Genomic DNA, 144,179 nt, shown 5'->3' on the forward strand with positions numbered 1-144,179 from the left:
TCACAGCAGACAGCAAAGTGACGCCAATAACAAATTCATAGTCAAGTAATCAGCTCACAATAAGCACGTTAGGACAAGCAGCAAGTACTTACAGTACAGTAGCTCTGTGAAGATGGAAGATAACTCCTTTGGGAAGACTTGAACAACAGGTGGACAGGAATCTCGGCTTCCGGTGTGAATCGGCGTTCAGAGCCGACTGGTTGATGTCAGACTTTTAGCATTATTTCCTCCGGGAAGTATGCTAGTTCTCCCGAAGCAAACTGTTGGCGTGCTAGCTTGTTCGTTGCACTGTAAAAGCTAACAATAACGTGAGCAGCAGCAGAGGTAGCATCAAGTGGTTACAGCAAAGTTATATAACCCCATCGTCGTTGAGTGTCGGCGGGTTTAGTTTTCGCTGTGTCCGTCCGCCATAGCTAGCTAGCTTAGTTTAGTTAGTTAAATGATTGTCTTCTTGTCTCACAAGCAGAAGACATAACGTTAGAGTGAACAAGTGAGAGACTTTGCCGATGAGCAGCACCTCATATCACCTGTTGAGGGTGGGCGGTCCATCGCATTTTAATGGGACTAACCTGGGGGTACTTAACAGTTACAACATGAAAGGTTTGTAGAATAACTCGCTCAGGTATTTTATTTATGGGTTTTTTGTTTGTTTTTGTTTTTGTTTTTTTTCCATATTACAGCTAGCCTGGAGTCTTGTAGGCACTTTGAGGTTGCCAGGCAACCAGGAGTCCCTGTTTCCAGTCTTTGTGCTAAGCTAAGCTAACTGTTTCTTTAATCCCAAATCGCTGTGAATGAATGTTGAAGTTATGGCCCATGTTGTTTAACTTAAATAATAAAGTATAAAGTATTTTTCATAATGATAATAAATCAAGCACTGATGCTTAAAACTCTCAGCTGATCAATGTATTTTTATTTTTTTCACATACAGGAAAAATGAAATTTGAATACATGAAAAGTCAAACATTGAACAATTTTGTGTTGTTCACACACTATGAATGAATTATTCACCAGCACCAGACAAATCTGGACGGCTATTTCAAATTCCTCAGTAACAGAGACTATTGAGGTTCAGATAACAAGAAAAGACATATTTCTCTTTCATTAATGGTAACAGACAAACAGCACTGAGCACAAAATCTGAAGAATTTCCTAATGGTAGAGCCAAAACTTTCATATATGTTGATTTGTGTGTTCATCGAGGCTCTTGGTGTCTTATAAAGATAAAGCTGTTGATGGTCATTTAACAACACTGTAAATCTAAGAAAAACAGAAACCCCAGTGTACAATCAGAGTCTAATACAAATATATGCCGTGTACTCGTAGTGCAAAGGTGTTTGTGTACATTAGAGAGTGTGTATTGAATGAAAGCCAGACAGAACAGGGCTTTTTTCAGCGAAGACACAGAGGATGCTCCAATTCAGGAGAGTAAAATGCTTTAAAGCGGAGGTATATATTGACATCCTTAGTGTTTTTTTGCGGGGCAGTTCAAGAATCAATTTGCTGACTTCAAAGTAATGGCTAAACTCTTAAAAAATCAACCTAAAGTGCTTTGAGCAGCCTGATGCTGGAGAGAAGAATACCTGATCTTGCACGTTTCTCGAGAGCCAGGGAAACTGTGAAGAAGTTGAATTGTTTTAGCACAACATGACCTGTGTTAACCGTGGTTGACAACATTAATGCAATGTTGCCATGACATATATTGTGCATAGCAACAGCCACAGATCTACCATCTGCCACGATTCTGTAAGAGTCCTTGACAGCACTCATTGCCAGATGACGGTTCAGCTGTCTGACAGTGTTTTCCTATATATTTGTATGTATGTGTGCTTGAATATGAGTTCTATGTTGTTGCGGTTGTTGTGCTAACATCGAATTGTAACGTGTTCTTGTGTACTACTGATCTAAAAGTGAATGTGTAATCTGTTGAGTGTCCCCGTCTGGTTGGTCAGCAACAATTTGGTGCAATTAAAGGTGCCAGTGTACTCCGTCAGAGCTGCTTGTTGGATGGTCAAATAGCTTCGGAGACTCCCTTTCTCCACACCTTTTTGATTGCAGATGGAGGGGTGCAACACCATGAATGCCAACACAGAGACCGATGGCTTTTAAAAGTCACTTTAATTTGTTTTTTTCACATTTTGCCTTTATGACATGAAGCAAGAACAAGAAACCTGGGAAGGGACGAAGAGAGAGAGATGGCGCGTATAGCCGTAGACCCAACCCTGACCCGTGGACGTCACACACCCCTTAGATTGCTCAGCACGTTGCTGCTGTATTCTGAATTTAAGATGCCACAAGTAAAATGTAATACAGGTCAATTTCAACTCAAACTCCTTGTGAATCTGCGTGAATAATAATTTATATGTCAAATAAACTCTGGAAAGGGTCTTTAATCCTGTTCATCAGACTGGGAGGGTCTCCTACAGAGGAGCTAAATGAAGTGCAGGATCAAAGACCAGGCTGCAGCTCAGAGGCACCGGAGGAGGTCAGACCTTCAGCCTCCTCTCCTCTCCTCTCCTGCTGAAGCTGCAGAGGTGTCTTCCCTTTATCGCCATCAGTCTCTACTTTTTCTCTTTCGTCTCCTTAACTCTGTAGTGATCTCTCCATCTTTAATCTGCTCTGCTACATTCAGATCTCTCTCTCCCTCCCTCTCCCTCTCCCTCACCCTCTCCTGACATCTAGTTCAAAGGAGGGCCTCCCACCAAGTACCCCCCATCACCTCCCTCATCCATTTCTCTGCAGCTCTTTCTCAGTGGGGGGTGACACTCTCAGTTTCTCTTTTTCTCTCTTCATCTCTCACTCTCTCACTCTCTTCTCCACATTCTCACTTTCTCTCTCTTCCCTCTTAGACTTGAACTATGCTTCTGCGGAGTTACTCGTAGAAGTCGTCATAGACCTACCCAGAAAAGGATTTTATGGGTAACCGATAGTTATCCATAAAACGCAGTAACATTTACTGAGTACATCTTAACTTATCTACTTTTTACTTTTATCAAAGTACATTCTCACACAAGTCATTTTACTTTTACCTGAGTATAATTAGCAGTAGCAGTACTTTTACTTACTCTCTCCATCTCTGGTAACTGTAGGTCGTAGAGGCTCACACATTGCCCAAATCACAACCAATGTATCGTGGGGACCTGCACGTCAAGCAAGCTGGTTGGTGGATCCAACGGCCATCAGGAGGTGGGTTCAAAACAGAAAAGAAAAACGTGTAAATGTTACGTCCAAACTAAACCGGCTAAATCTAAGACGTGTGAAATGAATGTTCGTCACACACTAGCACCTAGAAGAAAAGCTAAATCTGGCAGAAAAGTTAAGACAACCTCATCTCCTTCAACTTTGTCTGTAATCGCTCGTTTGAAATGTCAGTATAGTTGATCACAGTTTCCAAATTTTATCCACTCTGGAGACCGTTTTTGAAAATCTCAAAAGTTTTTGGGTGTCAAAAATGTCGACCGAGTGTGTACAGAGGGTCCAAATGGAGAGACAATTTGGCTGGGTGAAGGGGCCAGTGTGCTTCAACGGAAGTGCTTGTCAGATGGTCGAACAGCTTTTCAGAAACCCTCTCCCCAGGCTTTCTGAAGCCGACAGTCTGACATACACACTCACTTCTATTTTGTTACTCTCTCTCCCCCTCTATACGACGGCCAGCTTTTCAGCCGCTTTCGCGTGTGACTGTTCCAATCAGCTATAAACACTTGAGCCTTTTTCTGACCACGTCGTACCAACTAGCTCTGTTCAAGCATAACCAGACAGTCTTATTCACCCCTTTCTCCTTTCCCATCCCTTCTCCTCCCCTCCGGTCCCTCTGTTCTTTCTTCTTCTAGGTCTGCTTCAGGCAAAGGCGACGTCCTGCGGAGACTATCCACCATCCCCCTACCACACACACAAACACACACACACACACACACACACACACACACACACACACATCGACTTCTATCTCCTCCCTCCTCCTTCAACATTTTCCCTCTTGCCTCTCTCCATTTCCCTTCACCCTTCGCCCCTCTGCACTTGTTTTCTTTAAAGGGCAAAAAGCATGTCCATCCACATGTGAGTTTACTTGTGTGTGTATGTGTTTGTGTGTGTGTGTGTGTGTGTGTGTGGATCTGGTCGATCATCCTATTGAAACTCTTGACCTTCTCCTCCTCCTCTGAACCATTTGACCCTGACTCATTATTGGCAAAAGTAGCGTACAGCTACTTTACTTTGTCAGGCGTAACCCCCCCCCCCCTCGGACTTGCACAGAAAGCCAAATACAGACATACTGTCAGTCAGTGTTTCTTAGTGTTGGTCAGGATATAGACACACTCACTTACTCTTGTGAAGCTCAGAAACACCCACAGAGACTTTCTTACACCCTCTCTCTCTCTCACACATACATACCCCTGCACACTCAACAACAACAACACACACACACACACACACACACACACACACACACACACACACACACACACACACACTTATTTTGGGAGTGATCCTTTGCCAACCTTGCTTAAGGAGGACAAGAGAGGATATGAACTGCAGCTAACCTCTTGTTCTGCAGTAATGATGTATGTGTGTGTGTGTGTGTGTGTGTGTGTGTGTGTGTGTGAAGGGTGACAGGAATGGACACTATTTTAAACCTTGTAAATTTTGAACACAGAACAGAAAATTAACAGTAAAGTTTCTTTGTGCAGGCATCTCACTCTGCCGGTTAAGGTAATGAATACGACGACGATGATGATGATGATGATGATGATGATGATGATGATGATGATGAGGCCCTTATGTGCCACCGCAACTGCGTCTTCTACAGTTAGGGAGGATAGATTACACTCCCAAATAATTTCTCTCTCCCTCTCTCTCTCTCTCTCTCTCACACACACACACACACACACACACACACACACACACACACACACAATGCACATACTACAAAACAAAATCATACTTTAAAGGCATGACTTTCATTGAAAGTGACACTAATTCGCACACACACAAAAACACACACCAAGTGAAGTCACACACACTCTGCACACCCACTAGGTCAATTCAGTAATGCAGATCTATACACACACACACACACACACTAAGTGAGGCAACCACCCATTAAAAACAACAACTAAATCTCAGTATGGAGGAGTGGCAGCCATTCCCCCTTTAGGAACCAACATTTACCAGTTAAGGGACGAGAGGAGACTTTTGCACACAAGGCAAAGACAAGTGAGACAGATATAATCATTACCTCCCCAAAGCCAGGATTGCGCTGTTCCAACACGGACAACGTGTTGGTAATTTGCACCTTAATAGGATGGCCAGTCTCTGGGGGGAAATATGCTCCCCAAATAGCCTTCTTTCACAAACCTTGCAAAGTGCCTGTGGGTGTAGAGATGCAGATGCTGAGCTTTTCCACAGGCAGTGTTTCTCACAATGCAGCACTGTCCCCCCATGGTTGTCAGTGGAACAGCAGGAGAGCAGCTGATGTTTCAGATGTTGTCAATACAAAGCCCATTATTTTTTACAACTAACACATTATGTTCAGGAACAAAGAATGGGAAAGCACATGCAAAGAGATGTCTCAACCAGACAGATTGTTTGGTGCTTGGAAAAGAGAGGGTAAAAATCCTCCTGACAATGATATGATTTGATATGAAAGAAAAACAGGACCAGGAAATCAATATTGTGATTTCAGATGAAACTTTAAAATCAGAACATAGACTAACAAAGAGCCCAACATGGAGGGAACTTGCTGATTTGAAAGACCCCTCTTGTTATGTTGAACTTGTGTTGTAGGGGTTGCATCTTGGTAGGGGGCCGCGCTGCCACCTGAATGTCATAAAAGGGGAAAGTGGATAAGAAAAAAAGGAGCTTGAAGGATTACTTGCAGGCTTTTAACATTGGGTTACATTCTGTGGGCTTGTCAGGCCATTTATCTGCGCTGCACTGCTGACATTGTTGAGGACAGTGAGCTGCAAGGACGCTGACCTCAACCTCTTTACAAGCTGCAGGAAGCCTTGAGGACTGGTGACAAATGGCCAGTGCGACCCTGGAGGGTGCCACCTCAACATGTTACTCCCTGCCCCACAAATGGTCCAGAGAGGCAGACTTGGAAGTCTAGGAGAATTGAGAAAAGGGAAAGAAACTCAGCCTTTCTTCATTAACATGCAGTACAACCAAATTGGAACATTTGCATACTTTTTTCCAGGACAATAACATCTTTGATTTTCAGTTTCAGATCACTGCTGCTCCCTTGTCACTCCCACATGCTAACACAACATCTCAAGTGACACTTCCAAGTAATGAATATTTTTATGAGTTGTGACAACTGGCTGGGGATGAACCTGGAAACAAACACAAAAATACACCCAACTACAAAGCGTTTTATTCAAAAGTAACCTATATATATCATCTAAAAAACATCACTAATTAGATGTTTTGTTTGAACTTTTCTATTTGTTAAACCTTCATGATATCAAAACTATACAAAACATATCATACACAGTACGCTCACATTTGTAACTGTTCAATACTGGAATGGTTTAAAAATACTTTTTAATGGTTTTGAGACGTTCACAAGGGGCTGGCTTGCACTAAAACTGTTAACAAGCTAACAAGAGAAGTGCCAATTTCTCAAAAACAAACACAAAGCTTCTGCTGCGAGACCTTGTTGACACTTTCAAGACGGGATCTGAAAAGTGATCAACAAAGGAAGCTGCTAATTAACCAGAATCTCACGTTTTTAAGAGAACTGGAATTAAAACAGGTAAAGTAGTGAGCAACCTTCACTGGCTTTATTGAGTTAGTCAGGCTTACTGGTCTAATACATTGAGGTCAGAGCAACCGTTAAGAGTTAAGAATACAAAGACATAAACATACTGAGTGAGACTCATGAAAAACGACTCAAGTGACCGAATGTGGCACGTGGCAGAGCAGGCGAAGAACAAGAAGATGAACTGTAATAATGACTCTGCCGGACATCACCTGTCCTCGGACAGCCTCGTTGATCACTGACTGGCCTTTGACATGGACAGAAAGAGTGGCTGAGAGTCTTGTTGCCCCCCCCCCACTCAATACAACTACTTCATAGAGCAAAAACAGCATTTAGAACAAGTGCCAGTTTACAAAGTATGTCCAAACACACTGAACAAGTGTGAGAAAAAACATTGTGCGTTTGTGCATTTGTCTAGTCAAAAATGGTAGTACAACTGAGCCTGTGAAAACAGTTGTATAATGTTTAATAATGTCTTCTGAGGAAATTACTTAAATGATGTCACCCAGATAATTCAATTAAAAAACTACAAATATTTTAAAGCAATAGTTGGGAAATATGCTAGATGGAGAAATTTACATGAAGCGTGGAGCTAGATCCGGGAGGTGATTCGTTTAGCTCCGATTAAAGACTAGAAGCAGGGGAAACAGCCAACTTGGCTCCTGTTTCTTAATGCGCACACAAATAGCCTAGAACATCACAGTGATGGTAAGACTCCAGGAAGTAACTGCACCCGCCTGCAGTTCACCAAAAGATAGTTACAGCACATAACTCCAATAATGTCGTTTTTACATTTCTGTTTGTTGAGATACAACATGATAATTGTCCCTACTCGCTTCTTTAGAGCTGCCTCTAATGTTTGATTAATGCTCTTTAGAGTGTTTTTAGTTGTTTAGGAGCTCTATAAATAAAATGTATTATTATTAGTGAGCTTTAGAGGTGTTGGTAGACGTGTTTCCAGTCTTTATGCTAAGATAAGCTAATCACCTCCTGACTCTAGCTCCAAGTGTATTTCCCAACATGTCAAAGTGTTCCTATTCAGTCTGCTTTGGAAACTTGGAGTTTTAAAGACTTGGGCATTTAAGGCACCAGTTTACGCCATTTCTGTAATTTTCCGTCAATCCGACATTTACACCTACTTCACACAGTGCTTGGCCAGCTGTGGAGGTGAGAAATTAAGCAAGGTTTTAATTCGTTTAATTCCTTTTTTTACTTGTTACTAACCATTTTGGTCACTTTTTGTGTTTACAACTGAGTGCAACACTGTGAATTCCCTCCCGGAGAGACTGACTATCCAGCCTCGCCTCTCTGCATGGCAGCCGGAATTGATCAGGCCACACATCATACGACTCTTTGCTAGCAAAACCCGGCACAAGTTGCATTATGTGTAAGATCTGGTGTGTTTTGGACGATAGCGATTGGTAGGATTTTTCTTTTTATTAGACAGAGGTCAGTACAGAGGTGTTAGGAAATGATGGGCTACATGGGCAGCATCTTCAACACGGACACACCAGTTCTCCTGCAACTCCTCCAGCGTTACGGAAGTGCAATAGTACCAGCTTTTAATGTTACTCCAAGATAACAAACGTTTCCTTCATGCCTACAGTACAATAACAACACATAAAGACAACAGAGAATGACCAAAAAAAGTCAGGAAAAAGTGTGAAACACTTCGGAACAAACAACTTATTTACGTGATCAAGACACAAAAGGTTGTCGACACACACAAAGAAAACCAACTTATTTTTCATTTATGTATGTGAGAGCACACTCACACATACCCGCGCTCAAGGGCAGCGCTGAGACTGTACAGGTGACAGAATATTTTCCAAACTGTTTTGCTTCACAAATTTTCATTTAGACAGGAATATGCTAAAAGCCAACCCCCCCCACCCCATGTGAGCGCACACAACCCTCAGGTGGTAAAGTTTTCCGTTTTCCCACCTCCTGCTCTCGGCTTCTGCTCCTGACAAAGTCACAACTTCAAAGTCAAAACAGAGGAGAGGTGTGACACACACACACACACACACACACACACACACACATGCACGCAGGCCACACATATTACAAGACCCAAGCGTTCCTGTTTTTTTTTTCTTCTCAACATTTCCTTCCCTGCCATCCAGTGGGGCTCTTTCGCCCCTTTGTGATGTATAATTGAAGCTGTGTGTAATTTCACCGACTCTTTCCCAGCCGAATCCCACTCGGAGCTGAACTTTCACTTCTCTCATCGTTCTGGAATATTCTCTCTGAAGTGGAGGGACGAGCTCTTTGAACATGCTGGTTAACATACCTCCCTCCTCCACCACCACCACCACCACCCTGACCCATCTCCATTACCCATCCTTTTAACTTTAGAAAAAAGAAGTGTGATTTTAAGAAGCAGCTCAGATAGTGTCAAAGTCAGATTGAGCAAAAGTTCACGCAACGTAATTTGAATCAGTCAGACTTTCTGGAACTATGTTGTCCTGTGTGATCTGGATATGGCTGACCTCTTTTTAATTATATTAAAACATATCAAACCCCAAACGTGAAGAGTTTAATTGGATCTACTTTCTATAGTCCCCATAGAAACAGTTTGACAAGTGTTGTCTGTAGATTGTCTTGAGTAACAGGGACATTGTTTCTGAAGACAGACACTGCTGTTGAATTTTCTAAATGTAATTCAAAGCTCAAAGCTGTGAGCACATCAAAGCTTGCTCAAAGTAGCAGCAGAAACCTTATTTTCTTATTTGATATCTTAAACCTGAGCAAATAAAACCAAACCAAACCTGCAGGGCTGGATATCGGGGAATACAAGGTAAGGTATGTGGTAAGTGTGGTGTTTTTGTTAGTCTAGGTCCTTTATCCCCTCTGCTGTCCGACCATATGCCAGTCTATTACCTGCCTTCCTGCCCTTTACCTCCAGATTTGGTTGCTTGTTTGGTTGTTTACATTATAAAGAGTCGGTCTAGACCTGCTCTATTTGTAAAGTGTCATGAGATGACTTTTGTTGTGATTTGGCGCTATATAAATAAAATTGAATTGAATTGTTTGGACTGTCTTCACGTGCCCTACTGTAATCTTCTTCTTTTGACCATCAGTTCTGTGAAGTCCCCTGTATTCTTCCTGCTAGGAACTTCTATCCTGTTGCCTCGTACACTGAACCGTTACCGCATGATATGGTTAAAATCTTCAGAAATTAGCTAGTAAGTAGACCTTGAGTTGGGATCATTTGTCAGACTAGTGTTTCCAAGTTCAACTCTGAACTCCTTGTGGTTAACTTTTAAGTCATCACTAAGGAGGAGTCCTAAAAGTGCTATGGACGGCTGAAAGCTCTGGTAAAAGCAAGTAAGTGGACCTTACGTTGCGATCATTTTGTCAGACTCCTGTTTCCGACTGAATACTTTGAGTGTGTTTTGTTGTTGTGACCCTTTGATGAGTTCCTACTTACTCCTTACATATAATTTAGTCATTCCTAGTGTTTACAGTCTGCTGATGATGACAGTGAAGTCCAGTATGAAAGCACTGACAAACCTATCATCATGAAAACAAGCTTTGGATGTGCTTCACAGACAGTTTTGATGCTTGGTTCAGCCGCAGTAGAAATGCACCATGTACTATAGTATACACACAAATTGGGGTATTCTACCTCTCTCTCTCTCTCTCTCTCTCTCTCTCTCACACACACACACACACACACACACACACACACACAGACCGAGCAACCAGCATGAAGTCCTGCCCCTCTGTGTGACAGTAAACCTTTAATGAGTAATAAAAGGAACCTGACCTTGAGCACAGTGTGACGCTCTGATCAGGTCTGATGTAGAGCTGAACGCAGCAGAAGTTGAGCAAGAGATGGCGACGACGAAACTCAGGACATCAGAGCCAGGAGGAGATTATAGGTTCCCTCTCTTTTGTGTGAAGACTTACTGGTCAAAAGTATCAGGAAGTGGATATTGCCTCCTGTTAGTTTCAAGTATAAAGACAACAAGACATCTTGCTTCAAGCTGGGATTCATTTGGCTGAAAAGTAAACTTTTCTTACACATCTAGATTACATAACAGGTAGGATTCATCCTCTGGCAACCGTGAATGTCTGTAAAAAAAATTATGGCAATCCATCCAATAGTTGTTGAAATATTTCAGTCTGGACCAAAGTGGTGGATCGACCAACATTGCCGTCCCTATTAGCATGGCTAATAAAAATACTATCAAACTGGCAGTTTGCTTCCTACAAAACATATTTGCTACTATGAATGAGTTGTATATGACTGTTTTTAGGAGACAGAGTTGAAAATTGATTCCTTTAAATCGTTTTTGAGGCTGAAAGAGATAAAAGTATCTTGTATTTGACAAATAAAAAGCCAAGATTAGAGACAGGTCAAAAATAAATACCCTCAGGTTTGGTTTAACTATTGTTAACCAAATATATATCAACCACGAATAAAGACACAAAATCGTTTCTGCTTAACATTTTATTCATTTTCCAAATTCATATCAGTAGACTTGGAGAAATAAAAGGTATTTTTTCCTTTTTTAAACATTCTCTTAAACAAAAATATAACAACTATTTACAATCACTCGTAAAAAATACATAAAAAGCATACGAGCAAAATCATGTTGTCTTTCTAAAAGACATAAGTTACGACAGCTATGAGAAGTGTGAGACGAAAGCAAACTTTAAGCCACAGACCAAGTCAATACCTCTGTACAGATTGTGCAGCACACTCACCACATTTAAGCTTATTGTTGTGCATTTCTGCTGTAATGCCAAAAGATGTCTACATAAAACACATTCACATCTCTCTTATTGCATTCCAGGTAACATGGCAGGGCACGGGGGGGGGGGGGGGGGGCAGATGTTTTCATCAAGCTGTGACAGAGGTGAAGTTTATCCTCTCCAGTTTTATGTTGTTAAAAACACTGACATGTTGTGTTCACAGTGCCAAGAGTAGAAGTAGAAGGGGCTACTACGACATGAAATTTAGCCTTGAAAGAAATAAACCAAATTAATTTTGGAGTGCTTATAAGGGCACATGTGAGAAATAAAACAAAGTCCTTAATTCCTTCGAAACAACATCGATGGAAGGATCAACATGTGTCGAGAGTTACGTACAACTATTTTATGGGAGAAAACAAAACAAAAACAAAACTGTTGCCTGCTGTTTAGGTCTCAATTCAACATCTGAAAGCTGGTAAAATTCATATATATAAGTATTTCCTCTGACTTCTGACTAAGATCAATGCCATTCGTTACATAACATCTGGAGGGAGCATATGCTGCTACTCTTTTAAATCACCATCCATTCAGAACATTAATACTGATTTATGATTGAGAATCTGAGGAATACGGTTGTGCAAAAAAGTAAAAAAAAAAATTGTCAGTCTCTGACTCTCAGTCTGTTTCGAAGTTTCTACTATTGAGATTGTTTTAAAAAGGGAAAAGGGGACTAGTGTGAGGGTCACAGTGGAAACCAGATGAGTACAGTGAGGAGAAAGGTCCAAAGTTTAAAGTCCTGCTGAGTCGGCAGGACTGTTCAATTCAAACAGACTGGGATATAACAGCATCAACAAACTCCTTTCAATCATCCAGTCTGAGTTTGAATGAACTCGCCTTGTGTTATGAAACCTACGGCAAGAGACCCACAAGGGCCCCACCTTTCAATCAAAGCTGCAAACTAAGACGGGCTTTTATAGAAAAGACTTCCGAGCCTTTCCTTACGTGCTGTACGCCCAGACTGAATCAAAATGAGATTTTGTTTTTGAACTGCTATGTTGATCCCAGCCTCGCAAATATAATTCCACAACACACACACACACACACACACACACACACACACACACACACACACACACAAGCAGTCATATCCCAAAACACAGCAGCAATTACAATTGTAGACGGAGCAGAAATGGCACCAACAACAGAGTGTGAAGGGAGAAAACAAGTTATGAACAACGACAAGAACTAACAAAGACTCCTGCCCGAGGACAGAAACAGGGCAATCACAACCTTGGATTATTTCTTATAACAAAATATTCAAAAATAGCCTTTATAGAGGACTCTCTTCTCTCATCTATACATGATCAGTTAACATTAATTTATGGCAAAGAAACAACAAAAATATATATGTATAAATTCATATATATATATATGCCATGTATATATTAGCATTAATCATTTCAAGTCTTTGTGTGGCAAAACAATACAAAAGAAGCATCACAGAGCGCGAGACGGACAGCAGAAGAAGAAGAACGTCTAATTCCAGTTACACCCCTGCTGCACTGCAGATGAAACACAATTAAAAACAACTTTTCCGTTTTCCAAAACATTACTCAGAATGTACAAATTTGCTTCCGTTTTCAATACAAATGAACAATTTTCAAGCAAACCCTTTAAATATTCTACAAAATGCACTATGGACATGGCGAATGGAGATGCAAGCCAGGCGTTAAAATACATTATCTGTTGACTTGTTTTGTTGCTCGTTCTTTTAAATAAGAAGCAAAAAAAAAAAAAAAAAAGGATATGAGAGGTACACTGTGAGCACATACTCAAATGTTATGCTGTATCTCATATTCCTGCCGCATTATAAACAAATTTACAAGGTCAAATGAACCTGGAGCATTATACTTTAACATTTCAGCTTGTAATTCAATAGACAACTAGTCTAATAAACACTGTAAACAAAACGTGTAAGCGTCGGTGTAAACACTGTCCTTTGTCTTTATGCACACCAGATTTTGGTGTGTGTGTGTGTGTGTGTGTGTATGCATGCACAGTGCTAATTTATCGTTTTATTATAGCTGCTGCAATAGAATAACGACACGCGTTTTACTCTACGGGAAAGCAGCGAGGCATTTGTTCTTCAGCTCATTAAAAACAAGTTATAATACAGTTTTAATAGAACATCGAGGAGGCAGCATGCCGCTAAAGTACCTCACGTCAGACTGAACGAGCAATAAGAGAGGTGGCTGGTTTGGCGGCGGAGAGCGCAACGTGGAGACACAGAACTGCCTGAGAGATGATGTTTGTCTTTTTCTTCTTCTATAAACCCCAACAAAGTCCAACAAGTGGTGAACACAAACAGACGTGCTCTCTGTTACTTCAGGAGTTTCATTTCTCTTTTAGAAAGAGGAGAGAGAAATAAGTCAAGGGGCTCTATGTGGCTCATACCCTCAGATACAGTCACAAGGGTAAGTATTGGGATTAATAAAGTTGGTGTTGTGTTTTTTTTTTTTGGGGGGGGGGGGGACATTTGGTTTGTTTGGGAACTCAAGTTATTGAAGTAAAATTAATATAATCAGTGCCAGGATTTGATTGAGACCCATAAAAAGCTGTTCCGTGTCTCTTATTTATCGACATTCATCTTCTTTTGAGCTGACAGCAAACTACAAACAAAACAAAAACGAGCTGAAGTTCATTGTAATTCTTACACACTGCTGACGGCAGCTTTCTATCCCTTTGTCTGCTCCTCCTCACTATTCTCACATAAAAACTTTGCAAAGCTCAGAGACGCAAATGAAAAGAAGAAGAAAAAAAAATCACTTTACAAAAACAAAAAAAGAGAAAAATCACTGTACATGTTAAAACTGTAAAAAACAACAACCTTTAGACAAGAGAGCTTGGAGCGCAAAATGGAGGTACATGGTGGTCTGTTTCCAAGGAGGCCGACTTCTTCTCATGAGACATCGTTATTGTCACTCTTTCCTTCTTTTATTTGTCCTTTTTTTTAAACGTCTGTCTACCGTGATGTGACTCCATCACGCCGCCCCTTTTCAGCTTTGTTCAAGAGTTTTTAAAAAGTATCTAAAATCTTTCTTTTCTTCTTTGTTTTTGTGAAATGAGTTCAAAAAGAGATGATTGTACGAGTCCTGGGAGGTGGAGAGAGAGGTCACGTGACCCACTGCTCTGGTCCACAGGTGCATTATGGTCCGTGGTGATGTCACACAGGACTTGTGGGAGGGGCTTGGAGAATGTGCTCTGATACGTAGTGACGGCAGGCTGCTAGCTCAGTCCAAAGCCCGATCAACACAACTGGGTTCATGTGTGAGAATGTGTGTGTGCGTGTGTGAGCGTGACGTCACCGCCTTTACACCGCAGACACCTGTTCATCTGGGAAACAGAAGAGAGGACAATGTTAAAACAATGTGCACGAGTTTCTGCAGATTTACATGTTGCACGCTTTATTTATTTTGTTGCAAAATAACCAAAACCAACGATGATAATCGCTGGTGATATTGTATGAAACTATCCGAGAGTAGTAACAATCTCAGAGCTGGTCAAACTCGGTAATAAAATTCATCTTTCTCTCTTTCCTTTGGTTTTTAGACCCCCGAAACTAATTTGGCACTCATTGAGAGCATAGACATAAAGTGAAAGCAAAAAAAAATATGAACAAAACATATGAATGCATTTGTTTATATGAATTCATCTGACTAGTTAAAGAAAGGGCAATTTTGTTTCATGAAAAATCCTGTTCTTTTGGTAAGCTTGTGGTCATTCCCTAAAACCTTCCATTAAGATTTGATGAGTCAACCTGCAAACTGTCATGTTGATTAACTCTGAATGAAGAGATATGTTTAGTAGAGACAAGTGTGGTTTAAGTACGGGAACCAATAGTTTGTTTTTATACTGCTGATTAACTCTTTAAAATGATGCTCATCATGTCTCCATCCTGTGGGACGTACCATCCTCACTGTCAGCCAGCTCCTGTGGTGGGAGGCAGATGCTGGGCGGTCTGGAGAGGCCCTGCGTGGAGCCGGCCGTCCGGGCCTCTTGGTGGTGGAGCTGATGGTTAGCGGCCAGCCTCCGTGCCTCAGCCAGGCCGCCGGCTGCTCCAGGGCTCTGCAGGAGTTTGCTCCTCTGCAGGGCCACGCTGTAGTCTGGAGGTCTGAGGTGAGGAGGCCTGGGGAGGAGACCTCCTGGCCCACCTACTACTCCGTCTGTAAGGCCGAGATCCCCCAGAGCCAGACCCTGGTAGCCTGGAGGGGTGGGAGGGGGAGCTCGGTAACGCTCATCCTTGCCGGGGGAGGTGACACAGTACACTGGATGGAGGTGTCGATCAAAAGAAAGGAGGAATGGAGCAAAGGAGGGGAGTGAGGGACGAGGAGTGACGGGGGTGAAGAGGTTGGTGGAAAAGGAGGTGTGTGGGGAGTTGTGTGAGGAGGGGAGAAACAAAAAGAAAATAATGGAAAAATTAAATCAATGTGATGTTTCACGAGCACAATAAACACCTATACATGCAGCAAAACGTGTTGAAAATCAAAAGAAAAACATACAACCAATGAGATGGATGGCTGCAGCGGATACAGACAGAACTGGAGCTGCTACTAATGATTACTTTCATCATTCAATAATTTGTCAATTATTTACCAGATTAATCGATTAATCGTTTGGATCTTAAAAAAACAAATCATAACATAGTGAAAAGTGCCCATCATAATTTCCCAAAGCCCAAGGTGACAACTTCAGATTACTTCTTTTGTCCAACAGTATAAAGATATTCAATTTACGAGAGATGTAAATTGTAAATTCTCACTTTTGAGAAGCTAGAAGCAGAGAATGATCGACTGAAACGATTGATCGATTATCAACATTTTTGTCAATGAATTTTCTGTTGAATTTGGGCAGTGGACACTCTCTTAACTCCTCCCCTTCTACTCTACAACTCTTCAGTCAAAGAATCTAAAAAAAAGTTTTGTTATCCTCATAAAACTAGCAAACTGCATCGTCTTACAGTTTACCATGAAACTACAGCGGGGGATCGAAAAGACAAATTTACACTGTGGCTGATGAGGATGCTCCATAACTCCTGTCAGATGGAGAGCCAACAGCGACAAGAGTGAGATCTGTTAGGGATCTTAGCCAAAGATCTAAGAAATGCCAAAGTGCAGCGTTCGCCAGCTGTACACTAAACCGTAACAGCAAGTCAAGCAAATGAAAGATGCAGTAATTCACTTGAAACAACAGCAGACTTAATATACTGCATGTAAGCCTAATATAAAACACTGACAGCCATCTTGATATTCAGTAACGAGAGCTTAAGCGCAAGCTGATGTGTTACTGCAATGACGCATATAGATTCACAAGCAGAGCCTATAATGGGGAAAACTAAGTTCTACTGTAACTATCCTGTAACTATCCAGACAACCTCACACCCTCAACAGACGCTCACAAACGTAGCGACAGAGTTGACCACTGTCACACTGTTTACAGGGAATCAACCTGACCCCTCACCTATCAGGCCCTTCTCTGTGCTTGACGTCACCGTTTTGTAGACAGGGTCTGTGCTTTGCCCTCCTTCCTCGTTGGTTGGCGAGGAGGGGTGCTCCGAGGTGTTTCGCCGCTTTATCGTCCCGTAATTCCCCTCGTAGGTGTCCGACAGCGAGCTGGACGATGCCCAGCTCTGCCGCGACTGATTGGACAGATCCGAGCTGGAGTTTCTGGAGTGCTGCTTGGCGGCGGTGTCCTCGTTCGGCCACGCGTGACCTGCGGCCTCGACCTCTGCTATCGGCCCGGCCAGCTGCGTGTGCTTGAACCCGCCCAGGTGCGTGTGCGGGAGGGAAAGCGGATGCCCGTGGATGCCATGGTCCCAGGGCCGGCAGGAGGAGGCGGGGAGGCTCTGGAAGGAGTCGTGGGAGTTGGAGGAGCAGGATGTCCAGCTGCCGCGGCCGCTGTCGACCACTGAGTCTTGGGAGGTGTGGTCCGGGGTCAGCTCCTCCGTTGAGGTGGAGGAGGTGAAGGTGGAGGCTCGCGTTACGTATCCCCGAGCCAACGACGAGGAACTACTGAAGATAGAAGAGTGAAATAATTAACTGTCAGGCTAACCTCAGCATATTTACTGATGCTTTCAGATGCTTAAATAAAGTAAAATAGTAGTTGAGAAGTAGAGGAGTTGTACATGTACCAAAGAAAGAAACGCAGGGAGGAAAAGTGAAAAGTCTACTGAAATGAACTGACAATGGAGAGAGAGCGGGAGGGTCAATAACTCTAAAAAGCTGTTGGCTGGAGGACATGTGGGTCAGAGAGTCGAAACACCAACAAAAGACAAATGAATATAGTTCAATGTTACACAGATGATCCCTGTTGCCTCTACACAATCTTCAACTTTCAACCAAAATGTCTTGCAGAGATTTTTCAAATACTTTTTGTTGTTTCACCTGGGAAATACTGTGAATATTCAGCCATTAAGGTTTATGCCTCATCTGTACACTTCCTCTTTACGAAATTACAAAACAAAAAATTTGACAGCGTTTCCTGCATGATAGATAGACAATGTCTGGCTTTAAAAAAAAAAAAAACTTTTAAAAAGTTTTTCTGCTCAGCTGCTTTTCATAAAGCAGCAGTTTGATTCACTGACGCAGTTTTACAGGACAAACAAGCCACTCAATGAAACTGAGCCATATTTCATAAAACAGGCCGGTGTTATACGGCAAGGCTGCCGAGGTAATGTAATATCAGAGGAGCAGACAGATTATTGCGTCCGGCGACATTTTATAGTCTCCACTTTGTGAGACAGAATGGCCTGATCATGGAGGAACAATAAACAAACAGCAGACAATAAAAAAAGGTGTGTTGTTTATTCGACCAGATTAAAAAGCAGCCTGCGTGAAAACCGATACGTTGTTAACGGAGAAGAGAAGGAGAGCGGAGGGCAGTAAATGTGGGACGCTAATAAAAACCTGCCGCGTTTTTTTACGACTTCCTGTTCTCTGAGTTTTAATGAGGAAAGGACATAATTGGAATCCAGCTGGGGGAGTAAATGGAAGAGCGGCTTGAGGTAGCAGACTGTGTACGTGAGGTGCCTTTTTTTTTTAGTGCTCATGTTGGCCTTTGGTAAGGTTTCTGATGATGAAGTGTTTGTGTGTGAGGGCGTCCTGGTGGTTCGAGGCTTGAGTCAAGGCTAGAAAAAAAAAAAAGTGCTCTCATACCAATTAATTTTTCAGCAAGGTATGGGTATGACATGAGCTAACAGGGATCCGGATGAACAAAGTAAAAAGTGTTTAAATTAAAAGAGTTTAGAAGACTGACACAAAAAAACCATCCATCTTGATAAGTTGTGTAGTTTTGAGTCCTAAAATCTTGTGTCTACAAACTAGTTTAGCTCCATTCGGACAAGATGTATTTCTCTAGGGGTGGTGGGGTGATTGTGCAGAGCTGGTCAGTGATTTTAATCCCACTCGGAGCGCATACATCCTAATTAGCTACTGTCTGTCAGTGAACTCACAGGTCCTCTTTGTAATTTAAATTCAGTCCAGAGAGAGGTTTCTCCAGGTTTCTCACTTACATCGACTGTAGACAAAAGCTGACTGTAACCTTGTTACCTGAGTGCATATAGATTGTATTATCAATCTTGACATCGCAAAAAAAGTATACACTTTGAAAAACTCCTAGACAAACTCTTAACAAACGTACGTAAATGTTTGATGCTCTCTTTTCCACCTAATGGCAGATTAGATAAACTGAAGTTAATTACCTTGTGCTGGGCTGGTTGTAATCCGCATTTAAGTGTGCATGCATTGCTGCCGTGCTCTCAACAACCGCAGCAGGCGTAGTAGTAGTTGTAGTAGTACTAGTGGCAATATTAGTACAGGTCCTGTTGCTGCTGTTACACCGGTCGTCGAGCCCGGGAGCCGGCACGGAGTCAACTGAACAGATACTGGAGCGGGAGGAGATCTCGCTGTGACTCGAGTCCGACAGGTTGTCCGCTTTACCAGCTGGTAGGAGGGTGTAACCTGGACAGAGGACAGGAGAGAGAAACATTGAGGACAAAATACAGATTATAATAATGAAGAAAAAGCTAAATAGGGAAGGGACCAGGATGTAAAGTAAAAAGGGATAGAGAGAAAATAAAGATGCAGTGTGTAGCTCTACCCAATTGGCCATATTTCTATCTGTTTCTTTTTATCTATTTTAGGGAACGTTGGACAATCACTGCACTTCAAATCACAAAAAATAAAATCCACACTGTGTTGAGAACATGGGGAGACGTTTCGATGCCCTTTTTAACAGCAAATACTAAAAATAATAATAATCCAGCAACAATCGATAACACTCGTCATTGTCTCTATGCCATGTACAGTACTTAACTTCAACACTTACACGGTACAGCAGGTGGTGCCAGAAACTGTGAGGCTGTGAAGTTATGAACACTTCTAAAATGTTAAAGTTAAACGTGAACAGAGACTCTGAATTGTGCAGCAATGACTGTGAAGGACACTGTCGGAGGTCACAGTTTAAACTTTATATTACAAAAACTTGCTGAACCACATCAACTGTGACTGCAGAGAAACTAGATGAACATGGCATTAAAATACTGCATGCCACAGAAGAAAAATCACATATCAAAATCTACAGGAATGAGAAATTCATCTTTTCTTTTTTTCAAGAGTCAAGAGTGTTTCACAGCGACAAACTACCCTTTATTTTGGGATTCAAAAGTTAAGTTGAATATGCTTTCTGCTTTGACAATGACATATTTTGCTACATTTGGCTGTTGGGTGACATTGTAACACTTACAAAAATTCACAGCATTATTCCCACGAACAAAGAAATGTTGGGAGAACTCCGAGAACAAACTGAAATGGTTTTTCCATTTTTTGTTACTGCTCCAAACAAGATCTACTTTGTTCGCTGTGAAAACTCTTTCTCCCGTCACCTTTCTATGACTGATGGTGGATATGAGACTCTTTTCTCTCAACTAACGCTTTCCTTTGTACTTCCAAAATGAAATGTGATGGCAATGTGATGGATTCTCTATAAATGTCATCGATCATCAACCTCTGATAAAAATTGTCTCTGAAATACCACTAGTTGCATTTTTTCTTCACTGTTTTTACTCAACAAATACTTGGATCAGTCAGTTCACTGTGTCAGACAGTCTTTCTCCTGGTGCGTCTGTCCCTGCAGAGCCAAAGGAAGGGGCTGCCCGACCTCTTGGCTCTCTGCTCTGTCTGTCCTTGTGAGGAGGCCACGAGCTCTCTTGTTCCCTCCCCACCGCTCAGATGTGGCCTGATTGCCACCGTCCTCTCTCTGGACTGACTCCTTTCCCTCAGTATCCTGAAGGGTGACATCAGCCTTGTTCTGACGGGCGACTCTGGAGGTTTGGGTCTCATTAACTGGGGCAAGCAGAGAGGTGACAGAGTCATGGGACTGGGAGGAGACCCAGTGTGGACTCCATGCATACCCGTAGGGGTTCCTGCTCTTACCCTCCGTAACATTAGCCCTGCATCTGCCTGAGCACCCTGGTTGTTCTGCTGCCTGGATCTCCCTCTCCTTTGCTCTGAAGGAAACAAGACTCCCTGAACTGCCTCCGTCTCCTCCTCTGTCTGACTCGCTCTCTCCCTGCTACTCTCTCGGCTGTGCTGCCTGGTCAGCAGAAGGATCCTCTTGTGGAGGAGAGCCCCACCTATGCCGTAGCTGCGCAGGCTGATGGTGCCGGCCTTCGTGCTGGTGTCGCTGGTCAGTGACGACGAAGATCCCGACAGGTTCATATGGCTGGAGTTCTGGGACTTGGCCACGCCTCCCACTGAAGAGGGTGAAGGAAAGCCGGAGTGAGAGATGAAAATAAGGGCTTTTTATTCAACTTGAAACAAGAGGATGGTTAGAGATTTAAGTAGCAGGGTGTCTGAAGGACCTTCAGGACTATCGTAGTTAATATTAGCAAAAAAATGTACTCTGATATTCTGTGCAATCTTATCAGTTTTCAAGAAAGGAAAAGTGTGAAATCAACCACAAATTAACTCCTAATCTAGACTTTATATGAGCATTCACCCCAGAGATGGTTTCTGAGCAACTCAGTAACACTATCATTACGCCCGGGCCTACCTCTACCTGTGCGTGACGGCGTTGCTTTGATTATGTCAATATGACCATCAACAGATCATGTTCTCTTTCTCAAAGCAAGAGGCTCGGCGACGCACACGCGCTGCTCAGGTAGGCGGTGTGGCCCAGGCGTTAGTGTTTCTGAGCTCTGCCTCGGGGTGACTGTCTGATAAAAACATATGGGGTGAAAAGCACACTTTCTGTATCAGACCTTTGCGTGGGGAGCCCTGCGGTGACACCGTGGGGCTGGAGTGAAGAGAGGAGATGGTGGAGACGGTGTCATCAGATGGTCTCTTGGAGCTCCACTCCTCTGATGAGGTCACTGGAGGTTTCTTCACAACCTGGGGAGAGTTGGAGTCTGGAGCAGAAAAAAGAGAGAGAGAAAAACAAGGTTACAGACAAGTAAATTAAGCAGGGAGTCTTGTTGTGTTACGTTATATCTGTTCTAATTGTTTATTTAACCCCTTTATCTAATCAATGACGATGTACTGTACAATCAGAAGGACAGAGAAGAATGAATGATTAAAATTCTAAATACATGAAAGCATAAAGAAGTAAAGCATAACTCTACATAAATTAGTATAATGATGATATAGAGTATAGTGCAGGTGTACTAACTAAGTGTGCCTATGTCCTTGGCGGTGCTCTTCTTTCGTAGAGGGTTCAGTGGGACCTGGACCTGAAGGACTTGTGACACCCTGTTTTGTGTTTTCCCCGAGGGCAGAGCCGACCGCAGAGACACCGGAGACATGTCCGACTTGGTGGATCGTCTCTCACTCAAGTTCTTTGACACTACAACCACAGGAAGAAGACGAAAAATGTACAAACAAAATGAAATGATTCCAAAACATCTACCATTTACAAATGTAAAACTTTTGGAAGACTTTTCCAACTGACTGTTTTCTTCCTGTTCAGTTCAACTATCCAGTGTGAGTTATGTTAGCGGCTTCTTTACTCTTTGTTCAATCTGTAAACCTTTCAAGACCTACCTAAATTAAATTATAATTTTCAGATGTTTCAAGACTTTCTAGACCCAAGCAGAAAACACACAGTAGGTCCGTCTTGCAGTAATCACACACATGATTATCACATTCATAAAAACTGATAAAAGTATCACTTTAGCATACTGCCATTCCTTGGCATTGTCACAGTTGTAATATGTGATTTGAATAATATTATGGCCAAATGCTAATTCTTCCTGATACAATTCAAATGAACAAAAAAAGGAATTTCGGCACAATGACTCATGGTCAATTTAAAGAATTTCACATTACGGTTATAAAAAAAAGTATTATGTGCATATTTTCTTCTATAGAAGGTTTGGATGATACAATACATGCGTACTGTAGTATCTATCAATTGATTGATCATTTAATTCCTGTTATTTTCTGCAGAGCATTTGTAAATACACTAGGTGGCAGTACAAGCCAATAATACAAATCTATATACTGTCAGATCAGATATCATCCAGGGAAATTACAGCTCTTTTCATTAAAATACATCCATTTTTTCCAGCGTTAAATATCCTAAAGTTGAAACCTAAATATATTTTGTAACAAAATACCTAAAAGTGCATACACAGAATAATAAATACATATATAAAAAGGCTTGGAATAATGCAAACTGAAATCTATGCAAGATGTTCCATGTACGTTTTACTGATATTCCTGTGTATACCATGTCGGGTGAGGGCCAAAGGCTTTACACTCTACTGATACAATAAAAAGTAGTCTCAGTATCTGTGTTACTCACAGGTGCTGTAGGACGGTTCACACTGCAGGGACATGATTTGGTGTTTCTCCTCGTCTATCTCCACCGTCAGGTTGGACAGGTACTGCTTCACCTTTCTGGCCATCTGAGCGTCTTCGTACAGCTTCTTAGCGTTGAGAAGCGAGCTGCGACGCACTCGCTTCTTATGGGCGCCACCCTGCACATCCAGCATGTTGGAGTTGGTGCTGCCCTGACTCAAAGACCTAATGGGGGGAATAGAGAAGAGGAAGAGGAGGGAAGGAAGGAAAGGGAGGAGGATAATGAGGGAAATATAGAAGAGGAGGAGATGAGTGGAAGAAAACGAAGGAGAGGAAAGAAATGGGATGAAGTAAGCAGAGTAAAAGATGGACAAAGGGATGTGGAGGTAATTTAAAGAGGTGAGATAAATGGATGAAGTGTTGTTGATGGATGAGCAGAAGATGAAGAGTTGAGAAAGATGAGGGAGATAAATGAAGAAGGCACAGGAACAGAAGAAATGTACATGAAAGTATAAAGAGAGAAAACAAAAAGGGGGAAGGAAATAACGGTAAACAACAATCAGTACAATCACCAAAAACATAAAAGGCAACAACTACTTTCTTATTGAACACCTCTTCTACTATAAAATCTGTACATCTGTCTTTGTGTCGGAGCATAGCATTTTAAAACGGGACCATGCAACTGGGGGGAGGCAGCTCTTGCTGGTGCGCCATGCTATCACAGTACAGAGCAGCAGAACATTCTGTCAGATGGAGGCAAAAAGGGTTAGGAAACAAAAGATGCACAAGATTCGATATGGGGAATATTATGCCAGGATGCAGATATGAACAAACACCAAACCTGAGTCAAATAGCATCTGTAAATATTTCTCATGGTTTGTTTTGCTCTGCCTTTATTTGGCAAATGGGTGGGGTTTTGCCTTACAGAGTTCAAAGCTTCAAAGTTCATTCTTGACTTTGTAAACAGCAGCTGACAACACAATCTCACCTAAAGGTCCATTTAGTAACTTTCCTGGCGCTTTTCGATCATATCACATGATCTTAATCTGTAGATGTTCAAATTTTAATTTTTTTCTGAGCACTTTTTGTCCATGTTGGCAAAGTCCATTTCATAGCTGTTCATCTCAAACTCCATGACTGTTTCCCCGCTCAAGTATGAACTCAGACCCTAAATTTTTAAGCCAACATGGATGAGAGTTCCTCAAAGTGCTCAGAAAATATGGAATCATCTATAATTCAATGGAGATCATGTGATATGATCAAAAGCTCTAAAACAGGCACTAAATGGACCTTGAAGTGAGATTGTTTGGACAGGGGTTTTTAGCTCTTTCACTTTACATATTTGAATTTAATTATCTAATATTTACTATATTATGTGCAGTCACACAGCCTCTGGGACTTGATTATTTGTTGATTGTTTCATCTATAAAGTTGTGTTTTCTTATGTTGGCCCTGTTTTCTCCGTGGCCCAAGAGGAGAACAACATTTCATTGTAACTGTATCCTTGTATGAGCGACAATAAATTAGAACTTGAACTTACAGTAAATGAGAGAAATCAGACATTTTAGACAATCTTCTTTACTACCTACTTATCACCATGTAAATGTGTGTATACCATCTATGTAAAAACAAACACTAAGTATTATTTCAAGCTACTATGTGACTCAAACATACAATCTCATGAACAGGGCAAATGATGGACTTCAGTATGGTTCAGGTAAATGGGCACTGCAAATGGAAGGGTTAATCACACACAAGCACAGGCAGACACACATGTACACTCAGATAGAGTGGAGGGGGGGGGGGGGGGTCATGCAGAGTTTATGGTGTTGGGGGATGCAGGGTGGATTGAATTTCTGCTGGTCCAGATTGAAACAGGATGAAACCGGTACCAGGACAAACTTACCCTAAACTCTTCCACCTCTTCTTCCTGCAAGCAAGAGGTGTGAAGATTGAAGCGTGACTTAAAGACAAGTTCAGGGGTCGGGGTGGACAAGACTATGTAGAGGTCATGCCACGACAAACAAACAGGAAATGATTGGAGATGGGAGGACACCAGACATATGACATCTCCCCATATCAACCTGAAGAGTGCGTGGTATGGCCTTGTGCATCACACACTCCTGAAAACAGGTCGTTGTGTCACCTTTTGGGAAAAAGTTTTGATCATATATGATATGATGATGAAAAGCTTTTTAAGTCTGAAATAAAGGTCTTGTGAAAAATATCTTCTCTGACATCTTGAGCTTGTAGTAAGACGGGAGTGTCTGCAGGGGGCAGTCATGCACTGCAGCAGTGACTGTGATAAAACACACACAGACTGAGTGATACGAACTACACACTGCGGTTGGCATCAATTCTACCTCACTTCCAGCCGTTCAATGCCTTGTGTCCTCGAGGTCGTTACATTCCAGCAGAGGGATGCAATCGAACCAACAAGAGCCGTGAACTGGACAGGAAGTGAACGGGAATTGATCCAGGTAGGCTGGTGGAGGTATGGTGTAGTGGTTCCCTCTTTGCTCACATTTGTAGTTTTCTGTAATAAAGGTGTCTTTTCTAAGAACCTGCAATCTACCTCGCTACACCGGACTCTCTGCATTTATGCCTCTTTCTGAGAAGTGACAGTTTTGCTACAGTCTGGCTGATGGGAAAAAGGAAGCGTCAGTTGCAAAGATACACATAATTGAAGGGAATTGATGATTTGGTGTCACTTATTAAACCACTCGATTGCAAATTAACTGTTGATTGGGTGCTGTGATGATTACTGAGCCACAAAATTCACCTCTGGCTCCCTTTCCCAATACATTTTCTTTAAAAAAAAGCTCCAAAATGTAGAATAATGAAGTTCTCCATTATTCTGGCTTTTGAATGTGACACTTTTGTGATACAGCTAATTAAGCTAATTAATTAAAGGCCCACATAGGGTGTTCAAGACAGCTTTAAGCGACCCGTATCTGTGAAACTGGCCCCAACAGCATCAAGTTAAAGCACAATTGGTAAATCTTGAGAATAAAAAGGCTTTGAGGCCTCTTGGTATCAAAACAACCAACCTCTGTCTGAACATGAGGGCAGGGTCCATGTTGGCTGACGTCAACCTCACCACGTGTCTGATCTCCTTGGCGATCATCCTCAGCTTCTCAAAGTTCACAAGGCCGTCAACATTGGAGTCATTGCCTGAGAGGACGAACACAAGTACAAAACACACGCACACAAATACATGCACAAACAGTGAGTGTGAATTCAGCTGTCAAAATCTTGCAAGATGCAATTTGCAACAATATTTGCAAGTCAAATCTTCAAAGTAAAAATCTCCTCTTTCTGGTCTCCTTCTCGTCATTCCTCCAGGAGATCAAAGTGGTGTCTGTCTTTCATATTGAGTCATGCTGGGCCATTTGAGAATTTTAGGCAACTTGCACAATTAGGGAAACTTTCTTTTCTGTTCCTAACATAGCCGTACATTTAAGAGAAAACTTTTAAGGAGAAGTCAGCTCGGCTACTTCTGACCTGACTCAGTGTGTTATCTTAAAAAGGCAAGATGGGGAAGCCTTTAGCAGAAGTAAACCTCCTGAGTGAGACTGAAATTGACCTTACGCACAACACAGAGGAAGTAGGGGTCATTAAACCGTACAGAATGACATGTCAATTGCCAGAAATGGCCTCGGCTCCTAAAGTTTAAAGACAATTAACGGAAATGTAGCAACATGTGAGTAGCTAATACACAAAAAAAGGGCACAAAAAGAAAGTCTGGGCTCTCCACAAAGCTGTCTTACCTTCATGTAAGAAGGTGAGGTCCTTCTTGACCACTGGGAACAGTGGGATGATGGGTGGTTGCATGCTCTGGCTGCTCAGGATGTTGCGGTACTTGGCCATGTTCCTGGACGGGTCGAAGACATCCTGCAGGTCTCCAAACAGCTTCTCGTACTTACTGGGCAATTTCTCCCAAGAGCTTCGCAGCCGAGCCACCGGTGCCAAGTTCAGGCCGCTATGTGAGCGAGGAAAGAGGCGCAAGGAGGGTGGGAGAGGGGAAGCAGGGAGACAGAGATAAATAGGTTATGGTGGGAGGAAAGGAGGGGACGGGTAGAGGTAGAAATGAGGAAGCAGAAGAGGGTAGAGGAGAAAGAAGAAAGGATAGTGTTAATGTGTATATTCAATACATACATCCCAACCAAAACCCCATACTGACATAAATTACTTATTTTCCAGCTAACCATCTTCAGTTAGTGAGGTCTCCATTTTCCAGAGCAGAAGACCCCTTGAGGCAATGTCATATCTGAGCAGACTCATTTAGACAGCTGATAATTATGACTGGCACCGCATTTATTTCTGCTCTCTTCTTTCATTATCTTTCCAGTTCCCGTCCCTTGAACCTTTCCCTCATCAGCTCTCTGTCCGTCTTCCACTGCCGCTACTACCTTTCTGTGTTTCCCTCACTTTTTTTCTCTGTTGGTTGGTATATTTTTGTTTTTCCAGACTCTATGTATCATCCCTCTGTGTGTTGGTGATCTGGGCCAAACAGTCATACATATTTATTTCTTCTAGAAGTGCATAATAGGTGTGGTTTGTCAGAAGATAATAAAAATTTGTATTATAATGTGTTGATAATCACAGTAATGGTTGTCAGGGTCTCACATCTACCACTTTTCCTTTTCCCTTACTTTTAAACACCCCATATACAAATAATCCGGTGTCTCCTGCATGAATGATAGTGGAGGTGCTCTTTATTTCAGCGGGGTGCGTCCACTATAAAACACTACGAGAGCCCTGCATGATATCTTTCTTACACACACACAGCAGCAGCAATGCCCCTGTCACCAGGCAGGTTATGCATCAGAGAGCCATATGGGCAAAGTCCTCCTGCTGTTAGGAGGAGTGTAAAGGGACATGGAGGTCAGACACTTCTGTTCTTTTTACAGCAGTGAACAGGGGATCACCATATTGCCCAACTCCTTAAACTGTGAGTCCAGATCTAAAGAGGACTCTAACATCGATCCTGGTACATTAAGAAAAAAAAGTTAAGAGAAGGTTGTTTTGCAGTAACTGTAATCACTTCAATTAATCAAAAACATCTACAATGGTAGTTATTGCAGAGCTGCATCTTCATGCATTTACATTTAAATGTATGCTGCAGTAACATTGCAGACAATATCCGCTGTGGATTATTTATAGTGTAGACTGAAAAGAGCACCCTGCAAAACAAACATATCTAAACAACCTATTAACCAGGCTAGGCTACAGAGAGAACATGACGTGTTGTTTTTCAATAATTACTCTCTGAACTGGGACACTGTTGCAGCAGTAAATGAGCAAACATGGAGGAAGAAGTAGGAGTTGTCGACTGGCATCATCTCCAGGTCCCAATGACAAAGACTGGCAGTGAGGCCACAAAGATGCTACCGTATGTATAAAATAATTATTAGTTTAACTTAATTCTAGTCAGGATGAGGCCATCCTCTGTCTCTGCTCTCATTAAAAGGTTCTACAGGATTCAGAAACATCTTTTAAATCACTTAATAAAAACATATTTAAAAAAAAAAACATGTTTCTTTGCAGTAGTTTTCTCCACTTCTATTATTTCTTTTTCTGTTTGTTTATTTGATCTTTTTAATTTCTTAAAAAAAGGAATTTCCGTTTCAGTTAAAGTTTTTTGAGAATTCCTCAACATGTAATTCAAAAGATAATTTATAATAATAGATAATTTAATTTATCTACCCACAGTCCAAGGCATTTGTAGGATGTCGTCTGTTCAAACTGTGAGTCATTTAAAGCATATATACTGGAAACGGCTGACACAATGCTACATTTAATTTTTTTGTTGTTGTGTTTTTTTGTTCTATTGTCATGTAACACCAGTTCAAGATCACTAAGAACCAGCTGCAGGCCAAACATCGAGAAGATGCTACTGTACAAAAACAGATCTGCATAAAATTTACATTTAGGATGTTTAACAGATGAACAAATATAGGTAAAAGAGAAGTGGCCCTGGAACAAAACCTTGAGGGTTATCAAAAGGGCAAAGTGGGGCAACTGCCACAGACCTTGAGGGCCCCTGAAGGCAAATTAAAAACTGAAAGTGTAAATGGTCCTGTGTTTTAAACTGATCCTGAGGTAATAGAGTGTCTTTTCTATGGGGCGCCCATAACGCATGTATTTTATCTCATTTTATTGTATTATGTTTTATTCTATTTACACTTTCTGTTTTAAATGGAGCTATAAAAATCAAGTTATTAGGTATTTTTAAAAACGCTTTCATTAACACAAACTGATGAATACAGTGAGTAATTAAATCCTCTCATGCATTAACGCATACACATAAGTGAAAAAACACCCATACACTCACACAAACACACTTGCTCATGCATACACACATATGCAGATGTTGGTGGGTTCAAACACAAATCACATCTCCAAGTTCATCCCTAAAACACACCACAACTTGCTTTCCCTGGGTTTGACCCTGGGCTTAGGGCCACAGTACATCTTCAACTCAGTCTAAGAGCCATCTAGAGCCAAACCACAGAGGCCACAATCGCAACAAACAATAAGTGTAGCCGTTGCTATGGGACTCTTGTTTTAAAGGCTGTAAGGCTGCAGACTGCAGACTGTGTGGTTCAGGAGAATCGGGGCTGATTCTGTGAGCCGGCAGGAGGGGGAGGGAGAGGGGAGGAGGTGAGGCAGGTTCTCCTGAGGATGTGGGAAAGGAGACGAGTGGCCAAAGCACATTTGTCAGGGGAGACGCTAAATGCTAGCTGTCACCGCAGAACAGGTTCCTGTCTTTGACTCTACTACTCCACTACAAGTGAGGCGAAAATGAGGAAAATGAACAAAATGTCACCACTCTCAATTTAGGAAGCCAACACACACACACACTGTTAAGACAGCTTCTACAGTGAGCCCACCTGATAATAGCGAACATGGAGTTGAAGTTCTTGCACTCCCGGCAGTGCAGGGCGATCTTGATGAAGTGTTTGATGGTCTTCATCCTCTTCATGGCGTTGGGCTCCTTCAGGATCTCGGTGGCGACCCAGAAGGTCTCCTGGTTTATCACCTCCTCAAACTGTTTCAGATTACCACTTCCCATCGAGGAGTCTAGTTTAAACAAGTCGTCCACGTACCTGGGAACCATAAAGAAGTTAAAATACATGATTCTAAAATAGTGTACAACGCCTTGATACGTCATTTTTGAAACAACAACATATTGTGATGCTCAATATACCACCAGTAGTTTTATTTCCTCTTATGTTGTTGATGTGGCTTGGTTTATCTTTCGTCTTGCATTTTATGAAGTTAAATAAATCTTAAACAACGACATACTCTGTGGACTCGATGTTCCTGAAGAGCTCAAAGTCTCTCATGGAGAGCTGGGCAGCGACCTCCATGGTGCTGAGCTGCAGCAGAGAGATCTGACTCTCTCTGAGGAGGTCCTGAGCATCCTCGTCTGAACACAACGTCTCCGTCTCCATATTGTTCTTCAGGTAGTACCTATGGCGGGGTAAACAGAGTTTAGCTTCTACTATAGCTGGTCCTGCTGGAGTCAGACACATGAAAACCACAATTTAATGCAATGATGGTGTTGTTAAGAGTTAATTTTCCCATGAAGTTATTCATTGTATAATTCCCTGACATCCCCAGACATCTCTTGCCAATTTATCATATCTAAAACGTGCATAATATTTGAGGAACCCCATGAGCAGCACAAATCCTGCAAAAAAAAAACAACAACAACAAAAAGAGAAGATGAATAATGAGGTATAAGCCTTTGAGTCTAAAGACTGGGAGGGGGATTAACTGACATTAATTACAAAGAGTACAGGATATACAGGACGTAAAATACTTCCTAAACTGATGTCATCTCTGTGTATTTTTAGAGCAGCAGGTACAGCAGGTACATCTGCAGTATCCTCAGCTGCTTTACTGGAATACAGGCTGCAGAGGCAGACAGGTGGGTGGATGGGATCCAGTTTTTCAGCCAGCTGTAACTTGTGCGCGTGTAAAAAAACCAAAACGGATAAATCTCTTTAATGTTCCTCTCATTCACATTTCATCTTATGGACGCACATTTTCTGTCTCCAACTCAAGATTAGTTTGATACTCTCTGGTAGAGATAGATTACAGTCATATTTTTACCTTGGGGTAAAGAAGGGTGGAGACAGAGGTAAGAAAGATGACTGGTGCATGAGTGAGAGGGATAAAAAGTGCCATTCCTCTTTAGATTTGATCTCCAACAGTTTTCTGGGAGAGGTTCCAGCAGCAGGCCATCTCTCTTACCTCGTTATGTGCTTCTATGATTATAAATCAAAAAACCCCCATAGCCCCCAACATCCACTCTAATGGAGCTGTAAAGTGGTCATCTAAGAATACAACACCTTAGCACTCCGTAGACCTACAGCCCTCAGGGGCCAAGTGTTGGCATGGATGTGACTCTAAATCGCCCTCTGTTACTCTGCCAGAAGAGCAACTGGAGTAGATGTGAGGATGTGAGGTGAGGAGATCAAGCTGAATTTACATTCAGGATAAAGCACAAGACACGTTTCACAAGTGTCAACTATTTTGAGAGCTCTAGGGAGACCTAAAGACTTTATTGAAGGATGTGTTTACAGATTTAGGTTTGACACATTTTAGGACTTTCTAAGAACCTGTACACACACCGAATAAGTGTAAGTTGCCAAGAACTGAGATGAGAGGAGGTGAGAGAAGGGGAGACAATACGATGAGAGGAGACAAGAGCAAAGGAGACAAGACAAAGGACAGAAGAGGAGATGAGAGGAGAGGAGACAAGAGGATAGGAGACCTTTAACCAAACCTTAAATGGTCCAATTTTCTCAGTCAAATTAAAATTAAATTGATAAACTGAAGAATCAAGAAACCAAAAATAACAAATAAACACATACCATCCTCTACATATTTGTGAGTCTCCTAGCTGCATCTATATGTATTTTGGCAGTGTGAACAAGGCTTGCTATTGGCTTGGTCTGGTTAGACTTCCTGTCAGTCATCAGCTGCAGAGATATATTTGCCTGCTGCTCCTGATAAATACAACTATGGCAAACTGTGCTGAATACATACTAGATGTACATGCTGCTGACGCGGCACCATGTTTATGTATATATGTAAAGAAAATACTGCCAAACATGACAGCTGGATTGTCAATATGTCAATAATGTCAACAAGATAAACAATCTGTAATGGCAAATGTTTTATTTTGTTATAAATAACTACCTAAGTATTAGAAAGAGGAGCTACCTACAGATGTTGCTGGTTCAGACCTCTACAGTTAAACCGACCTTTTTCATACCAATATCCTGCAGTTCAGCCATCCATCAAAAACACAGGGAGGGTGTTACCATGAGTGGCTCCTAGGTGAGTGAGGGTGTCTGTGAATGTGTGTTTTTCTGTCCATACATGTTTCTTGGTAAAAACTTGTGCGTATACATGCATGCACATAGAATCCTTGAAAACAAATGTGTATGGTTGGGTAAACACAGTGTATGCATGTCTATATGTGTATAAATGCTAGACCGTCTGTATCTATATCTTTGTACATGCCTGTATGTGTGTGTGTGTGTGTGTGTGTGTGTGTGCATGGGAGTGTCTGTATGAATAATTCCAGACGTGCCCCTGCTGTCTGCTGAGGCCTCCGCCCCTGACAGAGGATGAAATATTCATGCTAACCTAGTTGGGAGGGGACTGATGAGGGACCACAGGAGACCAGGAGAGAGGGAGAAAACTGTGTAAAAACTGACGGAGAAGCCGTTTTAAAGCAGACTTTACGGCTATAGTCCAATTATCCTTCATATCCTAGTAACCTTCATCAAATGATGTGCCACAGACAGAGAGACATCTAAAATATATATACTGGCAATGGTGTTTCTGTCAGAAGAAACAACACACATCATCACACAAAAGGCTAAGTGCCTATCTAAGTGATGTGGAAACTTCTGAGTTGTGTCCACATCAAAGTGAAAATTGTCTGAAACAAATGAAACAGATAAGAAATCCACTCTTGTGCACTCTTGTTTTTTTGTTTATTAATAGGACAAACTGCAGCTTGTGTTCTGCTCAGAGTAGCAACTAAAAATGTTTCCCAGCCCTTTTATGGGGTAACACCGCTTGATTTATCATTGCACTGAACTAGGCCAGTGGTCCTGAATCCTGTTCCTCAGCACCTGGAGCCCTGCTGGTTTTCATTCGAACCATTTACTCAGGAACTGATTTACACCTCAGAAATGCTAAGTGAATTCACTACTTCACAGAACAGGAACAGGCTTGAGAACCACCGCTCGAGGAGAATTTAATCAATATATACAGCATATACAATACATTCAAACTGTGGTACTTTATAGTATTAAGTCTGGAGCTGTTGTGCTAGTAGTTATTTGGGGAAGATATTGGATTAAATTCTTGTGCAGTACAGGGATGGGAATCTATTTACAGAATAAAGCTCACAGTAGTTGTACAAAATACAGACCACTGTGTTGCCTTGTGTAAGTTGAACCAACCCAGAAATAATTTGAAAAGGAAAAGGATGGAAAATCTCCCATGTCTCAGAGTCCAAGCACTGCACGTCATCGCTTTGGTTTAGTCATTCAAGCCTTCAACACAGCGTGTCCATGCCTTTTTCCATGACCAATGTGCCTCCCTGGCCATCAAATATTGTTGCTTCCTGGTTTATTAGAGTATTCTTGTATGTTGCCTTGTGTGCTTTAAGTTTCAGAGACAGAAACACTGTAATGTCCACCACATTTGGGCTCACTTTAGGGAAAAAGCAGCTGATAACCACTATCTAAAGTTAAGGCGTGTGCACCTTAAAATACAGTCTGATTCACAACCTTTGTACATGGGATGCCTGCTCTACCAAGTGAGCAACAGGGCACCCTATTCACAACCATTTGTATTAAATTTTCCAAAATATTATGTTTGGCACCAGTCTAATTCTTGTGTTTCTTACCTGCCATTGAGCTGAATCCGATCAGCCAGTTTGGAGAGCTGGTCGGGCAGGCGGCGCTGTTTTATGACTCCCTCCGGACTAACTGATACCTCGCACAGGGAGTAGGTCTCAGGTGCTGCGATGAGGCCGAACTCATTGACGGTGTGGGCGACCACATCCTTGGCCGTAGTGTCCTTGCTGATGATGATGTAGCAGCTCTGCTGGTCGGCCTTGAACACTCGAATCACCTGGTCTGGGATGTCTGAGAGTGGAAGAGAAAGAAAAGGGGAGAGCTGTCAGTGACTAATTAGGGCTGGATGAGTTGATGGTAGCAGTATGTGGAGGCTAATACTGTAGCAAATGCCAATAATGCAATAAAACTAAATGTAATGAAGTCTACGACAATAATAGAGTGCTTTTAGAGTACATTTTTGGCATTTATCTTTGTCTGAGTGACGTACCAATAATGTGATCATTATAAAATGTGGGCTGTGCCAGTAATGGCAGGAATGCTATAAGATTATGGTTTCTATATTTTATTTTCATTACATTATTGAGGGTTTCAGGTGACTGAAGACTTATGTCCTCTAATCTGAACAGATCTGCTGAGCCGACGTCTCTCCTGCCAAAGCGTCTTTGGTGTGAAACCAAATGGGCAAAGGGTCAAAGACACAACGGTTTCTGGTGTTACAGTGACCCAAATTTAAAGAGGAAATTCAACTCAACCAACTATTTACATTTGTGAATGACGTAGCTAAATTATCCTATTGTTCTGCCAAATCCTGACACTTCACTGTTTCATCTTCTTTCCAGCCTGTTACAGATATTCAGTCAGTCTTTCTGCAAAGCCAATTTTCTAATGGACTTGCATGATGATGCCACACTGTAAGGATATTTGTCTTCGACCATCTCTATATGCTTACATTTAGTTTAATAACATTATTTGCACTTTTTATGTTATTTTACAGGCTTCTAAAAGGTCACAGACAGGACAACACATACATATACATAAAAACACACAGACTGTACTTGTTGTACTTCAAAAAACGAATATTGTGAATGACTCACACATTACATGATCAATGCCATCACAGGTTACTCATCTTTCGCATTAAACACGTACACTACAGCCTTTTTAGCCTCACATTAAGCTTGAGCAAGATAAAGAAACAAGGACACATGCACCTTTAAGGGGAAAGGGAACAATAGTGTGCTATGAGCTGTGTAATAATGGAAGAGGCAGCAGGAATCTCACACTAAACATGCATGAGGGGTGAGGCACAGTCAACCTGGATATCCACACATCATCTCTCACTTTCTTTTGGATATGTGACCTGGCCATACATTTAGTTTTTTTGGTGCCATCTCATAATTATATTTGAATGAGAAGTTAAAATCTATTCCTGTCATAACATTATTAAGTAAAATAAAAGCTATGAACTCAGTGTCATTTAAGATTATGAAAGACCTGAAGACGTACATCAGAAAATAAATTAATCAAAACACGCTCTCTTCATTCAATGAATCATTTAAACTGAAATCATTTACTGAGCCACATTATGTAATGTACCATTTAGAAGTTATGAATGCAAAATTGAATAATTAAAAACAAACAATAAAACTGCATCCTCTCCCACAACGACTCTGTTTGTCCATGTTAGATGATATAATGTATTATTGTTTAATTGATTTAAGACAATATTCAACAGTAAGAAGCCGAAATAAAAGCTACAGTTTCCTGGGGCAGCTGATGCTGGAGCAGCTGCACGCGACTCACTCTGTGCGATGGGTGTTAAATAATGGAAATGTTCTCCCTGAGTGAAATACTGCATTAAAGTGTTTGAGTAAGGAAGAGGGTACGGCCCATTAGCCACCGGCAGCCAGAGAGCTCGATCACGTAAACTGAAAATGGAGGGAGATCACAAAGAGATCATCTAGAAAAAAAAAAGAGGTCTAGTTTGACTGATGAGCTTGTTCGAGTGCATGTTCATGCAAACGCACGCACACACACACACTCACACTCACACACTGCTGCTTTCTTCTGTTTACCAATCAGAAAAGGGTTAAGCATGCTCAGACACAAAGTCATTACTTTCACCTTTATTAGCACACACATCTTTGATCTGTCTGTGATTGTAGGGATCTTTAGGTGATTGTGTGTGTGTGTGTGTTAAGAGGACAATAGCTGTGGCAGCTTTATTATCATCATCATTACAGCAACAGCGGCGGCAAGAGCAGCACAATAAGCAGAAACAAACTGCTGAAGGTAAAGCCAATAACAATAACGTTAGAGTGAATGCTGATAATCAATCACCTCTGCTTGTTTAAAGAGCCTGTTGGTGTGTGTCACTGTGTGTGTACGGGATTCATTGTATTTTCAATATCTGTGATGTATGAATGAAAGAAGTGAGGATGTCCATGTATACACATGTTGCTATTGCTTTCTGTTACTTTTCTGCACATACTATTTTGACAGGAACGTATTCATGTCTTCTTTTTTCTGTTTATAAATATATATGCACCCAAATGTTTTTCTATTCTTTAATTTCTTGATATGAATGCAAGTATCCAGATGTGTTTCTGCTTTGTATAATGTGTGAATTTTACTTTTTTTTATATTGCATCTAGTGGTTCCTGGAATGTGGACTTATTGATGTTGGCTATGAATGACTTGAATTCATGACTATGAATGAGCTTATTGATTTTAATCACATGACATATGCACTTAACATGACGGTCAAATGAGTACTGACTTTTATCCTGAAGAAGGCGGTATGTGCAGAAACATGGATTCTTAGAATCAAATACAAAGATTGCATCGGAGGAGTGCGTCAGTGTGTGGCTCCCTCCATGTTTTCTGCATTGCTGCAGTTGCAGAGCTCCTATCTGTTTATGTGCAGCGGGGTGGTGAATGTGGGCTGAGTGGAAGCTAAATGCTTTGTGTCTCATTAGCTGTGATTTGTGATTAGAGTGAGGGAAGCTCTCGGCTAAATAGCTGGCTAACATATCCAAGGGGGGGGGCGCTTAATCATATTTAATCCACTGGACGAGTTGCGACCTGACCTGCACACAGGAGGACAATCGCTGCCCATCTAGCCAAACATCCAATCAATTATCATCTTTAATAAGGTATCATTCATTTTCATCATCACCAGAGAATTTATTCATGGACTGAAGCCAAAGAGGATTTCTACACAGGAGAAAAACATGTTTTTTTTTGCAAACACAGCACTAAGAGAGGCTACACGCTTCCCACAAGCCTCAGTCTCCTCCTCCTCCTCCACCTCCTCCTCCTCCTCCTCCTCGCCCTCCTCCTCCTTTCTACTGTTTGCCAAAGCTTTTCCCAGTCACTCCATCATACAGTCGGAAGACATAAATCCCATGTGAAAGCCATGTGAAAGCTTACAGAGTAGAAAAGGGCTGGGCGTGAAGGCCTGAGTTGCTCAGAGGAGAGTGGAGTAGAGTAGCTGAGGTTAAACACCAGGGGTATAATAAATAAACACAAATTAAAAAAATGTCTCTTAATGTACTTGTTAGGAGGATGTTTAATTCCTGAACATCCTCCTAAGCTTAAAGGATAAAGCTGGTGTTATTTTATGTTTCTATTCAATCCCACTGAGGAGACAACGAATGTCTCCTACTAACAAGTTGTCTCTGTCTCTGAGCTTGACACTACTCATAAAAGTTTTTGTCAAAGACACACGATAAAGCCATATGGTCGCATTGGCTGCCATATTCCTTGATGCTCCTTTTTGTCTCAGCGGCTGAAGTGGTGTGTCGGCGGCTGTGTTTGATTGACAGCAGCCTGCGGGCTTAGCTCTAGCACCATTGGCACGGGAACGAGACAAAGTAAACAAACTTGCACTGATGCTTATAAGCCATGGGCTAGCAGTGATACTGAGTAAGGACCACACCGGCACCTACAAGGGTCAAAGTGGCATCTGCAGGTACATTTACATGCTGTTTAAAGTGCTGGAGCTGAGCATCTAGCCTGAAACTGACGTTAGCAGTGAACTTCTCCTTGGTGTGTGGTTGTTTGGTGGCTCGTTCAACAAACTAAGGTGTAGGACAAGAAATGTGTTCATGTTAGATAAGAAGGAGACTTTAGCAAGAAAGCTAATGTGGGTCGTTGTTCAAAGTCTGTAGCTATCTGGTCTGCCTATGATAAAACGTTGACGTTACTGCTTTATGTATATATGGTTTTAAATGATGCAATTTTATTGGCTGTATGGAAAGAAGCTCTCCATCTATGTAGACGGGGAACTAATGGTATTACGATGAATTCATGCAAATATAGGGGGCGCCATCATGAAACCAAAAAAATATACATTTCTCCCTTTACAGAGCAGATATGTGTGCTGTGCACGACAAATCATTGTCTCATGGTCACTGTCCAGCATTTCTCAATGTATTCCTTACAAACCAATTTCACTGTTGATGAACACATGAAATAATCGTCTTTTATGAATTAGATGTAGTTTGAATCACCACTGTTTTGTGAAAATGCTAAACATGATTACTTTGACCCAAAGGTAACCCCTTGAAAAATGACAACTGACCAAAATGTCCTTACTGTGATAAATGACAAGTGGAAGAAGTATAAATACAACACAAGGCCCAAACCCCAGAGCCTGAAGGATGCAGTTCATGGATGCAGAGATGCAAAGATGGAGTGCGGAAAATAAGTTAATGGATTAAAGAAGAAAAAAGTCAGGATGGTGGGGACATTTGGGAGCAATATTTACTGAAGCACAATCAAACAGTGGCATTGAAGGTAGGTATACTTACAGTACAGTCCCAGGGCTTGGCAAGCAGAAAAGAGAAAGAGAAAACATGTATGAGTATGAGAGAGAGAGAGAGAGAGAGAGAGAGAGAGAGAGAGAGAGAGAGAGAGAGAGAGAGAGAGTGTGGGGGGAGTACAGAGAGACACAGTGGTTGGAAACATCATGACATGAAAGAGAGAAAAAAGGAGGGAAGACCAGTGGAGTTTCTACTGTAGCCTTAATGTGTTCATGTGAAGCCAGAGGGACTGAGTATGACTCATCATGTCGACACTAAAACATCTGTTTAAAATCACAGCGAGAGAGACGCAAGAGGAGAGAGAGAGAAAAGGACAAGAGAAGACAGAGAGGAGACAGAAGAAGAAACTGAGGAGTACGACTTCTCTCAGAGCCACACATACGCTTGTTTGTCTTTGATTTATATATTTATTCTAACATTATTTTCTTTACTTTTTTTTATTACTTTATCTTTATTTGGTATGTACATACATGCTTTCATTGTTACCATTAAGCACTTTATAACCTATGCTTTAAATTGTTTGAAAAAGAAGTAACATTCAAATTACTCACTTTTACTAATACTATCTAATAAAGTGAGACTAGATCAGTAATACTTTACATTACTAAAGCCCCACTGAGATTAGAAATCTCTTTTCCGAGGGTGTCCTGACCAAGATAAACAACAAGAAGTTAAAAACAAACAACGTGATATAATATATTATAAAATCAAAAGTTCTTCCAAAGTTTATGGTCTAAAACCACAAAAAAGAAGGTAGACCAATCAAAAACAACAAGTTAGTGAGACAGCATAACATCGGCAGCCATGTTGCTCATATTGCCCAGTATGGAGAGTGGAAAGAGTGGATATTGATGCATCAGCTTCTGATCCCTATGCAAATGTAATTACAGGTAGGATTTTGGAGGTATTACAAGCCCTGCAGAGCATCTGGAACAGGGTTTTGTTTGAGCGGGCTGCTCTAGTATTAAATCTAATGGGGGGCCAGAGGACTAAAGGAAACTTGATCTAATGGTGGATGATTAATGAGGCCCAGTTGGTGTGTGTGTGTGTTTGTGCTCTTGTATAACACAACCACGTATGTGTGTGTGCATGTGTGTCTGTCTGAGTGTGTGTAGCTCATTGACAAATGGCTGGTGGAATAAATCAGGACCATATTCACTCTCTTTCTTGTTCTCCCCTCTCTCAATATTTCATTCTCGCTAACACACAAAGACACAGGTGCACACACAAATCACACACGGCGAGCGCTCCATGTTGGTTTAAATAATTATGGGAGCAGAAACCCGTCTGACAGGAAAGGAATAAATAAGTCTTATAGTCCAGGAGGTTCATTCTTGTCAGACGGACACAATTCTGCAGCAGCTCTGTGGCACTTCAAAAAGAGAGACCCCAGGCTGTGAGTGTGTGAGAATTTGTGTGTACATCTATGCTAGAAACCTCCTGTTACCTGCTTTAAGAGAGGGAAAGTGTGTTCCTTTGTCAGCACAAGTGAGCATAAGCGTTTTTGAGGAAATTGCCTGTATTTGAAGGAGAGAAAACGATAAAAGAGGAGAGACGGAGAGTTTGTGTTCGAGACGACCAAATGCACACAACACTGCACATCTCATATGGCTGCTTTATGCGATTATGTTCAAGGGTGATAGGTTGTCAGTGCAGCGTCTCTGAGCGTTGGAGTCACTCACTCCACAAGTGGCTCTTTCACTGTTCAATGAGGCTGGCGTCTCAAGTCAAGTGAGACGAAGAGCTTCAAGAAAGTAGCACTGAATTGTTTGAATGAGACCTGAAGTAAGGCCATGAGGGTCATGAACAACTGTAGATGAGTGGAATGAAAGTTTTGCTTCCCTTAAACTCAAAGTACTTGCACTTGGTTCGTACACAAATACGAATAAAAGAGACGGATGTTTCGGATGCTTTTAGGAATTAAGGTTTTATCTTATGTGAAGTACTTTGTGACAAGAAATGCGTTTGCTTGAATTGATTTGGTTTGATCCTTGGTTTCATGTTTGACTTTTATGGAGTTTCACTGTTGTTTTCTCAAGATGTATATATTCAAAAAATGTAATTAACGAACCGTCAAATGCATTTAGGAAGAAAGACGCGAAGAGAGAAAAAGGGCAAGAGTTAACATGCTATCCCCCAAGACTGGTGGGACAATTAGTAATAAAGTAATAAATTCCAATCTATTACAACATGTCCATTGCTTTTTGGCATTTTTAGCCCCAAAAAACAACATTTTGCTGTCTATTTGTGAAGCGTAATTGGCAGTGACATTTTATTTTATTTACATTTTATTTGTCGTCACTGATAGGAATGATGGCCCAATCTACAACAAGACAGTAAGACCAAAGTCATGATGAACTGGAATGAACATTCAATGTAGCTCCATCCATGGGCCAATCGGTGTATTATGGAACATAATATTGGAAAAGGTTTGGTCACATTCTTGTCAATAATGGTTGAAACCTCAACAAGCACAAAAAAACAAAAATTTCAGCACGTTTTTTTTACCTGCAGGGTTGGAGAAGTCTAGGACACTGGTGGCTGGCTGCAGCAGGTCGGGGCTGCTGGATGACAGGTTGCCGGGGATGGGCATGATGGCCACGCTGTGACGACACTGCTTGGTACCCACAATGCTGTCGTCCTGAGACTGACCCATGCCTCCATCACTAGAGAGGAAAACAGGGACGGTGTGGAGACGAGGGACAAGAAAGAAAAGGGGGGTGAAGGTCGGAGTGGGGGAAAGGAAGGATGGTTTAAAAAAAAATAATGAGAGAGACAAACAGGAAAATTGAATTTTCTCCATCAAAGACAAACTGAATGAATTTGAGGCTTTTGTTTTGCAGCAGTAGACATTTTTCAAAAAACTGCCTGAATGTTTTTTCCCTTTGTTTTATGAGTTTCAAGCACACGTATTAGAGTGCTTTTCACTTCATCTTGAGAGCATATAAAAATCACATCAACTCATAACACAGTGGGAAAAAAATATCTGATTTAATCAAAATGTCTACTCTTGCAGAATGACAACACAAAATCACTATATTTGTCTTTTAATATGCAGCAGTGACACAGCTGAAACTCATCCATGAGACGGTTTCATGAATGGCAGGAACTGATAAGGAGCATTCACGGATAGAGACACACAAGTTCACCAAACACACTAACACACACACACACACACACGAGACAAAGAGACACGAGCTAACTGAGACACAAACAAGCAAACAGCAGAGCACATATGAAAAGAAATGATAAGTAATGAGGATTTTAGCTCATTCAGATGTTTTCCCGAGACTTTGCATGTGTTTTTATTTGCACATTTGTGCTTTGTGTCCCTGTTTTTAGCTTTTGAATACATCTGTTGATGTTAGCATTTAGCCCTCTGTTCTCTTGTGTGTGGACTTGAGAGACAGGCGCCTTTCTACCTGACTCCTCGGCCACACTCAGGGATATGCAAACATCAACCTTTACATTAACGGCCTCATTAGACTGCCCGGATCGGCATACATGTGATGGAAATGGCAACTCTTTTGAGACAAACCCATAGACAGAAAGGTTGGGTATTGTGATTCTGAATAGCTCTGCCTCAAATGATAAATGTGGTTTCCTGAAGGTTGGATAAGACTTTCTTAAACAGTTGTGGCAGCTTTCTGCACGGTTCACTAAATTAAATTTAAGACCTTTCTAATACCGCACAGAATGAAATTTAATAATACAAGTTTCACAATCGTACCGGCCAAAGAATGAAAGTATGAGGGAAAAACCAGAAGGGCCGGTATGTCCTGGAATTATTTATCATTATTTCAGTACTTCCCAGCAGTATTTAACAATATTTTCGAATTTAATTTTTAACAAAATTAATGTGACCGGAATCCAGATAAGTGGCATAAAATGGATGGATGGATTAACCAATTAAAAATGATTAGTTCATTTAAGTTTTTGCTAAAACTGACACTTGCCCATGATGAGACGATGAGCACAGGACAGTGCTTCGGATAAAGAAACATTTTATAACTGACATTACTAGGCTAGGTAAGGTTAACACCTTCTAAGGCCTTTTTTGTTGAAGAAACTGAATTTAATGCTCTATAAGACATTTCTAGACCTGCAGATACCCTGTCAATCTGACATTTTCAAGACCTTTAGCAGTATCTAGAATTGTCTTCATCAGTTTAAAGTAGGCAAATCTATAGCATTTCAGACTGAAACAAACATAATAAGAGAATAAAAGAAAATATGATGAATACGAAATTGACATGTTAAATACACATTTAAATACTGTATGTTGTCCTTGTGAGTTTGAATCACTGTCTGTAATTGAGTGTCTGAGACAGAGAGTTCATCTCATCCTGCCTGCATACTAATTGTAGCTTCCCTCTCTTCTGTGTCTGTACAGTGTGTACTGAACACGGTGCAGTAATGCAGGACTTCCACTAACACAGCCGAGTGCTGCTGTGGTAAAGCCTCTGTAATCTTCCAGTCACCAGTCGATAGGTGCTGCACTGACAAGGTGGAAGAAAAAGATGGAAGGACAGTAAACACAGACATGGGCAGATGGAAAAAAGGAAAGAAATAGAGAAAAACAGTGAAACAGTAAAAAACTGAAAACTTGGAGGGTGGTGGATAAAGGAGGAGACAATGACAAAGGAGATTTAGAAAGAGGATAATGGTGAAATTGAATGAGTCGCATGGGGCTCAAATAAGACTTAACTGACACTGTCAGTTCTAATAATCTAATATACACTTTAACCCATGCAGGTGAAGACGGACATAATAATGCCTGACGATGGCAAGCAAATACAGCAGTCCAGTATTTCGGTTTGAGATAAGTGTGATGCAGTTTTAAAGATTTATTGGTTCCCAAAATTTGAGCAAACTTCTCCAGCTTCTACGTTTTTGGGCATACGGGTATGTCTCTGATTTACTTGAGAATACTTGTGTGCTGACTGTTAAACATCAAGAAACCAAAACCATCTGTAGGCTGTAACACTTCTCTCTACTACTCAACTCCTTCATATTTTCTGCAACATCCCTGCAGAATACAGTACATTTGGTTGAATAACAGAACATCTACGACTGACTCCAGAAAGAAGTGTTGAGTTTGAATGTGAAAACAAAGAGAGGGAACACCTTGACTTTGCGGAAAAGTGGGATTCATGTGTTAAAGGAATTAGCATGAAATCGACAAATGCAGTCCTCTATTAATGCTGCTGAAGGTCAGTGGTGCTGGTGAGTGTGTGTGTGTGTGTGTGTGTGTGTGTGTGTGTGTGTGTGGGTGTGGCTGCCCGCTGAGTGCAGGTCTGCAGATGGATACTGGATCAAATGGTTAGAGGATGGGGAGTTACACAAGAAGTCTTACCCAAACAGGCCCCTGAAGCAGCAAAGACAAACAGGAAGAGAGACGACATTGAAAAGCGTGAAAAAGAAAAACCAACAAACAAACAAACAAACAAAAAAAAAAAAACAGAAGCAGAGCTGTGCTGAAGTGATCCAGCAATACAAGTGCAGCAGAGCGACAAGGCCTCTCATTTCTCAAACAGCACAAACACACATATAGGTTGACAGAATATACAATAGCCAAAGTTTGGACACACAAATAAATAAGCAAAATAAAGTCAGGAGCAGTTTCATAATGCCAGCGTAGATTCATACACAGCACATGGCAGGAAATTGCAGGATTTGTGAGGGAATCCAACTAGACTATTTGACCTCACTCACAAAAAATACTTTGAGAGAGATGATCTGTCAGAAACAGGAAGCACATAAGGATTATATTTCAAGAAAAGATTTAAAGAAAACAGAATTATCAACTGTGAGTTTGACAACACAAAGTTGTACACAAAGTACAGAAATAAAGTTTTATCACTCGTACCTACAGAAAGACAAAATTCTTGGGGAGCAGATGATGTTTAGTGAACTATAGTGAAATATTTTAATGTTGTCTTTGGTTACAATTAAAATAGTAGACCAATTGGTCAAGTTATGGCCTGATACTGAAAGCTACTCTGAGCTGAAGACTTTTATCAGATACAGAAGTATGTGATGGTATGTCACCCCAGATATTTAATGACTTATAGTCTACAGTCTTGTTGCAGTGCAAGTGTCTCATAGGCAATGGTCCTCCCCAAGGGCTCTAACAACAACAACCTTTTTTTTTGTGAATGTGGACAGAGCTGCAAATCCAAAGATCTTTCTAACTACTCCCCATTCAGGTCTATAAGAGCAACAGAGTAATAATTTCATGAACAGTTCTTCTTGCAGCAGTGAGCAGTGAGCATGCAGTAAAATGTGGACACCTCGGGTGAATGTTGTATCTGCACAAACACTTGTGATCGTGATTTAGCACATGTAACTGCATCACAAAGAAGTAGAGAGGATGAAAATGGCATCATGGGACATGGGTTTACTACTTTATCGTCATCTCACTAAATCACCTCGACTTCTGAGACAAACTGACTAAAGGCTAAAAACCTCTGTCTATTGCTTTCCAATCTGCGGAAGGTAAATCAACTGGGTTGGTCAATATGGGGTGTGTGTAAAGGTGTACACACAGGCATGGACATCTTAATTTGGCAGAAAAACGACTTGTTTATTGCCAGTGTGTCCTTGTCATATAAAATCCATGTCTGAAGTGGAGCTCAATGTCAACCAAGAGCAGAGAGAAGACGCGGCGGCAGTGACGGTGGGTTTGCGTATGTATGCAAGCTATACAAGAGCATCTGAATAGGACTTCAGATTGTTAAACAAGTTTATTTGGGTTAATTTAACTTTATGAAGTGTTTACAATGTGTGAAAGAGAGACTGTACCATAGCAACGGTGGCCACAGGCTGCATCCTCGTGAGAGCCAATGTGTCCTTAAAATGACAGTGAGTCCAGTGTGTGTGTGTGAGTGCACTTAAAACTGCATGGTATCTTAAATTACATTGTCCTCAGAGCAGCCTGTACCTTTTTTATACATGCACACACACACACACATACACCCAGTAGACAACTTTACAATGTTGCCTCCCGTCAAATTTTCATCCTACAACAGGCACTGATGAATCCCGGTTGACCCGAATCACCCGTCTCATCTCCAGTCCCTTTAATCAGCCAGCAATTCCTTTGAACCAAAGAGTGGTTTGAATAGTGCCGACTAGGAAAGTAAAAAAGCAATGAAAGCCCTTGTTTGGTCGATAAATAGAACACAGAGGAGAACATTTGGAAGCTGTGCATCGAGTCGGATCAATGGCCGCGTGATAGCGTGTTGCCTTATGAGACAGAGCACAATCAGTTTTCATGCAAACTGTGTGGCTTTGTGGACATAATGACAGCAGAGCTGGAAACTGATCGAGTGAGAGGACGCGGATGCGCATGACAGTGTTTGAGTGTGAGTGTGTGTGCGAGTTTACAGCGCGTGTTAGCTCTGTAATTAACAGGGCGAGAACGTCGTCTTCTCCCTCACACACTGACACAGTATGGAGTTTAATGAGGCCTGGAGAGGCATGAAATGATGAAATGAAATCAAGCCTGCATCAGGACGTTACGGGGGGAATATTGAATGTGAGCCTCCGTCTGCACAATTGCTCTCAATTGCTCCAGATGCTGTAAGTACAATGGCTGGTTATGGATTATATGATGATGATGATGCCTTTTACATTTTCGTGATTTGGCTGGAACATTACAGCAGCAGAAGAGAAGAGCATTGTATCCCAAATGACCACAAGTAAGAAAGTGCAAAAGTAAACACCACATTTCCAGAGCAATGTTCCTGTAATCATAGCTTGAAATAAGATGGACTTGTTATTTATTTCTATGTACCGCCACTTTCCAATAAACATAGGTAAGCATTTTAGTTAAAGTTGTGTGAAATCTCTCAATTTCTTGCTCATACAAGCAGCGAGAGGTGGCTGAAATGTGCTTCTCTATCACTTTCTGTGTGCAATAATTGGTTCAGTTCAGTCGCAAAGCCAGAAGCTTAGATTTCTGCTCACGCTTCCAATATTTTCTGTCTGCAGATGGTCACAGCTTGCTCCACAAAGATCCAGTCAGAGAGGATTGTGGGCCGGCCAACTTGTTCTAGTGTTTGAGTGGTTTTCAAAGAAGGTAAATCCACCTGAACCTGTGTTACTAATCTTTTAAACCTGCAATTATTGCCCACTTTAGGGCAGCAGAAAGCAGAATTTGTGAACACAACAATGATATATCATCACCTTTTAGGTTGATATGGTGAACTTAATGCCATGTCTAATCAGCAAAATAGATTTTCCTTCTGTCCTTCTGCCTATATGCTTGAATGTACACATTTTAAACAATGTATTTAAATGGAAATATTACTTTTAATCAATTTTATTCCCATTCAAGCACTGCCTGCAACCATACAGACACACAGTGTTAACATAAACCCTCTTACCTGAATGGTTTGGGAGGCAGTATACTGAAACGAGTCTTCTCCAGCATCTTCCTGATCTTGTTTCGTCCTCCTGACACAGTGTTGGCTTTCATTTTCCTGGTGCTCTTGTGGTCTGTGGGGAACTCCATGTCTCCAGGAAGGTCGGGGATGGAGAAGCGATTGCCTTTTTTCTCCTGGATCTTGGGGATGTGAGGGCCGCCGTTCTTCTTCTCGTGAACGATCCTGCTAAGGAGCTCTTTGAAGACTAGATAGATGGAGGTACAGAGAGAAGAGGAGGAGGAGGAGGATTGGTCGTCATTTCAAATGATTAGCACTGGTATGAACTGAGGCAGATTGTGATCTATGTGCATTAGTGTGTGGGTACGAATACACTGACTTTACTCACCAAATATATTGGTTTTGACGGTGAGAGAGAGGTGTGTGTTATTTCTAAGGATGTCAACAGCTTTGGTGATGGAGATGTTCTCAAAGTTCTGACCATTGATCTCCATGATCTGAAACAAGACAGAAGAAATGACAAAATTATAGCAGGAATCAATCAAAACTGACTGAAGTGCAGTGACACACAGAGGTAGACGTGGATCTATGCAGGAGTATAAAAACACCCATTGAATTCCCTTCAAAACAACTAACTTTTAGATGATCCTTGACTGAAATCTGAAACACATTAGTTGTGCCTGTTGTGATATTATTCTTGACTCTCTCGACTCAGCATATTTGTAAGCAGTTTACTAAATGCAAAGAGTGAACAATGTGGTTTCAGTCCTCTCTGTATGACACAAAAAGGGAAGTGTGACTGCCGGGTAGCTTAATCTGTAGTGTGCAGTAGTTAAAATAAAAAAATATGCAGAAAGTCAGTAAATGTGCTGTATTAGGCAATATAGATACCTAGACTCAAGACAATACATACATAACAAAATGTGAGTGTACAGTCATCAAGTAGTGGTTCTTATTCAGCTCTCACATTCAACAGATGTTAAGTTTAACCACAGAAACAACAGAACAGTCCTCTTTTAACTCAAGGCTATCTTCTGAGCTTGCAGCAGGCCACGTCAGAACTTATGTATCTAGTGAAATAAAGATCCAAGGATAACATTTTTTGAGGACAGTCAAGATGGATATCCAAAGAAAAGTTGTCTCTGATCAAAACTTGGCAGTCGGATGCACATATTATGTTCCCATTATTTCTCTCTTAAGTCCCACCAGACTTTATGGAGTGCACTAATGAACTACGCTCTTTATCCAGAGTTTGTTAGTGCAGTTCAAGCTTCAAATCCTCCTCAAGAGGTGGATCTTTACCCAGTTTGACGTCATATGCGCTCTAGAGTATGCCATCTTTAAGGCTCTCCATTTACTGTGTCTGGTTCCTTTTTCCATTCCCTAAATACTGACCAGTCTCCAAGTTCCTGCTGAAAAGTATTGCATGGACTCTATAGAGACATCTCAAAGTCAATAATGATCAATTTAACAGAAGTCTAAGTTCAATTTGTGACATCATAAGGTCTGAGTATATGCCTAATATATGTGTAAAAGAAGTTTAACAGATTTGTAAAAATGTCTAAACATATGTTGTCACTTTTGTGGGTTAGTGTGTATTGACTAAAAACTCAATATCCATCTACACATCTACGCACAGTTATTGTAAGCTTAGTTCAACCACATTATCACATCAGATGTTAAAAATAAGACTGCTGACCCCATGATCACAGGACTGGTCGATCATGAGATTACATAACCTAAAACCTCACAGACAAAGTGCTCAAAAAAATCTACACACTTTCTGGATGCTGTTTATTACATTACAAACTGTGACTTTTGACCAGCTGATGTCAAGTTTATTCATTTTTCCATCTGCATTCCTTATGTTAGTTGAAACGCATCTATATTCGATATTTTGCATTAATTCTAACCGTTTAATTAGGGTCTAATGAACATCCAGAGACACAAATGCAATAAACTGCTTGCTAGGATAGTGATGTCGCAGTACTCTGGCTCCTGAAGCCATATATGTACCTGATCTCCCCGTTTGAGTCCCGTCTCTGCAGCCTTGCTCCCTTCTTCCACTGACTCGACAAAGACGCCGAATCCTCTCTCGCTGCCGCCCTGCACGCTGAAGTAGAGCGGCGACTCCCTGGACGCCTTCTGCAGAGTGATCTGTCTCCACTTAGCCTTGGCTGCGCATGCTATGTTCAGCAGCCGCAAATGGCCCTTCATTTTCTGACAAGGAGGGGAAAATTGGAAAATGATGAGCCTGAGGAGTTTTGCATTTAAATCGGCTTCTGTTTCTTAATCTGTGCAGTGTAGATTTGGATGGAAAACAACTTGCAAATGTAATCAAGAGCAAAAGCTTGGAGGTGATTTAAAACCAGTTATACGAGAACATAAACGATGATAACAAAATAATCGTTTGATCTGAGCTCCTATTCTGACAAAACACGGACTGCAGGTACGTCTTTGAGGATCTCCAACCAACTGAACTGAGTAAAAAGTGACACAATAAAAGATTAACTGAATTACAGCTCAAATGCACTGAAGTAAAAACTAAATTTGGACGTTTGATCTTACTGTCACTTCTAGATGTTTCTCAAAGTCCTCCAGGAAGCGTGTCATGGCCGGGTCACCCTCAAAGTCATTGAAGTGGTTGTTGACCCACAGCAGCACTATTCTCGTTACCTGTGAGACACAATGAGAGCTTCATGCAGTGGAGACACAAAACGTACACTTCTCTTCATACAGTTCCTGTAACAGTTTATATTCACCCACCAGTTCTTGCACTATTTGAGTATGAGCTGCTTTGACAAGAAATTGGTGGAGAGCTCTTGCAGAAAGCCTGTACTGTAGGTGTTGGGTCAGAGGTCACATTTAACTGCTCTGCAGGACATCGTGAGCTGGTAGTTGCTCAGGGAAGCTTTAGAAGGCTAAATGATTGGCAACATGAGTGATTTCAGTGAAGATGTCCTTGCTCACTATGTTACCATACTGTCAAAAGCTGCCCATGTTACACATTTCTTATCTATGTACTGTATAATAGTTAAATCACTTCAAAAAAAACATAACAACTCTGACAAAAAGCAGCCCCAATTGTCAAATCTTTGTTTTAAAGCAGTCCAATTATTGATTTATCTGTCTTCATTTTCTGAAAACAAAACAAAACATGGGAAACAGCAGGGAGGCTAAATAATGATCATGTGCATCGCTGCAGAGAACAAAAAAAAAAAGTAACCATTGGTTGACTGCTTAATTTTGTCTGACAATAATTAAAAGAAAAACTGAAAGCAAAGGGAATTCGGAAACAATTATTTCAGCAAATTTACACTGGTGGAAACATTGTTCCAACCTTTGCAAAAGGTCAGAGAGGCAGCCGATACATCAACACAGTGCATCAATCAATGTCCACTTTCCCCCGTCTTTCCTGTTTCTCACACCATCTCTCCTCCTCTCTTTCTGCACTCTCTTACTCTTTCTTGCTCATTCTGTACAGGATTAGATCCTGTTTAACAGAGCTGAAGATTATAAGCCTGATTGACAACCACATAAAGACTATTGACAGTACAAGACTAATCTTAGGTTAAAGCAGTTATGGACAACAGGAGTGTCATGCATGAACAAATTGCGGCTGGGCTCAAGGACAGCTGAGCTGGCTGAACTTGTATTGATCTGCATGTGAGCAGCACAACACTTGAATTTCCATCAACATGCATGAATACAAAACATTAGGAGTGCTGATAGCAGCATAAGGACCGTCATTTAAAACACATAAAATAGTACAGAATGGATACATTATATATAGGAGTATATACAGTTTTAACTTAGTATGCGTACTCTACACTACTACCCTGCGCCATTTACTTACATAGAAACACCTTAACATTTGAATCCCAGCCAATTGACCAACTTGACCTTTCATGTCTGCTCCCAAACACGCGCACAAATTCAAAGGTATAGACACACATACAAATCTTGCTGGTCCACAAACACATACATTTGTGCAGTCTTTCACACATCCATCCATACTGTAAAAGCGAAACTAGCAAAACCAACTCACTGTGTCTCGGAGGCTGTCGATCTGGAACCACTCCAACAGTTTCTTGCCGACATCCATGGGATTTGCCAGGAAGGTCCTGTAGGTCAGCAGGAAGTCTTCAATGTAGGTGGGGTCCACCACTGATGGTTCCTCTACCAGGTGCATGATCAGACGCTCCGGGGTTCCCTGGGGTGAAAAACATATACATACACATAAGGATACACAGAGGAAAACATAATCTATACAGACACTGACACACACACACACACACACACACACATACAGAAGCACACACACATATAGACATGCATTGACGCAAGCAGGCACAAGAGCACGTGCACACACCAATTTGAATAAATTATGTCGACATTAATCATAAAAGTGACAAGGACATAAACTATAAAGATGCAGCTATTGAACTAAGCTGTCAGTCACACACACACACACACACACACACACACACACACACACACACACACACACACACACACACACACAGAATAGCTCCTTTGCAAGAGCAAACTTGAGCTTGTGTTTTTCTGGATTTGTATATGACCAAATCTAAATGTTTTTTTAAATTTCTTTGTCTAGATCTTTCCATTTTTGTTCATAAGTAGCTAATATGTGACGGCCAAGACGCATAAACTCTACACTTCTGGTTTGGGTGAGTTTGTTAATGTTATCAGAGCAAAAGTTTCTGGGGGAAACGATTCATTTTGACAGGGAACAGAAACTAGAAAGGCATCTACTTTTGTCTGACACGAAAAGAAAGCCGAAAACAGAAGCGGAAATGCTAACACTTGTAAATTGACTCATCTCCACTGGATGTGTTTTGGAGCCAACAGCCTTCCTTGGAGCGGTGGCCAAGAGAATCATTCAGGCCCATTATCCGATCAATACCTGGCTGCCTCTGGAGGCTCGGCAGAAGGATCAAAAGGCCTTGGAGCGCTTTGCAATGTAGCGAACAAGAAAATGCTCCGGCAAACACTAATAGTGCTAACGGTGCCTCGAAACAATCAACTGAGAACACAGAGCAGCTGCATTGATGTTTTTGCTAAGATACTGTGTGTGAGGGCATGGTCGATTCATAATGAGGTGGTACTCAAATCCATCCATGGCATTTCAGTGTATTTAGTACATAATAATGAAAAAAACAAGCAAAGAATGATAACTTGATTTTCTGATTTAAGAAGTTAGTCATGTTATCTTGAGCTTAGCGTGAGATTAAACATGCTTACTAGCTTGCTGCCATGCAGCTTAAACCCTGGACATTAAACCGTCCCTGACTCATCTTGTTTGGGATATTTTCTTGAACAAGGTTAAATGTATTTCTATATCGCGTCAATTCACAAAGGTTGAGCTTTGGGTGAAACACCAGTCTAACATGACCTTTGAACCCCAAGTCTTCCTGCATCCCTATCTTTCCATCCAAAGTGGATTCTCATTTTGTAGAGTTAAAAACTTAAAATGTGTTGTTTTGTTGATCTTTGTCAGAGGTCGGTGTCAAATTCAGGACAGAAACTTTGGGGACTAGAAGAATTTCAGTGGACACTTGAAAACAGCAAAATGCTTTCTCGAACCCTGGTTGAACTCCGGTTACTTAAGATCTAACATCAAATAAAAATCACCGACCTTGATGACAATGTGTCCTTTCCTGGTCCCGCTGCGATCAAGCTCGCGGTGCTCCTTCACCATCACGATCTCCCCCTCCTCCTCCACCTTGTGCGTGTTCTTCTCCACATGGTTGAGTATGCGCCAGTAGTCCTCCTGGGCGATGCAGACGAACTGGTCGAGGATGACATGTGGACAGCGGGTGAACTTGTAGTAGAGCAAAACACTGCTCTGCACCACAGCCGGGTACTCAAACAACAGCACAGAAGAAGCATGCGGGCGGGCAGGGAGAGGCATGGGAGGACGGAGGAAGGAAGGTCCAACAACACTATTCCTCACACTAACTAAACTCAATTAAATGAGGCTCAATATAAAGTACCTATGGTGGTCCAAAATCCTCTCAGCTAGCCATTTCGCAGAGGCATCCTTCACTTCAATTTGACAACAGAGCTAAACCAACTTCCCATAATACACACTGAACAAAAAGTGCCAAGACATGACTCGTCACTACCCTACAGCCCTGTCAGTCGCTGAGCTTCCCTTGACTAAATCATCAATTTCTGCATTTGCCTCGCTAAGCCCTACCTCTGCAACTTCCTGTGTATCTGAAGACAGGAAACAATGTGTGCAGTGGAGGAACTGGACAGTGTGAACCGCAAAACCATGCTAGACTTCTTTTACCTTTGTGAGCTCAATAACATCACATCCCTGCTCTATATCAAGACCTAGACCTGCTCAGCTATTTGTAAACACATCTGAAACACACACACACACCACTGTATGACAACGTGCAAAAGGCCTGTGACTTAACTGACAACAAAGACTTTGTATTTTGCTATCATGATTTTCCAAATGTGAACTGTTATAGGTAATGAAAGAAAGGTAAAAATGAAAATTGTGCCATTATTTAATTGTGCCTGCAAACCTCTACACTGTAGTCAAAAGAAGAAATTAGGAAACTGCACTGTGACACATATTCTTCAGTAAAGCAGTGCAAAGTTAAATAGTTAACACACCCTTTGTGTAACAGTAACCAAAAACATTGAAAAAACACTGTAATATCTTGTAAAACATGGCTATCAAAATCAATTATTTGCCATTACCAGTGCATTAGTGTAACAATGGCAATGTCAGACAAGCTTGCTTACTAAATAAATTATACTGTAATTGACAAACACAAGTCTCAGTCTGCCATGTATCAGTGCAAGTAAAGATGTTTTTTACTAAAATGCTATCAAGAGGTTGTCAGACAATTATTTTGTTAACAGTCACATTGAGGCTGTAACTTCTTGTAGCGAGCAACTCAACAATTACTAAATGTTTTTCTTTTTTGTCTTGTTTACCTGGCAGTCGTCCCCCTTGGTGCGAACTTCTCCGTTCATGTACTGTTTGTCCAGCGAGGGTGAGATGCCAAAACTGTTGCCCATACAAAGAGTCTCCACTCTTCCCTCTGGGTGGCTGATCTCCACCGCCCCGTTCAGGATAACGTACCAGAGGTCCAGCTGCAGACAGGCGCACAAAGATGACATCATCAAACATACAATAACAAACATTTCTGATCTGCACAAGTTATGCTGCCGATACTAATGTCGGCTTTTCTTATTTCTTTCAATTCATGCTTTTCACAGCTAAGTCAATATACTGCACATCCACGTGTACTTAATATCTTGCAGTGTTGATACTACTCTTGTAGTAACAACTGGGGTTTGCACACAAGCAACAATGCCAAATATATATTGGTTTTGACTGTGGATCAGCAGAAAACATTGAGCTCAATCTATAAGACTCATCGTTAACCTCACTTGGCACAGTTTTATTTCAAGTCACTAGATTTCAAAGAGCCCACTGGATATCACTGCACCGCTACACAAGGATGACTGTTGAAATGGCTATATAACACTAACTGACATTTAGTACATTGTGAGCATAATGTGCTTTGTGTGAGGTGTGAGTGTGGTGGTGAAGAGCTATTGTGTCTCTAGTGGTGGCTTTTGAAAAGAAAATGCTAGCAGGCATAATATAACAAGCCATTCATCCCACGTGTGAGCGGATGGAAGGGAGGGAGGCTGAACGAGCCCTGGGCTCCCTCCGCAACTATAACTGATATTTCCTCCTCATTGCCTTTTCATTCTCTCACTGTTTCTCACCCAGCAAATCTCCAATTCTCTCAGTGCTTCTCGCTTTCTCTCCCCATGAGCCTCTCTTTCTTCCAGTCAGCCTCTCACTCTCAGCAATGATGAAACAGTAATAAGTAAGGTGAGGCGAGGTAATCAACCACATATATATTGAACACCAAAGTCCTTGAGTCTGCATAAATTTAACACCTCTCATTGCATTTATATTATGCATTTATATCATGAGTGTTTATGGCAGCCTGCAAAGGTGGGTAAACTATTATTTGTCAAGTTCTTATCCTTCAAATAAAATGGCAAGTTAAGAAACTTTAGTTGGTTTCTCTTGTCACTGTAACGACGATCGCTTGTTGGCTACTTCCATTTTCTCTTCCTGTCTGTCCTCTGAAGCACTTTACCTCTCTTTTTACTTCTGTTAGACCACTTAAGATTATTTTTTTCTATTTTCCTTTCCCTCTCTTGCTCACTTAGCAGTCATGTTCACTTGTGAGAGGAGCAAAGTGCTTCTCTTTGACCTTCAACACGAGTCCACAGAGAGACAAACAGAGCGGCGGAGACCTGTCCGTCAACCAGACTCAACACAGATGCAATGGACGCACAGACACCCATGCGACACACACTGCCTATTTGTGTGTATTGCCCCGTTGATTCCCGTACTCCTGGAGCTTGGCGGCTGGCAGTTCATTGCCATTTATCACCCTGTCGTTCTAATGCTGCTGTGTGTAACCAAACAGCCATGACAGAGCCTCCGTTTCTCAGGCATGTAACTTAATTAATTAGCCGTGTAGCGGCTCAGGTGACTGACAGGGCTTTTACTCTGCAGTGACTTTGCATACACCAACTTCTGTATGTGAATTACCTTTGGATATACTGGAGGATGGTGAGGATGTGTGCGTATGTACACATGGAAACATGTCAACACCTGTATGTGCTCTTTCAAACCCCAGTATGTGTGTATGTCTGCGGTTCAATATACTTGTGTGCTGCTTATTCCACCTTTTCTTTATTTTCCATTTTACGTACTTTTGCATGTTCCCCCATGCTGGCCTACTACGACTCCCTTCATGCTTTTGTGTACATTAAAGAGTCATTTAAGAATCAGAAAGCCAGCTTGTTTCTGACAGAATAAAGGCAAACACTCATTTAATTGTTAAGGGAATTCAGTGTAATTGTGTTAATGAAGCAAATGATTAATCTTAGTGGGACAGACAGCAAAAGTAAAATGTAACAATAATAACTTTAATTACTGCAAAATTTTTAATACTTCTTAAAGCCTCATATTCAGAACATTAAGTTCAAAACATTCTCAGACTTTTAACGGGCCCCTTCACAGCAACTATGATACAAATCTACAGATTTCTCTGTGTGTTATTAGTTCATTCATACCTCCTGCTTGTTGTGCAGTATGACGGTGCCAGCCTGCTCCACCACCTCAAACACCATGACGCTACACAAGTCTCTGCGCACAGACATGGTCATGTTGGCAAAGGCAGGCAGCTGGTGCATGAACTCCAGTAGTTGCTCTAAAAAAAAAGAAAGGGAGAGAAGAAAACCTGCATGTGAGTGGTGGCAACAAAACATTATTAGCTTTTTTCATCTTATATATGTATTTACCACAAAATCTTAACAACCTGTAACCTTTCAGAAATCAAACATCACACATATATCACAGTTTATCTTCATTGTTTTCATCCAGTGACCCCAAGCCATTAGCTATACTGTCGATGGCCTGGATTAGTGCATACTCTCAGTGCTCAAGATTTTGAAACTTTCACACTCTGTTCCTTCCCTGCTTCCTCCTCGGCACTGTGGCTGAGAACAGAGTGACCTAGCTCCAACCTGAACACTATGCTATGTAGCTCCCTTTTATTTCCCCCTGCTGCTATCGCCTCATCCTCTCTTTCTCTTCGTCTCCGTCCCTCTTACCTTTGTTCTTGGATTAGACAGTCACAGTATTTTAAGTCATTCTTAGTGTTTTTAAACACTTTGAAGTGCAAGATGGTTGGAAGTTTGTAAGAGGAGAAAGATCACAGAACCACAAAGTTTAGATTCAATTTAGTTTATGTTGATTGGAGTGGAGTGGAAACTATCCTGATGTGGTAAATCAACAATCTGGTGAGCCAAGCAGAATAAAGCTACATTAGGCAAGGGTAATAATGTTATTAATCAGGCAGTAATGGAATCTATACCAATTCTAAGGTTGTAATGGGCAGCTTGCATGTGTTTATGTGTTGTGAGCAGTTCAACCAACAACAGATTTTTCTCTCCAAGACAGATTCATTTGACTTTTTAGGGGGCAGAAGAGGTACGAGCATCCAGTAATTAATAAGGCTCTTTAAACGACACAATCTCTAAGACTTATCAGGTGACCCGAGCCACAGGTTGGGAACCACTGGGCTAAAGCATTACCACCTCTGATAGCTAAATGAGAATGTCTCAAATGCCCATTCACATCGGAAAATACTTCTGGATAGGAAGCACACACTGAGCCAATAATGATAAAATTGTATCTTAAAAAGGAGATAATATTGGATTAAGTCACAAGGTATACAGTACAATATTGAGTGACATCCTCCATATTCAAACATTTACTTTCCACTGGCATTGTTGAACCAAATATTTAAAATTTGCCACTCAAGTGAACTTCATTAATAAAGAAAAATTTATATTTTTTAGATATTATGTGAGTCAGGGTTGAACTTGGGTTCCTCTCTACAGAATCTCTCTGAATGAGCCTGAATGTGAAGGGAAGGCCATGAGAAGGCCATCCTCCCAGCAGGCACACAGCAGGCCAGGCCTTTACAACTCCTCTCAGCTCTCTGATGTGGTCACCTTCTCCTCCAGGACCCCACTGGGCCTCGCTAACGAGGTCGTCTCTCTGATTGCCTGCTTAAAAATACACTCTGGAAGGGCACCGGTGTTTAGAGACCACTGTGAGGGGTCTTTTTGCGAGAGGGGCATGTTTGTATCTCCCCTGTGCTCATTGAATGATTGATGGCTTCTGTGAGGGCTGTATCTCTTGTACATGAAGTCCTGTACATGCAGGCACATACTGCGTAAGTAATTCTATTGAAATGTGACATGTCCTACTCACTGGTTGATTACAGAAAAGCAAGAAATTACCTTTTCAAGCTATTTTACAATTCTAAATATCATTTAAAGTGAATGTGAAGACGTAAAACACTTGGTTAAGAGCAGCAGAAAGTTAGACTGACCAATGTCATCGTCTGTGCGGTCGGCTGGGTCTTTCTCCAGACACTCTCGGACCAAGTCTCGGCCCAGAAGAGTGTCTGAAGCTCTCTCCAGGTCCTCATCTTCCTCCTCTTCTTCCTCGCTGTCCACTGCAGCCTCTGGAAGTCCAGACAGGTCCACATCTCCCAGCTCGCTCTCTGTGGCCTGGAGAGAAGACAGGCAGCACAGTAGTTGGTAATTTAGCTATTTATGTATTACCTTAGAAAAACTGCATGTGTTTTGTGCATCAGGATTTTAGGAAGTAATCATTTTAGATTAGGTTTCATTGGCTTTAGGATTAAACCTGCTTGACTCAAAAAATCTTAAACTATGGAATACCCCCTCTTACTCTGCAGTTCTATTCCATTTTCCCTTTATTTTATGAGGATTTGCATGTATTATCCACACAAAACATGAGGAATAACCTTGGAAAGAGCAGCTGTATCTGTAACCCTGACACCAAGTCCCAAACTAGAAAACAGAGGCGAATAGCCAAATATTTAAATCCAGCAGTAATAATTCATATTCCACCATATTTCCCCTGTGTAGGGCAGACAGATGGTTGGCATGGTTTGGTTCTAAAGGGGCTTTCAGGTCAGGTGGGAATTGAACCTTCAACCGAGAGGTGAAGAGAGGAGCTCTCCAGCGGTGGTGGCAGCATTGCAGACCATCTGTTCGCTCCTGCAGGTGGGCCTAAAAACAAAGGGAATCGTCTCGCAATTTATTTATTTAACAGAGACCAGGCAGAGAGTTCTCTTACTCCTCTAGCAATTCCCATCTTCACTGGCTGAGATGGAAGGTAAAATGAAAATGAATGCACTGTACTGTATTTAAGGACAATATTGCCAATGAAAGCTTTTTAAAGAACCACTGATAGTCCTGATATAGATCTTGAGAACTGGCTGTGAGAAAAACAAATTAGTTAAAAGATACTATAGGATCGATCCGAGCATTGTTAAATTTGAAACATTATTCAACACTAAGAACATCTAAAACTTAACCAATCCTGCATTTGTTGGAATAATAACCGCAACTTTTAAGTTACAACTGAATGTGTGTGCTTATTTGCACATTTGTTTATTCATTTACTCATTGTTTTCTTCTTTATTGCATTATTTACCTATCACTAGGCAACAAGTGTTGCCGTCCACCTACTTTATTTCATTTTTTTTTGTTTTATATTTGTAACAATGTCCATATAACTTCTTGATGGGTCATCGTGGAATAAAGAGCCTAGTCTAAAAGTCTAAGTTGAGGAAGACATTATCTTGTTGCCATCAGTAAACCTACATTTTGGTAGTTGTTGATTTAGAAGAGTGGAGTAGATTTGATTGTGGTATCAGCTGTTGAAGCCAGTGGGAAAAAGTTCATGTCCTGCCCTACACACTACAAGATGGACTCCCTAACCAACAATGCAATCTTGATTTTTATGGAGATTTGGTACCTGGCCAAAGGGTTTTATAGGTTTCTCCGAGGGAAGGAGATTAAGCTAACAGTCCATCCCGAGTTCAGGCACAGGTCCACTCTTGTTTTCATAAATTAGGTTGGACAAGCTATTTAGAGGGACTGTTAAAACACACCAGCTGCTCAGCTCCGTCCTGTTCTGCACCAGATACATTTCATTTGGCCTAATAGATAAGAATAGACAAGCATGAAGACTTCCCTGTCCAAAATAAAATATGAATCCTGATTTTATTTTCTTCAACACCAATAATAAATGAGATAGGAAGGAAAATGACATGCAGGGATAAACACTCCATATCTATTAAAGAGCACTCAAACCAAACATCTCAACAACAGCATGTCCTGCAAGTTGTTCTGCAGTGTAAAAACACATTTTTAATTTTGCTTCACCTCTGATTTATTGATTCTTGAAGGACATTTGTCTCATGTATTCATCAGGCCAACAGTATACAGAACGAGACAAAAGCGCAGCGGTACTTTCTATAGTTCACAACAAGAGAGAAAACTCCATATCCATCAGATAGAGGCTGTTGTGGAGGAAAGTGGCCGTCAATTTAAAACTTTTTTGGAAAATGGAGGCAACAGTGGTGCAATTTCTTGTCACCCTCTGCCACTGACATATGGTATCTTTCAGTGCTTTTGCATTCATTGAGAATGCAGGATGTGCCCTTTCAGTCCAGGGCCCCTGGTCTTAGCATGAGTTTGAGCCAGGAGGACATTTCCTAGAGATGAGGGACATCAGATCTGCCCAAGAAACCCCACATTTTACAGTGCTGTGACAGAATAACAGAGACAGAAAAAGAGACAAAAATGAGGCAGCAATGCACAGAAGTTCAGGACATAGCCAAGAGATGGAAAGAAAAGAATATGGTGATGTGGTGGGAGGGAGAGAGAATAATAGAAGAATAGAGGGTGACTGACAGGAGAGGGATGTAAAAGAGGGAAAGGGCAGAAGGGAAGAATATGAGAAGTGGAGGCAGAAAGGTTTGAAAAATGGAGGAGACAGAGTAAAGTGAACGGCTGTGGATTAGGTCAAGGTAAGAGGCAGAGTGGGAGAAACCCAAAACAAAAACAGTCTGTTGCATCGACAGCTGAGGACCGCAGCCGACTGGAGGGTCAGCGCTTTAAGACAGCTGTAAACAAACACAGAGCTGGGTCAGCAACAAGCTGATGGGATCAGATCCGTGTGATTAATATCTAATCTCAGGATGAAGAGATCAGGTCTCAGGTGTTAAACGTCTGACACATGTTGACCTGACTCAGATCAATCTGCAAACACTCGCTGACATGCTGAGGAGGGAGGACAGGCTGTGGCAGATAAGGCGGTTAGAATATCAGAATTAGGTCATTATAGTCTGTTTTCTATTGGGAGCACAGGTAACTTTGTGAAATTCTGCTGACAATGACTAATGGATTCAATAATTCTTGCACTATTCCTTTTGAGGTAACTAGTGCAGCCCTGACGGTCATTTGCAGCAGACTTAGCAAATATTCTCCAATGTCTCAGTTGTGCGTTGCCCTGTTTTATCTCTCTCGAATGGAGCCCCTCCTAAACCCCTACACACATATACAAACATGTATGAAGAATATGGCATGTAGGTTGTAAAATCCTGCAGCACCCTGTGAAGAAGAGTCAAGACTGAAAGGTAATACTGAAAGGTTCTTGGATTTATTACAACTTTCTGAGTAAAGAGGGGAGATTAGGGGAGCCGAGGGATTAAAATGATGACATGACAGCCTTGTCATGTACCCTTTTATGGATTATTGATTCTCAGTCATTTAAATACCCGACACTCAAGAGAGGGATTTCATTCCAAAGCACTGAGCTACTGAATGCTCAGAAATGTCACATAAAGGTGAGGCTGATACAAAGAGAAAGTAAAATGTAAAAGACCTCCTGGTCCGGCAATAATACTTTTAAATTTACATTTAACATTTTACACTTTGTCCATTAAACTGGGTGATTGCACACTGGTCAATTCACATTTAAATAACACAATCAACAATGTAAAAGGTCTACATGTTTCCTGTGCTTCCAATAAATGAGTGTGTGTTTGCCTTGTTTCAGGTGATATGCACCGTATATATATGTAATGCCAAAAACTGAGAGAAATTGGGACGTTTCCTGACGTAAATAATCTCCCACAGTTCTCCATTTTGCATGAAATTCCTGTTTAGGGAAACCAAAATCAAACATTGTGACCAACATCAACTGCATAACTGATGTCTTACTCTCTCAATGTCCCTGCTCGTCTTTACTGCAAACTACCTGTGGAAGCAGAGCTAAGGAACACCTGCAACATGATCATTATGAACGCAGCTACACTGACGATGTTACAGCTTCTATACCTGTGGCACAGGTATAGACAGAGCTTGAAAGGTTAGGTTCATTTCCTGCATGTGACCTTTCATCAGCAGCAGGAAGTACAGAGGGAGACGGATCACCGGGATACACAAGTGGTGCACAATAATTAGTGAGATGGTTTTCGAGGAGGGAGGGTAGAGGAGTGACAGATATGCTACAGGTAGACAGACAGAATTGGAGCAAATCAAGCTGGGGAGAATCCACCATCAGTAAAACACCAGACCAGAGAGACCAGAGAGACCAGATGTTGTCGCAGTGTGTCGGTGGAAGGGCTATAGTAGACAGAGGTCTGTCCCTGGATTGGACAGGCTACATTATATTTTTATATGTAATGGAATAATGGTGGCAGGGAAGAGAAAAATTAAATTTTTCATCAGAAGCTTTCTTTCGTTTTTGTTTTTTTAATTAACAGTAAAAGCCAGAGTATATTCCAAAACCTAAATTATGAGATGAGAGGCAGCTGAACAAACTGATGAAGCATTACACTTATACAGCCTGGATTCTCTATATTTTATATTATACCAATGTTGACCAATAAATGCGTATGTCTCGGAAACGGGGGGAAAAGAACATGGATGGCAGTGTCCAAACTTTGAAAAAAAAAAAAAGACAAAAAAAAAACAACTTATCAGATAAAATCATTTAAACTAGCAATGAGGTACCCACCTGGTAAATATCTGATAGGCTGCTACTCCCCGAGTCGCTGGCAATGCTGCATCCTGATTGGCTAGGAGGCATGTGCATCACCTGCTGATGGGCGTGGTCTGTTAGGTGCATCTTATTGAGGTCAGCAGGAAGCTGTTCAGACAGACAAGAAGGCGGAGAGGATATGAGTTCAACAACAAGCTTACAAACACAAACACACACACACACACACACAGACACATACACACAGCTGTTTCATCAGCCTGAAAGCCAAGGCTGGTTTGGCACAGTTTGACATGATATACTCCAAGATAATTAACATGAAGAGGACAGAGCTGAAGACCCTTCAGACGGCTGTAAATTATGATCCAAGACTGGAGGTTGATATGATTTCTGATAGACAGATGAGGGGGTGGAGGTAGGAAGCTGGTTTTATATTTTTGAGAGACCTTAACAAAACTATAAAACAGTAAATTCTATCCATGGCTGTCTTATTAGGACGGCGTGGTTGGCTTTCTTTCATGCAGACAGCTCACGTGTGCACACAAGAGCACTCAAATTCATTTAGAGCCTCAACCAAAGACAGAAATATATTTACGATAAACACAGAAATTAACACAAACATACACACAGATACACCCCCACTGACATTTTAAGAATTAAGTAAGCAAATACATCAAGCCGGCAACAAAACAAAACAAATTCCTTAAACAAATCTGTTCAGGGCGGTCAGTTTGTTTACTTCAGAATAAGAAGACAATTTGCACAAGGCAACGTTTGAGCATCGATACAAACAAAAATTCATTAGTTTCTATTTTGTTATCACCTTTTCAGAAGATTGCTCCAAACCCGAAGTGCTGAGAGCTCATTCTCAAACAAACCCCTCAGATTCAGAAGGAGACAAAGTTGTCAGTCAAGCAGCCAACTGACTTAAAAAAAAACATCCCACCCTTCTGCAGAGCACTGTAGGTTTAACTGTCACTTTCACTGACAAAGAGACACAGAGACATAAAACAGAGACAAACAGGTCACCGGATAAATACGTAACCTTTAAACTACAGTCACACAACTTTCCAGCATGCATTCAACCTAAATTCACTGCACACAGCCACAGACTGACCACATTGTTATTGTAATGTTAGCTATTTTAAGTTTAAACAGTAAGGCCAGTTTAGAGGTGAGTGATTGTAGCTAATAATTCCAACAAAAAAAACAAGCTAAATTTTGCGAAGAAGATTTGCATGTGCTTGCTGCTTGAGCTCGGCTGGTTTTGCTGGATGTTGAAAAATTAAATAAACAGAGGGAGAGTGAGAGACTGGGTTTGAATGATTCAGCACCATGGAGAGAGAGAGAGAGAGAGAGAGAGAGAGAGCGAGAGAGAGAGAGAGAGATATTGGGCATCATTTATTATTGTGAAGTGATTATATCTGTGCATCCTATCTATAAATCTTAAATTCACATTAAATTCAATCTGAATAAATACACCAATCTATAGAAAAGGAACACATTTTCATCCCCAGTTTGAGTGCTGGTGAACAAATCAACATATCCTGGTGTGATACTCTATCTTCTCTTAATTAACAGACTGATTTACAACATCAAGTAACTGACCTCTTGGTCCTACCATTAAGTACAAACAAAAGGATCCCCAAACACACGGGACACACACGCTCAGACATGTTGTTACACAAAAAAAAAAACCTTAACCCACAATAAAGAGCGCTGTAATAAAAAAAGTGGAAGCCTGACATGGTGTTAGTAAAGCAGAGAACAGCCTCTTAGTAGACTCAAAGCTGGACACACTCTCCATGTCTAAACAGTCAGTCAACAACGAGACAGCTTTATCCAGACTGTGAAAGGAGGTCAACCAAACATCAAGTCCAGGTTTTACTTAAAAAGAAGTGGTCTATTATATGTACAATAGATGAAGATGAAAGGATGACTAAAAGAGGTATTTCTACAAAGGTTGCTGCAAAAAAAGTATTTAGAGACTGACTGAGGAGTTAAAAATGGGATTTCGGCAGCTATAGGTTTAATCTCTATTTCCTGGGCGGGTGGACAAATGTGCTTGGTCTCCCTCTGCGCTAGAAGAAAGCCTTACCAGTCTTACCAGTTTGGATCCTGGCAGTGTCAGAGAGGAAGTCCTCCTGCGACACCGGGCAAACCTACAGAACACCTCCTCCATCGGCACATCAGACAGCGCTGGCCGTCCAGACACACACTAACATAAACACTGACACTGACTCACATTTGTACAAGCAAAGCAGCACCAAGCCAAACTGATGCTTGGATGCTAGCTGAGGCTGCGAGGAAACCATGGTGCCAACATGTAATATTTAAGACGTTGAGTCTGGGGGTGCTGCCCCCTCAGTACTCTCCTCTAATAGGCCTGTCGTACTGTATGACCCCATCAGCACTTAACCCCCCCTTCCTAAAACCCACAGGGAAACAGAGTATTGAGGGGTGGAGTTTAAGAAGTTCAATGGCTTGTTCTTAATGTGTGGCATATTAAAGGGGAACACTCAGTTTAATGAATTCATGTACATTGGATTTACACAACATCAGGGACCCCTGGGCTGTGGCCTAAATCACTGTTTATCCTTATACGACACTTAGATATCCCTAGACCCAAGACTATTCTTTTAAAACGTACAGTTACATACAGGGCTTCGGTAGAATGGAACAACGTACCTAAAGCTATGACTATAAGACTGAATATACACGTTTTTCTATCATGAATGTTATTAATGTTGTGTGTTGTAAATGTAGCCGTGTTGAAGTAATTATCAGTAAAAGCACATTTGTCTGTGCTTTTATTTTGATGAGGTTGTGTTGCATTAAGACTAGCTGCTTTGTTTCATCAATTTTTTGGACCTTGCTTTGTGTTTGTGTTTTATTTGGACATTTCATTAATGTGTGGACCCCAGGAAGATTAGCAACTGCTCTGGCTGAAGCTAACGGGGATCCAATAAAACATATATCCCCATTTACCACATAACGCACTACATTTACTGGCCACCATTTTTCGTCCAAATGTCCAAATAGCGTCCAAATGTCCAAATAGTGTGAAATGTATGCACTACGTATAAAATGCCCTCAAACGAGAAATGAGGGAATGGACTCAAGGCTACAAGATGTAAAATGTGGAGCTACACAATGTGGTGAAAGCAAAAGCAATTCAGGGATTGACTTTTTAAGGATGCACTGATTATTTATTTACGTTATCAGCTGGCATGAAACTTAACAGCACATTCTGTTTGGACCAAACCCTTGGCCATGTGAGGAAATCAGTATCATTAATGTGTAATATGTATTAATCCATTCACTGTGGATTTATTTAGATTAAATACTGTAAGTACTAATAAATATCTGACTTTGTTCAGTCTCTACAGATTCAAACACACACGCTCACATACACACGAAATCTGAAAATGCTGCACTGTATAACTAAAGTTTAGCATCTTTAAACTTTAAGCATCAATGCATCTACTGCCTTCTTTCCCCATCACACACACATACACACCTATATTAATGTAGTACGTCACTTATATATTATATATAATAAATTACTCTGTTTCTTTCTCACTCACATATTTCAATAATTAGCAATACTTCTACCGTTTGATTCTAATTTCAAAGTTTGCTGCTTTAACATTCACACACATAATGACTAACAGGTCTCCGACATTAGTTTAGTGTGACTGAAGGAGTATTTAAGTGAAATCAATTCCCTATTAGGTACGGCAGTGTAATGCATTGTGTGTTTCACTTATTGAACCACGGGCAACACCTAATGTTAGACTGTTGTCTGAATGTGTTATTGACTAAATCCCACATATACACAAGTCTCTGCTTTCATCCCTTATGCCTGCTGTTGACCAACACTCTTCACTACTAGTTTGTTGTGTTTATGTGTGAATCAGAAAGGACAGAAAAAGCAGAGGAGGGGGGGTGATTGGTAATTCCATCACAGGTAAATGCTTATTGATTTCTGTGTGATGGAGCGGTTATAAGCCACTGATGACTAAGCTCCCACCCTGCGTCGGTTTAATATATTCACCCGAATTCACACGTACATAGTGACAGAATTCTGGATTTTGTGTGTTTCGCCTATAGTGGCAGATAAAATTGACGGTTCAATATATTGATCTGGCTCTATTTGGCATTCTTGCTTCTCGATCAGTAAACGTGAAAACCCCTGTACTTTTACTGGCACGGGCAAAAAATTCCTGGCGGTCCTGGATGGAGGAGGGTTTGCATTTCTATCATTTGGCTCATGCTTACATGGTTGAATGTATTTCTTAACTACAAAAATACTTCATTCAGGGTAGAAGTGTGTGTTTTGGAGGTGTGAGGGAATGAAATTGGGCAAGAACAGACAGATGAGTTTATGAGGGAGGGAAGGATGGAAGGGGGGGGGGGGGGTCAGGCGAAGGAGTGATGGGCGAAGTGAATAATTGTGGCGGTCTCGGGGCTCCTATTCACACCACAGACTTAATCCTACTCTAATCCTCCTCTTTCCCTCTCCCAGTGGGCTGAGCCGTGGGGTGGGGGGGTGGGGTGGTGGGGGGTTAGGGGGTCTCCCATCCTCCTCATGCATTAAGGATGAGAGTTAGAAGATTAAATATAAATGTGCAAGGTTCCTTCAGCTGTACAATTCTATCATGTCAACGAATGGGCACAATCATAGGAGGATCAAGCTGGCAGCAAATGTTATGTTGCAGTCAAACAGAGCAAGCTATCACAACACCAATCACTTACAGAGTCTGATTAACTCCAGAGAAATGAACCTCATCATCATTTATCATAATAAGGGTGAGAAAAGATTCAATCCAAGAAAGACGCAGCAGCCAAAGACGGTTAAAATCCATAAGGAACCAGCCTGAAGCTGTCAGAACATCAAGTTGTTACCTAGTTTGGCGGCTTATGAATGAATAATTGGCTAATGCTGTGAACAAAGAACATAACTGGTAGGGCTGTGCAATATACTGTGACATGAGTTACACAGGTAATCATTTTCTAATATCACTGTTTGCTTATAATTCTGGTGTCAATGATGTGAGTAGACATATTTGATCATTTAGTAATCATAAAATCACCCACAAAGACTAGGTTGTTAGAACTAAATGAAACTGAGCTGGATCTGGAAAATAGCTAAAAGGACATACTTTGTGCATTTTCACTATATACCTAACATTGTCCAGGACCAACAAGCTAACACAATGTCATATATAGTTCATAGCAGTTTACCACACAAATAAGGATCCCTTCCCTCCACCCATCCATCAATCATGGAGAAAAGCACATTAACCAACATACAAATGGCCACTCTGCATTATTTTAGCTAACTTTATGATTACATTTGTCTTTCTGCAGACCTACTGAAGTCCCTGTAAGCAAAACAAACCAAAAACATATTAGGGTGATGTCTTCTTTTTCCTTCTTCTATAAAACCCAACTCTGTTTCACTTATCGCATCCAATTTTAACAATGAGATTAACTAGCTGTGGGCCTGAGTGCTCTGTTCCCCCTATTTCCTCAGTGATAAAATGGGCTATAAAGCCCAGACTGGCCATTTGGCTACACAGACAAGAGACTGGGTTTCCCAAAGGCAATTTAGTGTTGGGATAATCTTTGCTACGTTGTAGGTCAATGCGTAGAGAGATGTTTTGGGAAACCTTGAAGACTTTAATGGATGAGGCCTAGTCTGTCTAGCTTAATAGTCAGGAATTTGATGGTTAAGGGTCCCAGAAGGGGCCACACCATTAAAACACAAGAGGAGGAGGGAGTGGTAAAAGCTATATCAGTTTTGAAACAGTGCTGCTAACTCACCTCAAATTTTATCTTGTATTAATTATTAGTCAATAGTTTTCTGAGCCAATATTGTTTTCAGCGTAGGCTTCATTAGGATGCAGGGAGAGCGTTTAATGACAGATACCTAGACAACTACAGAGACAGAGACCAGTTAATAGAGGAGGATAAGTAAGAAGATTTATCAAAAGAGTTGGAGCATGACGAAGATGTATACACCAACACCCAGAATGAGACAAAGAGGAACAGAAGACAGAGCGGGAACAATACATTAAGATGAATAATAAAGAGGACAAATGGCTTAGCAAAGTAATTAAAGAAATTGTGATGAAGCTGATGAATCCTGATGAGGATGATAATTAAAGAGGGTTCAACAAACAATGACACAAACAAAGCTCAATGAATATTTAAAAGACAATGTTGTTGTGCTTGCCAAGAGAAAACAAAATGACAGTATCATGGAAAAAGAAGTATAGTTCAGAGTCTGTAATAAAGCATCTTCTGGGAGGTTCGGGACTTGAAGGTTGCTCATTTTGCTGGTGATCACTGGGTAATCTTTGTTTTAACAAAGGTATATGGATACTAAAGGATATACAACAGACACATGGTGGCAGACATGAGTGTATTCATGTGTCAATGTGTTCACGAGGGATACCAAAACCACATATGAAAGAGAGCTGCTGCTTCTTCAAGAGCTGCACCATTAAAGATCTTCCTTATGGCACAATTTGAACTATCTTGGTTAAACACTATACTTAAACCAAACAAACACAAAAAAAAATAATTCCCTCTAGTAATACCCAATAATCTATAATTATAACTGTAAGGGATTATGATGGTGCTGAAGACAAATACAAAAGGGATACCACAGACCAACGTTCATTCAAGTATCATTAACCACCAACAATTAAGTCCTTTTTTAGAACTCCCTTAGCTAGAAGCACCAGCTATACACTACTCGTAACCCCATGATAAAATACATTATAATTGATGGTGAGGTCACTGGTGGGGTATCTGACATGAACACAGTCGGCCTGTAGATGTCAGCAGTGGCAAACTGCCTTGAGTGGTACGCCAAGCAACACAACCATCACTCAGAAAGGAAATACAACAAAATGGGCATGCTTAAGTGTGCAAGTTAATAGTTGTGACACATTTCTGTGCTTAAATTTGGTGCTTAAATACCGTAAATACTTGCATATTTTTTTCATTGACAATATATTTGAGGTATCTAGCTGTTAATAAAGTGAGCCCCATTTTCTAGATAACTATTGCCAATATAATCAGGTGAAAAGTGCGTAAGAGCCAGTTTTTTCTAGCAACACCTTTTTAAATAGAAGGTGTCTGGAAAAAACAAAGGTGTTCATTTCCATAAAAGGCCTTCCCACTATGGATTTACAACATAGTCACACATTAAAACAGGAAACCATGGCTGTTAACATATGTCTTCACTCAAAACAGCTGTCACCATGTGTTGAGTTAGCTCAGAGCAGGTTGTTACACCAGAAACCACAGCGGCAGTTCACCTCTGCACAAAGGCACACCATAGCTACAGTCTCACAGCACAAATGAGTTATCTTTCCTTTGAAGTAACACTCAACTTGATGTCTGATTTCCGCTGGTTTCTCTGCTCTCTGGGTCGCTCGGTCTCTTTGCATTGTCTCTTTCCGGCCGGTCTCACCTCTTCACTTTGATTGTCTTAGTTATTAACTGCGTCTCCTGTCTCTCTCTATATCCACTGGTTCACTCCCTCATTACAGCCTCCACTCTCCAGTTTCCCTGTCACTACTCGATTCTTACTTTCTGTCACCCTCTCTCCTTCACCCCATCCTGTCTATTTATTGGAGATGTTCTCCATTCTAATAATTCCCCCCCCTATTCTACATCAAAGGGAGCAAGGAGGAGTGAAATGACTGCAAGTAACCTCATCAGACTAGCCAGGTGAGAACACTGGCTCTGCTGTCTGGAATGGGACACACACACACACACACACACATTTTGAAGCTCCAGATTTAGCCCTGTAGCGCTGCAGAAAGCTTTGATCAATCGAGGCCACTGTTGGCTCGGTCTAGTGTAAGAAGGGGGGACGGTATCAGGAAACACACACATTCATGAGCAATACGAAGAGGAAAATACATGCATATATACACACACAAGTACACACTCACATTTATGCACAAAGGAATGCCTACAACAACACATATACAAAAAAAATACACAACACAAAATCATAACAACCTACACACACAGATAGAGTATACTATATGTGACCTGCATGCATCTCTGGGCTCCTCAGCCCATTCAGTAAAACGTACACTGAGCTTATTGAATAGGCTCAACACTCAGCTCTGCTCCACTCTATTACTGGCAAGTCCACAGACGGCTGGATTAAGATACAGTGCAGGGAGACAGGCGGAGATGGGGAGAAAACAGAGGGATCTGAATTGAATATGACTGAGTGAGGGAGAGGTGGAGAGACAGAGAGAGTGAGTGAGTGAGGTAGGACTGACAGCGAGGAGTGGAATGAGGATGAAGCGAAAGGGAGGGAACAGATGAAGATAAAAAGTCTCAAATGTTCTCTTAAGAACCAATTCTACCTCAGTCCAGACTGCTATATCTCTGGCAACATGGCAGTGTGGCTCTGTCGCGCCCCTCCCCCCCCCCACACACACACACACACACACACACACACACACACACACACACACACACGCACGCACACGCACACGCACACGCACACGCACACACACACACACACACACAGGAGAGAGAGAGACAGAGAGAGAGAGAGAGAGAGAGAGTTTTGTACCAGCTGGGAAAGGGGAGATGTAATGAATTGAAGTTGGAATTGGAGGTGACAACTGCAAAGGCAGACATGCCACAGAGAAAGGGAAGGAGAGAGACAGAGAGAGAGGGTGAGGTGGGGTGGGAGAGTGGGTGGAGTTAGCAGGGGACCACATGAGGAGATGAGGACTCAAATACTGTCAAGCAGAGAGGACCGCATGTGCATACACACAAACAAGAATTCAAACGTTCTCCCTCTCTCAAACACACAGACACGTTTTTGTGCCTCTCACCGCGAGACGCTTGTGTTACTGCTGCTTTACATTGCTTCGAATAAACACGCCTTCCCGCAAGAACAAACACCCACTGCACTTGATCATGCATTGAGAACAGTTCTGCTAGTTTATTCAGGAAACGTGTGCAGTCTGCTGAGGTCATCCTTTGATATTAAAAGGAGTAATAAAGTCTTCTGTAACTCCAGAGGAAATTTTTGAAAGTCTGGGAAAATAACCCCGATGACATCATAGTGATGTCATGAGATTTTATAATATATTTGTAACAGGAAGCCTGTGTTACAAAATGACGGTATGCCATTTGGAGGCATTTACCAGGGAGAGTCTAATAAAAGATGCTATCAGGTTGCATTATGGGAAATGTAGGATCCAGGGTTTTAGGGTGTGACTGCTACTAGTCAGAATATCTCAGCCTCTGCTGCTTTAATTTTTGATTCTTCAAAAACAGAAAATGTTTCTCACAAGCCCCTCCAACTTTATGGAGGTGCAATACTAAATCACTGGAGTATCCTTTTAAGAGCGAGACTAAGAGTTAGACTAAGTTTCCAAAGCGAGTATATGACATGTTAGATACTGTTTAAGGAAACAGCAGCAAGCTATTGCTAGTGAAGTTCCTGTTTTCAGTGTCCCCGACACGACGCAAGGTTGTGCAACAACAGATACTTAAGTTAAGCTGCACAATATTTACAAAAGTAAAAAACATTTGTCCTTACTGTGTTAAATTTCTCTACAGTACTCAAAAATGTTTTGGAGGAGACACTAATGGTTGGAACCTGAAAGTGTGGCAGCCTAAAAGAAAAACTTTTCCCCCCCAACATAAGGTGGGGATTCTGCATAGCAACACTGCCTAGAAATCTCTCTGAAACACATTTTAATCGCAGTTATGGAAAAACCTGCATCCTGTGATTTGGCAGGCACTGGTTTGTGGGGTACAAGGTTCAACAATCATTGGTTGGCAAGTTTTTAGCTTGGATAGAGAGAGGCTGGCAAGCTTCTACAGTGGATAAACAGCAATTAGTTGGCAGTGCCCACATTTTGTTGTGCCAGTATTGTGACAGACGGGATGCTGAATGGCACTGTCACCAACACAGCCAAAGGCCTGTGACTTTTGCCCCAGTTGTCTGAGAGTGATGAAGGAGAGAGATGCAGAGCGAGAGAGGGAGACACACGGGGAGAAGACGGAGGAAGGATAAACAAAGGAAATAAATAGAAATGGAGGGAAAGGGGAAAGGGGAAAAAGGAAAAGACAGCGTGTGTGCATATGTGTGGTGTTTCTTTGCTCTCATTTCATGTGTAATGACTCATCCACACATTATAACATCCTGGACACATTACTGTAACACCAAACGCAGGGATTAACCCTCAAACAATGGACCACTATCCAGAATCAGCCCTGAATCAGACCAAATATTTAATCAGAATTGGAACTGAACGTGTACATTTCCACTGAAAGATGACAGTTAAGTTATTATTTTGCAAGTCACAAGTAAGTTTCAAGTCTTAGCTATGAAGTCCTGAGTAAAGTCAAGACGATGAAGAGAGGTACCCAGCTCCACGTGAATTCCCAGTTCTAAACTTTCTGCTTCAAGTACCAAACAAGTCATTATTTGTTTGTCCGCTGCCGTAAAGTACCAAATGTACTTTTCCCTCATGCTTGTACAACATGATTGGCTGGTTAAATACAAGTGAGGTCACGAGTCACTGGTGTTAAAATAAAGTTGCAATCTTTTATGTTTTTATCGAGTTTAAAGTCACCAGATATGTGATTACAGTCCAAGTCATGTGACTCCACTGGAAATTAGAGTTTATAGATCCCTCGTTATAGTTTAATAGATATTACAGAAACCATGCAATTAATTTCACAAGGAATTTCACAAGAACTATACAAGTGAAGTACTCGACTTTTTAAGGTAATACGAACCGGAAACATCAAATAATGTCTCAGCAGTATGTCTTTCATCAGAATAAGTTACGCCAGTCTTTCTTAGTGAGTAATGGCTCTAAATTGGCTGCATGCTCATTCGTCCCACACAGTCTTTACCACTGTTCCAGTTTTCTGCCGGCTTACACAGTGAAGAAGGTAATTAGCATGGGTCAGCACCCCTGCAGAGTCAAGTATTCTTCTCTGGAGGACTGAAGGTATTACAACCAGGCTTTAGTAGAAATTCCTTCCAGCTGGTATTTAGAGAGAGTGTTCGTGTGTGTGTGTGTGTGTGTGTGTGTGTGTGTGTGTGTGTGTGTGTGTGTGTGGCAGCAGGTAGCAGACAGTAGTTGCTGCCAAACAGTGTTAGGTGTTTCTGAAAGGAACATTCAACCTGTCGCAGTCCTCCTTGACTCCCTTTAACACCTGGGTGAGGACATTTCTGCTTGTAGTACAAAATGTTTGAGGTTTAATGAATCAGGACAGTTTAGGCCAACAGCACTGTGTAGTTGTCTCCCATTAAAAACAAGACATAATCAATATCTTGTTATGATGGTCATTTGATTGTCTGATGTTCCAAACCTCCCCCATTTTTTCCTCCAGGTGGGTCACAAAAAGGAGATTTACTTAGCTATTTCAGCCTTTCCTTTCTAATCCATCTCCTCTCTCCCTCATTCATCTTTTTTTCTCCCACCCCCTCTATAATCTGCAACCCCTCTTTTATCTTCCTGCTGTGGGAGAACAGTGTGAATAGAAACTGGTGCTAGGATGAAGGATTCATGGGTTGATTTAATGCTAGTGAATGGGATGGCATCCACATCTACAGTACATACTATGCAAGTATGTGAAGAAGTTGCTGCAGCTTTATTGATGGTACTGCTTTGACTTTATGTGTTCACTGGATTAAATATGCAACTTAGTATGAGATATGTAAATGAATAATATAAGGAATGAATGTCTCCATCTGTTTGTAAACAAGGTTTTTGGGAGCAAACTTGATCGTGTTCACCATCAACTCTTTTGTTCTATGTGTGTGTACGTGTGCTACAGGAAACTGCAAGGCGTCTCCTTCTGGGTCTCTGAGGAAGGTGGGCCACGGCCAGGTCTGCCGGATACAGTTGGGAAGGCTAAACACTTGGCTTTAATACTGATACAACTACTTGTACATGCACACACACACACGCATGTGTACACACTCACACAGACACATACACCTTAGTACCTCCGGGCTCCCCTCTGTTAACAGATGCTTCCTGCCCTGCAGCCCAACCCACACTATTTCACACATACAAACACACACATGCAGCGTGTCCCTGGCACCCCTACAGGTTGACCCAGGGGCCAGGTGGAGGGGCAGCCCCACCCTTTGGTTCTCCTGTGGTGTTAGTGTTGATGTTGGATCCTGGTCCATGCTCTTGGCTCACTCACCTCAGCCCGACTACAGTTTCGGTACCATTGGCGGGACAGGAAATGAACTCTGTTTGCCCACTGACGTTTATCAGACATTTTATTATTTTACCTGACAGAAACTATTCTTGACAACAAAAGGAAGTCAGGGCAACTGTTAGATATGAGCTGAACTGATGCTAATATGGTTGTTATGGTTTATCATTTGGCTGCTTTTGTTCCATGCTGCTGCCAAGATGTCTCAATGTGACAGTCTACAGATGCGCATTTATATTTAAAAGGACTTAATGAACATTCAGTGTGAAAATGTGAATGCTGAAATGCGGTTAAAATTATAGTTGAAAGCAGAATTGCTTTTCTCTTCACTGAACCAAACGGCAAGTGAGGGCCCCTAAGAGACAAAGAATTGCTTGCTTTAGAGGTTGATTGGTGACTTTAATGTGTCTGTGTAATTCTGCATATTGAAAAAAGAATCATTTATTAGCAAATTAAGAGAGTTTAATGTTTTTGCATTGCCAAACTGACCTTCTTCCTGCCTGATCACATTTGTTTTCATACAAGCACACCACACACTGTCTGCTTCCCCCCACACTCTCGCTCTCTTATTGTTTTTCTCTCTCTTTCTCACAAATTCACAAACACCCACAGAGCAATAACCCATCCTGTCTATCTTGTGCTTATAAATGCCCTTGAAAATTATCCAGTAAAGGCTCTCTGGTTGTGGCAGGCAGAGGAGGGGATGTGGATCAATAGCAGGGAGATAATGGGAGCAAGGGAAATTGGGGGGTGGGGGCTATGAGTGGTTGAAATATCAGCACTAGGATGTGTGTGTGTATGCATGTGCGTATTATGTTGAGACCATTGCAAGTATGTAGGCCCATGTGTGTGTGTTCGTGCATTTGTGGGTGTTAAACTGTATCTGAGAACGAGAAGCCAGCAAGGTGGGGGGGGGGCAATGAGTATGTGTGTGTTTGTGCACAAAGGCTAGAGTGCGTCTCCACATGAGCAGCCTCACTTTCAGTCCATTTATCCCAGTAATGTTGACCAGCTTGGGCATGTTAATGCAAACCGAGCCAGAGTGGGCTTTTCTCTCTAAAATTTCAGCCTATCATAGCTAATGGACAGTAATTACACCATTCAGGACACAACACTGGTTCTTTTATGCCACTGTACCCATTGAAACAGTCAAATAGCACTGCTTTTTTCCCAAAAGGTGAAGTGTGTTAAACTACTAAGCAAGTCTTTTTCTTATCAGCTGAGAATGGTCACCTGTGACCTTTGTCTGCACCAGACTAGTATTGGAATTGGTGCATTTTATATGTGAATTTTATGTGTGACAGGTAACTGGCCATCAATTGTGGCCAATATGTGGCGGTGCATCACCTGATCATATCCCCAAGATCAGCTCTGAAAAACATGCAAAAAGTAAATAAATCACTCAAAGACCGACAACAATGTCCCTTTGACCAATACACTGAATTTGCAAAAGCGCCACTAAGGTTACTTACCGACCAGATACCAGGGGTAAAATTGTATAAAAGTGTAGCAGGTTATTGGTGGAGAAGAGCCATCATGCTCAGTCAACTGTTCGTATACAAATAAAGGTTTAAAAATCTACATTTACGTCTTCAGTCGTAGAGTCCTTGACTGAGACACCGTGCTGCTCCCTGCTTATTCAATCTATTTATTCTATCTCATTCAATCGCAATGGATTCATAAATGACTTAAATAGAACGCTTGTAGTATAATGCACCAGTTATCTCAGTAATTTCTCAAAACACTACGAAGTGACGAAGGCAAATGGGGAGTTAATTTGAACTAAAACAGTGGTTACACTCACTTTTGTAGCAAGACAGCAAAAGACAGAATGTGAATGTGCTGTCTTTCTCAATATCTGCAGTCAACATCCAGCTAAAACAGTTCTGGCGTTCCGTGTAGGGCAAAACCTTCAGAAAAAGAAGATTTTCCAATTTTGTCTTATTGTTGTTGATCTAAAAAAATGCCAACAAGGAGGCAAAAATGCTTTCTGACACCTCCATTTTCACATGTGGCATGAATAGTGTTTTACACAACGGCTTACTTGCTTTACATTTATTTATATAAGAGATGCACATGCAAAAGGGGAAGAAATATTTAGCAACATGGTGTATTTTTGTTTCAAAGGATTGAATAGTAATTTATGACTTATGGGAGGTGAGTTGGGCATGGTCTGGCCTAATGCAACCCATATCGATCTTTATCACCCCTACTTCCTGTGCATATGATATCCTAGACCTCCCTCGGCATACTAAAAGCCCTCTCTCTCTCTCTCTCTCTCTCTCTCTCTCTCTCTCCCTGTTTTCTTTCTTTGTCGCTCACTCATTTACTCTCTCTTTACTCTCTCTCTCCTTGTGCTCTCCATCTCTCTCTGGGCTTAAAGGCCACATTACCTTGACACGCCTGTGTGAATTCTGTCAGTCCATCAATCAGCCTGTCTGTGGGCTCGAGGTCAGAGTAAATCTGTTAGGGCCAATGTGAAGAGGCTGTGGCATTACATCACCTGGCAAAGGTCACCCTCTTAGTGCACAGAAATGTTTCTGTCAACATATTCAGGTACCAGGGGAGCCACGGTGCAACTATCTAATACTCTTTTAATGGTGCCTGCAGTCTCCATCCACTGATCTGATGATGCAGAGGATTACAGCACAAAGTGCTTTTCATGATCGACAGCTTACTACAACCTGTTGACCGCAGCATTTTTTTAATAAACCAAATATTATCAAGATGCTGAAAACAAGTGTTTTGTTGTTTTACTTTGCTAGTCTAACTTTACTTTTATGTAACACAGCAAAAACTGAGCCTCATAAACTAGTCTCTGTTATTTTTGCTTATTTGACTTTTTTGTAACCACTTGATGACACAGGGTGCAATTACCATGACCGCAGTGGCCCCCAACAGTATTCAAATGTCACCTTCTGTGTTACAGCAGCTAATTTGAACGTCCCCGGGTCTTGTTTTGGTCTGCAATAGCCATTATATGGACCACTGGTATTCAGAAAGTCTGGTTTGCAAGTTATTGTTCCTCTCAAGTAATGAGAGTGTGTCAGAGTGAGTGTTTTCCAACTGGTTTTCCAAGTTTAGCAAACAACATTCAAATGCTTTGTCTGTTTTTTTTAGAGATTGCAGATGTGAAAAATTTGGATGGTATGACTACTGTTTACTTAAACCTTGATTACAAAATTTAAAAATACATTTCACTGACACTCTTATAGCTTCTTCAAATGAATGAACTTAATTGTCTGACTCAAAGGCACCATGACAGAACGGATCAAACCTGGAACTGGTCAGTATGTAACCATTAGGAACCAATTTAAACCACATACATGTTCGATGTGACCACACTTTCTCGGTCTCGGTTTTTGTCAATTGCTCCCTCAATTAAACTTCAACAATCACTTCATTTCATCTTTGTTTGAATCAGTTTGGTAATTACTTAAAGGGTTTTCTTCCATGCCTCAAGACATCTGACCATGTACCTTCTGGAAAAAAGTGTAAAACTTCAAGGCGCTCAGTTCCTAATCAGACTCGTAGCGCTGTCTGGGCATGAAGCCACAGCACAGAGAAAAAGGGTCAATATACTGTACTGACGAATAATTAATCTCCTTATTCCACTCAATAGAGGTTCAGCAGTTTAATGTAGCTATCTATCTGATCTGATGATGAATGGTAGGCCAGTAACTATAGCTTGAATCAAATATAGCATCTAGCTGTTTAAACAGAAGTCTGACGACACTGAACAGTAGATCAGTAAAGTGGTCAAGAGGATTTCTTTTTCTACTTTCTTTCTTCCATCTTGTATGATCAGATGATGAATTTATGTCTTCCTGTTATTTTTTGTAGATGCATTTTGGTTCATGTTTCCGTGGGCGCCGCGGGTATGGAGTGGCACTTATTTGGATATTCCACACGCTTTGTCCGGCTACCTGTCCATCTGTCTGAGCCGCCTTGCCGTGCCCTTCCTGCCTTGCCACTGAATCCTTCATCCTGCTGAAACTCTTCACTTCCAACACCTCCATAGTACCATTACTATTCAACGCAGCATGGGTCCACAAAAACTGATTATGCCAACGCCAAAGCCCATTGATTGCTGAGAGAAGCAAAGGCAGCAGCCTGGGTCAACCTATCCTCATGTTAACAAAGCAGGACACTTCCTGTCTTTTCAAGCTGGTTATAAATGACTGATGGTGGGGAAATCTTTATAGCACATATGAAAGAAGAAAGAAAGAACATTTCTCAAGACAGAAATGTATGAATCACGCAGGTCTTTCAAATGAGCAGCAAAGAGAGAAAAAATTAGATCGAGCAGCAACCTGCAGTTCCTTTGACGCAACCAATAAATAATGCTCATGTTCTCCCACAAATGAAGTTCATAGATTTTTTCCACAAGTCTCAACATTCAAATTCCCTTCTTCCTCTATATCTTGGAGGCAAAGTATTACTCAATAAAGTAGATACTACTGCTTAAAGAGAAATATGAGTAAATACGCTCAAAATCAGTTACTCTGCCACTTGGTGCCACCATCACGCAAAATTGCCAATTTTAAACCAACTTTTAGATGTAATTTCAAGTTAATTATTACACCATGATACAGAGAAGCTACAGAGAAAGCAGAGGAAAGGAAATACAATGCATCTGGCAGGGTAATAAGTAAGGGGTGCCATTTGGTGCAGAAGTAGAGAGCAAAGGTTGGACAAGTGAGGATGCAGATGGTTTTAGAAGGAGTTGGTGTCATTTATAAGACAGGAAGCTGCAGATGAGTGAGGATGCAGCCCAGCAGGGCAGCAACAACAGCAGCATCAGGCTGGCAACAACAACAACAACAGGCCCCATTATTGATGTTTAAATAATAGATGGAGAGAGAGCGAGCGGGAGAGGGGGAAGAAGAGATGAACAAGTAGTAGAGGATAGAAGAGTTCCGTACTAAAAACAGATGAGAAAGGAAGGAAAGGGGAAAGGGGAAGACAGCAGGAAGTCCTCGCTAAAAACAGAAGGAAGATAGGAACAAACATGAAGAGAGAAAGAGTGAGAGAAAACATGGGAGAAAAAAAAAAGAAAAAAGCAGAAGCTCAGAAAGCTCGGCAGAGAACAGGTCCCATGTTGGCAGCGGGGAGGGTCAAAGAGTTCAGCAGCAGAACATTTTGACAAGTCTTCCAGCAGTGGGAGGACGTGGACTGAGGTTGTGTTCCACCGGGATGAGCAGGACGTGATTTAAAGGGACAGTTCACCCATAAACACAACACTATAAAACTATAAAATGTAAGCAAGATGTTGAAAGCCTCTTAAAGACGGCAACGGACTGGTTTCCTAAGAGGAGACTATTCTAGCCCAAGCAGAGTTCCCTTTTTAAAGTTCTGTGTTGTTTATTAGACATGTAAATAAATCTAGGCCTCATAACTGCTCAGTGCGTCAGAAAAAAAGGCCCTGCTGGCCCCACGGGGCAGCTCCACTGGCCTACATTTCGCTGTCTGTCATCTGATGCCAAATTTCCAGCCACACGGTCAATATTTCAATAACTATCCTCTGACGTTAGAAATTAGAGCACAGGAGTATGACATGCTATATGGGCAAGACCTGCAGTTTAGAACAAACCAACAAAAGTGCCTAAATGACAAAATAAACAGTTTGCTTTCCATAGCAGTTCAGCCTGGAGGGTTATTCTCCAAGTGTGTAGTAAACAAGGCTGTAGAAAAGACTGTAAAAGCCTGTTGGCAGCTTCAGATTCCCTGTAGAGAAGTAAAACTAAGTGATTCATATGAATCTAACAACGGCCTGCTCACTACTTCTATGTCCTCTGATCTCTTAGATCTCCTGTAGTAAGTCGACTAGAGAAGTTTTCAGACCAAAATTACATTTATTTCCTAACTGGTGGGAAATGCATTTAATGCAAAGCTGCCATTACCTGCACTGGTGGCGCATGAGGCTGGTGGATCATTCAAGATGAATACAAGATCACTGCAGCGAGGATTATCACCAATCCCAGCCAGTGGAGGCCAGGAAAAACTATCAAAAGTGACTGACTTCTAGAGAAAATAATTGGCTGCCATTCTGAGAAGGCAGTCGATGATAAAATTGTGAAAACCTCTCGTGGAATAAAATCACTGCTTCAGAGGCTTTCTCTTACTCACTAATGTATTTGTTCTGTGTCTTTCCTTCTTTTCTCTCCTTCTCTTCCCTCAAATTTCAAATCACGCTCACGGATGACTCTATCTTTCTTCCCTTCCTCATCCCTCCTTCCTTGAGATCCCAGAATGAATTCACAAAACCTTTTCAGGGAATTAAAATCCCTTTGCAGACCACCTGCACACTCTGTCTTCCACTTTGCTTCTCTCCCGTCCAACCCTACTGCAGTGTTTTTGATTGCTACTGTACCTCCAGACAGAGAACACGTTACCTAATGGGAGGAAAAGGGAAACTTAATTAACCTTTGCAAAAAGGTGGGCTCATCACAGACGCAGACCAATTAACTATGGACTTCAAACAGGGCGAGCTGGATGAAAACCTCAGTGGATAAATTAGCTAGACTCATGCAGCTTAGATGGGCCAGTAATAACTTACAGATACAACAGTTCAATTTAGGCTGGCGCAAAAACGATTATAGAAAAAAGCTTTGTCTAATTTGCCTTTTACTTTAGGTTGTAATAATGGTTCACAAGCATTTAACTAATGGCTAAAACGTTGATGGGTAAACAAAAATGTTTCTTGACATAGTTTCACAAGCAGAGCTGAAATGATTAGTTGATTAATCGATTACTCAAAGGACGGAAAATGAAACAGTGGCTATTTTATTAATAATCGGTTAAGTGTTTTTCAGCAAAAATACCAAACAATCCCTTGTTCCAACTTCTCAACTGTGAGAATTTGCTTGTACTATTTGTGTTATGTGATAGTAAATTGATAACTAGGGACTGACAATAGAACAAAACAAGCTACATGATGGCATCAACTTGCGCTTTAGGAAATTGTGACACTTTTTTTTGACATTTTAGGGACTAAACAATTGATCAAAGTGCGTATTTAAGGTATCCTTATTCCAAAAATATCAATATTGCTATCAGCCTCAGAAATCCAGTATCGGTGAGGCTCTAGTCGTGAACATCAGAACTGTGGGTGTAACATGCCTGAAGGAGCAAAATCATACAGCATAAGTCATAAAAAATATCCCTTAACATTCATAAGATGAAACCGCAAAAAGTAAACTACTACAGAAAATGATTTACAAGGTTTTCATTCAGCTGCAGTGACATTAGACGCCTCGTCAGCAGTTAGCGTTCTGTACATAATTTGGATCACACATGAGATGGAGAGCAATAAAGACGAGAAATAAGGTATTTACGTTCTGTAGCTGCGTGTGGTTCAGATTTAATGTGTTATCTTAGACTGAACATCTTCTCACTTTATCCCCTTTCATCTCCAGGGACCTAATTATTACTTATCCTACTGACAGCATGTGCACACACACACACACACACAATGAAGACACACACACAATGAAGACAAACATCTCTGAGGCTTTCAGCACCCAGACAGGCGCTCCCAAAGAGACACACATAGGGATCTATACGATATTCACTCTGCTTGGACAACCAATGAGTCGTAAAGCAGAGGGGTCCTGGCAATTGTTGTCACTCCGCTGATTTTTTTTTAATTTTTAATCGTCCAGCCTTTTGGTGTGAATATTAACAACGGAACAAGAATCCACAAAAGTCCCATTTCATGCACTGTAGCTGCTTTCCTTGCATCATCAAGAAGTTCACCGGAGGCTAGGCTAACTCAGGCGGATTATTCTGAGCAACTAAAACTAGGACGTCAAACTGTTAATTATACACACGGCTACACCATTACCAGTCTACTGCTGGCTACTGGGAGCCAATAGACAGATTAGATGGATCAGATGGATTACACGTACAAGCATTCAAATTACTATTATCCATTTCAGAAACTAATATCGCCATATGTAGACGTATACACTATAAACAGTGCAACGTTTGTCACATCATCTGTCACTCAAATACTATACTGTCGACAAAAGTAAAAAAGATTTTAACAACACACTCCACAACCACAGGGGCATAGCACAGTGGCTTCTAAATATTATTTTTGGAAACCCTCAAATCAGTTTGGAGAGTAAGGAGTGTTGCAGCTGCTAGGAATAATAAAACATTGGTGCAAAGACATTATATCATTACATCAAAGCTCTTCAGTGACCACACAGAGTACAGTGCAATGTTTTGATATGTAGACTTCCATCAGGTTTACCCTCTCAGATGACTAAACGCTGTACAAACACGAGGAAGTGTGATTTATAGGGCCGTTTTTCATACACTTCCATATGCAGATACTTAAAAGCATGTCTTCTTGTCTATTGGGACACATCTTGTCTGTATACTGTGCAGGTGATTTTTTTGGTATTTAAATTCATCCTCCCTTACAGTGAAGGGATGGGAAAAGGCTTTGGCACGGTGCCAGCCGTTGTGGATATCAGCATTTTTCAGGATACAACAGTTAAAATTCAAATTGAAGGATGGCGCAAAGTATGAATGCATTTCGAAATAGACACAATAAACATTTGTCATATGCATATAAATCAAGCTAATTTTCTCTCCTTCTGAGTAACACACTCACACACACACACACACACACACACACACACACACACACACACTGAGGCGGCAGCATCCTAAGCCAGAGGCACTGGCCAGAAAAGGGATTACGACATCGCTTACTTTGGAGGACCACGGCTGCAAGCAGTTGGCATAGCAACGGACCAGGAAAGCCATTTCCACAGGAGGGAGGGTGCAAGCGAGGGGAAGTTTCCCCTCGTTCACCAAGAGATGAAGAAAAAAAATCAAAAAAGAAGTAAAAGAAGGGAGGCAAGGGCTGACGACGATATCTTTGCTGCAAGAAGAGAATTGTCCAGAAGGTGATTTTCAATGTCGCTACAGAAGGAGACCTAAAGTCAAGGCAGATCCATTTATATGTCAAGCTTTCTCTCTTCTACTGAAGCATTGAAAGGAACTGCAACAGAGAAGGTTAAAACACCCCTAATAAACCTTGAGTACAGGAAATCTGCCGAATATTCAAAACTGATCCCAAAGGGGAGGTTGCATGGTCAAAGATAAAGCCATCCCACTTAACATCCAAATTCAGTAGATTCTTCTGTTGAAAGTTGAATGCAGGAACTCATTGAGTAATTTTTGTCTTCTTCCAGATTCACTTTTCTTCTTTAGGGAAGCAGAGGCTCCTCTCCTCATTAGATGAGCCAGTGCTGGAGAAAGAGAGGAGCTTGTCTGTGCATCTGCAGCCCCCTGGGAAGAAGCCTCTTGCCTGGCTTAAAGTCATCCAAACAGTCCCCTTTCACCTCCCAAAAGCCTGGATCATTTGGCTGCAGCTCTCTTCTCCTGCTCATTCACTGTCTGCGTCTGTCAAACTCCTTCCTCTGTCTCTTTGCAACTCTTTATCTCTCTACAGAGCTCCAGCGGTGCATCTCCATGGCAGGGGCCAGTGATCCCGCTCCCTTACCCGGCTTCAAGCTCTCTTCCCTGGTTAGCGCTCACACCTCACGCCGGCAATCCTCCTCCCCCTCCCACCCTTGGAGAGAAGCTACCGTGGATAGGATGCTGCGCTGTGGAGAGGCAGCCGCTAATGGGAAACGGAGGAGAGAGTGAGAGCGAGGGAGGAGGGAGAAGGGAGGAGAATCCAGCTGAAAAAGAATGACATCACCTGTGCAGCGAGAGAGAGAGGGAGAGAGGGGATGGGAGGTGGCGTGCATGAGGCGAGAGCAAGCTGGGGGAAACTGCATTAGATGGATTGGCTGCTGAGCAGATGTGGATGAGAGAGAGAGAGAGAGAGATGGACAGAGAGAGAGAATGTGAAAGAGAGATAGAAAGGAAAGAGAGGGAGCATCTTTATTGATCGGCTGGTAACATAAAGCTGAGTGTATTGAGGCAACCCCCTCCCCTTTGTGAGCATAAATTACAAAAAAAAAGAGGGGGGGGGGGGGCATAAATCACGGAGCCCCTATCAGATACAACGACAGACGCTGGCGGTATTTCAGCGAATGTGAACAAGCGACACAATAGCACAAGCCGATAATGGGTCCCCCCCCCCCCCCCCCCCACAAAAAGCCCCTGTCTGGAGGATTTGCGACACAGTAGACAGGATTTGACGTATAAGAAAGGAACATCACGATCACAAATAAATCACTTGAATACAGCACATCAGTGAGCTAATAAAGGCATTAGGCTGTAAACTCTTAGAAGCAGACCTGGTTCTGACGGTAACAACAAATAATTACTGAGTGTGGTTTATCCCACTTGAGGTACCAGCAAAGAAAGTTAGACTGACAGAGAAGTATATCTAACTGTTTCTCTTTTTTTGACCCTTTCAACTTGCAATCTCCGAAACCAAACTGCCTAACCCCCCGTAAACACCTAGAGGCTACAAATACGCATTTCTCCCAGGAAAAAAAAAGGTATTTATCTCACAAATTAAAACAGAATATGAAATCTGTGCTTTCAATTTTTTTCCTCAAAAACAGTTCAAATCTGACACTACATGCAAGTTAAAATATCACTATAAAGTACTCAGTACCCTCAAAGGGAGTTACACAGTACAACCTCAGGAGTTGAAGTCCCTTTTCAAAGCATCTGTCATAACAACTTCTGTATAAAATGTAATTATTTTCTGGTTTAATGCAGCAACTGCATATTCTGCTTCACTTGGTTATCCTGAAGAGGTAAAAGAGTTTGATTTGCACAAATGTGAACACATGAACACCCTTCAAATAAAAGGTCTCTAAATCCTGAAAGATTTAAACAAATAAAAAAATATATATATCACATCTTATTTTTGGTGCTGAGCATTTCTGCTTTCCTTTCCTTCCTTCCCTCTTCTTCTGTTCCTCCTGCATTGACCAGCTTGTGTTTGTGACGTTTGAGAAAAAGATGAGAGAGAGGAGGCATGAATTGAAAGCAGAGACAATAGAAGCTGTCTGGTTGTTTGAACGGGCTGATTCTCCTCCAGCAGAGGAGAGATGCAAGCTCTTATTACCAGGCTCTTCAGAGAGGGGAGGATCTTTCTCACCCTCTCCCTTTCTCCCGTTCTCTCTTTTTGACCTCCCTCCCTCTCATTCAGTATCGCCCCCCTCCGCCTCTGACTACCCTCCTTCCTCCCTCTCTCTGATTTAAAATCCCAAATGTCTGCCTTCATCATTTTTGCCTCATATTAGCCGTTTCCTTTCCCCCCTCCTGCCTCAGTATCTATTCTGGTGTCAATCATTGTCTCATTTTCAGCCCCGCTCCCCTTTGAAGATCTCCTTTTCTCTCATTTTCATCAGCGGACCATCTATCCATCTACCTCTTCCCGTGCTCCCATTTTCACTCTCTTTCTGCTACCCTCAATTCTCTCTCCTCTCTGTGTGTGTGTGTGTGTGTGTGGGAAACCATACGCACCTCCCGACTAAGAATGACATCATCTTTTTACTCCGCAGCCAATCAGATGCAAGCACATGGAGCCCTGCCTTCAGAGGAGTGTTATGTACACAAGAGAGACAGACAGAGAGAGACGGAAATAGATAGGGAGACAGAGAGACAGATATATAGACAGAGAGAGAGACAGATATATACAGACAGAAAGACAGATGTTTAGACACAAAGACAGATAGATGTATAGACAGATAGACAGAAAAAGGGGGTGAAAGTAAGTTATCTTATAAGATTGTATTCAGAGTGTGTGTGTCTTAGTGTGCATTAACTACAGTCTTTCCCCTTTCGCATACTAGTATGCGCAGCACTACATCATTCCCTTGCCCTGCTGTCAAAGCCCCAGCCCTAATAAACATGCACACACACACACACACACACACACACACAAAAACACAGCTGCTGTGTTTGCCTTTTCAAAGAAATAAAACAAAGGCTAACTATGTGAGAGAAAACATTTCAAAAGAAAATCACGTCTCTAAGTTTGGAGCTTCTGTTGTGAAGCCGCTCTGCAGGAACACAGTGAGGCTGCTTAGAAGACCACTTTTGCACAATCGGCTTGTCTTAATACTAAATCAATTTTTTTAATTCAATATTTAGAGTGCACACTGATTAATTAATAACCACTAATTAAGTTACAAACCCAAACTTTCTTCATATGAGCGAATGTTTTGCTTTTCAATGATTGATGAAACACATTAATCATTCAGCCCATCCTATTTTACATCCTTTGAGCATGTAACTCCAGAAAACTTAATCTCTGCTGCACACTGATGAGTTTTACAGTTCAGGTGGTGGCAACAGCGATGTGTTTGAAATATTAGTTTTTTTGGAGGGGATACAAAGTGATCACTGGGACCTGGTGGGTCTGTAAAAGAAAATAACTCAGAATAAATTACCTCAGACAAAGAGCCAGAAGGACACAAAAACAGATGAAATTCAAACAGAGAAAACATAAAAAGAGAGAAAAGAAAGGATGGAGTCAATGTGACACTAATAAATACCAGACAAAGAAAATATCTCCACACATCACTGTATTGTAGCAGTTTAGAAGTATGTATCTAAATTAATTTTATTATTTTTATTTAATTACAAGAAACACTAAGTTTTATAGTAATTATATACAGAGTTCTATGTAGTAATGTGTAGCAGGTGTGCTGCATGATGTGTTTTCAAAACATGAGAGTTCAGAGGCGTCTCGCTCTGTGTGACTGCCCTGATGTTTTAGTTCAAACCGAAAAAGCAAAACCACACGTTCATCTGCATAATGTGTCTCAGCGAACGTTTACTGTGATCAGTACACAATGATGTGGGATCTGCCTGCAAAACACGTGGCAGGATACACGTCACACAGGAAGCACTTCCTGGAACAGTTTGTCTGCGAATGTGGGTGTTTGTGTGCAGATAATTATGGACAAGACAGAGAAAGAGAGGTGAGAGCCACAAATGATGACTTGGGAGAAAGTCAAAAAATGAAAGAACGCAAGAATCAGAGAACCAAAGTCGAAGACAGAGACAGAAAACTGAAAATTTGTGTAGAACATAAATGTTTTTGGAAAACATGACACATTCAGGCAGGCGCCGAAAGACAGGAAATGTGACCTGTCCAATTGCAAGCTGTCAGACAGACAGACTCACACACAGACAGTTTGCACTGACTAGACATACACAGAGCATCCTGTGTGTGTGGGTGTGTGTTTTGTGTGTATTGCTGACTGAGGTGTGACATGGCTCAGTGATTTCTGAGGGAGTCCTGTCTTTCTTTCGTCATTTGGCCTGGTGCTACTGGGACAATGGCCCCCCTGGGACACCACCCGCACTAAATTGTATACCCTCACATGCTTGCAGTGGTCAACTGCATTGTGTGTGTGTGTGTGTGTGTGTGTGTGTGTGTGTGTGTGTGTGTGTGTGGCTACTGCTCACAGCTAATCAGTTCTGCCAGGCTAATTAAAAAGAGTCAGCTGACTAAAGCCCCTGTAGCTCTGCAACACACGCATGTGCGTGCACACACACACACACACACACACACACACACACACACACACACACACACACACACACACACACAAACACACAGAGAAGTGCTGAGTTGTTAAAGCCCTATATTTCTCTGCTGGGTGACCGCACATTCAATGGACAGTTCAGAGTCACAGAGACAGTGTGCCTCTTCTACAACACAACTAATGAGGGGAGATATAAACCAGTGCTGCTTTGCATCATCAAATTGAGACTAGATTTTGATGTCATCCTCACAGCTACAGAACCGACAGATTCAACTGAAATTGAAATGACGAACGGTACATAACTACCACAAAGTATGTCAGTAGTGTTTGTATTTATTTTCACACTGAACAATGAGGCTTATGTGGATTTCCACTTTGGATGAGTTAAAAAGATCATTACTAAAAGTGAAATGACATGACTCCTTGTCTTCTGTAAGTATCATAATGTCACCTCACAGCAGGGAGTAGAGGGTTAAGTCCCTGTTAGTAAATATGGAGGTTCCAGTGTTCAAAGCCGAATATAATCTGATGGTTTCCTGTGTACAGTAGACGAGAACACAAAGAGCAGCAAGCCCCGCTCACACAAAAACATACAGGAACAAAGAGACAACTATGCGCTGACTGCAGCCATCTGATCACATGTGTTTGTGTGTGTACACACTCGGTGTGTGTTTGTATGTGTGTGTGTGTCTGTCTGAAGGACAAGACAGGAATTCCTGCCATTTAAACCAGCCCTTCCCTTTCCGACTGGTCCCCACAGAGAGAGACAGGGAGAGAGGCTCAAGCCCAGAAAAGCAAGAGATTCAAAAACATAAAGCAGGCTGTGGAAAAGGGTGAAAAATCATACAAAATAACTGCAAAGGTGAATAAGGCATTTGTCTCCAATATATTGGAATTGCACTCTTGGCCAATGACAATCATATTATGTTTTGATCTTCAACTGTAGCTGAAACTCCCACAATCAAACAATCATTCATGTGTCATTTCTGCATCCTAAAAAACGTGATAAGTGGTGTCTAATGTGACGCACATGATAGACAAACAAATGGAGATGAGTGGGTGATCTTGAAGATTAAGAAATAACACATATGGTCAGGACCAGAGTGAGACATATTGAAAGTGAATAAGAGGAGACAGTGAGTCAAAGACGAGCACGCAAGAGAGAAAAAAAAGTGAAGTGAGAGGAGCAGACTCCTGAATGAAAAATTTAAACAAACAGAAGGGAAGGGGGGGTGGGGTGAGAAGAAGGGAAAGAGCTGCCCACGGGATTTCAGGAGGTGAAGGAGAGGTAAGGGAGGAAGAGTAAAGGCTTTGTTTTTCTTCAGGATATAGGTTGTGTTTGTATTTGGCGCAAAACACAAGTTTATTTCCACTGTTAAGATGTTTCTGATCTCATGATCGGAGCCTTGTAGACAACATGAACCGTAGGCATCCTCATAGACCAAATTTCTGAAAATGCATAAATATGAAAGGAGAATATGATGTATGCATAGTATGTGTCTGTATGTCTGCGCATATTTCATAGAAAAACAGACAATTATATCAGACAGAGGCCCAAAACGGGGAGGATGAAGGTTGGGAAAAGGGAAATGGCAGGGAGGGAAGATGACGGGAGGGTAAGGGACAGAGGTAAGAGGAGGAGGGAGGGAGGGGTGAGGGAGGAGGAGGAGGAGAGAAGAAGCAAAGAGGAATATAGAGAGGGAGTTCAACAACGTTGTCATCTTAGTGCTGCTGATGTAATCCCTAAAATTAGCAGCAATAACAGCCGCAGATAGTGCCCCACTGGTACACTGCGCTGCCCAGCGTACTGTACTCTACACTCACTCATACACAGCAGGAAGTCTGCAGGGCTTTCAAAAGGCAATTTGAAGAACAAAATTTAAGACCAAAGCCGACAAACTGATGAGATTTGAAAAGGTCAGACAACACTAATGTACATAGTACATAAAGTCCCATTCTGTTTAGCAAAGCAAATACAATAAATACAATAAAATACAATACAATAAACATCTAAATTATTCCGAGAACGGAGCTCAAAGGAAGCTGCCACTGCATGTTAAAAATACCACCTTTCAAAACTGTATGTGTATATCATTTTTTTCAAGTCTTTTTCAGACTCTTTACAGACCTGTGCAGGTGTTTGAATATGTGCTCTGTGCATGAACGATGAATGCAGCAGGAGTCCAGCAGCAGGGCTGGAGCACTGCTGGGCGACTGAGGTCTGTGGTTTTGTTGGTTGTTTGAAAGGCATCAGTCCAAGACTGAGTTGAGTATTTTCAGCCTGAGTCACAATTTAAGGAAGTAAACAAGTCATTGATTTGCACATGATCGCTGTACTAGAGCCAGATGTTTGGATAAAAAATATTTTGGGCTTTTTGTCTTTGTTATTTAGCTTGTTGCCAGTTATCTGATCTATAGCTTTTCCCTATTTCCCTAAGCATAAACGTAGCATCTTGATGTAATCCACTGGTTTTTGCATTAAAAATGATGGGATAAGAATCAGTGGGGTGACATGAGGAATACTGTGCTTCTTGAAATTTTCTGTCCATCTCACTACACCACAACTTTTTTTCTATTTCACTTCAAAAACACCAACTTATATTCTTTGGCATTTATAAGAATTAAGTTTTTGGGACTTTTTGGGATCAGTATTTAAAGCAAAAATTTGGTCAAGATTCAGTCGATGTTCAAATTATTATCACACCGGTGTGGTTGGGTTCACCAATATTAAAATGATCACATATTTTGACACTGGAAAAGGCAACAAAATGAACTGTCAAAAGGTTTCTGCTTTACATCGGTTTGTCTTGAAGCACTGAAGTCCACCTCACTGACAGTCAGAGCAATTTAAAATAATGTCAGCTGGTCCTTGCAAGTACAATTAACCCTAGTTAGATCCATTCCTCCACTACGTCATCCTCCGGCCGCCCTCCCTCGCTCTCCTGTCGTAACCCCTCTTGACCCTGCCTTTCTCTCACCCCATCCTTCCCCCCTCCCATTAAATCCCCATCTGACCTTCCAACAACCTTCACCTTTCTGCCCCATCCCCTCCACCCCGTTGCCTCACCACCCCTTCTGCTGCATGCCCACTCATTTATTTTATTACCTGTCAACCCCCATTATCTTCCGGTCTTCATTTCACCTTCCTTTCTCCTCCCTCAACGCCTCCTCTCCATCTCAGCCAGCTCTTGGTCCTCCAGAGCCCCTCATGCCTACAGTACATATCCAGCTTTTCTTAATCCTTGATTCCTTATCACTCCTTCACTTCTTCCTGTCTGTCTGTACATTTCCATACCTTATCGATTATCTTTATGTTTACGTTACATTTATATAATTGTCAACTTTGCCTTCAGTCCTCCTTCCTCTCGTCTTTAGATTTTTTAAAAAGGTTATATTCGTGGCAGCTCTGCTTCACATGACATCAGAGAGGGAAAAGAGAAAAAGAGAAAAGGGGAGAGGACGTTTGACAAAGGTCAAAAATCTAGATCAAAATAAAGTGCCATTGCTAAGTCATGGTTTTCTTTCTTTGGCTGCTGAATCACCTGAATGCCGATTTGTTTTTCTTTGTTAGTCCTTGGTAATTGGTTTTAAGGGTTTAAATTTTTACTAGTTGACAAAAGGAAGAATAAGGAGGATCATTAGAGCATTCACACAATTTATTTGACATAATTTGCATCAATAAAACTAGAAACTATCATTGTCATACTCAAATATCCAATAAAATGATAAGGATACTCATTATAGCTATAATAATGCAGCTCTCCTTACAGTTGCACCATTTTCTGAGTGAAAACATACATTTTTTTGCTCTCATTTCTTTTCCTCCCCCCTCCTTCCTGGCTCCCTGTCTCTCCCAGGGGCCTTGCTTGGTCTAGCAGTGGCAGAGCTGGCTGGAGGCCCTTGGGGTTTAAGCTGGCCCCACCTGCATTCTGATAGAATGAGACCAGATGAGCTCAGGAATGGACTGGATGCATTAAAGCAGCAAGGGTCTTTAAAACATAAGCAGCACCGAATGTTTAAGCTCTGCAGAAGTACAGGGGAGATGAACAGCAAGACAGACTTACATAGAACCTACATACATCAGGATCCGAATATGAACACAGAGCTGAAAAAGTACTAAAAAGCCAGACACACCCAAACACTGAAAAAATAGTCACACGCACAGTTTTGCCAACACGCAGATTTTCAAAAACATGCACTCACACACACATTAATGGCAATGAAAATGAAGCCAGGAATATTACGGGAATGTTAACAGCTTCATCATTACATGATGCCAAGCAAAACTCTATAAAACTGACCGACACCAGTGAGCTCATTCCAACACAATCAGCACAGGAAATTGACTTTTTCTCAACAAACCACCACAATTGCTGGTGCTCCACAGATTTCCCAGACATGTTCACTGTTTAAGCTGCCTATTCAACATGAGGAGGCTAAGACCAACCAAGTTTACCTGCCAAAGTGGCCGGCAGAGACCAACTCCCCAGGGCAAGTCAAATTTACCAGAATTATCTGATAGTTCAAAAACAGCAACAACGCAAGTGCATCTTCCCATCATCCCATCCCAGATGACCTTCAAACCTGAGGGGAGGTTGAAAGAAGATGCAGAGTCATTTTTGCATTACTCTTCACACCAGATCGACACCATTATGACAAAGCATCTGTATGAGTCACACCTATGACTTGCACACTGCATGATGAACGCAACCTTAGACTTAACCTGATCGTGAGCAGCGACATTAGAGTAACCTGAGTAATGTCACTGCATGACGAGTACAGGCTCATCAAATTGAGCTGATATGACACCACCAAAGACAGCATCATCAAGGTAAAGTCATCACTAATGGCTCCCTAAAAATAAACAGGTCTTATGTGAAGTTAGAGTAAAAATTAGTGTATAGTATCCATCTTGTTTTGAAGTAGGCTATGGTGTTAAAGCCACATACACGACATACAACAAGCTTTTATATCTAAAAATGAAGACGATTACAAGCAAAAGTAGCCACATGCATGAGATTGAGAGTTCATTGTTGACTTTGGAAATAGTAGTTGACCAAACAACCTCACCAACAAGGCCATTTAGTAGCTGTTTCTGGAGCTTTCTATCTTCCTCAGCAGATGGACGATGCCTCCTCCACACAGAGGTCAGGTCCAGCCAAAGTAAGGTGCTACTAAGCATTTAGTGTCCTGGGGACTTCAGGGACGTTACCTGCTTGTTGGCTTCAGCCGTTTTCACCAGTTGTGATGCAGCTACCCTGCTCACCACCCATCATGTCTGACACGTGGTTTTGAAAATTCGAACAAATCTACCACTGTAGCCACTATGTCTGAAACTTACTTAACTGTAACAGAGCTAAAGGAAAGATACACATTTTAATATATACAACCAACAATGTTTTACAAACTAAAATGTTGTAAATCTGGCTAAAATCATACTATTCTTGAAATTCCTAACACAACAGTACACAACGCCCTTCTTCTAAATTCTTCTCAGTGTGTGGTGGGAACAGAGGGAATAAATATAATCTCTTCAAGGCTATTTAACCATCAATGGCTGACCCCAGCTCTCCGTGGGGCTCACTGCTGTTTCAGAACAAGTTCAGTGCAAAGATGTGATTTGTTGCTTCCTGTGTAAGAGATTTCCAATCAGTGACTAAACACGTCACCTACGTGATGTGCAGGAAATGTCTACAGCAAAGAGAGAGTTTACTCTTAGAAATCTTGCCTTGAGTCACTTTCACCAACCTCCCCCTCTGCCTAAAGGAATTTCATTACATGTTCATCGGTGGCTGATGATTTACATTATTAATGCAGGTTTGCACACTGAACTCGCGGGTGTCCCAGGTTAGCCAGAGAGGGGAAACAAATGCTTAAGTGTTTTGAGGTGGAAAAAAAAAAAAGGAGCAGACGTTTTGCCTGTAAGACAGGAAGCTAGCTAAGCTAACCACAGACGTTGCAAGAGACGCGGTGTTTCCGCTGTGTACCGACACTCGATTGCTTCAAAACAGGAGAGAGGATGCTGCTTCATGCTCAAGCACGTTCAAGACAAAGCTAGCTACTAAGCCACAAATGAACCCTGAAAAATATTCAAATCAAATCACTATTTTAAATATGTAAACATCTGTGTGTCTGTATTCACATAGTGTGTTACTGGCTTGTGTCTAAAATGCAGATGTATCAAACTCTGAATTTAGCACAACTTGGATCACTGAGACAGCTTAACATCACTTGCTCATTTTATTCTAGTGTTGTGCATACTGAACTATCTTGTGCAGATGGCTGAACCTGCATCATGTTAAATGAATGATCCTGGGGTGCCATGGAGCAGCCTGGCTGTCAAAGGCCTCGGAGCAGGTTTCCCCCTGCAAGGCAAATGAGATGATGGGTTCATCTGTGCTTGTCCAGTGAGAGAAAGACAGTAACCCAGTGAGGCATCTGATGTCTTAATGAAGTGACTTTGTCTGTGTGTCTGTGTGTGCATGTGTGTGCGTTGTTCTGTGTTCTGTGCAACGTGTGTGTGTGTGTGTGTGTGTGTGTGTGTGTGGTATGTGTCTGAGCCATTAGTGAATCCCAGTGGTTTGCATGGTTAGTGAGAGAATGCACAGGATCTTCTGTCTCTCGCCCCGCTGGAAGAGGAATCAGATTTCTGGATCAATGGGAATCAATCACAACCAGAGTCATCGCAGAAGGAGTAAAATAAAATAATAAAATAAAGCTTGATCTAATCAGCAGTTTGTCTTTCTCTGCCTCTGAGCATTAAGAAAAATGCATCCAGTAGTCCTACTCATTGGTGGGATTTGTAGGTAGAAGCTGTATTGTCTGTTTATTTTGTACTCAAGATACAAGAGATGCTACATTTTCTTCCCATTTCTGCACCATTCCTTGGACTCCTCTCAATTCATGGCTTCAGGAACTTAATTCACTCCAGGGCGAGCCATTAAGAGAGAGAGAGAGAGACACCAGACACTAGTGCACACCAGTGATAATGGATTACTGATGTCATTATGGTTTAATAAGGCCCCTAAACAACATCCTCTGATCCACTGCCAGAACAACTGTTCTCTTTGAGAGTGTGTGTGTGTGTGTGTGTGTGTGTGTGTGTGTGTGTGTGTGTGTGTGTGAACAATACACATTTAGAGCCTGTGTGACATCCACTCATTACCATTATATCATCACAAACCCTCAAGATACCTTGAAAAAAGTAAAGAAAAATACCACTCAGTGTCTTGTACAAAAACTATGGAGGTTTTTATGAGTTTTTTTAAATGCATTTTGCTGCTGTAACCAGTTATTTACCCCGTTGGTTTATTAATTAGAGAGAGAGGGAGTGTCTTTAATGGATCAAATAATCAATCAATCAATAAATCAATGACTTCTTAAGCATTCAAGAGGTCAAATGTGCCTTCATCATCCCCACAGCAGCAGACGCTGCTCAAGAACACTTGAACTTGAAAATTAAAAGTCTGCACAACCTGAACTCTAATCCAGAGATGTGTTCCAGCTTCATCTAAAAATAGAGCCATCGAGAGTCATGTCAAACCCGTCTTGCTGTCAGGTTTAAATGTCAAAACTGAGCACCTCATCCTCCATTTGTTAACCCATCAGTTGTTGTTGTTGTTGTTCCCAGCATGCATCTGTTTATTCCACAGTTAGCCCCCTTCCTATCTGCCACCCACAGTGTCATGTGCATGTGTGTGGCAGCCTCAAAATTACCCGCTTTTCCCAACGCTGCCTGTTTCTAAACAACAGGTGCCTGTACCAGGAGTGACTCACATACACATTCATGCACATACAAACACACACACATATAGGACAGACACATCAACAGAAAAATGTGGACAGATGTGGAAATAGTGCAAGACAAAAGGATGGAGCACAGATAGACTTAAATGTAGGAGAAGATTAATTTCATATCTCCTCTTACCTGGTTGTTGACATAATCCTGAAGACAAGAGACATCAACAGAAACATGAAACGAGAAGAGACAAAAACAACATACAGTCATAAAGGGACAGCATGAAAACCCTGTGTGTCTGTGTGTGGTGACAGTAAAATGGGTACAGGCTGGCATATCATATTCTTCTAATCCATATTCTCATTTAATAAAGGAGAAGTGAGCATGTTGAGGGCCCCATTCAGTCACTTAACAATGACCAGAGTGTAATACATGTCATTGCACTACAATCTCTTGAGTTAGGGATGTTTTCTTTTTGCTTCATGTGTCTCAAGCTCATCCTGCCTTCTCATCTTGCTCAAACTTAATGCAGGACTAATGTAACTCTCTGTATTTCCAGGACATTCACACTTGTTCTGGTCCTGCTTCTTTGCAGTAGTGCCATGCTAGCACACCGGAGCATTTAGCCTTTACAAAATAAATGCAGTCGCAAAAATGAATGGTGGGGGGATCCTGCGACGCTGACGGCTAGAAATGTAATTTAAAAAAGTGGAACAATCACCAAGAGACTACAGAGGCACGTCGGGTCAGCAGAGGACACTTTAAGCTCTCCATTAAGCCCCTTTGTAACACCCCAGGGAGCTTTGCATGAGCTGGGAAAAGTCTGTATGTGAGCTAAGTGCTGGAGTTTGTGTGTGTGTGTGTGTGTGTGTGTGTGTGTGTGTCTTTGTGACTGTGTGTGGCAAAGCGTGGCTTCTGGTGATTAGTCAAAACTGTAACTGACACACTGTTGGCCCCAGCGATCCTATCAGAGGGAGGGAAACTAAACCTCATACAAAAGAACAGACATACTCAGTTTCAATACTTTTCTTACACAGGCAAAACTTCTGCCACAGTGTCAAGCACCCTGAAGTGAGACCTAGTTTGTTTCTCCCTTCAAAACTCCATTTATATTGTATCGAAAATGTGTGTGACATTATATTATTGTTGCCCTTTATCTTCTCTGTGAGCACTCAAAGAATTGACAAGACATTGACAAGAATCTTCAGGACCACTGGGCAATAAATATAAACTGTCAAAAAGCTTTTTCTACCTGTTTTTGTTTTTTCCATCAGTACTTTTTAATCTTCATCATATTTTTCATCCAACTTGTGTCACTTACCACTGCTCAGACTGAAAACACTTATAAGTCAGGCTGTCAGCAAACTTTAGAAGATCTTTAACTTCTACCAAAGATTTATGAACTCTGAAAACAGCCTATTACTAAAACATATAACATCTAACCAGCTATGTATGTTCAGTGAAAGAAATCAAATGTTAAAGGGCATAAAGTGTAGTGTCTGGGTTAGTTCATACTGGAAGTTGCTTATTGTAATTGCAATACCTCTCACAACATATAAATACTAAAGAGGGTTTGCATCATCTGCTGATAGTAATGGTGTTACTCTTACCGTGTTGTAGCCAGTGGGTTCTTGGCCGTCTGTGATGAGTTCCCGCTCTCCCCTGGGGTTGACCCTCCTGAAGCGCCGCCTGGACCTCCGTTGGGATCCCTCTCTCTGCAGAAAACCGTCGTCCCCCTCGCTGCCGTTATCCACCTGCAATACACAGTCAACACCCTCCTCAGAATAGCAGCTTCTACGGGATTCGCACCCACAACCCTCGGGTGTGTGGGGACAGCTGGAGGACTGATCCTCACTGTTTGAGACTTGAGAGCATAGCTCAGAGCTGCATTTTAGTGGTTCAGGCTTTTGTATCTTAGGACCCAAGTTCAGATTTGTAAATTCCAAGTTCTGGTTCTCAGTTTCTGATTTCTGGTTCTTATAATCCAAGTTTTGGGTCTCAAGTTCCGTTAAGTTCTGAAAGTCTGAGTTGTGATCCTTGAGTGTGTTCCCTTCCTTTCTCTGTGGCTCTGCTTCATGCCCAGGAGTTTCAGAGATCTGGCCCTGCTCTTCTGCTGGGTCCTGGTTGAACATCCAGTTCTTCCAGAACGCAGAGAGCCGGTGCCAGCGGAGCACACTCATCCAGACGCAAGGACGGGACCAGAACAACGCATAAAAGCAGGAAATACCACGTGAGCGGAGAAAAAAAAAAGAAGCAGGGAAACACTTCGATACAAAAGATGAATAGAACTACTGCGTCCAAATTTTAAACAAAAATCCAAAATCCTGAGGGATCCCAAAACATTAGATCCTTTGGGGAAAGCATCCAGAGCAAAAGAAAGAATAGAACCAAATTAAATTCACAATGAGCATAAAAAAAAAACGAGGGTTGTCTCTCTTTTTGTCTCAGTTTTGGCGAGAGTCCTCCTCTTCTGAGGGCAGGAGAGTTCAAGATAAAGTTCAGCTGCTCAACACGTTGCATACTGACAGACTTACTCACATGCTTTCTTGCTCGCTCTGTCTCTCTCGCTGTCTGACACGCGCACAGAGCATACACTGAGCCCCCAGTTTCCTCCAGGAAACCGTAAATACACAAATAAAACAGCACACAGATTCCGGCCATACAATGAATTCCCCGTAGGCTTCTAGTGCCGGTCTGTTGTTGAAGGAGTCATTTGTTTTCTTTCTCCATTGCATAATGTTAAGTTTGTCAATAACCCTATTATGTTAGTAATGAAGAAATCTAAAAGAAATTCTAAATACGTAGAGAGGATCCGCTTTGCTACGATTTTACAAGCTACTTGGTTGTATTTTTTACTTGCTTCAACTTTTTTCTGTGTTTTTCTTCTTACAGCTGAATGTTTTATGATTGATAGTTAAAATTTTAGTTTTGTGCTATAGAGCAGAAATACCAACGAGATATTACAACTCTAACCCTTCCTGTTATGTTCTTTTCTCCAGTATTGTTTTCTTCCAAAACATGTCTGCTAAAAGAGTACTGCACAAACTAACCATTGCACTTTTACAACACTGTCGAACACACAATGGACAGTTTAAAAAAAGATTTGTTTCTTGTATTCTTTGAAAGGACAGTTGGTACAAAAGTACACATTATAGCCAGCACTTACAGTTATAAGTTCTAAAAGATAAAATGGCTACACAGGGTTTTGGTATGAAATCTTTCATATTTTTTCTTTGCCCCTTTTAACTTATAATGTGGTAATGTGTTTAGTATGGAAGAGTAAGATTTCGTCATAGTGAATGTACTCCACGTACAGTGTTTTTGTGACCATTGTGTTAAGACCTCAGATCAGTGAGGTGTATTTACAGTCTTACAAATACAGACCCATGATCGGCCTCAAAGAGTTAGGAGAAGATATGATGGCTGTGTTTGTGTGCTTGTGTTGAGAGGACTACGAGCTCATAGGACTGAAATTTGTTCTGTCTGTCTTCCCACATGTGACACACACAATAACACCCATTATACCTAAAAACCATGAAAAGACTAGGATTATATTTCTCAAAAGGCAAACCTCGCAGAGCTGTTTGATTGAAGACAATCTCATCGATCAGAAAACAGCTTTACAATAAAACCTTAGAGAGAAGACGGACCCAAAGATTTTCTGTCACAGCTGAAATGGGACTCAATAGCTGCTACGGGTTGAAACAGACAGAAGAACAACCTTGTGTGAGGGAGTTCTGCTGTAATACAAAGAATAACTACTGCATCGTGGGTAGTTTAGCTGTAATGGACTCTGAAACAACGGCATGAGGGATAGTTCAGCTATAAAATACCAAATAACGGCCGTAAAAGTGGCCGGTATTGGTATCGATGTGTCCCTTCTCATGGCAAAAAATGCCATCTCACCTCGTTTTAACGAGCCTCATGAGACAGACCGCCTGAAGGTAATACACATGAAATTCTTCGGTTAGAAGGTTAGAAATGTACAAGACTTTCATGTCTATGCTGTGACCATATAACCATCTTTTTGCCTCTCTGGCTACTTGACTGAATACAACCCCCATCTATCCCGTGACCACCAGTTCTGTCAGCCATTGAGAAGTCTTGCCTTTATGTTTCTGACTGACTGTCATGGCCATAATGTGACCATATTTCCTGTTTCCTCTGTCTATTTATATATAATATGTGTGTGTGACTAACTTCCCATCTACTCATTTGTCAGTTTACATTCCTCTCTGTCTATCTGGTAAATTGCCTTCCTGCGCAATCATCCCCTTTCGCTAACTTTCTTTTCTCCATTCATTTCTTCCACTACTCCCACTACTTACTTCCTTTCATTCCCTTCCATTCCCACCACACACACACACACACACACACACACACATACACACACACACACAGACTCAAAAACAACCCCACCCTGTCAGTCTGTGAATGTCACTCCTGTCCATCCTGTGACCAGAGTCATGACGACGGCCACAAATTACACTCCCTCTACTATTCCCATGGCCCTAATTAGCTGATTGGCTGCAATGCAGTGTGACTAGACCACAGTCCCTCTGCTCTTGTGTGTTTATGCGTTCATCTGGAAGTGTGTGTGTGTGTGTGTGTGTGTGTGTGTGTGTGTGTGTGTGTGTGCGTGTGTACAAGCTTGTTCATGTGTATTTGGTTTTCTTGTCATTTTTTTAAGACCTCAGTGGTTATCCAAGAATTCCTCCACTTTTTATTTCTGAAGGCATCATTGATGATAAGCGCTCAATGCTGAGGTGTTTCCCAGAAATCATTCGTCACTCGACCAGTGCTATGGTGTCTTTTTTTGGATTTGGGAAACTGCCACTGTTCTCTTTGTCTATTGCTACCCAGTTTTTATCTTATTTATTCCAAACAAGACGCTGCCTCAAACCTAACACGCAACTACTGTGTGTAAGAGGGATTTTCCCAGGAAAGTCTCATCTGAAAACTAAAAGCTTTCATCCACTTGGTGTAGGTTGAATGGCGTTAAACATCTGGCAAAAGTGTGATTTTATTCTATCTAGACATGTTGCAGATAGATACCCAATGATCACCTGCTTGCCCCAACCATTCATTTAGACAAAAGCAGAACCTTAATCAGATTAACATTAGTAGTGAAATCACTCGTTAGCCTGGAAAAGGAAGACCATGAACATGACCATGTGAATCTCTTGACATGAGATTGGCTTGACTTGACAATAAAAGTCCAACCTGCTTCGAAACTAGAATCTGTTGAAAACGTTATGGAATACTGTACACAGTTTCAAAATGTGCTGAAGAAGTACCTACGTTTTGGTCAGGCATTGAACAACTAACCAAATAATCTTTGAATAATAATTGAATAATCAGTCAAACAAAGCTAGAATATACCAGTCTTAATTTCTCTGAGAGGCTGAAATGTGTTCATGGGGGTTTCTGTCCATATTCTAAGCTGAGTGGGTAAACAACCGTTATCTTGTAGCATTGAACAACAATTCCCATTAGTCTTAGACAGAGATGCGCTGTTAAAGCCTCATGGGAGAAACTAGCCCAGCAGTGTAATAACTGCATGCGGTTTAAGACTGATTTTGCGTCTAAAAATGGGATTTTCTTTTTTGACAATGTCTAAATTTAGATGAGGTAGTGATAATCTGCCAGTTTCAAAGATGATATATTTACCTGGCTATGTCACAACACTGTGCACTTTATGTTTGACAAGAGGTAAAGTATCATTATATATCAGTTTGTTCTCTATAGTTTGTCAGCCCCTGCTTTAGTGTATTGTACTTTATTATTTACTTTCTATGAGTCTGATACTTCAGATCCAAAGACCCACTCGGCTCTGTTGTGCTGCGGCTGGTAAAGGCATTACAGACGGTTAACAGTGGACAAGAGAAGGATATGCTTGGATAATAACAACAACAGCCTCTACATAATCTCATTTCCTCGTTCTCAGACAAAAATGCAAATAGTTGAAACAGACATGTCCATATGTGCAGACACAGAAAAAGAAAAACACCTCATGTTCTGCACTCACTCCTCTCCTCCATCACCCTGCATCACCAACATCTCGTTCTACTCTACCAGGATGACACACACAGTGATGGTTTAATTGAAACCCAGGCAAGTTTAATTCAAACCAATTTTATTCCCTCAGCTTGTATTTTTATCTATTTTTAATTCAAACCGATTTCATTTTTTCTTCCCCAGGCAACTGAGTCAACTGAGCTTGTAGGCTCCTTTCCTGCAGTGCCCAACGTCACATTCATACAGTATCACACGATCATATCAGGAACATCATTGGCACCACTACTCTCTTTTACTATAGCAATAGCCCCTGTGAATGGACCCACAGCGGTAGTTTAGGATTAAGTGCCTGGCTGAAAGTGCACCTTACAATTATAACCCTTTTTCATTGTGGGAACTTTCCAGGAAAATTATGCTCTGATGCTGCAGGGACTATTAGGGTGGGGTCTACAGCCCTGAACGTCGCTGACTGGTCAAAGCCTCGAGGCTGCTACAGCTTCAGTAAGGCATTAATTTACACAGTAAGCACGCACTGAAATGTTTTCTATTGGTAACTGATGTTTAAGCAAAGATAGTGGACTTCCAGTTTTTAGACATCACAGTCAAGCAACATTAAAAACGTGGTGACTTTGTGTCACAGTTAAGGTTTTGTTTCCAATCTAATTTATTTAACGGCTCTTTCGATGCGGTAGTTGTGCTAGGAGCAAAGGGGACTTGCGTTTAGTTGCTGCAGCTCCTTGTTTTCTAAAAAAAAAAGCGACATTGGTTGTTGAGGGGAGAACATTATCATTTGTCATTCACTTTCCCCTTTCTTCAGGTTTGTAGTTCTGTTCCAACCACTCCTGCTTTCACCTGTAGACTACAAGTGCCCCACCATTTAACTGCTAATTCATCCACATCCTCCCTCTTTCTGTCTTTCTTTTGCTCTTTACAGTCAAAACAAACAAACAAACAAACAAACACTGAGCCTTTCTTTGCTTGATAATGTTCAGGCCACTTACTTATATTGAAAAAGGATACAAAAGTATGCTGCATGATCAAAGACAAAATGATGGTTGTGTTGCAATCATAATCATTGAATGACATAATTATTCTTTTTAATTGTACAGTTCATGAGTATAATATTAAAGGTTAAGTTCAACATTTTGGGAAATCCACTTATTCCACCACTCATGACCACTCTTATGTCTATATAGTAAAATACTAATCTTCCACCAGCAGCCGGCTAACTTAGCTTAGCATAAACACTGGAAACAGAGGGAAACAGCTAGCCGGGCTCTGTCCAAAGGTAACAAAATCTACCAAACTGCACCTCTAAAGATCACTAATTGTTTTTTTTGTTTAATCCAAGTGTAAGTGTAAGAAAACCTTATCAACAGTGTCAACTGAAACTGAATAATACAGTTAATTAATACATTATTAATTTTCTATTTTTCTGTTTTTCAGCTGTAGAGGAAATATGACTTCCTGTAAACCAGGGGATTTTGAGAACTGCCTGAGGCACAAAATATAAATACTTTCAGAGCGAAACTGAAATAAATCATTATTGTGACACCAACAAGCGATAAAGAGTGCGAAAACCAATCAATTTACATGAAAATCTTGCACGTTATTGCCTCAGTTTTAAGTGAACAGAGTGACAGTCTGTCTAAGGATGATAAGGTTTCATCATTGTTCCCCTGGCTACAGTAATGACAGTTATGTAAGTCTGTACATTCATAGCAACAGAAATCTCCGATGGAAGTTTTTCTTAGAAGATTTTGTACAAAAACTTGCAGAGGACTTCCTGTAACATCTGAGAGTCCTTTGACCTCACTGAGCAAGAAGCCACAAGGTCAAATCTGTTATCGGTTTTATCCTTATTCAATGACATCAGTGGAACTGGTGCTACCTGCTGCTTGTTGTGTAAAACCTTGCTGCTTATCCCGTCTTCTCCCATCTGATCCCTCTAGTCCCTCAGACACAGAGACTCAAGAGAGAGAAGATAGGAGAGCAGGAAGGACATTTAAAGAGGAGAGGGACACTGAGATTTTGTAAGCACTGCGACCTTGTGGAGGCCGACAGAAACACATTACATTTGTATATGTAAATTATGGCACGATAAACTTAAGATGAAAAAGCACTTTCAAATATTCACCTTAATTTAAGGCAAAATATGCATCTCAACCATTAGGGTACCAGAACGCCCAGAAGCTGGAATAACTGATGTACGATTACGCTACGATTTCCATTTAAACATCATCTTATATTTGGGCAAATATGGTATTTATATATATATATTATGTGTTTAATTCCATTTAAGTATTTAGATTTTATTTTCTAATGTTCCTCGGCTTGGACATTGCTACATTAGGTAATTAATTGATTTTAATGGTAACACGTTGTGGTAATGAAGCTCATTTGAATTTGAATTTGAGAACAGAGATACGGTGCGTACAGAGGGGGGGGGGGGGGGGGGGGGGGGGGGGCACCGAGAGGACGAACAGAGATGGGGGAGACAGAGAAGAAGAGGGAGAGAGATGAAAGAAAGGGAGAAAAAGGATAAACATCAAATAAAGATGGAAAAAAAAACAGGAATAATATCAAAGGACAGAGATGGAGAGGTGGGGGGGATAAAAAGGGAGGTGCTTGGGAGAGAGACAAAGACAGAGAGAGGCCGCGTCTCTACTCACCACAATCATTTCTGACGCCTCCAAAGTGATGCATTCACAGCCTCGTCTGCCCCCCAGCTGCTTGCCAAAACTGTAGAGCGAGCACACACACAAAATAAGTGTTAAAACAGAATCAAACCAAAGGCGAAGACAAGACAACTCTCACACACTGGCACTGGCAACAGATGTAGTCAATAACATTTGCCCACCCACGGATGAACACCAGCATTATACGCCACTGAATGGCAGGAATTGCGTAAATCAAAAAGGTGATGTCCTGGCATTAAATGTAAAATGACATAAAGGGTTCATGTAGATACTGTATGTCTTTACACTACATGAGAAGTAACATCTGTTTGGTGTAAGCATCTGTTTAACTGAGGACATTTGGTAACATTTAGTTAGACTCCCTGTTATGTTTTGGCCACTTGTTCCACTTTCTATCTGTGTGCAAAATCTGGCTGAATGAATATGAGCTGGGGCAGGTGACACAAATATAAATATATATTCTCTGCTGGTCTAGAGAAAAACAGTCCTATAAACATTTATAGAGCAAATCATATATTAAAAGAAAGAATGTCTCACAATTTCAAGTGGCTGTAATTTTCTGTCAAACCCATTTTTAAAGGTGCCCTGAAGAGATACTTTCAGAAAAGCAACCAATATTTTAATGACATTTTTAAAGCAATTTTAATGATTTAACAAACTGTCATCTTTTTAAAACCCTTCCTGCATGTGAGAGACACTAAACTGATCAACTACAGGTAAGAGAAACAAGGATTGAAAGGCTGCCACAGTCTGTGACATGGCTCTGTTGGCATTAGAGCAGTGCAGTTTGTGGTGAAGGTCTAACCACTGAAAGAAAACCGAGTGTCGATCAATAAGCCTTCATTGTCGACACCTCAACATAACTGTACACAGTCTGCAGGGACGAAAAACACAATCAGTGCTTAATCAACTTTGGTCGCCACAACAAATATTATCCTCAGAGAGACGTGTTGGGAACGTATACATTTATATACGTTTCCCCAGTCTCCTGTTAGCAGCCAACTGGTGCTGACATTCATCATTATAATCAATGGATACAACCATTAGTACCATAGCATATGATAACACAGAAAGACAACAAAGACACTGTTTGCATCTCATAAAATCAACATATTTTGTTTAATTAAACTATTGATAAAGGTAATTTCTGCAGCACAGATGAGAAAGAAAAATGATGAAAATGTCAACACATATACCAACTTCTTCGCTTCATGACAACTGCTCAGACAAATTAACACAACTTCTAAATGTCAAGCTGCTTCATTTTGAACCGGCCATGATCGGGATCGAACAATGTGAGTCTTTGTCTGCAGGCCTCACAGGTTCAGCCCCAGTCGGCTGGGCTGTTGGCTGTTGTGTCGTCTGATAAGCGGGCGGAGAGCAGCTGATGCTGTGGTGAGAACATGTGGGTCCGCCTGCTCTACACTCGTCACATGGAGATCTTGCATAACGACTTAGTTCACTCTGAGAATGTGTTTGGTGACAGTAAAAACTTTTGTTACCATCGTCAGCCTTCCTCCTTACAGCCCCAGTCTGTAGTCGATAACTACTAATCAACATACTACTAATAAATGGATTTTAAGATACATTTCAAATTGCTTCTTTTCTCTGACCAACAGCCTAAAACACAAAGACATCCAGTTTACAATCATATATGACAAAGAAAAGCTGCAAATTCTGACATCTGAGAGGCAGGAACATGGGGATGTTTTTGCTTGGAAAATTACTCAAACAACTAATTGATTATCTGAATTTTCAGATGATTGACTAATCTATTAATGAACAAATTGTTTTAGCTCCAGGGCTGACATTGTTTCCACAGAGTGCATAATAATGTAAGAGCGCACGTGATGTGATGCTTCGGTGGTCACCTTGATGACTGACATAGTGAAGCCAAAACGCTCTTAAAGATGCCAGTATACTAGCTCAGACGTCGAAAAGCTTCGGAAATCCCCTCCCCAACAACCTTTCCGACGTCAGATTGTGGGGGGTTGAGTCCGAGCATGTCTGCAACTTTCTGAAACAGACAATATGACATTCATTCGCCATTATCCCCATATTTAAACTCCCCCTTCTCTACGGTGGCCGGCTTTTCACTCCGCCTTCGAGCATGGCTCGAGCAAACACTTTTAGACGATAAACACGTTTATTTCCAACATGGTCGAACTAGTTTAGTTTGAGTATAACCTGACCCTCATGACTCAGGGAGATTCCACTACACATCTTACACCTTAAAATACAAACTTGAAGTCTTTACTCCACGTCATCCCTCAACATTTATGCTAGTTGGCGAGAAGTTATTCTGATTGACTCTCATCTGGATCATTTTAAGCTTCATTTTCAGACGTGTGGATGTACACAGCCTCTGTCTGTTGGCATGTGACAACTGGAGTATGTAAAGAGTGTTTTAGTGTTTTCAAATGTGTTTGAATTTTCATTTCTTTACACATCTTTGAAAATCTCCTCCCACTGTGAGCTTCCTGTGTTTATGCACACAGTAATTATGCATGTCTCTGTGTTTCCCATGTCCTGTCTAAGTGTGCGAGTGTGCGAGAGAAACCCCGTCTGAACAGCTCAATCACTGTGTGCGGTGATCCCTGAGAACAGGCCCAGCATGTGAACATGTCTCGCTGCCTTTGGCATGCTAAAAAAGTGGCGACTCAGCATTGTTTAGGGCTGGAGGAGCGGCTGGTTTTAATTATGGAAGTGTGCTGAGCTGGGAGACGGCCAACTTTCACTCTCACATCTCGTCTGTGGTTACGTCCTCACACGGTTGCTCCCACATTCCCTCTGGTTTCCAGCTTTTTGCTCTCCTCAGTCATTTCTCTCCTTCCTCCTTTATGTCTCTGTCTTTTGTCCCTCACCTCCACTTGCCTCCCTCCCCACACTTTGTTGTCTGGTTTTTCTGCTTCTTTTTCTTTTCCATCCCAAGCAATTTTTATTTTTTATTTATTTTTCCTTCTCTTTAAGCTTTCTCTTGTTCCCTTCTCCATCTATTTTTTCTCTTTCTCTGTTGACCCCTTTCTACCTCTGTCTCTCCCACTCCCTTTACTTCCATTTATTAATCTTCTCCTTCCTGTTGTTCATCCTTTGCTTCCTTTCCCACGTCTTGTCCACTTCACTTCTCTCCCTTTTGCATTTTATTTTCTGCTTTGTTTTCTTCCTCATCTCATTCAGCATTCCCTTTCATCCTTTCGTTCTCTCTTCTTACTGTTGGCCCTTCCTCTTTCTGGGTAAAAAGAAAAAAAAAGCTAACTTTCATCTCATCACATCCTTAATCACAGTTTCACACTGACGCAGACACTCTCACCATTTTTCAGTCCTAACAACATTGATTTAGGGTCCAGATGAAAGCCTGTCTTCATAATGTGTTCTGATGATGGAAACAATGATGAAAGTCTTTTTTTCCCTTTTTTTTTCCACATTTCTGATTTGGATGAGCAGTTATTCTTCAGACAGACAGAATCAGTGACTTTGGTGAGTCACACTGATTTTCTTGTAAGGAAGGAGAGATATCCACAGAGGCTGGAGTTGAATAAAGCTGCCATTGGACGGATATTACGACCACACTGTTGCTGGAAAGCTTTCTCAATGTAGCTGAACTAGGGCCAAATTAGCTGTGAGTGGATTTGTTTGACACTTCACTGGCACATGTACTCAGATACACAGCATATCCACATGTTCAGACTCAAGATTCACCCGAATGAGTTTCAAGCTTAGAGCATCCATCCCTGCTGATACAGCCTTAATGCTTTTTGGCAACACAATTAAGGCTAAAAGGATTATATCAGGTTTTCTACAGGAAACTAAATTATTCACTAAATGTACACAATATCAAACATATTCTTTCCATGAAGTGCATTGGTCAGGTGAATCCAGGGACAGTAAAAGCCATTATCCCTTTTTATTGAATCTTTTAATACTATTTTAGCATTGGCAGAGAAAGATAGTTTAAACTCCAAGCAAATGAGAAATGAGACAAAGGGGTTTCAACGCAATATCCATGCTTTCAACATGTGTATATATTGCTATTTTGTTTGTATCTGCATCAATTAATCAAGTGACATTTTACTGCCAACCTCTCGGGAAATTCTGCTTTTGCTTGCCTCCCTGCATTGAGGTCAGAGGTCAGTGTCAGCTGCGGAAAGCATTCCTAGAGCTGCGAGGGGTTTACTGTCATCTGTCAGTGACACATCAGTGAGGAAGATCCTTGCCAACACATGGGAAAGAACACCAGGTCCACAAGTTAAAATTCCCCAAATTGTTTCACACCCCAGGAATTGTGTGTTCTTTGTTTATCTGTGCCACGTTTCCTTAAATATTCGGCACGGGTTTGATCAGAAAAACAACAAATAAAAAGCATGCTGTCCTGCATCACAAAGCCTACTGAGTGAATGAATAAATACAAACAAAATTCATGTACTATCTATACAACAGGTCCAACCAGAACATGAACACCCAGGCGTGGTTTTAAGAGTTCCCAGGGAGGAATGCAGTCTGCTGGGCTCAGAGTTCTCTCCGAGCTCTTAGCCTGGAGGTCAGCCCGACTCTGACAGATCTCTCCACACTCCACTGAGGCGAGACGCATGGTCCCTGTCAGCGCCACACACAGCCGGCCGAGCCTGTCTCCTCACTGTGTGTGGGTGTCTGCGTGTGTGTGCAGGGTGGTGAGACAGGCTAGTGCGAGACAAACAAAGGGAAAATACAGTTTGAACTACAGTTTGCAGACTTGCATGTGCATGTGTGTTTGATCGGACAAAAAACAAAAATACACCTTAGCGCAGCTTCCCATGCTTGTTCCTTCCTCTTTCTCTGACCTTCTGCAATCCCACAAAAGTAGCAGAATCAACAAACTTGAGTCAACTCTATTTGTCAACCCACCAAATAATGTTGCTGCCCTGACTGAACTGAGATCTGATACCTCTCTGTTGTCAGCTGGTGTGAATCTGTGTCTCACAGAGGAAATAAGACAAACCACTAAAATGGCCAAAGCTCTGACAAAACAAATGTGGGTTTAGAGTTTCATGAACCTGTCAAACAAACACGCTGATAAACGCATTGACCATGAATCATGGTTTCAGTGTAAAGAGTTTATTCACTCCTGCACAAAGAAAAATAAAGAGTTCCTACATATAGTGCTGCTTGTGTGCAGGACAAATCACTGTTGTAGTTGATATCTCACTGCACTCCAGTTCTTCAGTAGCTACTCTTTACCTCTGCATGAAATAAAATAAGTCTTATTTGAAGTTTACATGTTTTTTGATGAGAAACCTAAAAAATCTGCTGCAAAACGTGGCTTACTCCCCCAAAAACTCTAATGCAGAAATGATGTGCAGTGAACAGTATGTTTAGACCTCCTTAGAATATCAGATCGATGATGATATGAAACAATATCTCACAGTTCAGGTAGTGCCAGAAGAGTTAGAAATCACAAGAAACAGGGGGAATTTTTATGCTTTCCTGCAATTACGGAGCACAAAAACCCAACTGTAACTCATCCAATAAGACCAAAACACAACAAGTTTCAAAACAAGCATCAGTTTTTCTTACCTGCAAAATAGTCAAACTTTGATATGATGGAAACTAATCTCTGTTTTCTTTAAGACCACGGCACTATGTTGGCATCCCCACTGTCTGTCCAACCTATAGATTATTTCAAATGACTGAAACAATTATGTCTTGGACTCTTTACTTTTGTGATCTGCTGCTCTCACAGCAACATTTGGCTGGATGAGCTATTAAATTCTGTTTTTTCTTTTCAAATAAGTCATCTTGCCTTGGAATGGAAAGCTCCTCTCACGGCACTGAAGCTGTGCCTGTGCTGGAATTCAGCAGGTGATGATTTCTCTCCCCTCTTTTCCTGCAGAAACAAGTTGTTGGCAGAGGGGAGAACAGGTTCAGCCCCGGTCCAGTGACAGCTGCAGCGCCCGGGGCAATAAACCATGACAGCCGGCACAGAAACTAAGGCCACACACACACCCTGAGCTGGTGTCAAAAGCCTGGAAAAACCAGCGATGTGACCAAGAGTGCAAAATAGTAATATTAATAAAGGGAGGTGTCTGTTAAAAATAGTTAAATAACATGAGAATAGAGTTCCTATAAATATTCAAATAGCTTTTGGATTTGGTCACAAATGTTTAAGTCAGAGTTTGCATGTCATGGCGGGATGTATAAATTATGTTTTAGAATATTTTAATCATTCTTTTGGTGTAATTAAGAATCCGATTCAACTCGCATCCATTCAAGAATTTGTTTCATGACTACTTAGCGGACATTCAACAGCCCTGCGTTGGGGGCTTCAGGTGCTGGTGAGACATGAAATCTAGGAAGTCCAGTTTAAGTACCAAATCCATGTATTTGGAGGGTTTATCAGATGCCAAAACACTACACAGCAATGTAATCTGAATGCAAAACATCCTGGAAATGAACTGACTGCTTGTTCTAAACTGTGTACTTCTAGAAAAGTTTGTTTCTGGCAACAGTAAGAGCTTCACTTCCAAAAAGACAAGCCATGTAATGCTGCACAGTATGCAGACATCCATCTTTGAGAGAGTAATCTGAGTCAATAGAAAGTTTGAGAGAGTTAAACCCAAACAGAGATCCGGGCACATTTGGCAACCATGTTTCCATGGTAATGATGACCAACAGTAAAGAAAAAAACCGCAGACCACAGTCTAACACGGCTACACACACACACACACACATTACTCTACTTCTCAGTTCTCCGTTTGGCCGTTCTTCCGCTCAGTTTTAGTGTTTGGTTGGCTAACACTGACCACTCTGACTCACACACACATAAAGGAAGACTGGAGAGCTGGCCAGCAGTCAACACTACAGACAGACCACCAACACACACACACAGAGACACACACACACACACACACACACACACAAAACAGCCAGACAGACTCCAAGGAATGACGCAGTGGGTCATTCAGAAACATTACGATTCATTTGCAAAACAATAGGGTGATCAGTTAAGGGGCTAATTCAAACCTCAGCATATCAGAGCAAAACAAAGCCCCACCGACAGCTGCTGCTAAACTCAATACAGCAAGTTTAAGTGTCCTCATCGCTCAGAGAGAGATAACCATTCATTTGACTGAACGTATATCAATTACACACTTCTGTAGATTATCCTGCTCTAATATTTACCTCCTTAGCGCAGCAAGTTCCCAGGAAACTGATGAAAAGTGAACAGGGTTGTCAATGTTTTACTTGTGGAGCTTCAAGGAAGTAAAGTTTCAAACAAATTTGTGGTAAACACACTGATATGTGAACAATCGTTCTTTCAGCACAGGGTTAGGGTTAGGGCCTTTTATCGAATCCCACTCAAGTATCAAATCCACTTATCAAATCTGAATCCTTTCAAATCCCACATCAAATCTCATCAAGTTTACTGAACTACAACTGAAAGATTCTGTGATCACATGTTATTGGGCGAGAAGCCAGAAATACTACAGTTTTTACATTAATTAAGATATCCTAATTCATTTTCACAACCTGGAGATACAGCGTGAAAATAAGATGAGGAGCAGAATATATGAAATGTTGATTGCTGATCAATATTGATTGTTCTGACACACTTAAATAACAGCAGTAACACACTGATTTCTACACCACATTTTTCACACTACCTGGTCCAAACCACAAGGTTAATGAGCTCAAAATATTGATTTGATATGCATAATAAGTTTAACTGGGAGAATTTAACGTACCATGAAAGGCTAGATACAGAGTGATGTGTCCCTTCACTCAAACAATCTTTGGTGGAGTGCAGTCAGTGGCTTTGAGAGAGCACATTAGCCAACAGACCAAAGTTTGTTGTTGGTCAGCGAAAGCAACAGTCAGCACCGGCTATAAGTGCCTGCTAACGTTACCTTCAACATTTGTCTTTGCTAATAAAAAAATGACACAGAGAGATAAAAGGTACGATGAGAGATTAGTTAGCATTGGAGCTTAACCAATCCAGGTATTTTGCAGACCGGGAACAGGATCCAAATAAGAACTGGCAAGCAGAACACAACCCTATTCCAGCATCCATAATATCATAAAGGACCCTAGATCCTGACATTGTGGGTTTACCTCTAAATCAGGATTTGATCCACTTTATTTCCTCTTTCACTCATTGTTTCTGTCACCCTTCACATTAAATCATTAATAACATTAATAACAGCCATCAACTAAATCTTGTCAGCACAAATAACCTAGAGCCTTGTTCAATGTTTTACTGTAATGTGAAAGAGAAGTCTGTTTCTCTTTAAGATAATCAGTGCAGATAAAAAAGGACAACACACAGGAGTTAGCGGTGTGTTTTCCAGAGCTGTGGGGCCCAGCGGTGGTAAGCTATCCTGCCACAACGCCGTGGGGAATTCCTGGCTATCCAGTTGGTTAAATGATGGCAGGCAGGAAATGGAGCACGCTGAGTTGAAGAATGCACAGAGAGAGAGGGAGGGAGTTTTGAAAAATCTCAACTGAATTAACCCGCAATCATCGTTACATTACAGCAGCCAGCAGTTCTTCTGAACTAAAAGATCCAAATGGGCATGAAAGAAAAACAAAAACTTTCAGATCACTAACCAGGAACAGGAATTTTGGGGGTCCACTTCCTTGGAATCCTTGTAAGTGAAATGATATCCAGCATATTATCCACAATTAGGAGAGGGGAAAGTACAATATTCCAGTAATCCAGGTTTAGATCCAAGTGTGTTTGTTTTATACTCCAGAGTGTGAACAAGTGAAAAGTTTCCCCAGAAAGCAGAAGTAGGTGACTGTCAAGCCTTTTAGTTTGTCTTAAACTGAGGGAGGAGTGTGTGTTCCCTCCCGCTCTACTCTGTTCTGTTCTGTCTGTCTGTCTGCTGGCTCCAGGGAGGTGTGTGTGTGTGTGTGTGTGTGAGTGTGTATGTGTGTGTGTGTGTGTGTGTGTGTGTATGTGTGTGTGTGTGTGTGTGTGTGTGTGTGTGTGTGTGTGTAGCCTGCTCATTTCCTGCCTGGATGTGCTTTTGGGCTCCAGGCGGGCAGGCTGCTCAGGAACACATGGCCAGCCACTGTTCTGCCAGGGGTTCCGCATTCCACACACACACACACACACACACACACACACACACACACACACACACACACACACACACACACACACACACACACACACACACACTACTCCCCCCCATTAGCTCCCACTGTGACCCTCTGCCCTTCTCCCCCTGTGTACTCCAACATACAGACACACACATACACACCCCTCAGTCCTTTGCTGGGGAACCAACCTTCCCCCACCCCACCCTCAACTCTGTTATCAACTGACCCACACTGGAATGAACACACACACACACGCACACACACACACAGACACACGCACACACACACACACACACACACACACACACACACACACACACACACACACACACACACACACACACACACACACACACACACACACACACACACGATCAGTGCTAGCTGCCCTGAGGTTATTGATAATTGCCCAACTCTTCTTTCTGCTACAGTTGGTCAGTTGGTGCTTTGTGTTGATGCTGTTGGATAAACTGCCTCAAACATCACACCAGCTATCTTTAATCTATCTGTTCCTTCAACATGTAGCCTGAAAAAAGTCAGTCTTCACCACAGGCAACTCCATCAACTGTTGCATTAAGGTTTTATTTACCTAATTTCAGTTGTGCCCATTCAGCCGACGCTAACTAACAGTAACTAACAGTGAGAGGAGGATGGTATCCAGCTTCTTAGCTAAGGACACGTCCATCATTAATCTGATTTTTTTAGGATTTGATGCCGTTCTTTGTCTAATGTGATAGTTAATTAAATACGTTTGGGTTTTGAAGTGTTGATTGGACAAAACAAGAATTCATATTGGTAAATCTATATACCCCCAAACCATAAATATTGGACATGATAAGACTGCCCTCAAATTTCATACTTTATCCAATTACCTTTGGTGTAGCAAATATCCAATCACAGGAAGGAATAGATATTGATCTTACTATATGGACAAACTGGCTCGTACAAAAGTTCCATCTGTGAACTTTTTGGCAGAAAATGAATTGCATAAACCGCGATTTGCGCTGCAGAAAACCAGGTGAAAAATGTCCTGGATTCATATGGAACATTCCTGTAAAGCGATCCATAACTTTCCATGACTTTCCCTTAGATCCCCAAAGAATTTGACTATTCCTCTTTGGGATACAACTCACTCAGGGCTGCTTCCTTTTCCAGAAATTCCCTGACTGAATATGAATGTATGCTGGTGTGTGAGACCATATTTCAGCCATCATTCTCAATTCATGACCAACGCCCTTTAGCAGGTGAAGCTCTCAGTCAGAAGGTCATATTTTTGTGATTTAGACATTAATGAACAGAAGGTACCTGCCCCCTCCTTTCTGTTTCTGGCATGTGTTGCTTCTGTTTCAGTCCAACTAAAACAACAGAGGGAAGGTAGCTGAGGGGTGACCTCCAGCAACTTCTGTTGCAGCTTTCCCTAATACAATCAATTCCACTGTTTAAACAGGTGCAACGTCTCTTTACGGTATTTATTGGCTTTTTTTTGGCATTCTGACTGGTGGGAGAGGAGGAGGGAGACCTTACGATTTTCTTACGATATGGGTTTATCAGACACACACATCATATTCCAGACCTCATAGATCCTCCCTCACCGACCAATGACAGGACAAAGATTCTTCTCAAATTAATCTGCAAATATTTTGATAATCGATTCATCATTTATAGTCATTTATAAGGCAAAAATGCCAAACATTTAATGGTTCTCAGCTTCTCAAAGGTGATAATTTGCTGCTTGTCCTCCTCTTAGCATTATAGTAAACTAAACATGTTCAGGCTTTGACCTGTTGGTCTGATAAAACAAGCCATTTGAGGACATCATCCAAAGAATTAAACGATTAATCAACAGAAAATTCGGTTAATCAATAATGAAAATAATTGTTGCAGCCTTAAAATAGTCTACACATAACCCTCGTAAAACTCTTGTCATTTTTTGTACGGATTAAACAAACAATATATAACATGTTGGTGAGCTTTAGAGGTGCTGGTGGGCTTATTTTGTTACCTTTGGACAGAGCCAGGCTCGCTGTTTTTCCCCCGTTTCCAGTACTTAAGCTAAGCTAAGTTAACCGGCTGCTGGATCCAGCTTCATGTTGAACGGCATTGACATAGTCTCTGAATATGATGTGAGAACTGAATACAATAAGCTTTAAAAATGTAGGATTTATGGCATTTTTTGGTATTTAAAAAAAACACATACATACATTTGTGTCACAGATGACGTTGTCTGTAAAAACTCTACCTGACTACCCTGTAAACCTTGTTGTTTATATTAATAAACAAAATCAAATCTTAGCCATCTACTTACATTTTATTCCCTATTAAAAAATAAGTCAAGGGTAACTAGGTCACATTTGAGGTACAGTACCACGTTTGCCTCACTTTGAGTCTTGCTGCAGGAGGTGAGACATCATGTGAGACTAGAAATCTAGTGTGATGTACATGTGTGATGTGCAGGTATATATAAACTGCTCCCTTACACAACTTGTCGTACCTTGCTTACAGCTCTTTGACATGCCGTCTCCCTTTTTATGTTACAGATGAACACACAGACAGACAGAAACACACACACACACACACACACACAAATGCACGTACACATTCCTTTTGACAAGATGACAAGATAGGGTAGCTTCATGCGCAATGTCAGACAAATGCCACCTCCTCTCTCTGTATATGACACCTTCTTCTCTCACCCCACCATAATGTTGTTTTCTCGTTTTCTGTGTGTGTGTGTGTGTGTGTGTGTGTGTGTGTGTGTGTGTGTGTGTCTGTGTGTCTGTGTGTTGGTGATTGTTACATACCAGCACCTTGCCAGGTACATGTGCTCCTTGACGAAGACTGATCCAGAGAGCAGGATGTACCAACAGGTAGCGATGCTGTCTGGGCTGGAACAGAGAGAAAGAACACACTGGTGTGAAACACTGCAACAGTCGAACACTGCAGTCTGTGCCTCATAACACCGCATAATGTCATGTGTTAGAAAGTGCGGACTATGTGAACTTTCAATATTCCAATTTTGTTACGTTTCACGATTGAGAATAAATCAACTTGTCTTTTAAGGTAAGTGGGATTGTATTCTAACTCCCCAGTTACTTTGGGTTAATGGACTAAGTTGCACTTTTATTTATTATTACTTTAAATAAATGCCAGTGAGCAAAATATCAGCAACAAGAACAACACATTTTAAGGATAATAATCAAATAATGTGCCATGAGCAGTGAAGAACATTCAGGTTCAGCCACGTATATCCGATGAGTCCAGGTTGCTCTCAAAGTAAAGCTTCTGCAGTTCTTTTTTGGAGAGATTCAAAGTTTCTTGAAGTTAAAACTGATCAAGTCTTCCTCCTTTCAGGTGTCGCCATAGTTAGCTTTTATAACTTGGTGAGCTAAAGACAATTTGTACGCTTAGGACTGTGCCATCTATGATGGGTATCCATACATTTATGGCTGAATTGGCTACAAAGAACAACTGAATACAAGCCAGGATTCTTGGGTGACATTTTTTCCAAAGCGTTGAAAAATGAAGGAGGAAAACTGAAGACTGTGATGTCTGAAATAGAATATAAAGTGCACATCTGAAGCTTTGAATCCCAAGTGCTGCATTTTGCATAAGCATAAATGTATTCTTAGGAGGCCAAGCACTATAAGAGCCATGATATAATGTACCATCACTGCAAGGTGGAGAGAATCCATTAAAGGCAGGCAGTCATGCTAAAAGGACTGGAATAAACAGAGCTGAAAGAGTCACGTAATCTGGTCTGTCATTCATAGCAGCTGCAACATGGAATTCTTTTGTTCACATTTTATCTATTAACCTCAAATACCAGTCTAATTCACTTCATAATAAGCTGGGTGCTCGAGTCAGCAGCAAGCCGAGATACAACCATACATGAAGAAGTCAGGGAGAGGAGAACAGACAATATGCGTGCTTGTGGTTATGAATATGAATACAAAGGCTGGAAACACAGGCTGAGAAACGAGGAGTATTTGAAGAGAGGAGATAAGAGGGGCACCGTAGCAGGTGGACTAACACCTTACGGAAAGATTGTCATGTTATCGCCTCTTCTTCCATGACAAAACAGAAGCCTGTAGCTTTTCTGTGTGATTTATGTATACTAACAATTTCTAGAAGTATTGAAATATATGGGCAGAGGTTATTCACTTTGACATCTAACTACACACCTCCTCACAAACTTTACAAATTGGATAGAGTAGAGAGGTTATTTATCTACAAGGTGACACAGTTTGACAGCTATGGATAACTTCCAAGTGGGGATTTTAATTTTGAGGATATAAATAACTATAAATAAATTACGTCATCACGAAAAGGGGAATTTCTCCCTCAAGACCTTTTCAACTTTTCAAACACAGGCCCACCTCTCTCACTAATAAATCACTTACATACAGCCTGGCTCTGCAGGATGACCACGGGGCGCATTGTGAGAATTAAGATTTAAAACGTGGCCACACATTGTTCAATCTGATCTGTTAAATCAATAAGCTGTATTGATTAATAAAAACCTCAAAAAAACAGGAGTTTAACCAAATTTCTTGCTGAGGGCAACATGATGCAATAAACTCACAGCATCTCAGGTGTAAATGTGGTTTTGATCTGGAGGCAGAGAGAGAGTCAAAGAGGCCTCATGAGACAAAATCTAACATTTACTTGTCCTTTCACCGGATATTTCTGATCAACTTTTAAATCGGATTTGCAAGCTCAGATTTTATAAAATGATACTCACATGTATCCACACCGGGAATGAAAATGATCATTACAGATCTCCATCTCTGTATCTTCTTATACTCTGTCTGCATCATTTTCTTCCCACACTATCCATCTCTTTGCATCACTTGGGCACACACCGTCACAGAGCTGCATCCCAACTACATACAAAGTATTTGATCCAAACACGAGCCTGGCCTTTTCCATAACTGGTTTGGGAGATGTGACGACAATATGCGCAAAATCTGCAACTTATCACTTTCTGTGATTGTATCATAAATATTGTATTAAAACTGGTGATTTCAGTGGTGGTTTCAGCCTATGTGGTTCAAAGGCTTCACATTTGCAAATACCCAATGTTGAGAAAGTCCTGCCTGACAAATACTAGTGCATACTTTACAAGGTGATACATTTTACATAACAGCATAGCAGGAACTGGTTGGTTTGTACTATACAGAAGAAGCAACAATGATTTTTGATTTTTTAATTTAAAACCCCCCCAAAGAAAACATGGCTATTTGCAGACGCTCAGGTTTCATCTACAGAAACCCAAAAAGATGTCATAGTGCTGAACACACCGTTTTAAAAAGTGATCTCTAGGAAATGCAGAGCAAAACATGACCACAACAATAGCCCAACAAAAAAAAACAGTAAGTTGGCTGGACTCGCTCATGTGTAATATTGACAGAAAGTCTATCAACTTATCATTTATCAATCTAACATTCACTGGTTCCAATTTTACAGATTATTTGCAGCTGTTTTTGTTTCATATCATTGTAAACTGAATTTAAAAGATACCTTTGTTGCTGGGAAATTGTGAGGGGACATGGTTTTGTTATCATTGAATGTTGTGTGGTAAACGCAGAAAGGCTAGCATCATCATGTTTGAAAGAAGAAATAAAAAGGTTAGCTTCTTGTTGCATTGTTGGGATTTGAGTGAGGCCAACACTATTATCTACTATTATGATTTCATTGGAGAGACCTTGATTGCTTTCATCTGCTGTCTGTAGAGTGTGTGTGTGTGTGTGTGTGTGTGTGTAACAGCTGACTTAATTGGACATGGCAGGCGCTTTGTTCTGGGTCAAGGTACTTAGGACTAGCCCCTGGTAGAGAGGCAGCAGAGTGTATTGGAGAGAGAGATTTTGTGTATGTATGTGTGTTTATTTGATGGTAAATTAAACCACTGAGTGTCTAATGTGATTTTAGTGAGCATGATAATACATCAGCATGAGGAACTTCTGTCTCATCCTTTCATCTGTCTCTGTCCTCCCTCTATCTCTCACACTTCCTTCACCGCAGCCCTCCCTCTTCTTCCTCGCTGATTTCTCCCCTCGCTTCATTTTCTTGTCTCTCCTCCCTCTCGACATTGCTATCCTTTCCTCCTTCTTTCTCTTCAGCAGATTCACCTCTTGTTTTCTCTCCTCCTCTGCAGTCCTCTCCTCCCGTCTTCTCTTGTAATATAACTGCCTCCTTACATCTCTCATTGTCATCATTTAGTCTCTCCTCTTTTCTCCTCTCCCTCTTTCACCAGCCTCTCGTTCATCGCTCATTCCTCTGCTCTCCTTCCAATCAGCCTTCCTCTTGACTTTTCCTCTAAATCCACACTGTATATGATGCTAAAATGACTTATTTTTACCATCTGACTCATCCATCTCAGTATCCATTTATTCACACACCCTGACAGGTAGGCAGAACGGAAGGCAGAGAGGCCATCAGTGGATCTGTCAACATTACTGTCAACTCTAGATCAGTGTTCATAGGGACATTGGTATCTTAAACCTAAAGTGGGCCTCAGAAAAAAATTATCAAACGCAAAAACAACTCCAGCAGAAGACTTGAGGTTTTACTGGCCAGTTTAAAAGTGTATTTAAAAAGCAGCACATAAAGTGGATGATTCATCGGCAGCTTTAATCCACATTTTTTCTTGTAATATTTCCTCTTGCTGTATTTTGAACTCTGTGAGAAGCAAATGTTTAGAAATGTATGTACAAAATGTGAGGTGAATTTAGCCTGTTTCAGGCCATTTTAAAGGATACATTTGGTGATATTCTATGTTTTCTTTATTGTCAACAAATTCCATTAAAAGACCAAAACCAACAATGAATTGATCCTACAAAAAAGTTGTATCAAAGCCTGATATATTTTATTTCTCTGTGCCATAGAGTTCCATCATTGTCCAAAGACGTTTTAAAACATATTAATGAGCCACACTATTGTAATGTATAATTGATTAGCATAAATATAAGCACACAAATGCAATATTTATTCCTGTTTGAGTAATGTTTGTAGTTCCCAGCTCTTAATTTTAAACAAATGTTTAGCTTTTTTTTTTTAAATGAGTGGATTTATTTGTGGCCTCTTTAGAAGCAATGAAAGGTTGGGAAAGTCAGAAAGTATTGAGATTGTTCTCAATAGGATTTCAATAGGATATGTTGACAATAACAAATATAGAGAATATCGACGGCCGTATCCTTTAACTTATGACCAAGTTTAAGACAGTTTTGCAAACAAAATATACAAGATATGAAACTGGGGAAATAAGAGTTATACACATAAAATGAAGGAAGCAATTTCTATGAGTCAGATTATAGAAACACTAAAATAAAAACAAAATCCCCACTTTGTGGCAAGGACCTGGTTAGTCATGCAAAACCCAACTTTTCAGATTACACCTCAATGCCCCATGTGTACTGTAGCACTGAACACGCTTACAGCTGTTTGATTGGAAGAGATGCACTCATTGTTTCTGATGACATCTAGCTCCTGCTCATATGGAGTTGGAACTATGCTGATGTGAACCAGCTGCTTGGTGGCCAAAACAGACTGTTGTTATTCTAGGCGGCTACTATGTGTTAATGTTAAGCATTACGTGATTGTGAGGAAGGATATTCTTGAAAAATATTGTGAAACTTCAACTGGGTAAATACTGGAAATAGAAATATAAAAAACAACTCCTGTCTGAATAAAACAAGCCTTCCTCAGCAGACATTTGAATAAAAAGAGGGTAAGCTCAGCAGAACATAGCAGAGCACTTCCTGCTCAGCATGAGAGCTTATACTTACTAGAACAGGACGTGGTTAGCCTCATGTCTCTCATACCTGGCTGAGGTACACATCGACCTGAGACAGAAAGACAAAGACGTTCACTTTTTCCACTGTTCACACTGTGTAACTAATACATTTCTAGCTTGTGCAATCCATCACATATCCATCCTTTCCAAGCCCACCCATCTTAGACACCATCATTACTGTCTGTCAGCTCGGAGTGTTAAGATGACCTGCTTCTCAATTTCTGGCTGCAGCCCAACATCCATTTAATTTACTTTGGTCTGAGTTGTAGCTGAATTTTGCTAAATCTTCGGTTGACTGAACTCAATTACAAGAGAACCAGGGCTTGTAAACACAAGTCAAATGGACTCACAAGTGTTGTATCTTGAGTTGTGGTAGCATACCGTGAGAGAAACTGCTATCTATTGTATTTCTATATCTGTCTCCGTGGGTCTCTAAAACCTAGCATTGTGGAATTAGTTCTTGTAAAGGCTCAGATTATAATCTCACACCATTGTTTTGTTAGGAAGATTTTAATGTGAACACTCTTGTTTAAATGTTTTTGTCGTTAGCTGCTCAACTGAGTCAAACTAGCAAAGAAAACACTCCAGACTGCAGGCAGAACATTTCAAGCATGCTTGGTATGAATGTGTAAATGTCTAAAAGGCACCTCAGCCTGAACGTCCTGTGAATGATAAAGCCGGGGTGGAAAACCAAACTGGGGCGAAAGGAATTTGCAAAAAAATTCTAAGCACTCTTAAACCTGTTTGGGTAGGGTGTGCCACATAAAACAATTCATGCAGAAAGGAGGCCTAAAGGCTACTCTAAAGTTAATTTAGTAAACTGATACTGAGACTGATAAATTGAAAACTGTTAAAAAAAAAATAATTAAAAAATTAAAAAATTAAAAATTAAAACTGAATTTTAGTTTTAGACTTTTTAAAATTTTTGAAGTAAAATGAAAATGACTCACCTTAGCTGATGTTCCCTAAGGTGAGAGAGGACGTCCATGTGGTAGAGGTGGCAGTAGATGGTGTGCAGGTCCTGCAGGACAGAAAGACAATGAAATCAATATTAGTGAACATGTCACCATCCACCAAAAAACGACGAAACTCTTGAACTCTTACACGCTGTGATGATCTGTGAGGCCATTTCAGAAACAAAGCTCGCTGCCTTTTCAAAACAATATATATTTACACACAAGTTTGCAAAATCTGCAAACTGCTGAGAGTGTGTTTAGTATTTAATTTAAAAGATTAGCTCATTGTTTAAAGTGTGTGGAATGTCTCAGCACCGTATAAATCACATTGAGAGCGGCACTTTGACAGAGGCCACTCGGACTATGCCAAACACTGCCTATCAAATTGACACCCTCAAACCAGACAGGCAGGCACACCACTTATGTACGCACATGACAGCAGTGAGACAAGCAGAGATATATCCACCCACGGCCTTAAAATAGTACTCTATCAGGGACAGCTGTCAAAACATTAAGAGGCTGAGTCTGTGTGTGTGAGTGTGTGAAGGGAACAGCTTCATATAAGCATCTGTAGGATCAAACAAACACTACCACGGCTACTTTTAACAGGTGGACTGCATGGCTGACTGGTTATGTACACACACACACACATTACACCAATTCATTACAGAGCTGAACACATGATGGCTTTCCTTTAGGAAATCTGCTCTATTTTCTATTCCAGTCTAACTGACGCTATATGGTACACAGAGTATTTTAAGATTGCGACGCATGAGAGTTGGGGAGATATGTTTATTCACTTTCCTCCAAGAAAGTTAGATGAGAGGATAGAAACCACCCTAATGTCTGTACGATGAATATAAAGATACTACCAGCAAACGGCTAAGACTGCTAACTCTAAAGCTCACTAATTAACATAATGTATCTTGTTTGTTTTATCTGTACAAAAACAGTATAAATATGACAATTCACTGTTTTACAGGGGGTTATGTGCTGGACTATTTCTTGATCCGGACCAGTAACATACCGGGCTCGCTGCTGGTTGCCTGGCAACTGGTCTTGGCCTTTGGACAGAGCCAGCCTAGCTGTTTCCAGTCTTTATGCTAATCTTAAAGTTAGCCGGCTGCTGGCGGTAGCGAGATACTTAGCGTACAGAAATGAGAGTGGTATCAATCTTCTCATCTAACTCTCTTCAAGAAAGCGAATAAGTGTAGTTTCCAAAATGTCTCCATCTTTCTTTACCACCTTTTCTGTCATTCTGTAGTGTTCATGCATTTATCTATTTCCTGTATGATTGAAATGGTCTGCTAAAAGTAAGCAGTTGAGCCAAATGAGCACATTCAAACAAAATATTCAAGTGTCTATCAGCTAACTAGAAGCAGCACCATTCTTTGAAACTTCTGAAGGCTGAAACAAGAAAGAAATATTTTCCCTGACAATCAGCCCTCTTTAGGATAAAGCCAAACCACAGCTGCAGTTTAGCGAGACGAATATATATTTGCAGTGTGTTGCCTTTGTTGGAACACCATTTCCTCACTACTGGTTTTGTTTACATAGAGCTTAAGCAGACTGAGGATTTGTTTATCAGTCAGAAATGTATTGTCAAGCATTTCATACAAATACTGACAGCCAGACAAAACCTTTGACTTTGACTGTGTGTTACACCTATAGATATACACAAATTCTCTTTATGAAGTAAGACATGATGGCGAGATGCATCTGATCAGTGGTGTATGAGAAATCATAGCAGAAATTACAGATTGGTGAAAGAATTAAGTCATGAAATGAAACAAAGGAACTATTGCAGGGTATTACAGCAGCATAATAGCAATACAACAGAATCAATACAGCAGAAACGGCAAGAGGAAAGAGCTGGCTTTTGTGAAAGCATACTGTAGTTCCTGGTGTGTGTTTTTGTGTGTGTGTGTGTGTGTGTGTGAACATGGCATGTGTGTACTAGTAAACTCTAGCAATGGGAGCCAGCGGAAGCAAAGATGAACACTGGGGACTGGGGAGTCTTTAATGCAATGGACCAACACACCTCTGATGTGTTGTTGGCTCCGTCTGACACAGGAAGGAAGGGTTTGGGGGAAGGAGAGAGGGAGGGAGGAGAGAGAAAGTAAGCATGAGAGGAAAGTAAGACAAAGGAAAATACCGTGAGAGAAAGACAAACAAGAGACGGAGACCAGGTTTAAACATTAGAGATAAGAGATGAAGGTGAAAAAATATATCAGATGAATACCAGTCTGCCAGGTTTGATTCATGCACACAGCTGTGCTACCTGAGTGCTACCTTGTCACCAGGTCAGAGAGAAAATGTATACATATTTAAAGCGTCGGGTTCTCTCTTGCTTGCTGTGTGAATGCACAGGTTGGAAAGTTTGTTATGAACACACATTTGGGGAGATCCCTGGCTGAAACGACGGAAGATAAGTTGTAGTTTCCGTGGTGTCCATGTTTGAGACCAGTCAGTGACAGTGACTTCTGCAAACACTGCTGCTAAAGTTCCTGAACTTTTAGAAAGTAAGACTTTTTTTTAGCACCATACAGGAACTACAATTAGTTTCTGGTTCTTCCGGTCGAAATGCAGGTTTAGTTCCTCAGTTCCTCAAAAGGTTCTTGAACCCCTGGGATGGAAACGCCCTATTGGACTCCCTGGAATAAAATGATACATTAAAACAGGTAGACTACATGTATATAGACGCTTTTGAGTAGATACATCTCATAACTGTTCTGAATCTGCTTAGTTCTCTCTAAGACGAAAGCACAGCACGCTCACTCAGACACTGAAAACTGGGAACTCCGTCTCAGCCATTTAAATGAGAGTTGAACGCTGAAGGACACAGAGCTTGATCTGGCCAGCTGCTTTACAGGGAGAGTTGTAACCTCCCTTTACTGATCCTGAGGCAGAAACAGTGAGTGGAGAGCAGGCATGGAAAAGCCTGGTTCATGGAGGAAGTGGAACGTATTGACTTCAAATTACAGTTAACTGGGTTAGTGAGCACAACAAACTGCTGCAGTAAGCACTCCTGTCATGTTGCTGAGCATGCATGTGTGTAAGTTTATGTGTATGTACAGCAAGTGTGTGTATGTCAGGATATACAGGCCTGAGGCGACTTGCTAGCATGGGGGCTGAGATTAGGCGAGACAGCCCTAATACCCACCTCACCCCTGCTTGTTAGTATGTTCCTGGGTTACATTAAATACTGATTCAAAAAGATGTAGTAGTACGAACCACATTCTGTCACTATGTGTTTCACATTCATCTGCTGAAAGAGATGAACGTATACTAGTTTTGGAGCAAATCATGGTCCAATATGCACCTTACATAAATGTGACGCAAGAACCTGAAATCTATAGCGCACATACACTGAGAAAAGACTTTTCAGTGAAGACATCTTGATCCAGTGGTCCAATTTTTGAAACAAAAATTATTTGCATATTCATAGATTCTCATTTTTTCAATGAGGGAGAAGGAGCAGAGGTGATTTTAAGAATCTTTACCTAGGTAAACATATCCAGACACACTGTTATTCAAAGCAGTGTATTTTTCTTACCCAGAAAATGCTCTTCAAAATGAGCCTAAGGTCTTCAAATTGTTTTATCTAACCAAAAGTCCAAAACTCAAAGATATAAGCAGCAACTTCTACCATTTGAGAAGCTGGAACCAGCAAATGTTTGCTAAAATGAGTCAAACATCACAATTGCAATCAATTAATTATTTGTTGTTCAACTAAATCCTTTCAGCAATGTTGACCATGATCATTTCCTGTGGTCATTTCACTGATCAGGTGAATCCATTTGAACCAAAGGATGACACGTATGCTGTGTTAATGATCTGCTGTAAAGGGATATAAAACAACAATAGGACCAAAAAGTCCTGAGATAACCTACAGATAGCTCAACCTGCAGTGACACCTCCTATAGCGAATATATGGATTTATTTTACTGCATGACCCTTAAACAACACACAAAGCGCTTCTACTACACACGGCCGTGGAGCTTACTGTCCCCGTTTCATGTATTGATTAGCGTAAAGCAGGTCATCAATAGGCCCAGACAGACAGATAGCAGGATGTCCGAGGAGGGGATCTCTGCTTTGTCGTTTCAATCGGTGGTCTCCCAGAGAGAGAGGGCGGTAATGTGATCATTACACTGCACACGCCAATCTCCTTCTCGCTGTGCCCTCAATACATATAGTATATACACTTCTTGGGCTTGAGCTGAGGGTGTGGCGGCTCTGATCTGGTTTTTGGTGGCCTACACCAGGGAAATGATCCCCATATTTTAATGTAGTAGTGTCAATCCACGTATGTATTCTGCAGTGGTGCCTCCATTCCCAACCCACATGGAAAGCCTAAAATCTGAGCAAAACATGCACAGGATTAGAGTTTAGAAGCTGTTTTCCTTGCTTTGTCTTAACATATGAACTGTTAAGAGTCTACTATGAAACATCAGAGGGCAAAAACCTTTTGCACGTCAAAAACTAGACAGTTCTCATTCTCAAACAGCATCTGAGAACTATGTACATGTATTCTTACTGTTTAGATCCAGGTTTACATGTGCAACTATCAAAGCCATGTCCTTCATGTCATTAGATTCAAGCCCACGTGCCATGCATTGTTGTCTCATTGTTCTCCCTCAGGACAGCACAGGGCAGCAGAGCAACAATCCTCAGTGACTTTTGACCTTTGGCCTGTCCTCCCTGGAGGCTCATGTGGAGACCTGGCGACCGCATCTGTGATTAGGACGTCACAACCTCAGGAGAGACATCCATTGACTCATCACCAGCTGAGGCCGTAGCATTTCATTTAAACCAGCGGAAACAACTCTGAAATTATGTTCACTCCCAGTTGTAATTGTGGGTGCTTACATTCCCAAATAGCATGAGCAGAATCAAACCGGGTGAAGTTTTACAGCTGCATGCTTGGCAGTCGAGACAGAAAGGCTGTTTCTCCAAATTACTAAAAAGTCGACTCTTTGAAGATGCCAGGTTTGCAACTAAGTGCAGAAATATCTAAAAAAAAAAAAAAATCTAATCTCATCCTCAGAAGTGTGGCTGTAAAAGTGAGACAAATGGCGCTGATCAGTGATGCTCTGGGCTTGTCCTGGTGTGTGTGCTTACAGACGGCATGTGTGTGACTCAGGTAGCTACAGTGCTGCTGCCACCTCCTGGCAGAAACATCACTCTCATTATTGGACTAAAAATTTGGTCCAACAGATACTGTATTGGTTGGTTACATTTTCCATTAGGGAAGCAGCGATCCAGACAGCAAGAGCACATTGGGGAAAAAATACAATAAAAAAGTAACTTGAAATGTTTGTTGCAGTATGTTATTGAAGTAAAAAAAGTGTTGTGAAACCAGTTTGCTGCCTGTGTCAGAGCTGTCATGACCGCAGACCTTGACTCTGACCATCTCAATTTGGTGAAGCTAGTTTATCCACATTTTACAGTAAGAGTAGATCTGTAGGTGTTTTGTTTCTAGCACTCGTAACCCTGTCAGGATACTGACATTTTGACATGCGGCCTGCTAAACTACGCCTCTTACTCATACATAAACAAGCTGTGGCAGCACAGAACTAGGAGCAGTCGTACAAAAGCAAGTTGTTGCAGTACAGAGGTTGTTGTCCCACCCACCACATTTCTCTCTTTCCCATCAAGAGACGGCCTATTAACACAGAATTCATGATATGCTGAGGCACTCCTACATGAGTACGAAAAAAAACAGGCAACTATTGTGCAAAAATTCTAACTCTGGAAGCTCTGCTTTTTCATTTCTAACCTGAACTGGTTGTAATTTGAGCGATTCTTTATGTATCAGGTATGTTTAATGTCCCTGAGGCCAGTAAAATCATTTCAAACCCTTTGTGAACTGTAAGAAAAGGACTGATGTCAATTTTTCATATGTGCTGTTCGGAGTGTCATTGCTTTCATTTGCTGGTTTGAACTTATATGCTACATATAGTGGGTCAGGACCCGGTGGTGGCAAGAAAAACCAGTTGCAGAGTTCAAAATTCTTCCGCTGAATCTTTGTACAAAATTGACTTTTCAGGAGGAACCAGGTCTGTCTCCAGCTGAGCCTCCCTTTGTAGAGAGTTCAGTCACCCCTCAGCCCACAACCGCCTCCACCAGAATGTACAGTATGCCAGTCGATTCTGTCACTGACACAGAGAGGATATTGTAGACAGACGATACAACAAGTCCATTCAGGCCAGAGAAACAAACAGCTTGGCGAACATCCTGCCAGCATAGCCAGCCTTCAACATTTACATTACATAGACTACTGCCTCTCAAGCCTCTGTGTCAACATTGTGCTGGGCTATAGCATAGCAGGACTAAAAGCCAGGGACCAAAAATGCTTTAGTGTACAGAACGCACATATTTTCACATGATCATTATTTAAAAGTAGGCCTTTTTTTTTTTTAAATGGTAGAAAGTTTGAGTTGAAATTAAGCTCTCTATACATTGCACATCAATGCACCACCAGAAATGTACAGTAAATCCCAGGAAATAATTAGAATTAAATTATATATGAAAACGGTGGATTAAATAGGATGAATGTTAGAGCTACAAAGTCCTGTATAACAGCCATTCAGCTTGTACATGTTTAAATAATAATTTGACATGGTTCATATACAAAACCAGCACAGCCCTGCATGCTTGAAACAGAAAATATTACATCAAGTGTCTCTGCGGGATACCACTGAAGTTACAGCATCCCATAAAACTTGCCAATACCCAGCCTGTATACCATAGCTGCAATACTCGGTCCACTTCAACTCCACTCTATAAACTGCCCCCTGGTAAGCCACTCTTGCTGTTTCAGTTTCAGAAATGGACACAAAAAGGCCTCAACAGAAATATCAGACTGTCAGAGTTTGCGTGAGAAGGGAATTCAGCATGAGTGCTCTCTACTGCACCATAAACCTAAGTGAGCCGGTGGGTCAGGGGAATTAGATGGAGAAAAGAGCTTAAGTAGCTATCTAGGATTGTCATTTAAAGGAAAGTTGTGACAAGCAGTTGAAGGGCTTGTACTCCACCAATTTTAGAAAGTCTAGAGCACCATGATGATACTGCATATGTGCTTTATTCATTGTTTTTATGTCCCACCACCTAGTTTGTTTTCCTGAAAGAGGAGGTGATTTGATTAGATTTTGGAGCTCCTTATTTTGTTGAAATCGCCATCATTGCAATGTTTTTGCAGACATGAAATTCATATACATATGTGTGCCCATAAGGAAGCATTTGCTAATCAAAGCATTAAATAAGTTGACTGGTTATGTTTACTATATTATGTTGATTCTGACAGCTGTAATGTGTCTCATTTGTAAGCTACTGGAGAAAGCAATGCATTAATTCGTCATAAAACATCATGAATCAAATAAAACACTGCAGAAGCAGAGAATAATGCACCCATGGTCATTAGTCATGGCTGCACAATCTCCTTACCAGACATTTAAAGGCTCAAGTGAAAGCTTAACATCAAGCACGATTTAATGTTAATATTCCTAAAGCCTTAAAACCAACAAGGGCCGACAAGGTCAGCTATGATCTCATGGTATCATAACTCCAGGCAGGATCATTATCCATACAACACAGAGGCTCACGAACAATCCCCTGCTCCACAGAGCACTACGGCCTTATCACTGTCAGCATCAGTGTGAGGTTTCAAGTACACTTGCAGCACTTACATTTTAAATCCCCCTTTTTGCTCAGCCTCTATTCTACTGGACAAAAAAGAAATATTTTCAGGAACAAACACCAGGCTGAAGACAAAGGCTTGAAACTGCTCGCACAAAAAGCTTCAAAGACCTTTTGAAGATCCTGATCCTGCAGGATTAAACACACATGAATCTGAACTTTTGGCAAATCATTTAAAGCATGGACTGACAGTAGCCAATGTGCGCTAAGCAAAAATGCTGAAAACAAAATACAGTGCAAGTCCTGGATCCTGAGAGTTTCCGCACTGAAAGCTAAAGACTTGGGTTCATAAAAAGCCCAGTGACGACAGTCGTGGTGCTGGTGGTGGAGCGAGTTATGGAAACAGCGGGAAGGAGGGAGGGGGAGCAGGGGGAGGCGTCAGTCATGACCAGAAAAGAGAATTTGACTTGTCCTGACTCAGGCTAGCATATGAACTGGACGACTACATTTACAGTATATGTTAGTCAAATGAACAGCAAAACGTGTGGATTTGAAGAGAATAACAGCCATAACCACAGCTAAACAGAAGATGAATAGCTCCAGGTGATGTGAATAGAGGGCATGAACACTTGATGAATCACTACTTCCCTCCTGGGAAGAATGCCAACTGGGCAGCATGGCAAATCTTTACCACTGTGTGCAAAAACCAAAAAAAAGTTCAGACTGTCACTTTGCAAGTGCTGTACTATAATTTCTGACTTTGTATTGGGATGGTCTGCTCCTTCTTTACTCCTACAAGAAAAGGAGGGTGAAGAGCGAGTTTGGCACAGAAAGAACCACACCAGCTGCCCTCTCTCCACCAGCCAAACCAAACAGCCACACACATACGCACAAAAACACTGCCACACACAGAAGTGGAAAATCTGACCCTTTGTGTAATCTTAGCTGCAGCTTCTTGCTGAAATGAATGAAGTAGGCATAGGAAGTTATTTTTTTGTCTGCGATGATCTTCCTGTGGGAGCGGGAAAAGGTGTACATTAACATTTTAGGCTTTTGCATGGTGTGAGATTTCACAGGTGGCTGGGCTGTTTGAGGTACGACATTTATTCATCTTTCCACTGCACAATCAAACACTGACAAAAGACATCAAGTGGGTATAAGCCATCGTTCTCAATGTGTCTTTTACAATGATTTTGTAGTTTTGGTTAAAGGCTACATTGCAAAAGTAAAAGTCAAAATGTTTTATTGCCACAGTTTGCCTCTCAGTCCTTTCCTGCAGCCACACACTCTGCATTATTTTCTCTATCTGTGCCTGTCTCCAGCCCATGTACTTTCCTCTTACTCCCCAGACCTGCCATCCTAGAGCCGTCCACCAGATGCCCTCACACTTTCCACCAGACTTCCTCATTCCCCCTGCCCACCTGTTCTCACCCCTAGTCAGCCACTCACTACATATACCAGGTCCTTCCTTCCTTTGCCAGTCCATTCCTAGTTGCCGCCTTGCTTTGTGTTTTCCCTTTGGAGCTTCTGTCACTTGAACCTGCCTTTACCAGTCTACCTGCCTGCCTACCTACCTACCAATACTTGCCTGTAAGCTTTTCGTATATGCACAATAAATCATTAAACTGCACCAATTTGCCTTTGCATTGCCCTGTATAACCCACTGTATCAGCCTCACTATCAGCCTTTGACACACAGCAGGGAAATCATATTTTGTTGTTTTTATGGCTGCCAATAAATGTTCCATATAAAAAATGCGACAAGTCATGCTTTGAAGTTGTGTAAATTTTAATGTTTCATCTGCACTAATTATACTGTACATGTTGCTGAAAGTAGCTGTTGGCTTTCACAAATTTCAAAGACATCTTAAAACCCTTATAAATTTCAAAAAAGTGATTTCCACTCCTCCCGCTCCCTCATTACCAACTCATTTTGCACTCATCTATCATTTCCCTCGCTTGAGAAGAATACAGTCTGCACCTTGTTATATGCTCTCATTTACTCAGCTGTTAACATTATTCCATAGTTAATCTTAATAATTCTAGCTATATGTTTTGAGAGTTCAACACTTAGCTTTTCATCACCTGCGGTTTAAAACTCATTTGTCTTTCATGCTTCTGCCTCTCTAACTTCTCCCTAACCATCTCTGCCGGCCTCAGCAGTGGAGGACACAGCAGCCAGAGAGGTTTATGTCTGTTCAAAGCAGCATATGTTAAGACACTGAGCTGAACTCAGTTACTGCAGGCTCCTGACAGACAGAGCTCAGCTGACAAGCAAAGTTTGAGGGTGGGCTGCTACGTTTAGGCAGGCACACAAACAGAAATGTGCAAACACAAACACGAGGCATGTAAATGAATACTGTAGCTCTGGTTCTCTACAGGAGTTAAATTTAAGTATCTGAAGCAAGCACCCACTTGGCCTATGCATAGCTGTCGTCTACATGGCCTTATAGCCACAGGCGGGCTGTCAGATAGCCAAGATATGGAACAGATAGCTGATCTCTTTCACCAATCTGTTCAGACAGGCAGCTCTGTTCTGCTCTCACACTCTCACTGCCGCCCTATAAATCAAAAACAGAGCTGAGCAGAGCAGCGTAGCTCCGTCCTTTCAAACTATTCTGAAGTTAGCATGTGAGGCTGCAAAGACAAAAAAGCACCAAGTGTCTTACAGCTGGGCTCGCTAGCTTTAGCCAGCCCGTGGGACTTGGAGAATTAATTCTGTTTTTGTTTGGTTTGGTTTCATGCAAGCCTCAGATGTTTCTGAAGCCCCCGGGGTCATGTACGAACCAGGTGAACCTGGAAAGCAGCACAAACATCAGCGAAATCTAACCACTACTAACACTAAAGAAATGGGACTCATATGTATATTTCATTATTCTTGGTTAGATGAAAAAACATCTTTTAAAGGTTTCCTATAAATGGAGAGTTAGGCCTAAAAGCAACCATTTAAGTTGGGGGTGGGGGGGGGTGGGGGCACAGGGGCTGACAAGGGATTTAGAACAGATTGTAAGCAGTTAAGCCATAGCCTAGCAAATGTTAACTCAGTACAGATGCTAAGCTAAAATATATACCTTTCATATATGCAGGAAAAAAAGTGACACTGTGCATATAGTAGTATACTTTTCTCCCCTCCATATCCAAAGGCATTTAGATACACTCTTATCCAGACAAACCCAGTTGTTCTTGTTGCCCCCCAATCCCCCAGGACAATAAAACAACCCTGTGCATGAAGTGTGTGCTAACATTCACATATAATTTGAATGAGTTTGCATGGAAATTACCATGTTGTGTCACATTGAACCACAACATTGGAAGCCAACGCACCATGTTATCATGTAAGTTACGCAGCCAAACCTCCAGCAACTGACACACACACACACACACACACACACACACACACACACCCACCAGATGCACACAAATCCCTGCCAGTGAATAGCTTCTTATCTGTGTATAACCCAATGTAATTTCAGTTAACAGTGGATTGACTGGACGGAAGACTATTTGACTTAGCTCACCCACTAAAGATTAGGCCACAGGGGCTGGCGAAAAAGACTTTTCTCTCACTTACTCAACTCTAGGTACTTGAAACTTTCTCAGCCCTTGGACAAATATAGTTTCCGCCTTGAAAACCAGGCGAATGTAAAAAAAAAAAAAGAAAAAGAAAAAGAAAAGGGCTAATGTAGTCCAGACCACCTCAATGAAAAACAAATCTAGCCTTGGTGCAACCAACATCAAGACAAGATAGAAAAAGACCGAATCCAGAAGCATCTAAAGCAAATCTAAGGACTATATATCAAATGCACGCTAACGGTTTACACATGTCAGCACACCAGATTTCTACTTTTGGCTACTGAGAAGACCAACTGGAGGGACTGATGGTTAATTGCCATTCAACATTTTCTCATATTCTACAGAATAGTTTACACAAGGACAGTGTTTCTCTGGCTTCTCTGGCAAACTTAGACAAAATTTAATAGCATACCTCTATATCAATCACTCTAGAATGACAGAAAAATTGCTGTAATTATAGTACAAGATTACAAAATGCGAGTCACAGATAGAGTTCAGAAACTGGGTTGTTTTGTTGCGCAAAGCTTCGGGTGTCTGTTTTAGGCCTGTGCAGAAATCTGGTTAGAGATCAGGGAGGGAGAGGCAGGTCACACTGATAACCTTTGTCATCTCCTTTCATCTTCTGTCAAAAAAGGTTTTTAAAAATACCTATAATAGCTGCTTTTGTATACAAACTGATATTTTGAGGCAATTTAGAAGAGGCACATCTTGCTATTTTAAGTTCAAAGTCAAACGTCTTCTTGTGGCACTGAACAGGATAAGCATTTTAGAAAAAGCATGAACATAAGATGATGACAATTCAGTGAAGCCAATGTTTACTTCTTCTTAAACAAGCTAAATTCAATAAGCCTGGTTTGATTGGTCTTACGTTTTAGCACGAGATCTGGCAAAGCATGCATAACAGAATATTATGAGAATGCATACCTGAGGGCAAATGTATACAAGTATATGCCACAGAAAAACACTTAAGTAATTAGTAAGTGTATCAGATGCCGCCATACATAGTCATCACATTTTTTTGTCGATGGCAGATACAGTAAGTGATCACTGAAGCCTAACCTCACTTTAACCATCCCGAAGGACATGTGTGTGGAAGTTGCTTCCATATGGAGAGATCAATCTGTCTCCATATGTTCCTCTGACATGCCTACTTAACTGCGCTGTCAGCTCACAGTTGCTGAGTCAATGGACCTCCTCTAATGAAGCACGGCCCCACTCATCCTCCTCCAAAACACATCGTCAATCAGGCCATTGAGGCTGATCCGACCCTTTATCAATGAAATGGACTGGGTGGGGACCTGGACGTCCAATTGGAGTCACTTCCCAGGTCATGACCTCTGCTCTGGTTGTCATGGCATCAGGGGTACTTTGAGATGAAACAGATGGGTGAGATTCTGCCTGGGTTTTGAAATAGTGGTTTTGTTACTGGCGGTGAGTCAATTCAGACACAAGTTTAGATGGTTTTTACACCAGCTTTTCATTGCGTCTCCATGGATATGTGTGTCTGAAATACTTAAAATTCAGAGGTCACCTGTTGCTACTGCCCCCTTGCAGCAATTTGCAGCAAGGAGTACATAGTGCATTAGTAGTTGATGTAAAGATACAGACTACTATAGTTAGTATATTTTCTTCTGTTTGATTTTATTTAAGGGTTTGCTCACACAAACATGTATCTAGTATAGTATATAATCAGATGCAGATGAAATCTGTCACATGTGAATTCATACATCATCAAAATCATCTGCAAACTTAATCCCTGCAAAAAGTCATTGAACTCATTGATCTTAGGTCAGCAGTTTCTTGCGACCACCCGAACACCTGAAACTAAGATGAAAAAGATGAACCCTAAGTGGATTTAGTAGTTTTTTATTTATTATGGCATTTTTCATGTAAGGCCAAACAAACCAATCAAGACATTCGTATAGTTTTTAAAGAAGTTATCAAATGTGCATATCAATTAGACATTACATGCTTAAATTAATAAATGCCAGGGCTTTGAACACTTTGAAAACTTGAGCGTTGTGACGAGGTCTAGTTTTTCCCCCTTAGTTTCCTGTAGATGCACATTTGCGCGCACTGGGCTTACATAAATGTGTGTAACTGTCTGATAAGAAAGGAATGAGCGGCTATGATTTGATCTGATAGAAGTGTGTGATAAATGTCGACTGTGTCAAAGGGAAGGCCAGCACGGTGCAGATAAGAGCAGCATGTACAGTAGTTAAACCTGAAGGGCATGACCTCTGCCACGAAAATGATATCGCTTTAAAACGAACTCTGTATAAACGACAATTCAGAGTTCATCTACAATTCCCTCGTGAAAACGAATATATTCTGCCACAAGCAGTTGGCTTCAGTTGAACATGTGGTTGCTATGGCAACCCCAACTGGCACAGTCCATAGTAGACATTGTTACACCCAAACTTTTGTCAGATCTGTAACCAAACAAATATTGAAAGGCATCTTTGGACTACTCCCCAAATGCCCTTGTTATTTGTATATGCTCTTTTATGACAGATGTTTGATGATTGTTTATTTGTTCATTTTGTTATCAATGTACTGCCATTCTACTTGTTGCCTGTGGCTAATGTGTTGCTATTAAAACAATCTAAGTAACGTCATTTTTGTTGGGCTGTTATTATATTATATTATATTTACTTTTACTCTATTGTGAACTTTGTATTGTGTGGACTGTGTATTTCATTGATTAATAAGGTTGATTATCTATAAAATGTCAGCAAATGGTGAAAAATTACCATCACAAATTCCCAAAGCCCAAGGTTGCATCTTCAAATGTCTTGTTTTGTCAAGTGAGAAGCTGGAAACAGATAATTTTGTCTTCTTTTCTCGTTAAAAAATGAAAATTGGTTACCTCGACTAATTGATGATGAGTTCTAATGTTTAAGTAAATTAATTTCTGTGTTACTTCCTATGGGGACTTAATGTTGATCTTTCACTGATTGATGATACTTTGTTTCTTCCTGGCATAAGGAATTTATCAAATAATGTTTTCACAGTTTCACAATTGCTTACAGTAAAAACCTAAAAGGCCAACTGCTGTCTTGCTGTGCACCTATAAACATAGTGCGGCCAGACAAGTATACATATTGAAGGCCATCCAACCCTGCCATTCCTACGAGAGCATAAATGAAAAAATAAATTGCCATCACTGATATGATAGTGTAGCTTTAGTGAAGTCATTTGTGTGTCTCCAATGCCCCGGCTCTAAAATGAGATTAGCAGGTTTTTCATTCAACACTTTCTGAAGGCAACATTTCAACTTCTGACCCCATTCCTTCCTCCAAGTCTTTCTACCTCTAACAAAGTCTTTTTTAATCTGTCTCTCACATTGAGGCCCACACACACACACACACACACACACACACACACAAACACACACACACACACACACACTCTGCTGTCCACTGCCACACACAGTCATTTCAAAATGCACGGCTTTAAAAATAGAAAATTTCTGAGTGTCACACACATTTAAAAGTCACTCTGAATTTTCTCAATCTGAATAATAAGGTTCAGTATAAAGTATATTTATAGCCACATAAGGATACAGTATTATGCAGCTTATGCTTGGGGTGAGCAGCTTTTCTTTGTCGTGAATGGGCCACCATGTTAGGATTCCTCGTTCATTGTTCAATACAATCGTGTTGGCGAGGCAGGCGGGAAGTTCAGGGAACTCAGCTGTCACATTCCCAGCGTTCCAGAGGTGAGCGCTCTGCATTCCTTTCAAATTTGTCATCAAAGGAGTTGACCGAACAAGCCAACAAGTGACAGGACTGACAAGAACTACGCAAGTAAACGCGTAGACAAGCGGCAAAAATGAGCGAATAAGTGAATGAATTCCTGACACGAACGAGTGAGTGAGTGAGTGATTAAAAACATGTTGAAAGAAAGAGAGAATAAACTAGTGAATGAACCGTAAGTGAACCAACCAGTGATTCATGAGGTGAGTAAGTCAGCAATTGAGTAAAAAGGATGTCTTGTCACACTTGAGTGTATGTGTCAGCTAATGGACAGTTCAACGATAAAAAGCACCGCTGTCTTGTGTTGCTCGCACAAACTACAAATGTCATTATGTTTGTATGTATTTTATCTTCACCTTGTGAAGTTTGCAGAACTTGTACTACTCATAAGTCTTTGTAAACCAAAGCACTTATGCCTCAGGGAACTACATCTATGCTCACAAACTACTGAATGTAGTCCCCACTCTGGTTAACCATATGTTGCTCAATCACACTGCTAGCCTCCAGGTGCATACTGCTGAATCCCAGGCAGGCTACATGTGCCTTCAGTGGAATTTCAGTAACTGCACAAACTTGCACATACTGCAATTAAATACTTATATATAAGGTAACATCATATCCCTGAACCAATGACACCAGCACATAATCCTTCTCTACGCATCAGTCTGTATCATACATCTAATTGTGATATTGTGTGCACAGGCACACCAGGACTTAACAATGACAAGGTGGAAGAAAGTATCTGTCCTTTCCAGCCAGGCTTCATTCTTGTAAAGCATCTGAGAAGCGGGAGGCAAATTGGTTTTGGCGTCAACCTCTCAGACGGGAATGTTGTCAATACAAGCCCTTGTAGAAAGTGTCTTGTTTTCACTTAACAAAACAGTGTGTCGTGATCCCTTATCTGCAGGTCCAGAGCTCGCTCCATCTGCAATAGATCAGCCGTATCTCTGTTTTACTCTGAGTATTAATATAAAAGGTAAGCTGCTGCACTCAAGTGTGTGTGTGAGGAGTATCAGGATAGTCAATCAAATTAAAAATAGGAAGATCAAAAGATCAGCAACTGAAAAAAAAGAGATTTGAAGACAAAATGTTCCTCTGATATATTCAGGACTTGAGTTGACTCAATAATAATAAGAATAATAATAATAACTCAGAATTTATATTTTTAGCAACACAACTCAAAAGGACATTTCTATGCTAAACTCTATGTACAACTTTAAAAGACACCCATAATGAAGGGACACAAAATAAAGCCAAATATTGTTGACAATTGTTAACTTTACTATCAATTTTCTCATTAATACTGCAACAAATAATATATGACCCAAAGAAAGAGAAAGCAAAACATTAAAACGCAACTTAAAATATTTTATCCATAAGGGTGTGTGCTATGCTGCTAAAATGTTAGCACCCTGGTTTTATTTCTATAAGAGGAGAGGTGTTGGGGCAGAGAGCCAAATGGGATGCGGAGGACAGACAGTAGTCAGCAGCTCGGGGTATCTGTTGTGATGTGGACAGTGACTCAGTGTTTCCACAGTGGGATCCCACAACACTGCTTCTGTCAGCGCTCCAGACTCAATCGCCCTCAATGGGAGCAGCTGGCAGCCAGTCAATTTCAAATGGATGTGATGAGACAGTTGATGCAGACTTTCAGAATCTCAGATGGGCAGGAAGTGATATTTTTGTGATCCTCTAGTGACTGATGGATTCATAAACTCAGGATGCACTTTCTGTGTTTGATGTAAGTTTTGGAATGGAAAAAAAAAAAACTCCATGACCCACTCTACTGTACATCTCCCTTTATTTACACTGCCGGAAGAACTGTTTGACTACAATTTAATGGAAAACGTGAGTCTTACAGTCTCTGAAAACCTGCTTTCAAATCTTAAGTATTTCTCTATAACATTAAATATCCATAGAGTTAATACTCAAGAACCTAGCAAATCAGGACTGTGTGAGTGTGGCAACATAAGCAAACAACCAGACAACTGCCATCAGATTTTGATTCAAATATAGCTCAATTTTGGTTGATGGATCACATTTCTTCAACTGAGCCCCGCCTACTTAAACCCAGCGAGAGGAGCTCAGACAACAACATAATAACAGAAATCTCTCATGCGTGAAATGAAGGGTGAAGAAGCAGAAGGAAGAAGAGTTGGGGTCATCCTCTGCTAAGCTGCAGAACTTCACCTGCTCACAAAGCTTTTTCAGGTTGCAGACACAAGAATTCAAGGCCCCCACGAAGGCATCGTATTTGCCCCCTTCAAAAGTTGATGCTATGGATCAAGGTCAGAAACAGGTCACGGCTGCCAATAATGTGCGGCCACATACAAGAATAACATTAACTGAGCTGGAATCCCTCGGTGAGGCTACATTTCTACGGTCCCACGCTGGAAAAGTTAAAGAACATATACAAAGTCTTGAAGGATGTGTAGCAGGTGTTCCCCCTTTGTATACCCGTCTACCTGTACAGTCTGCCAAGAACTACAAAGCGGCTTCCATTGAAAACATGTGAAAGGCAGAGCTCCAAAAACAGAAGACTCAAACCATTTTATTTTGTCACACTGATTAAGTCAGGAGTTGTGGCCTCATCGGGATAATTCATAAAACTAGACCATTTCAAGAGATTCACAGTGGCATGAAGAAGGAAGCAATATTTTCTGGATTACAAATACAAAGGCTGTGCTAGTTGTTCTACATCATGGCCCTAAGAGGCAGTGTGAGGATAAACAGCAGATATTTGGGTAGGTACTCTTTATTTTTACTGACTGTAAAGCAAAATACAAACCAGTGAAGGCTCCCAACCGTCATACACAATGTACTGGCATGACTCTAAATCACTCCTCATTGTATCAGTGTGTACCAATGCTTTACACAACTCAAAATACTCACAGACTGGTCACACATGGAGTGGAAATGACGCACAATAGCCACGCAGACAAACACACAGAAGCATTTTTAATCTTTAGACTTCAAAGTCCTGACTCATCTCAACAGACTGCATAACTCAATGTCAATAGCTCAGACCTCTGGGGAGGATTTGTGCACTAACCTTGCCCCCGTTCTTGACATTTTTTCTCTACATGGGCAAAACAAAGAGGCAGCTACAAGTTTAAAATAAGAAAGCACATCAGTTCTTTTTTCCAGGTTGCGTTCCCTCGTGTATCAACACTGCTTGGCTACCGCAAGGAATGCTGCTGCTGTTGACTTCAGCCCAGTCTCTGAGGGATTTACAGGGCAGGATGTGTGAAACCTACACACTGCCTGTGCTCTGCTGAACCCTCCTCACATAGGGAACATGTTTCATTGTTGTGGCAACAAACAAAAGTATAGTAACAAAAGTAAAGGCCTCTGTGATACATCTGTTTCTCTCTGTCTTAACATAACAAACACAGCTGAATTTGGGAAGATAGTCAGGGAAGCATTTATTAATTTGACCTAATTCTGAATACTGAATATGTTAAATAAATGTTACTCAGCGACATAATGTGTGATTTTCTGTTTATTGGCCAGAAAGAGGTCCGGTGCGAGGACAGACAATCTTGCAGATTGTGCAGTCAAATGTAAAGTAATTGTTAAAAAAGTGTATTTAAAAAGATGTAGTTCCCGTTGTAAATGTGTTCCAAAAATATTCAACTAAGTTTCTGTGTCAATAGCATGCAGAGGTAATGAATACCTTCTCTGCTTAATGAAAAGGCAACATATCTTTACACAATGCATGAGGCCGGTGTAACACTATCTACGGATAATACACAACATATGGCTTATAAAGAGATGGAGTTGTAAATGTGCTGTAAGTCAAAACTGCTTTGACGTGAACGGCCTTTCAAAATACTAGTCTATGAGGTTTTCCTGCATACCAGCAGAGCTAAACTACAGGAGGGATTCCCACAGCTGCTGACATCAGCCAGGTCTCTGTGGGGTCAACGGTCAGGGGGATTTTTGGGACCTTACATGCATCACTGCTCTGCAGAAGGTTAGTATATCTAACATCACTCTACTTAAATGTACTCACAGCTGTCAGTTTCACCACATATACTGTAAAACATCAAACTGGGATCAGAAACGTCTCTGTGATTCCCTAAACTGCAAATATTTAAATAGTAACTTTCAAGATGCTGCCAGCAACATCTTTGGTTGCTAAAAAAGTATTTGCCATAAAAGTAAAAGCTTCCGTATCATTTTGTAAGCACCAGAGGACGTAGTACATCGGGTTGGCAACAGCAAACAGCAAATATAATAGCTTCCATAAAGTGAGTGAGCATAGGTTCATTCATTATTATGTTTGGAGCTAAAATGATTAGCCGATCGACAGAAAATTAACCAACAACTCTTCTGATGATCGATTAATTGTTACAGGCAAAATTCAAGCAGGAAAAAAATATATAGTATAATGTTTTTAGTATTGAGGATTTCATGCTTTTCTTTGATATTAAACTGAATATCTTTTGGTTTTGGACTTATGATTGGACAAAACAAGTAATTAAGATATTATGAGGGGTATTTTTCATCATTTTCTGACAAATCGATTAATTGAGAAAATAAGAAACAATTGTTAGTTGCATCCCTAATTATTGTCTATCTACATATCTATAGCAATTAAGAGAAGTAATGGGGAATTTATTCAGGTTTTCTCTGTGCTGCTTACAGACTTGTGGTAGGGGACCTTTAGAGAAAGTCCTTTCATACTGATACATACATGTATCTGGTGATTTATACATAAAAAACAAATGCTAAAAATATAATTCTATTGTTATTTGTTGTCTAATATCACCGAGCCATAATTAGGTCATGTCAAACATTCAAATCTTAAATGCAAAAATGCACACTCACACACAAACACACAGCTGGAAGTATCTGCTGCTTTCCTTTTCTGACACACATTCCAGACCAGTTTTGCAAGGTTGTAAAACCGTTTTAATAAGAGTACTGTGGCAACAGGTTGTTATATAGGCCAATTCTTGGACTACTTCTGCTCAGAGAGAAAGAGAACCAAAATAGTATAATAGGAGCCAAGATTGAAGGATTTCTGGTATCACGTCCTACAAGTGCTAAAACAATGAGACTGAAAATCAACAACAATCTTAATGATCAATCAAATATCATTTTAAATCCTTTATCAAATAAAAATAACATTAGATGGGTCACATCTCATTTTTTGTTTGTTGCATATCATTACAAATGAAATCCCTTTAGACTTTTTGCAAAATAAGCTATTTAAACCTGACCCTAACCCATACTTGGCTCTAAGAACATTTTAAAGACTAAATGATTATTTAAAAGAAAAATCAATACATTAAATGGTGGTGAAAATAATCAGTGGATGCAGATCGTCATCTCTCTTTATTTCACTCATTTACTACTCTAGCATGTGATAACTTTATGGTCAAAGGAACTCTGGTAGAGAATTACACCTCTTGACATTTGCACTCCTTACGGCTTACTGCACAATACACTGTACGGTCAAAGACCCTTCAAACCGAAGTAACAGGGATGAGCTCAACAGTCCTCAACATCCCATGATACTAATTTCCACAGAAAACCCACTTAACTTCAGAGTTTAAGACTCAAACCCAGACACCATGCTGCAGTTATTGTCCACACCTTAAAATTCTTAATAAGTCTGGTTGGCACAATAATATTGCCATTAAGGGATACTGAAACAATTCACAGCATCTCATTAGCCGCCCTTATTTGACACAACCGCTAGCCTTATGAGGGAAGCAAATGATCAACTGATTTCAAATGTTCAAAATGTCAAGGTAACCCTGTCATCAGTTGACTACACTTTGCAATGCGAGTCCACCTGTAGCCTCGGTCTGCATTCCCTGCGAACATAACAGGTCAGAGCTGACGATATCTGCCTGTTCACGCCTGCTGTCATGCGTGGAATGTAGCTACACACACACACACACACACACACACACAGTAGCACTCACACGCTACAGTGTTTGCACATGCATGCGCAGGCAAACACGCGCACACACTGGGAACCCTGGGCTGCTGTGCTGTGAGGCTGGCGGTACCCACAGGAAAAGCTGACGTGTTTACATTCAAACAACAATACCCAGCGGGACAAACCCCGGCTGTTGTTGTGGCCCGCTGTGTGAATGAGGGACTTCAAAAACAGGTTTTAAAAAACCAAGCTATTACAAACTGGGCATTACAAGTGGTTCTGTTTCACGGACAGGCTCATAATTAAAGTAAACAGTGTGGATAATAGCATCATTAAGGAGGCAACACACGCTACAACTAGACTGCTTTCTTACAAGGAAACGGACTAAAAACAACT

General features: G+C 41.2%; 1 protein-coding gene across 1 annotated transcript; it reads right to left on the minus strand.

The window, feature by feature from the left end:
* Positions 1-14,548: 14,548 nt before the first annotated feature.
* On the minus strand, positions 14,549-98,553 carry rapgef6 (Rap guanine nucleotide exchange factor (GEF) 6). Its single transcript, XM_070916716.1, has 29 exons — positions 97,984-98,553; positions 96,563-96,580; positions 62,918-63,049; positions 58,407-58,587; positions 56,578-56,714; positions 54,403-54,561; positions 53,081-53,233; positions 51,470-51,634; positions 49,990-50,097; positions 49,438-49,641; positions 47,810-47,918; positions 47,425-47,668; positions 44,391-44,402; positions 41,543-41,700; positions 39,023-39,037; positions 34,256-34,496; positions 30,622-30,789; positions 30,207-30,422; positions 27,081-27,292; positions 26,361-26,484; positions 25,217-25,240; positions 23,315-23,535; positions 22,181-22,354; positions 21,774-21,920; positions 21,147-21,266; positions 19,215-19,473; positions 16,976-17,526; positions 15,427-15,783; positions 14,549-14,851 (listed from the first exon to the last, which is right to left on the minus strand). Exons 1-29 carry the CDS (start codon positions 98,551-98,553, stop codon positions 14,829-14,831), a joined length of 5,202 nt encoding a protein of 1,733 aa, XP_070772817.1. The 3' UTR covers positions 14,549-14,828.
* Positions 98,554-144,179: the final 45,626 nt, after the last annotated feature.

Source organism: Enoplosus armatus, chromosome 13 (assembly GCF_043641665.1).
Source record: "Enoplosus armatus isolate fEnoArm2 chromosome 13, fEnoArm2.hap1, whole genome shotgun sequence".
In the NCBI taxonomy this organism is placed as follows: domain Eukaryota; kingdom Metazoa; phylum Chordata; class Actinopteri; order Centrarchiformes; family Enoplosidae; genus Enoplosus; species Enoplosus armatus.

What these genes read in the sequence shown, in the direction of transcription:
- rapgef6 (XM_070916716.1), bottom strand. Translation starts at nt 98,553, where the DNA reads ATGAGTGTGCTCCGCTGGCACCGGCTCTCTGCGTTCTGGAAGAACTGG. An exon ending in TCGACAGCCTCCGAGACACA is followed by an intron (nt 50,098 to 51,469) that starts GTGAGTTGGTTT and finishes TGTGTCTCACAG; the next exon opens with GTAACGAGAATAGTGCTGCT. An exon ending in TCCATGTTCGCTATTATCAG is followed by an intron (nt 27,293 to 30,206) that starts GTGGGCTCACTG and finishes TCGCTCACATAG; the next exon opens with CGGCCTGAACTTGGCACCGG.